Source organism: Globicephala melas, chromosome 3 (assembly GCF_963455315.2).
Source record: "Globicephala melas chromosome 3, mGloMel1.2, whole genome shotgun sequence".
Lineage (NCBI taxonomy): Eukaryota > Metazoa > Chordata > Mammalia > Artiodactyla > Delphinidae > Globicephala > Globicephala melas.
This window is the reverse complement of record NC_083316.1, coordinates 69,947,875-70,092,053: the sequence shown is the minus strand read 5'-3', so window position 1 is coordinate 70,092,053 and position 144,179 is coordinate 69,947,875. Positions and strand designations below refer to the sequence as shown.

At 36.0% G+C, this 144,179-nt stretch overlaps 1 protein-coding gene and 1 long non-coding RNA gene across 11 annotated transcripts; one reads left to right on the top strand and one right to left on the bottom strand.

The window, feature by feature from the left end:
- Positions 1-25,762: 25,762 nt before the first annotated feature.
- LOC115847458 (uncharacterized) lies at positions 25,763-61,884 on the bottom strand. Of its 4 annotated transcripts, none has more exons than XR_011377325.1 (8): positions 61,769-61,884; positions 58,315-58,457; positions 40,856-41,045; positions 38,060-38,207; positions 36,812-36,843; positions 36,119-36,237; positions 30,526-34,134; positions 25,763-26,922 (listed from the first exon to the last, which is right to left on the bottom strand). It is a non-coding gene; the product is annotated as an uncharacterized lncRNA (long non-coding RNA). The 4 variants fall into 4 exon arrangements; XR_011377326.1 differs by lacking the exon at positions 25,763-26,922 and having other exon boundaries at positions 29,311-30,662; positions 33,763-34,134; XR_009563410.1 differs by lacking the exon at positions 25,763-26,922 and having other exon boundaries at positions 29,306-34,134; positions 58,315-61,510; positions 61,769-61,841.
- Positions 61,885-61,938: 54 nt separating this feature from the next.
- On the top strand, positions 61,939-132,870 carry TMEM161B (transmembrane protein 161B). Of its 7 annotated transcripts, XM_060295990.2 has the most exons (13): positions 61,965-62,076; positions 82,680-82,783; positions 91,431-91,496; positions 94,191-94,274; positions 96,390-96,487; positions 99,961-100,117; positions 119,495-119,646; positions 120,096-120,156; positions 120,656-120,796; positions 123,951-124,064; positions 127,792-127,966; positions 128,969-129,065; positions 130,242-132,869. In XM_060295990.2, exons 6-13 carry the CDS (start codon positions 100,053-100,055, stop codon positions 130,517-130,519), a joined length of 1,083 nt encoding a protein of 360 aa, XP_060151973.1. In that variant the 5' UTR covers positions 61,965-62,076; positions 82,680-82,783; positions 91,431-91,496; positions 94,191-94,274; positions 96,390-96,487; positions 99,961-100,052; the 3' UTR covers positions 130,520-132,869. The 7 variants fall into 7 exon arrangements, with proteins under 7 accessions (XP_030703080.1, XP_060151972.1, XP_030703127.1 ...); XM_030847220.3 differs by lacking the exon at positions 91,431-91,496 and having other exon boundaries at positions 61,939-62,076; positions 130,242-132,866; XM_060295991.2 differs by lacking the exon at positions 96,390-96,487 and having other exon boundaries at positions 119,533-119,646; positions 130,242-132,870.
- Positions 132,871-144,179: the final 11,309 nt, after the last annotated feature.

Genomic DNA, 144,179 nt, shown 5'->3' with positions numbered 1-144,179 from the left:
TGCTTTTGCTGCATCCCATAGGTTTTGGGTCATCGTGTTTTCATTGTCATTTGTTTCTAGGTATTTTTTGATTTCTTCAGTGATCTCTTCATTATTAAGTACTGTATTGTTTAGCCTCCATGTGTTTGTATTTTTTACAGATTTTTTTCCTGTAATTGATTTCTATTCTCATAGCATTGTGGTCAGAAAAGATACTTGATACAATTTCAATTTTCTTTATTTTTTTCTACGGTACACCGGCCTCTCACCGCTGTGGCCTCTCCTGTTGCAGAGCACAGGCTCCCAATGTGCAGGCCCAGTGGCCACGGCTCACGGGCCCAACCGCTCTGTGGCATGAAGGATCTTCCCGGACTGGGGCACAAACCCGTGTCCCCTGCATCGGCAGGCGGACTCCCACCACTGCGCTACCAAGGAAGCCCCACCAGGGAAGTCCTCAATTTTCTTAAATTTACCAAGGCTTGATTTGTGACCCAAGATATGATCTATCCTGAAGAATGTTCCATGAGCACTTGAGAAAAATGTGTATTCTGTTGTTTTTGGATGGAATGTCCTATAAATATCAATTAAGTCCATCTTTTTTAATGTATCATTTAAAGCTTGTGTTCCCTTATTTATTTTCATTTTGGATGATCTGTCCATTGGTGATAGTGGGGTGTTAAAGTCCCCTACTCTGATTGTGTTACTGTTGATTTCCTCTTTTATGGCTGTTAGTATTTGCCTTATGTATAGAGGTGCTCCCATGTTTGGTGCATAAATATTTACAATTGTTATATCTTCTTCTTGGATTGATCCCTTGATCATTATGTAGTGTCCTTCTTTGTCTCTTGTAATAGTCTTTGTTTTAAAGTCTATTTTGTGTGATATGAGAATTGCTTCTTCAGCTTTGTTTTGATTTCCATTTGCATGGAATATCTTTTTCCATCCCCTCACTTTCAGTCTGTATGTGTCCCTAGGTCTGAAGTAGGTCTCTTGTAGACAGCATATATACGGGTCTTGTTTTTGTATCCATTCAGCCAGTCTCTGTCTTTTGGTTGGAACATTTAATCCATTTACATTTAAGGTAATTATAGATATGTATGTTCTTATTACCATTTTCTTAATTGTTTTGGGTTTGTTATTGTAGGTCTTTTCCTTCTCTCGTGTTTCCTGCCTAGAGAAGTTCCTTTAGCATTTGCTGTAAAGCTGGTTTGGTGGTGCAGAATTCTCTTAGCTTTTGTTTGTCTGTAAAGGTTTTAAATTCTCTGTCAAATCTCAATGAGATCCTTGCTGGGTAGAGTAATCTTGATTGTAGGTTTTTCTCCTTTATCCCTTTAAATATGTCCTGCCACTCCCTTCTGGCTTGCAGAGTTTCTGCTGAAAGATCAGCTGTTAACCTTATGGAGATTCCCTTGTGTGTTATTTGTTGTTTTTCCCTTGCTGCTTTTAATATTTTTTCTTTGTATTTAATTTTTGATAGTTGATCAATATGTGTCTTGGCGTGTTTCTCCTTGGATTTATCCTGTATGGGACTCCCTGTGCTTCCCAGACTTGATTAACTATTTCCTTTCCCATATTAGGGAAGTTTGCAACTATAATCTCTTCAAATATTTTCTCTGTCCCTTTCTTTTTCTCTTCTTCTTCTGGAACCCCTATAATTCGAATGTTGGTGCGTTTAATGTTGTCCCAGTGGTCTCTGAGACTGTCCTCAGTTCTTTTCATTCTTTTTTCTTTATTCTGCCCTGCAGTAGTTATTTCCACTATTTTATCTTCCTGGTCACTTATCCATTCTTCTGCCTCAGTTATTCTGCTATTGATCCCTTCTAGAGAATTTTAAATTTCATTTATTGTGTTGTTCATCACTGTTTGTTTGCTCTTTAGTTCTTCTAGGTCCTTGTTAAACGTTTCTTGTATTTTCTCCCTTCTATTTCCAAGATTTTGGATCATGTTTACTGTCATTATTCTGAATTTTTTTCAGGTAGACCGCCTATTTCCTCTTCATTTGTTAGGTCTGGTGGGTTTTTATCTTGCTCCTTCATCTGCTGTGTGTTTCTCTGTCTTCTCATTTTGCTTAACTTACTGTGTTTGGGGTCTTCTTTTCACAGGGTGCAGGTTCGTATTTCCCGTAGTATTTGTTGTCTGTCCCCAATGGCTAAGGTTGGTTCAGTGGGTTGTGTAGGCTTCCTGGTGGAGGGGACTAGTGCCTGTGTTCTGGTGGATGAGGCTGGATCTTGTCTTTCTGGTGGGCAGGTCCACGTCTGGTGGTGTGTTTTGGGGTGTCTGTGGCCTTATTATGATTTTAGGCAGTGTCTCTGCTAATGGGTGGGGTTGTGTTCCTGTCTTGCTAGTTGTTTGGCATAGGGTGTGCAGCACTGTAGCTTGCTGGTCATTGAGTGGAGCTGGGTCTTGGCATTGAGATGGAGATCTCTGGGAGATTTTCACTGTTTGATATTACATGTAACTGGGAGGTCTCTTGTGGACCAGTGTCCTGAACTTGTCTCTTCCACCTCAGAGGCACAGCCCTGGCGCCTGGCTGGAGCACTAAGAGTCTGTCATCCGCACGGCTCAGAATAAAAGAGAGAAAAAAAAGAAGAAAAGAAAGAAGAAGATTAAATTAAAAAGTTATTAAAATAAAAAATAATTATTAAAATTTTTTTTGAAAAGTAATTATAAAAAGAGAAAGAAAAAAGAAGAGAGCAACCAAACCAAAAAAAATAATTCACCAATGATAATAAGCACTAAAAACTGTACTAAAAAACAAAAAGCAAACGGACAGACAGAACGCTAGGACAAATGGTAAAAGCAAAGCTATACAGACAAAATCACACACAGAAGCATATACATACACACTCACAAAAAGAGAAAAAGGGAAAAAAAGTATATATCCCAAAGTCCACCTCCTCAATTTGGGATGATTCGTTGTCTATTGAGGTATTCCACAGATGCAGGGTACATCAAGTTGATTGTGGAGATTTAATCCACTGCTCCTGAGGCTGCTGGGAGAAATTTCCCTTTTCCTTCTTTGTTCGCACAGCTCCTGGGATTCAGCTTTGGATTTGGCCCTGCCTCTTACGTGTAGGTCGCCTGAGGCCATCTGTTCCCACCCAGAGAGGACGCTGTTAAAGAAGCAGCTGATTTGGGGGCTCTGGCTCACTCAGGCTGGGGGCAGGGAGGGGTACGGAATGCGGGGTGAGCCTGCGGTGGCAGAGACTGGCGTGCCATTGCACCAGCCTGCGGCATGCCGTGTGTTCTCCTGGAGAGGTTGTCCCTGGATCATGGGACCCTGGCAGTGGCGGGCTGCACAGGCTCCTGGGAGGCGAGGTGTGGATAGTGACCAGTGCTTGCACACAGGCTTCTTGGTGGCTGCAGGAGCAGCCTTAGCGTCTCATTACCCTCTCTGGGGTCCGCACTGATAGCTGCGGCTCATGCCCATCTCTGGAGCTCCTTTAAGCAGTGCTCTGAATCCCCTCTCCTCGTGCACCAGGAAACAAAGAGGCAAGAAAAAGTCTCTTGCCTCTTCGGCAGCTCCAGACTTTTTCCCGGACTCCCTCCCGGCTAGCTGTGGGGCACTAGCCCTCTTCAGGCTGTGTTCATGCAGGAATCCCAGTCCTGTCCCTGGGATCCGACCTCCGAAGGCCAAACCTCAGCTTCCAGCCCCCACCCATCCCAGCGGGTGAGCAGACAAGCCTCTCGGGCTGGTGAGTGCTGGTCGGCACCAATCCTCTGTGCGGGAGTCTCCCCGCTTTGCCCTCTGCACCCCTGTTGCTGCACTCTCCTCTGCAGCTCTGAAGCTTCCTCCCTCTGCCACCCACAGTCTCCACCTAAGAAGGGGCTTCCTAGTGTGTGGAAACCTTTCCTCCTTCACAGCTCCCTCCCACTGGTGTGGGTCCCATCTCTATTCTTTTGTCTCTGTTTTTTCTTTTTTCTTTTGCCCTACCCAGGTACGTGGGGAGTTTTTTGCTTTTGGGAGGTCTGAGGCCAGCATTCAATAGGTGTTCTGTAGAAGTTGTTCCATATGTAGATTATTTCTGATGTATTTGTGGGTAGGAAGGTGATCTCCACGTCTTACTCTTCTGCCATCTTAAAGCTGTCTCCCCATGAATTCTTGAAAAATATTTATCCTCTGTTGATGGGGTACAGAGTTAAAAATATACATATATATGTAACAATTAAACTTTAAAAACTGTGCTGTTCAGATACCATATAAACTTATTAATGTTTTACCAACTCAACATATCAAACACTAATAGAATTTTTATTGTCTATTTTATAGTTGTTTATACATTTTGATGATAGGTTATATACACAACCACTTATGTCTGTTATAGAGTTATCCTTTATAAAAACAAAATAATCAATCTTTCCCTCTTTAGTGCTCTTTCCTTACCTTGGGTTCTACTCTGACCAGCATTAATAATATAATATCTGCTTTTGTTTTTCTTTTGTCCTTTTTTTTTTTTTTACTTTGTCTGACATAGTATTATTTTACCTTAAAACATTCTTATTTTGTTTGACAGTGTGACTCCTTGTAAAGAGCACATAATTGACTTTGTATTTTGACTCAATCTGAGAATATTTATGTATTTTAGTTGAAAATTTTAACCCATTGATTGTTACCATCACAGCTGACATCTTTGTACATGTTAACATGTCATTTTGATTTTTTTTTTTGCGGTACGCGGGCCTCTCACTGTTGTGGCCTCTCCCGTTGTGGGGCACAGGCTCCGGATGCGCAGGCTCAGCGGCCATGGCTCATGGGCCCAGCGGCTCCGCGGCATGTGGGATCTTCCCGGACTGGGGCACGAACCCATGTCCCCTGCATCGGCAGGCGGACTCTCAACCACTGCGCCACCAGGGAAGCCCTGATTTTATGCTTCTTTGATATTTCTATTGATTCTTAGTTTTATCTCATGAAAACTAAAATATACCTAATTATTCTAGCAATGTTGATAATATCCATTTTTATCATTCTACTAATGATTACCATCATATTAAATAAATAAATTCATGTTTCCTTATTGATTACTGTACCAAAGAAAGTATAATGTGTAATACAAAGAAATTAATACCCTATCCACCCAACGTCCGGGTTATTCTTAAATGTTTTTATACTATATGTCCTTTTTTAAAAGTGATCTTTGCTTCTTGTTTTGAAATCATTTAAAAAACTTTTCATTAATTCTATATTTCATTGTCTCTGATGTTTACAACTAATCCTTCAATGCCATTATTAAGTTTTATATTTGCCTTGTCTCTCATTTAGCTGAAATATGTCTTTTATTTTTTTTATCAGTTTATTTGTTTATTTTATCTCAGTTTATTTAAGGAGAAGAGATGAGTAGCATATGTCCTAAGGCCTTTCATAACTGAGACGTATTTCTACTGCCTTCACACACAAATTTGTTTTTGTATGAAATTCTTGAGCCTCAGTCTTTTTTCTTCCTGAAAACTGTGGATGGTGTTCTGTTTTGCTCTAGTTTATTACAAGATGTTTATTTTGTTTATTATAAGGTGTCTAAGACAAGCTCAATTCTTATTCTAGGATAGGAAATCTGTTTTATTTTTCCTAAAGCCTTTAGGATCTTTCCTCTTGCTTGCAATTCCCTACCTAATGTCATGGGAGTATATTAAAGAGGAGTCTCTTTTTATCGTGATGTCTTTTCATTAAGATGAGACTGCTCAGTCTATATATATCAGTCTTTCTTCAGACCAGAAATTTTCTTCTATTAGGTCTGAAGTGTCACTTCTCTTTCATTTGTCCTCTGCATTCTATTTCTATGATCTTCTCTTTCATAGTTTAATATTTCCTTTTTTTATTATATTAGTTACCCTAGTATAGCTTCCTTATTGCCAGAACATTTTTCTAAATCTGCAATTTATTACTTATGACAATGTCTTCAATTCTGCAGATGCATTTTTTTGTTTCTTTCTGATCTTTCACTTTGTTCCCAGCCAACTCCCCTTTTATCCCAGTCTGTTGTCTCATCTTTTACTTCCTGATTCATAGAAGCTATATCTTCCTGGATTTGGGGAAATACAGGGAAAAACTTTAAAAAATTTCCTGTAGTAAATGTTCTTCAAAACTGTGCTGTCTATTTGTATCACAAAAGTGATATTTGAATTTGACACTGCAGAAATTTTTCATAGGCCTCATTTTTATTTCTATGCATTTATAAATTAGGAAAAATCTATCTAGTCCAGTCTTCTCCTCATTGTCTATCTGGTTGTTCTTGGATCCATTGTCTTAAATATTAAGTTGGAGGGCTGGCTGATGTGTATAATTTTTATCCAACTTTCTGTATATTTAAAGTCTCTTTACTAATGTGGATCTGCTGGTCAAAGAAATACCTTGATCCTGCTGCCTGAGTATCTTACTATGATAAATGTGGTTTATGCTTGGGTAATATGAGGCAACTATGTGTTACTCTCTTGCCATGACTCTTCCTGGTTGACCTCCTCTTTAACATATCCAGATATAAATTGACACCCACTTTAAACTTCTGAGCCCTCCCAACTCTTCTTTTGGAGTTCCTATCAAGTTAAATAGAGAGGTGAATCTTCAGGAATGGGTGTGGGAGAAGTGGAGCTTGAGGAGGTTGCAAATAGAACTGTCCTCCCTAGAAAGCACCTTCTGCCCAGTGTGAAGGGGGTTTGCTTTTTGATGGTTGATGTGGACCTCTTGTCTTTAAGGTAGGGAAACACACCACAGGTGATATATGGAAATCTCCCACTATTTTTCACCCAGAGCCTGACCTGGCACTATAGCATCCTGCGCCCACATTTTAGAAAATGAAAATTTCCATTATTCTTGCTCCACTGTATTGACTTTGCTCATTTGTCAAAGATAAGTTGACTGCATTTATGAGGTCTATTTCTGGGCTATCTATTCTTTTCCATTGATCTATTTACCTATTATTTGGCTAATACCACACTGATTTGATTACTGTAGCTTTATATAAAATCTTGAAATTGGGTAGTGTCAGTCTTCCAATTTTGTTCTTCTTCAATGTTATATTAGCTATCCTGGGTCTTTTGCCTCTCCATATAAACTTTAGAATCAGTTTGTCGATATCCATATAACAACTTGCTGGGATTTTGACTGGGATGGCATTGAATCTATTGATCAAGCTGGGAAGAACTGATATCTTGATAATATTGAGTCTCCCTTTCCATGAACATGAAATACCTCACCATTTATTTAGTTCTTTGAATTCATTCATCAGAGTTTTGTAGTTTTTCTCACACAGCTCTTGTTCATATCTTGTTAGATTTATACTTAAGTATTTCATTTTGGAGGATGCTAATGTAAATTGTATTGTGCTTTTAATTTCAAATTCCACTTGTTCATTGTTGGTATAGAAAAAAGTAACTGACTTTTGTTTCTTAACCTTGTATCTGGACAACTTGCTATAATATTAGTTCTAGGAATATTTTTGTCAGTTCTTTTGGATAGACAATCATGTCACACATTACACAAAAATTAATTCAAAATGGATCACAAAACCAAATGTAAAATGTAAAACTATAAAGCTTTTACAAAAATAAAACAGGAGAAAAGCTCTGGGACACAAGGACCAGGCAAAGAATTCTTAGGCTTGTTACCAAAAACATGATTCATAAAAGAAAGGACTGATAACTTGATTTGAAAAAAGTTTTAAACTTTTGGTCAGTAAAAGACTCTGTTAAGAGGATGATAAGAGAAGCTACAGAGTGGGAGAAAATATTTGAAACCACATATCTGACAAAAGATAGGTGTATCTTCGACAGAATATATTCTGCATCCAGGATATATAAAGACCTCTCAAGACCAACAGTAAAAAGGCAAGAATCCAGTCAGAGCATGGGAATGGTAAAAGACATGAAGAAACAGTTCATCAGAGAAGATATACAGATGGTAGATGAACACATGGAAAGATGCTCAGCATCATTAGCCATTAGGGAAATGTAAAAAAACATAATTAATATCACTAAACACATACCAGAATGGCTTAAAAAAATAGTGACACCTCCGAATGTTGGTGAGAATGAGGAGAATGTAGATAACTCATACACTGCTGGTAGAAATGTAAAATAAACATTAGTGGTACAGCCATTTTGGAAAATAGTTAATTAGTTTAAAAATAATAAAATAATTTAATAGTGGTCTTAAAAATCTAAACATGCAGATATTTTCCAGCCTAACAAATATACTCTTGGGGATTTATCCCAGAGGACTGAAGACATAAATTCACACAAAAACCTGTATATGAATATTTATAGTAGCTTTATTTGTAGTAGCCAAAAACTAGAAAAAAAAAACAAAAACAGATGTCCTTTAGCAGGTCTATGACACGACAAAATGGTACACCCATACCATGGAACACTACTCAGAAATAAAAAGCAGCAAACTATTGATTCACTCAATAACCTGGAATAATATCACCAGAGAATTATGCTGAGTGAAAAAAAGCGAATGACAAAAGTTTGCATATCTATGATTTCATTTACATGACATACTTGAAATGATGAAATTATAAAAATAGAGAACAAATTAGTGATTGCTAGGAATTGAGGAAGGGCTAGGGGTAGGTGGGAAGTGGGTGTGGTTATAAATGGGCAAAAGAGGGCTCCTTGTGTTGATGGAAATGTTTTGTATCTTGACTGTATCAATGTCAATATTCTGGTTGTGATATTGTGCTATATTATACCATATTGTACTAGTATGTTACTATTGGGGGAAACTGGGTGGGTAAAGGGTTACTGGGTGTCTGTATTATTACTTACAACTGCATGTGTATCTACAATTACGTCATAGCAAAAGCTTTAATTTTAAAATAAAATGTTTTATAAAAAGGATATTTGAACATTTACCAAGAAACCACAAGAGTGGCAAAATGGAAGGATTTTTAAATGGAGGTGGGGAGGGAGCATAGAAGCTGGAGAGGGAAGACAGCCTTCCAAAAATAAACGCTCATAGGCAATATTCATACTTACACTAATGTACATAAGTACAGTCAAGTACTTGCTCAGGAGAAATGAACTGACTCAGGTCCTCCGGTTGTGACCTACTAAAAGATTTTGTCCTGAGAGAAGGAAGGATAGAAAGTGAATCTCAAATTGATAAGCACTCTTTCTCCAGGGCATGGTTTACTTACCTCAATATGACACCTTTGGAAAAAGACCCCATCTGAACCTTCTAGGATTTAACTTGACTGAAATGCCATCTGATTTGCTTAGAGGTTATTTATTTTGCAGTTCTAAGCATATTAACTGAAAATTGCTGTGAGTCGGGAATCCTGTGTTTTTCACCTCCTATTTAGCTGGTGCTAAACAACTTTAAAAAGCAGAATTTTCTGCAATTATTCATATAGCTTAACGGAGAAATTGATGGCTTTTTCTTCTCTGGCCTCTGCTACCACCTTTCTACATTTCACGTTATTTAATATCCACTTCACCATTAAATTGCTACAGCCCTAATGTGATAGTTCTAATATGATAATAATGGCTAATCTTTACTGAGAACTTACTACATGCCAGACATATGCCAGGCACTATTTAAATACTTTACATTTATTAAACTCATTTAATCTTCCTAACAATCCTATGGGTTAGATTTTGTTATTATCACCATTTTACAGGTGAGGTAGAGAGAGGTGAATTAATTTATCCTAGGTAACACTGGTGCTACAAATAGTGAAGCCAGGAAACAAATCCAAGTGATTTTAACTCTAGAGTTCATACATTCAACCACTGTGCTTTATTGCCTTCTGTGAAACTGTACTACATAGTGAAGTATGACAGTCCTCTAATAACTGTATGATACAAACATAAGATGTGACAGTTCCTGACTAGTTGTATCTTGCATTTTGGTGTACCTGGGTGACTGAATTTTGTTAATGGTATGTGGGCAGAAGTGATACACATCATTTCCAGGACTGACCGTAAAACCTTCTGACCATGACTTTTCCATGTGCTTTCCTCATCTTTTGGCTGAAGGGTAAGGAGTTCAAGGACCTAGAGGGGGGCAAAGCCACAAGCTGAAAGGAGCCTGAATCCTTACATTGCTGCTGACGAAAGAACTGCTACACAAAAATATCCATGTTGAACTCTCGCTTGAGTGAGAAATAATTTTTTATTGTTTTAACCATTTAAATTTGGCATTGTTTCTTGTTAGCCAATCTTGAAGAAATATAAGATGTTATTGGTAGTATTACCATCTGAGTTCTCTTCTGTCTTTAGCTCTTTTTTTTCTTTTGTATCAAACCAAACCCTTAATTCCCCAAGAATTTTGTTCTCAGCCCTCATCTTTAGTCTCTTTACTCACTCACCTGCCCAGTAATTTCATGCTTCAATGGTTAGTTCGTATGAATCCCAAGTTTCTCTCTTCTCCCATTCCTCACATAGAGGGTATCTTTTGGTTACCTCTATCTAGATGTCCTCCTCCTAGCCCTTCAGATTTGTAATGCCTAAAACCTACCTTGTCTTCTTCACTAACTTGGATACTGCTGTAACCGAGCAGGACCCTATGGGGCCATCCCAGAACAGATCCTCCCACCATGTCTTCTGCCTGCCTCTTGTCTGTAGAACAACTTTAGCCTCCTAGGCCTTCCTCAAGTTCCAAAGAATAAATTTAATCAGAGAAGTGAGAAAATGCAGAAAGAAAGGAAAACAGTCAAGCAAGGCAAAATAATAATAGCTTAGCCATTAAACAAAGTTAAGGACCTTTAGTTCCTCCTCAAGGGCTTTAGATAATATTCTGAGCCATATCTTAGAGCTACTGAAACCCACAGCAGGTGGAAGGAGTTAATTATATGCTGCCCACAAGCACTAGACCCCAGATGGATTGAAACCAGAAGGTCGATGATGTTGACTCCCAGTTACCTCACCACCAACCGGTTAGAGGAATGTCCACAAGCTGATCACACATCCCACAACCCCCTCTCTCACCCTGTCTTTAAAAACTTTTCCCTGAAATCCTTCAGGGAATTTGGACATTTTAAGCACTGGATACCTGGATTCCTTGCTTGTTGCCCTGCAATAAATGCTGCATTCCTCCACCACAACCTGCTGTCACTAGATTGGCTTTACTGCGTGCAGGCAAGCAGATCCAAGTTTGGTTTGGTAACACTACCAACCTGGCTTCCCTGCACCCAGACTGGAAACAAAATTTAAAATTTATCTTTGACTATCTCTGTTCTCTGTCTCTCTCCTCACGATTCAATCAATTGTCCTAATATTCTCCCTCTAGAGCTCATCTCTTTCCTGGACTTTCTATTCTATGTCTACTGTCACTATTCTTTTCTGGATTGCATAGCCTTCTCCTGAACTTCGTAATATCCTTCTAACTGGAATTTGGATTCATATCTGCTTCACTCCAGCCTCTTTATTTCCTGCATAATCAAAACTTTTAATCAAATCATAGCGAAGTCACCAACGGATATTAACTGCTGTAATAATTTTAAATGTCACAATTTAATATTCAAAGTCATTGAGACAATAATAAAAATAATTTTTAGTTTTATATCATTCTCCTATACCCCAGTATATACCTTATGCTTTAGCTAAGCAGTATAACATGAATCTAATCAGCCCAGGGTTTTTCCAACTACATGTCAGGATCTTGCTATGTCTACCCACACTCCTTGGTTTATGGAATAGTGCCCCTTTGTCAAAGTCTATCCTCAAATACCACTTCATTCATGAAGCCAGTTTAAGAAGCACTTTTTATTATGAAAAAAATAAATGGACAAAAGGACAAAAATAATGTAATGAAGTCCCATGTACCCATTAGAATAGCTCAATAATTATCAATTCATGCCCAGTCTTTTTTCATCTCTACCCCTACCCAACCTCTTATCAGATCCCAAGCTGAACATAATCACTCCATCCTCTTTGTTTCTCTCTTGTAGCACTAACGTTGCGTGTGAGCATTTAATAACTATTGGCAGGGCTTCCCTAGTGGCGCAGTGGTTGAGAGTCCACCTGCCGATGCAGGGGACACAGGTTCATGCCCCGGTCCGGGAAGATCCCACATGCTGCGGAGCGGCTGGGCCCGTGAGCCATGGCCGCTGAGCCTGCACGTCCGGAGCCTGTGCTCCGCAGTGGGAGAGGCCACAACAGTGAGAGGCCTGCGTACCACAAAGAAAACAATAACTATTGGCATACATTTTATACTCTCTCCTAGATTTAAAGTCTCTTGAATGTAAGGTCTGCATGTTGCTGCCCTTCAGCACCTATCCAGCACAACATAGTACCCTGAGTCTAAAAGGAAAAACAACAAAAATTTTAATTTGAATTGAAATATCTAACGCTATTTTAAAAGAAATTATTTTCCCCAGAGTTAATAATTGTATCTTTTAACAAAATTATCTCTATACAAAGCCAACATGAGCACCAATCCTATTTTTAAATTTTCTGAGAAGGAGATCCATGTGCTTCTTTAGTAATCCAATGCCCTGTTTGGATTATCTCAATAATCACTCAATTCTATGCTGAGCCTCAGTTCAGGGTGACATTGGATAAATCATGTGGAATTAGCATAGTGAATATATTCTCTTTGCCTGTTTCTTTATTAGCAAATTGCATCTTCCCATTCTAGCTCACAAGAGAATTATGAGATTAAATAGGGTAGTCACCTATTGATTATACAAGTTATGAACCATTCAGAATTTTTTTGCCCTTTTTAGATCCGTCGTCCAATTTTGTGTTTTTATTATTCACTAGCTCTCCCCTCAAAGGATGATGCAAAGGGAGAAATGGCATATTAAGCTTAAATTATTTAGCAGTGGGGTCAGTTAAAAATTTGGTAGGGTGGAAAATTACAGCCATTAACTAAAATGAAGATCATCTGCCCTTCATTAACATGAATGATAAAGAATCATCTGTGAAGCATTTTGAATTCCTTAGAGAAAGTCTTTATGTTAGTTTTTTTTTTTTTTTTTTTGCATCTGAGTGTATGTGTATTTTTATCATGGACATCCTTAAGTTTTCAATTTTGATATTTCACTAATACAAAAATTTCATCATACTTTAAAAGTACATATAGAATTGGAACATGAACTTCACAAAATCATTCACTGTTTCCATAATTTGTAATGCTGAAAATGAAATTGTGGGTTGTATTTAGTTTCTGTTATGCTTATGCACACTTTGAAATGAAATACTAAATCCAACATTAAGTCAAAACTGGGATTATATAAAAAATTATGCAAAAAACTCTTCCTGAACAGTTACATTATGCTAAGTTGATGTGACGGAACAAGTTACATAGGTAACAATGAGCCTAGGGAATTATTCAGCATTGTCATTTCAGGATGTTTCTGTAGTTTTCTGCTTATTTTATGTGCAGTAACTCTGATAAAATTATGCTATACTGGGTGAGAGGGAGTGTATGATCAGGCCACCCAAGATGTCTGTTCTCTTGCCCTCCTCCTCCGTACATCCCCTGTTCGACCAGTACCTGCTTCACCTACACCCTCCTCACAAGACTGACCTTCCTACATACTTGCCCCAGGCCCCAGCTGGTGATTGTTCTAATCTTTAGATCAGAACATCCCCACCTTGAGAGCTTATCAAAGGGGCGGTGAGGGGAGTGCCCTTCTGCTAGTTTCCCTGGTAACAGATGAGCCAAACTGACGTCATATCCCCCTACTACTGGTAACCTCCCCCTCCTGCAAAGACTGTGGCCCTTGTGCCACACACAGTGGGGTGTCGCTCAGGACCTTACTTCAGACATGTAAGATCCCCCCTGCCATCCATTAAACCACTGATGTCTCTGTTGCTGATTCCAGGCTCTTTCTTCAGTCTTGAAGCTGGGCAAGTACAGGGCTTGCAGGCCTGCTTGGAGTGCAGCCTAACAGGGAGTTAGTGGGAATAATTACATATTTCAGTGGTATTGGTTAATTTGGAGATTTGCAACAATCTAAGGACACACCTTTATAAAGGCCAGGGTGCTTTATCATTGATGAGGGAATATGGAGTAATGCCCTAAAATTGTTCAGGGAAGCTTGGGGGCCATACTGAGACATGTTGGGTGCCCCATCCCCATGTCAACCAAAGCAGTTCTGCTTTCATTGGTCTTAATGAAACCTTGTACATGGTTGCTTCTTTTTTATTTTTAAATTTAAATGCTCACTACTAAAAATACTTGAAAACTACTTATCACCACCACCCCCACGCGCCTCTAAGATTTCACTTGAACTTAAAGACTCTCTGATGTATCAGTTAGTATCCCATTCTGAAGTCCAATTATAGATTGTATGATTATTATTACTACATGCCTGAGTTAGATACTGTCTTTCAAATTCTTCATTCTTTTAGTTACCAGTTCTTTACACTAGGTAAATTATTGAGTTCCTTTCCTAAGAATTTATTTTTTAATTATAACCCTCTCCCTATTTGCCTCTTAATCTTCAGTTGTTCTTCACTGCTTGACAAATTATGGGCAATCTCTGTATTCTGACATTTAAAGTCCTCAATCACATGGCACCTGAGCTATCTACCACTGCACACCACCACACACCTTGGAGTGCAGCAGAGTTAAAGGGCCAGGGCAAGGTCTCACGCATGCAGGCTTGAATGAAATCTCATAGCAATAATATCAAGCAACCATATCTCTGTTATTGTCTCTGTTAATGCTTCCCATTATTAGCCCCAAGTAACTAATCTTTAAAAAAAAACTCTAATTGAGGGAGAAGAAAAATGTTTTATTTTTCTTCTCCCTCAAAAAAAAAAATGCTTCTTAAGTTTATGACTAACCTATTTCTTAGTTCTGTATTTCTTCTGTCTTTGAAGAAATAGCCTATTTCTTCCCCATTTAAAAAAAATTTTCAGGATATACAAGCAATATATTTAACGTTAAGTCTGATGCATCATTATAAGGTTAATAAATGCTTAATAAAATCACCAGTTTGTTTACTTTCTGAAATCACATAAGGAAATAAAAATATAATTCCTTTTTTATGTGTATAAATGTAGTACTTCTGAAAGATGCCAAATGAAGGATTGAAATCCTTCATTTATGACCCAGATAAATAAAATAAAGGAATAAAACACAGAACTCTATCATAGTTATTTAAGCTATTAAGTATTTAGGCTGTTAAGTTTTATTTTAGGAATAATTTAGAGGAGGCATTGTTCACATTTACAACCAGGAAATTTTAAATCAAAAGTTTAAAAACCATGTGGTACATTTTAATTTAATATTAACTACAATTATGCAAACAATTAGACTTACCTGTTTTCTGTTTACTTCTATTCCTAGAATACTTCTAATACAGTCTTAGTGACCAATTTTCTAGACATAGCTTGCAGTTTATCAGCTTGCTTCTATTTAGTAATCAGAGCATTCAGATGCATTAAATACAAATATGAGGTATACCAGATTTTGATAATATATACAATTTATGTGGTGTGTGGTGATTGCCTAGTGACTGTATTTATGCATAATATATCTTTATATATATCATATATAAATACATATATATTTTAGAAACTATATTATAGAATGAGTGAATGTTATATGTCTTTTATTATAGTATATATTTTTCTTTTTCCTTGAATGGCTCTTTTCAGTTTATTGTATGAATCAGCTACTAATCACAGCTAAAAACTAGCATTGCTTTCACATTGCTTGTGTGTATGGGGGAAGTGGCAGAAGGGAGGGAGGTTGCAGGTTCTGGAAGCATACAGAATGGTGAGGAATCTCAGTGGCTGGGTCCAATAGTTTCTTTAGAAACCATAATCCAATCCAGTTCTCCTAGGCTTTGAATTTGCAATTATTGGAGGTTAGTAAATATTGTCTTTTGTTTAACATACTAACTTCTTTTTCCCAAGTTCATGTCCTCCTATGAATGTATTATCATAAAAAGAAATATATAAAAAGAAATAATTTGCTATTGCTGCTTTCTCTGGAGTACCATACCTAGAGTTGCCCATGTGGGAAGCAGCCAATTGCAAATCATCCACTGCTTGGAATCACTGTCTCTTAGAAACCATTGCTTATTTACTCCCTTCCATTTGCATCCTGTTGCCTGTGGCTTGTCTCTCCCATTGAATAGTCACATGGGCCCCTTATTGTGCTTCAGTTTCAGCTGCCCTGAGGGATTATCACATTTTCGAATCTTTAGTTTCACTCAGATCATCCCAAACATAATCTCAAATCTGGTGAAAATCAGTTCTTTTTTTTTTTTTTTTTAAATAAATTTATTTACTTTATTTTTGGCTGCATTGGGTCTTCGTTGCTGCACACGTACTTTCTCCAGTTGCGGGGGCTACTCTTCGTTGTGGTGCGCGGGCTTCTCATGTTGTGAAGCACGGGCTCTAGGCACATGGGCTTCAGTAGTTGTGGCACGCGGGCTCAGTAGTTGTGGCATGTGGGCTCAGTAGTTGTGGCTTGCAGGTTGTAGAGTGCAAGCTCAGTAGTAGTGGCGCATGGGCTTAGTTGCTCCACGCCATGTGGGATCTTCCTGGACCAGGGCTCCAACCTGTGTCCCCTGCATTGGCAGGCAGAGATTCTTGACCACTGTGCCTCCAGGGAAGTCGCAAAAATCAGTTCTTAAATGCTGTGCTATTTGTCACAAAATGGAAATGTTTTATTTATGTTACATCATTTTTATTTATTTATTTATTTATGGCTGTGTTCGGTCTTCGTTTCTGTGCGAGGGCTTTCTCTAGTTGTGGTGAGCGGGGGCTACTCTTCATCGCGGTGCGCGGGCCTCTCATTGTCGTGGCCTCTCTTGTTGCGGAGCACAGGCTCCAGACGTGCAGGCTCAGTAGTTGTGGCTCACGGGCCTAGTTGCTTCGCGGCATGTGGGATCTTCCCAGACCAGGGCTCGAACCTGTGCCCCCTGCATTGGCAGAAAGATTCTCAACCACTGCGCCACCAGGGAAGCCCTACGTTACATCATTTTATTTACTTTACTTATTCCTCAGTACAACCCTATGAGGAAGGTATTCTTATTATTCCCATTTTACATATGAAGAAACTGAAGCTTACAGAGGTTAATAATTTGCTGAAGGCCACATGAATAAGAGAAGCTAGGAATCACACCTGCTGTATCAACCTTCAGAGGTCAGGCTTTTAAGCAATGCATAATATTTATCCAGCCCTGGAGGTACTGAAAAATCTAATTAAGAGAGAAAGAAACAAAAAATGAGAGAATTTGGAACAAGTTAGTAAACAATTATACCCCATAGCATAAAACTGTTACATGGTAATAACTCGCTTTTCTAGTTCATAATCTGGACTATTATTTTAAAAAATCATATACACTGGGGAAGTAGAGCACATCTAACTATATCTTAAGAGAAGAAAAGTAACTGTAACCTCTAAATGTGGGTTTCCTCTGTAACTGAATAGGTGAAAGTTACCTTGATGTCAATTAATTAACAATTTATTTTATTTTATTTTAAATTTGTATTTTATTTATTTATTTGGCTGCATTGGGTCTTAGTTGCAGCACACAGGTTCTTTGTTGTGGCATGCGGGGTCTTTCGTTGTGGTGTGCGGGCTCTTCTTTGCAGTGCGTGGGCTTCTCTCTAGTTGTGGTGTGCGGGCTCCAGAGCGCACAGGCTCAGTAATTGCGGCATGCGGGCTTAGTTGCTGCATGGCATGTGGGATTTTAGTTCCCTGACCAGGGACTGAACCTGCGTCCCCTGCATTGGAAGGCAGATTCTTAACCACTGGACCACCAGGGAAGTCCCAATAATTAATTTTAAATGCTACCATGAGTTTGCTCTCCTATATCCACTGAACCTTATTCTCTGTCTCCCCAGGGAATTGCCTTTCTCCTCCTAGTCTCACTGCTTTAGGTACCACCCATCATTCAGATTAGCACTCATTCTCCTTCAGTTCATTAGAGATCCCATCCATTCAACTCTAATTACTAAGCAGATGATCCTCTATTAGATTCAATGTGACAGTCTTCAAGAGAGAACAAGAGTTGAAGTTACTACTCCTTCCTTAGTTTTTTTTCTTCTTTCTCATTCTTTTTATCTTAAGCTGAGCCCTGGTAAACTCTATCTCATAGACCTTTGCTATTCTACACTCCAGAGAAGGCTTATCTGGAGAGAAAATCTATGCTCAGTACAAGAGTCCATACTCTTATGCCTTTGGATATCATCTGGCAACTGCATAGTCCACTTTCCTTGTTTCCATTCATCCAGTTCCTGAACTTGACTTGGAATGCCTTTTCCCTGACCATCTGCAGGTTCTCACCTCAGACTGCTCTTAGGCCATTATATTCTCTGTGATCTGTTTTTCCCCTGAGTCTCTCAGTTTAGTTTTCCTGTGTTTGCCTGGTTACATTTTAAATCAACTGAAAAAGAACCATATTCTGCTTTACTTCTGTTCATAACCCTGCATTGGTTTTCAGATTGTTGAACCTGGATTCTAGCTAATGAGAGATGCTCCAGGGGGAATCACACCTTTAAAGGAAAGTGCTTCTTAATTTTGGTATCAGTTTTATAGTTTTGTATAGGGTTAACCACTGCAGGAAAAAGAGATATTTTGAACCAGTAATCCCATTTTTACAAAAGAATTTATTTTATAATTTCCTAGGTAGGCAAAGTTACTTAAATAAAGTTAAGAATTGAAGACTAGACACCAAGTGTCCTGCTTCTCTTTTACTTTAAGGCAAATATCCCAGTTGCTGGATTCATTTTGGCATCACATCTGTGCAATAAGTATTGCATACACTGAACATGAAGTAGGGCATATGCTTAAAACAGGCTTTTTATACTACAAACTGTAAAATTTGCAGCCAAAATAATGATAGAGAAAACAATGACAGGCATTAGTATCAAGCTTTGCTATTTTAAATATGTATCTACTTAAAATTACTATTCTGAGAAAGACCAATTAAAGTAAAATACAATCAAAAGTGAAAAGATAGTAGCATCTCTCTTTGAAGTGAAAAAAATTCCCTTGGTCCAACTAGGAAGTGCTGATTTGGAAAAATTGGTTGTTTGACACTGTGAAAGAAATAAAATTGTCATGAACAAAGGTGAAAAGGGATTGTATTTGTCAAGAAGAGGCTCCTACTGGATGAACTCTCTGAGGGCTGTGGCATGTCACATCTTGTCTTGGAGAGTTAATGACTGGTAATGTTGAAGGAATAGGTCTTTTGTCAGATCATTACAGCAGTCCTGGTTACAACTGCCTCAAGTGTAGTGACTGGTTCAAATAAGGGGCCAAAATACTTCATGTGAAACATGACTTAATCCAATCACCTTCTCCTGATTAGGAGAGGGAATCCAAGGCAGTTTTACCTAGAAAGCACTGAGGGTAAGTCCTAGGGCACGAACATAGGAGCTGCTTTTTGTCCTCAGGAAATGAGGGCTGAAGTTTGCTTGGTCTCTGATTCTGCCCATGTAGTACATTGCTACATGTACTACATGTGTAGTACCTGTACAATGTGCAATATATTGTTCAGCCTTGCTCTATTATGACTATACTCTTATTGCTTAAGCATTCTGAAAGAATGAGAAGAAAAAATTAAACTGGTAAATTGAATGAGGCTGGATGAAAGGTGTTATTGCTCCTGAATTAAATGAAACATTTTATTGCTCCTTAGAAGAAAAGACAAGATCCCACATAGTTTAGGTAACTCAAGAATATCAGGAAGACACAGGGAAATTGTCCCTTTCCAAGATTACCAGAGGTTAAATTTAATGCCTGGGGATATTGAAGGAGCATTGGTTTTTCTCACCCATACTGCATATCAGATATTGATGTGTATCTAGAGCTTGCTGACTAATGTTAACCTGGGCAGGACACAGAAAGGCTACTATTGAAAAACAAACAACCAACCAAGAGACATCATTATGATGAAAAATAAATATACTTTTAAACCACACTTTAACAGTTAACTAAAAAAATATTTTCCTCTGGTTTAAAAAATATCTAAAAAGTTTTAAATGGGATAGTGCCTAGTGCACTACCCAGCTCATGGTAGGTACTCAGCAGATGTTAGTGCTCTTTCATTCCCTTTAGTAAAAAAGAACTAATATCTTCATTTCAGTTATAAAGCAGTTCAATTACAGAGATTTGGAAAATTCTAAAAAAACATGAAGGAGAAAACAAATCATCTTATAATTCCACTATCGAAAGGTGAACACTTAAAATATTGCTTATTCATTTTCTTACCAACATTCTAAATACTTCACAAACACAAAAATCACCTAGCAAGCTTTTCTTCATGATTCCACCAACAGTAGATTTCAGAGCTAGTAGTGATCCATTCATATGCCTCTACTAGTTAATTATTTCAGGAAGCCATAGCTACAAACTGGTGGATGTCACTTAAACACCTAGATTCATCAGACACCGTATAAGTGAGGGGCATTGTAACAGTTGTTATAAGCTTTAAAAATTAGCCTCCATCTCTGGCAAAAGGAGAGTAGCTACTATTGAGCAAACTGTTCCACAGGTAACAGTGATAAAATATGGACAGTATCTGAAAAACAACTATCTAAAGGCATGGGAATATGACCAAAAGTAATAAAAAACAGGAGTGAATCAGAAAAATTAATTGATAAAGTGAATGACACTAAGTGAACTTCCTGTTTTTATGGGGTTTTTGGCCATCTGGTGCCATGCTGGGTGACTAAAAACCAGATAAAAACTTGCAATCTTATAGGCCTAAAGAACTAATGTTCAGTTAGCCTAAAAATTGTGGATAAATAGACAAAGAAGAGCAAAAAGCTAATGGGACAAACAGAAAGCAAACAGTAAAGTGGTAAGAATAGAGACAGAATAATAGTTACATTAGATATACATTAGTTAAAAACTCCAGCTAAAAGGTAGAAAATTTCAGAATGGATAATAAAAAAGCAAGACCCAACTACATGTTCTGTAAAAAAAATAATTTACTTTAAATACATGGCTAGGTTGAAAGGAAAAAGATGGAACATTATATAAACCATGCAAACAATCAAAGAAGGCTGAAGTGGCTGTGTTAATATCAGATGAAACAGACTTCAAGGCAAAGGAAATTAAAAAAGATAGGGATAATTCATAATAAAAAAAGGATCAATTCACTAAGAAGACATAATAAAAGACCTTTAAAGCACATGAAGTAAAAATTGACAATTAAGTGAAGAAATAGACAAATCTACAGATACACCAGAAATACATCTACGCATGGAACAACTCCTACAGAGCATCTACTGAACGCTGGCAGAAGACCTCAGACCTCCCAAAAGGCAAGAAACCCCCCACGTACCTGGGTAGGGCAAAAGAAAAAACTAAACAGAGACAAAAGGATAGGGACGGGTCCTGCACCAGCGGGCGAGAGCTGTGAAGGAGGAAAAGTGTCCACACACTAGGAAGCCCCTTCGCGGGTGGAGGCTTCGGGAGGCGGAGTGGGGGAGCTTGGGAGCCGCGGAGGAGAGCACAGCAACAGGGGTGCGGAGGACAAAGCGGACAGATTCCAGCGCAGAGGATCGGGCCGACCGGAACTCGCCAGCCGAGAGGCTTGTCTGCTCGCCCGCCGGGGCGGGCGGGACTGGGAGCTGAGGCTCCGGCTTTTGTCGGAGCGCTGGGAGAGGACTGAGGTTGGCGGCGTGAACACAGCCTGCAGGGCGTTAGTGCACCGCGGCTGGCCGGGAGAGAGTCCGGGGAGAAGTCTGGAACTGCCGAAGAGGCAAGAGACTTTTACGTCCCTCTTTGTTTCCTGGTGCACGAGGAGAGGGGATTAAGAACGCTGCTTGAGAGAGCTCCAGGGACGGGCGCGAGCCGCGGCTAGAAGTGCGGAGCCCAGAGACAGACATGAGACGCTAGGGCCGCTGCTGCCGCCACCGGGAGGCCTGTGTGCGAACACAGGTCACTAGCCACACGCCCTTCCGGGGAGCCTGTGCAGCCCGCCACTGCCAGGGTCCCGGGATCCAGGGACAACTCCCCCGGGAGAACGCACAGGCGCGCCTCAGGCTGCAACTTCTCGCTGGCCTCTGCCGCCGCAGGCCCGCCCCACACTCCGTGCCCCTCCCTACCCCCGGGCCTGAGTGACCCAGAGCCTCCGAATCAGCGGCTCCTTTAACCCCGTCCTGTCTGAGCAAAGAACAGACGCCCTCCGGCGACCTACACGCACAGGCGGGGCTAAATCCAAAGCTGAGCCCCTGGGAGCTGTGAGAACAAAGAAGAGAAAGGGAAATCTCTCCCAGCAGCCTCAGAAGCAGCGGATTAAAGCTCCACAATCAACTTGATGTACCCTGCATCTGTGGAATACCTGAATAGACAACCAATCATCCCAAATTAAGGAGCCCTGTGGATGAAAGGCTCTTGGTGCTGCAGCCAGGAGTCAGTGCTGTGCCTCTGAGGTGGGAGAGCCAACTTCAGGACACTGATCCACAAGAGACCTCCCAGCTGCACATAATATCAAACAGCAAAAATTTCCGAGAGATCTCCATCTCAACGCCAGCACCCAGCTTCACTCAACGACCAGCAAGCTACAGTGCTGGACATCCTATGCCAAACAACTAGCAAGACAGGAACACAACCCCACCCATTAGCAGAGAGGCGGCCCAAAATCATAATAAGTCTACAGACACCCCAAAACACACCACCAGACGTGGACCTGCCCACCAGAAAGACAAGATCTAGCCTCATCCACCAGAACACAGGCACTAGTACCCTCCACCAGGAAGCCTACACAACCCACTGAACCAACCTTAGCCACTGGGGACAGACACAAAAAACAACAGGAACTACGAACCTTCAGCCTGCAAAAAAGGAGACCCCAAACACAGTAAGATAAGCAAAATGAAAAGACAGAAAAACACACCACAGATGAAGGAGCAAGATAAAAACCCATCAGACCTAACAAATGAAGAGGAAATAGGCAGTCTACCTGAAAAAGAATTCAAAATAATGATAGTAAGGTTGATCCGAAATCTTGGAGATAGAATGGACAATAGAATGGACAAAATGCAAGAATCAGTTAACAAGGACCTAGAAGAACTAAAGATGAAACAAGCAACGATGAACAACACAATAAATGAAATTAAAAGTACTCTAGATGGGATCAATAGCAGAATAACTGAGGCAGAAGAACGGATAAGTGACCTGGAAGATAAAATAGTGGAAATAACTACTGCAGAGCAGAATAAAGAAAAAAGAATGAAAAGAACTGAGGACAGTCTCAGAGACCTCTGGGACAACATTAAACGTACCAACATTCGAATTATAGGGGTTCCAGAAGAAGAAGAGAAAAAGAAAGGGACTGAGAAAATATTTGAAGAGATTATAGTTGAAAACTTCCCTAATATGGGAAAGGAAATAGTTAATCAAGTCCAGGAAGCACAGAGAGTCCCATACAGGATAAATCCAAGGAGAAATACGCCAAGACACATATTAATCAAACTGTCAAAAATTAAATACAAAGAAAACATATTAAAAGCAGCAAGGGAAAAACAACAAATAACACACAAGGGAATCCCCATAAGGTTAACAGCTGATCTTTCAGCAGAAACTCTGCAAGCCAGAAGGGAGTGGCAGGACATATTGAAAGTGTTGAAGGAGAAAAACCTGCAACCAAGATTACTCTACCCAGCAAGGATCTCATTCAGATTTGATGGAGAAATTAAAACCTTTACAGACAAGCAAAAGCTGAGAGAGTTCAGCACCACCAAACCAGCTCTACAACAACTGCTAAAGGAACTTCTCTAGGCAAGAAACACAAAAGAAGGAAAAGACCTACAGTAACAAACCCAAAACAATTAAGAAAATGGGAATGGGAACACACATATCTATAATTACCTTAAATGTAAATGGACTAAAAGCTCCCACCAAAAGACACAGATTGGCTGAATGGATACAAAAACAAGACCCATATATTTGCTGTCTACAAGAGACCCGTATGCTAACACATATATATGGAATTTAAGAAAAAAAAAATGTCATGAAAAACCTAGGGGTGAAACGGGAATAAAGACACAGACTTACTAGAGAATGGACTTGAGGCTATGGGGAGGGGGAAGGGTAAACGGTGACAAAGCAATAAAGAGGCATGGACATGTATACACTACCAAACGTAAGGTAGATAGCTAGTGGGAAGCAGCCGCATAGCACAGGGAGATCAGCTCGGTGCTGTGTGACCGCCTGGAGGGGTGGGATAGGGAGGGTGGGAGGGAGGGTGACGCAAGCGGGAAGAGATATGGGAACATATGTATATATATAACTGATTCATTTTGTTGTGAAGCTGAAACTAACATACCATGGTAAAGCAATTATGCTCCAATAAAGATGTTTAAAAAAAATAAAAAATAAAATAAAAAAAAAAAAAGAAGAAGATGTGGCACATATATACAATGGAATATTACTCAGCCATAAGAAGAAACGAAATTGAGTTATTTGTAGTGAGGTGGATGGACCTAGAGTCTGTCATACAGAGTGAAGTAAGTCAGAAAGAGAAAAACAAATACCATGTGCTAACACATATATATGGAATCTAAAAAAAAAAAATGGTACTGATGAGCCTAGTTACAGGACAGGAATAAAGAGGTAGACATAGAGAATGGACTTGAGGACATAGGGTGGGAGGGGGAAGCTGGGGCGAAGTGATAGTAGCGTCGACATATACAAAAAAAAAAAAAAAAGAAATAGACAAATCTAATCATGGAATATTTAACACCCCTCTCCCAGCAATTCACAGAACAGCCAGAAAAAAATCAGTAAAGATGTAGATCTGAATACTACCAATTTCCTTGACCTAACTGACATTTATAGAATACTATATACAACGACTGATAGAATATCCATTCTTTTCATGTGCACATGGTATGCTCACTGAAATAGATCATATGCTGAGCATATGATAAAACAAGTCTTAATAAATTTTAAAAGACTGAAGTCTTGAAAAGTATCTTCTGTAATCACAATGAAATTAAATTAAAAATCAATAATAATAAGATATATTTCCCCAAATGCAAATATTTGAAATTCACATTACATGTTTAATTAGTCCAGTGGGTTAAAAATGGAAATCGCAATGGAAATTAGAAAATATTTCAAGCTGAATGATACTGAAAATATAACATATCAAAATTTATGAGATGCAGCTAAAACAGTGCTGGGAGAAAGTTACAGTTCTAAATGCATACGTTAGAAAAGAAATTATAAAAGTGGTAACTTAAGTTTCCAAGTTAAAAAGTTAGACAAAGAAAAGCAAAGTAAACTCAAAATAAATGGGAGAAGAGAAATAATAAAAATAAGAACAGGAAGTAATGAAACAGGAAACTACAGAAAAAATTAACAAAGCCAAAAAAACAGCTCTTTGAAAAGATTAATAAAAGTGATAAATTCCTAGCTAGACTGATGAAGACAAAAAAAAAGAGAACACAGGTTATCAGTGTGAAGAATAAAAGAGGGTGTATCAGTACAGATCTTAAAGAATTAAATGGATAATAAGGTAATATGATGAATATCTTTATGCCAATGAATTCAACAATTTATATGACATAGACCAATTCTCTGAAAAATATAACTTACTCGACTGACAAAAAATGAAACAGAAAATCTGAATAGCGCTTTACTTGAAGAAATTGAATTTTTCACTGAAAAACCTTCTGGCAGAGAAAGCTCTAGGCCCAGATGATTTTATTGGTGAGTGCTATCAAACACTTAAACAAATAACCCTTGTCAGGTACAAACTCTTTTAGGAAATGTACCAGGAGGGAACACTTCCTAAAAAAATAAAATAAATGGTAGCCATTTTTAAAGTAGAGCAATATAATTCTAAACTGAGAAAGAATTAAACATTTGAGCCTAAAACAAAGAAAGAAAATATCCGTCTTAGTCCATTTGAGCTGCTACAACAAAATATCACAAACTGGGGAGCTATAAACAACACAAATTTATTTCTCACAGTTCTGGGGGCTGGGAAATCCAAAATCAAGGTGCCAGGATGGTCACATTCTGATGAAGGCCTTTTTTGGCTCATAGCTGGTGACTTCTCTCTGTGTCCTCACGGAAGAGGGTAAGCAGCTGCATGGGGTCTCTTTCATAAAAACACTAATCCCATTCATGAGGATTCCACACTCATGACCTAAGCAACCTCCCCAAAACCCCATCTCCTAATACCATCATCTCTCAGCATTAGGATTTCAACATACAGATTTTGGGGGGACCCGAACATTCAAACCATAGCAGTAACTTTTTCAGTTTACAGGTAAACAGCAGGAAAAGGTATAAGGAGAGTTAGCTGCATGGCTTAATGCTTTATGCTCTTGGTCCATCCATATTGTTGTAAATGACAAGATTTCATCTTTTATATGGTTGAGTAGTATTCCATTGTACAAATATACTACATCTTCTTTATCCATTTATCTATTGATGGGCACTTAGGTTGCTACAATATCTTGGCTATTGTAAATAATGCTCCAAAGAACATTGGGGTGCATGAATCTTTTCTAATTAGTGTTTTTGTTTTCTTCAGAAAAATACCCAGAAGTGGAATCACTAGATCGTATGGTAGTTCCATTTTTAATTTTTTGAGGAATTACCATAGTGTTTTCCATAGTGGTCATACCAATATATTCCCACCAATAGTGCACGAGGGTTCCCTTTTCTCCACATCCTTGCCAACGTTTGTTATTTGTTGTCTTTTTGATAATAGCCATTCTCACATGTGTGATGTGATAATTCATTGTGGTTTTGATTTGCATTTCCCTGATGGTTAGTGATGTTGAGCATCTTTTCATGTGTCTGTTGTCCATCTGCATGTCTTCTTTGGAAAAATATCTACTCAGGTCCTCTGCCCATTTTTGAATTGGGTTGCTTGCTTTTTTGATGTTGAGTTGCATGAATTCTTTGTACATTTTGGATATTAACCCCTTATCAGATGTACTATTTGCAAATATCTTCTCCCATTCAGTAGGCTGCCTTTTTGTTTTGTTGATAGTTTCCTTCTCTGTGCAAATGCTTTCTAGTTTGATGTAGTCCCATTTGTTTTTTGCTTTAATTTCTCTTGCCTGAGAAGACAGATTAAAAAAAACATTTTGCTATGCCTGATGTCAAAGAGCACTCTGCCAATGTTTTCTTCTAGAAGTTTTATGGTTTCAGGTCTTATATTTAAGCCTTTAATCTATTTGAGTTTATTTTTGTATATGGTGTGAGAAAGTAGTCCTTTTGATTCTATTGCATGTAGCTGTCCTGTTTTCCCGACACCATTTATTGAAGAGGCTGTCTTTTCCCATTGTGTATTTGTGCCTCCTTTGTCAAAGATTAACTGATAATAAAAGTGTGGGTTTATTTCTAGGCTCTCTATTCTGTTCCATTGATCGATGGGCCTGTTTTTATGCTAGTACCATACTGCTTTGGTTACTGTAGCTTTGTAGTATAGTTTGAAATCAGGAAGCATAATATCTCCAGTTTTCTTCTTTCTCAAGATTGTTTTGGCTAGTCAGGTCTTTTGTGTTTCCATACAAATTTTAGAATTTTTTGTTCTAGTTCTGTGAAAAATGCCATTGGTATTTTGATAGGGATTGTATTGAATCTGTAGATTGCTGGGGAGTGTGGTCATTTTAACAATATTAATTCTTCCAATCTATGAGTATGACACATCTTTCCATTTGTTTGTGTCATCTTCAGTTTCCTTCATCAATGTCTTATAGTTTCCAAGTACAAGTCTTTTATGTCCTTGCTTAGATTTAGCCTAGGTATTTTATCCTTTTTGATGCAGTTGTAAATTGGATTGTTTTCTTAATCTCTCTTTCTGATAATTCATTGTTAGTATATAGAAATGCAACAGATTTCTGTATATTAATTTTGTATTCTGCAACTTTACTGAATTCATTTATTAGTTCTAATAGTTTTTTGGTGGTATCTTTAGGATTTTCCATATATAGCATCACATCATGTCATCTGCAAACAATGACAGTTTTACTTCCTCTTTTCCAATTTGGATTCCTTTTATTTCTTTATCTTGTCTGATTGCTGTGACTATGACTTCCAATACCATATTGAATAATATGAAGAGAGTGGGCATCCTTGTCTTGTTCCTTATCTTAGAGAAAATACTTTCAGCTTTTCACTGTTGAGTATGATGTTAGTTGTGGGCTTATCATATATGACCTTTATTATGTTGATGTATGCTCCCTCTATACCCACTTTGTTGAGAGTTTTTATCCTTAATCGATGTTGGACTTTGTCAAAAGTTTTTTCTGCATCTATTGAGATGATCATATGATTTATATGCCTATCCTTTTAAAATCCTTAAAATATAAAATAGTTGAAAATATTTAAGTATTTTATTTGCTAAAATAATCATTTGATCACTTCTTGTTTCTTCTCTCAATTCCTCTCTGTTATACTTTTAAAGACAGATGGTATTGCATAGCTATGGATATTTGGGGGATTTGGACAGGGGGAGGTTGAGTTGAGAAAATCATTTAATTTGGATTTAGGGGAATATATTTAGGTGGTTCACTGTCAATTTGTGAACCGTTAACTTTTCTTCCATAGTGCCCCCAATGTAGGAAAGATCTTAGGAATCCTGCTTCCAACTTTGCTGACTCACCTGGCAAAGCTACAGAGCCTAGGGATGTATCATGATGTAAGTGTGTCCCATGGTACCCAGCACTGGAAGTTATGTAGACAGTGAGGGGGACAGAGGGATCAAGCATGAAAGATACACAGCTAGAATACAATTTGCTTCTATTAGCTTCCAATAATCGGAAATGCAAAATTATAAGAGAAAATGTAGGGAAAAAAGTATTATAGAAGTGTCCCAGACAGTTAATAAAAATATTGTTATTTTCTGGATTCTGTTATGTTTGTGGAACTATCATTTTTTAAAGATTTGTAAAATTAAAAAAATTATATTTTGTTCTGATTTCTTTTCTCATTCTAAATAAACATTCACTTTCTTACCCAATTTTTAAATTTAGAATTTCAAATTATTTTAAAGAGGATCCGCCAAATTGTATAAGCTTTGGACTGTACAAAAATTGGATCGTCCCCTATTTGAGTTGTAGAAGAAAGTGGGGGAAAAGGGCAGGATCAGGGCAGGATACAGATGCTACTTAATTCTACACTTTAAGAGCAAATATATATAAAATGGAGGTTAAAATTTAAATATATAGGAGCAGAATACAAAATAAGACGTATACTTTCTAAACTACTAAAATAAGAAAAAAATCAAGCTTGATTAGTTCCACAAAAGGCAGAAAAGAAAAAAAAAGTAGTAAATAATATAAATAAAATGGCAGGAATAAATACAGTCACAATAAATATAAGTAACTTGAATCCCCCTAATAAAATAAAGTCTTAATCTAATTGGGCTTTAAAAAAAAATCCAGTCATATGCTTTTTAAAAGAGTAAAGGAAAATAGACTTTTAAATTATGTTGGAACAAACTCGTATCAGAACCACCTAGAAACTTAATATCAGAATCACCTAGAGAAGTCATTATATTAGAATCAGGGGGTGGACTTTGGGATAAAGGGCTTTCTCTATTCAGGACCCTAGAAAGTTAAGCAGAGTTGTTGGCATATCTGGGCACTGACACTTGTCATTGCTTCTGGAGAAAGAAATAGAGTACAGACGAACAGAATAGAAGGTACATTTATTTCTGCTCTTCACCATTTGCATTTTTGTACCTTTTTGAATTTAGTTTCTTCATTAATTTGTTTTGATTTTCTTACCAATTGAATGTATTGTTCACTCAAATAATACATTTAATAGAATAGTTAGGGGAAATCATCACACATTACGAATTATGTGATTTATGACAAAGGTGCAAGTCAGTGGAGGAAAGGATAATCTTTTGAATAAACTGTTATGGATCAATTGAATATTTATATGGAAAAAATTTAACCTGACCCCTTCCTCACATTATACATAATATTAACTCAAAATAGATCAAAGATCTAATGTAAAGGGTAAAACAATGAAACTTCTAGAAGAAAACATAGGGAAATACCTTCATGACCTTAAGATAGGCAATGTTTTCTTAAATACAAAAGCACAAACAATGAAAAAAGAGACTGATAAAATAGACTTCATTAAATTAAGAACTTTCATTTATCAAAAGACATTTTTAAGAGAATGAGAAAACGATACACAGAGTAGGAAAAGAAAAATATAAAATGACTATTGACAAAAAACTTACATCCAAGCTATATAAGGCACCATTATAAATCAATAAGACAAAGAACTCAATTTTTTTGAAAAACGGGCAAAAGATTTGAATATGTATTTCATAAATCTAGATATCTAAATGATCAACAAGCATATGTAAAAAGATTCAATATCATTATTTATGAGGGAAATGTAAATTAAAACCATAATCAGGTACCACTACATACTAAAATTTTCAGAATCAGATACTACTACTCTTGTACATTGCTGGTGGAGTGTAAATTGGGACAACTCCTTTGCTCCTACTGTTTCCATCTTCCCTATACCCACCAGCAAATTCTCATCCTGCCAAAAATTTCTTTGCTCATCACGAGGTGATAGATTTTTCTCACACATAGTTTTTCCTTTCCAGCTCAACTGGCAAATATTAAGCACATAATAATAGTTAATTGTATAAATCTGTACCAGCCTCCTTCCTTATCTATTCATCTTACCTTTACTTTTTGTATGTTCCTTGGTTCCTTGTTCCAAGACAAAGGGACCTGTGTTTCCTCACTTTTTAGTGGATGGGGTCTCAATCTGTCACATTCAGTTTAATAGGTAAACAGTTTATGCATTGATGAGTGAATTACTGGAGAGAGGACATATGGAGAGCTTCTCAGAAACAGAAAACTTAAAAATTTTGTCTTACTCTCAAGATGCTCAATATATACTAATTACTCTACAAGTAGGGAATGAATTTAGCATGATTATGGTCATAAAAAAGCTAATGACCAGGCTATTTAAGAAAGTTCAGTTGTTCTCACATTCTAGGCATGACTCTCCTGTTTTGTCTGTGTCATTTTCATTGTATCTCATCATATAGTAATATATTTTCTTTCTTCTATTGTAGATGCCCAGAGCAACAAATCAAAAAAGAAATCCACTTCTTTTTTCTCTTTCTCCTCACAGTCATCACACATTATAATCACTGTTTTCTATGGCCACAGATTTCCCTCTAGCTTCTCTTCAAACGTAACCTGTACTCTTCCAACCTTTTCTCTCCATAGCAGTCCTACAGTCAAATCAGAGTTTTCAGGAGTTAATGTTACCTCTTGGTCTCAGTGCTTTCAAAATTCACTTTCAGGAAAAATAATTGATAGAGAATTCACTTTTTTCCACAGGTAACTGCTTTAAGGAATTACTGTTTAAAATGCAAACAAATGAATTTCTAATGGTGGAATTTTAAGTTCTGACAAGGTGGTAGAGGACTGGGGGTTGGTTTTTTAGGTTAGTAACCCCTCTAACCTTTCCTCTGTTCCTTATAACTATAACACATAATCTCTTTTCCAGTAAAGCTAGCTCTGTTTTCAACAGACTACAAAGTATAGCTATCTGATCTGCCCTTAGCCCCATGTATCTTTGATCTATTTTCTTTCAGAGGTATCGCCTTCTCAAAAAGCAAGGAGGAACTGGCAAGGAGTTGAAAAGAATTCTTTTTTTTTCCCCTCCCAAACGAAAATGACCTAAGTTGCAAGGACTGGGTGATCTCAGTTTCTCTGGAAAGTACAGTGTTGTTTTTCATGGTTGGTAGTAAACAAAGAACAGAACACATCATTTGCAATACTTACCTAAAACAACCCTTCAGTTTATGACCTATTGTCCAAATTAATGGCAGCTTACAAGAGACCTATCTGTAGGTGGGGACCCTGAATATAATAAAGTGCAAGCATTCACAACTTCTATAAGAAGCATTAGCAGCTAAACAAGATCCAACCATTGCTGCCTTTGCACTAAGCATGAACATTTCCACTATCAAGTAGGGAGACATCATTTCAACAGTTTATAACATATGGTGTTCAAAAGTTACAAACCTGTAGCTTTAACATTTTAAAGTCAGTGCCTCAAAGTATAGAAGGTCTATAATCCAAAGAGATCAATAATATTACATATTATGTTAATATCTTGCCATTATTTGAACTACAAGTAGGTAACCAATGCAAAAAACTCAGAGAGATGGTGGGCTCAATTCTTTTTGGTGCCCTAGTAAAAGACAGCTATAGAACTCTTTGAAATTCTCATTTAAGCACTGCTTTGTCTTTTTGTATAAATTGGAAATTACCAAAGAAACACCAGTGATAAGGGGGTTAATATTAGTATCCTTATACCTAAGTCAAAACTGGACAGCTCAAAAAGATTTATAAGCTCTGCCCTCAGTTTGTGTCTTTTACAGAGCTTCTTGTTTTTACATAGACACTTGGAATTTGTTATCTGTAAGAAAAGAATGAACTTATCCAAGGAACTGGTAGCCATGGCCTAAGGAACTAGCATGACAAAATGACTAAGCATGTTAATAACAATAATAATAATAATTGCACTTGCCATACATAGCACTTAATGTGTTGGGAATGGCTTTAAGCCCTCAATGTATATTAACTCATTTATTCCCTGCAATACCCTATAAGGTAATTATTATTCCCAATTTACAGAGGACAAATCTAAAGATCAGTGAGGTAAAATCTTTTTAACATTACATAGTTAGGAACTGCCAGAATTTGAACGTAGGCACTCTGGCTCTGAAGCAACATTTATACCCACCTGAGTTCATTCAATTAGTTAATCAGTTATTAAGTCTTTAATCAAATATTTATCAAATATGCAGTATGTTCTTGGGCTCCAGGGCATACATAAATGAGTTAAACTATATATGGTACCTGCTCTTAGAGAATGTATAGCAGTAAACACAAACATTAATCAAATAATTACACAAACAAATGTAAAATTGCAATGTGACAGGTACACAAAGGAGGGAATGTATGATGGGAATGTATGAGAGTCAGTCAGGGAGATTGGGGGAAGTTTTGCTGAAGAACTGACACATGCACTAGATATGAAGGATAGGCAGACTTGAACTAGACAGGAAAAGGAAGAGATTTCAAGGCAGAGGAAACACCACATACAAATTCTCTGTTGTGAGTAGGAACAGGAAAAGTACTAGTAATTGAAGGAAGGCCAGTGACGGGCAATCAAAGAGAACAAGAGTGAGAAGAGTTCAAGACAACACTCAAAGGGTTGGCAGGACCAGATCGGGCAGGAGTTTGGTAGGCTATGTTAGGCTATGTCTTTGTCTTATGATCTTCTCTGAGTCCTAAAAGGTTTTAAATAAGGGCAGGGGTGGTGGTGGAATTACTTGAATAGATTTGTGTTTTAAAAGGATCACTTTAACTTTAATATTGACGGTGGGATGGAAGAGGATCAATGGGTATGACTAGATGAGTGAGAAGGTTGTTATAGTGGTCCAGGGTGAGACATGAAGGTAGTCTGGACTGGACTGATGGTGGTGATAAAGAGAAATGGATAGAGCCAAGCTGTAGTAGGCAGAAAAATCAATAGGCCTGTCTTGCAAAATTAGCTAAGTCAATTTGGTCACGCACAACTATTTTGTTCTTTTTGACAGATAAAAGTAGCCACCAATTTTTGACATAAGTGAAGGGGGTGGTTCCTCTGACATAGCTTTTTTACTAAGTCACAGTGCAAGCAAGTATTAGACCAAATTCCGTCATATAAACAGACATTTTAAAAAGTAATTAACAAGGAGGCTTACACGCAACAGTTCATACAATCTCTTCTATAAGTTCAATTAAGTTCCAGCTATCTGTCCTTTTATGTACTATGATGTATTAGATATCTATTGCTACATAACAAATTACCTCAAAACCTAGTGACTTAAAGTAACAATAAATATTTATTACCTCATAGTTTCTGTAGATTAGGGATAAATCAAATTGGCTGGGTAGTTTTTGTTCGGGGTCTCTCATGAGTCAAGATGTTGGCTGGGGTTGTTGTTACCCAAAGGCTTGACTAGGCCTGGAGAATCTACTTATAAGACGAGTCGCTCACAAAGCTGGCAAGTTAGTTGACTACCAGCAGGAGACCTGAGTTCCTCCCCACATGGATCTCTCCGTAACAGCTTCACAGCATGGTGGCTGACTTCCTTCAGAATAGATAATCCAAGAGAGAAAAATGCAGGGTCTGCAATATCTTTTAAGACTTATCCTTGGATGGCACTGTCTTCATTTCCAGAATATCTTATTCACACGTCATCTCTATTCAGTGTGGGGGAACTACAGAAAGGGATAAATACTAAGAATCATTGGTATTAAGGGCATTAAGGATCAGTTTGAAGACTGGCTACCATCTATGACTACAACATGCATGAAAGGTTCACTTAAGGTAGATGCAGTAATGTTTAGAGACAGGATTCAGGCAACCAGAGTCCAATGAAACAATAGCTGGATACAGGACATTTTAGGGATCAAATATTGGTACCTTTCCTAAAGATACAGATTACAGTGCTTGCTAGATTTTTATACCCTATTCAGCAAAAGTGGAATGTCTAAAATATATTAGCCAATCCATATAACTTGAACAACACTAATTTCACCAATGAAAACTGATTGCTAATATTTATTATGCTAATTAGCAAAATTCTGGTGTTGGTTGAGATAAGGATGACTAAAGCACTTGTCGTAGCTTCCTCTGGAGTGTGGCCTTATGGCTAAATATCAGCTGACCATACCTGGGAGTGTGAGCTCCTAATTAGGGCAAGCAACAGCACTTATGATGTAGCCTAAATTAACACACATATATATTCACACATAATATCACATTATCCATGCTGAATTTTTTTTAAAGTAAATTAGAGACATCATAATGCCATCATGATTTAGAAGATGCAGCCCATGAAAAGAGTAACTATCTTGGCCAATGACAGTTACTGAATGGGACTGCTCATATTAGATAGAGTAACTTACAATGGAGATTACTGAATGGTCATTAGCAAAGCATTTCTGGGATTGGGGCATGTTGCAGAAAACACCTATATTGATTTTCATTTTTTTTTTTTTTTTTTGGGCAGTACGCGGGCCTCTCACTGTTGTGGCCTATCCCGTTGCGGAGCACAGGCTCCGGACACACAGGCTCAGCGGCCATGGCTCACGGGCCCAGCCGCTCCGCGGCATGTGGGATCTTCCTGGACCGGGGCACGAACCCGTGTCCCCTGCATCGGCAGGTGGACTCTCAACCACTGTGCCACCAGAGAAGCCCTGATTTTCATTTTTGAAGGCAAAGCATTTAAGATTATATTATAGGGTTATTTTGGGAATTACATGAGTTAATAATTTTAGAGCACTTAAGACGTGCCTGGCACATAGTAAAATTGTCTGTAAATATGATAGTGATGATGGTGGTGGTGATCATCCAACAGATAGATAATGCCTCATCATGATTATCAGGTGTACTGGACACTGGGGTAGATTCCACTGACACCACATTCCTCTTCAGGACTTGTTTGCCCAGCTGCTGGGAATGCTGTGGCTCACAGCTGTCAAGATGTCAGCTCCATCCAGAAATTGCCTTACCCAAGGTCACACCTACTTCCTGGGAGCAGTCTTTATCCAATGACTGATCATTGATGGGTATACAAGGGCCCAGTACCCTTGTCTCAACTTGGAACACTTCTGAAGGGCCACCCTAGCTTCAGAGCCACGCTTAGGGTAGGGTTGGTTTAGGCTTTGTTATAACTATTTCACAGCCCGGCTTCTCCTCTATCCAATCCTGCATTTCACCACAAGTATTAATTCCAAGACAACCCCCTAATAAGTTTTCCTGCATGCAAATCTCTATCTCAGGGTCTGCTTCCCAGGGAACATGACTAGAAACATCAATGGTTATTTAATGAATTAAAATACTGCATAAACAAATGTATCCTTCTTTATTGGTTGGTAATGATTAGCACAGGGTGTAAGTTTGAGATATAGGTATATATAATTTAAAATATTGTTCATTTAGATTCAAAATTTGAGATCTTAAGTTGGTGGTAGAGACTAATAGAATAGGTTATTAATTAAAATGCTAATTATATTAAATATTATTGGAAAAGCTGTAACATATAACTATCATCTGACTATGGAAAACACAAAAGGCCATGAAAACCTTTAACATAGGCAAAGTTAGTATACAGATTCTATTTGTCAGGTTAGGCTAGGGAATGCTGCAGTAATAAACTATGCCAAAATTTCAGAGGCTTATCACATAAAAGTTTCTTACTCAGGCAAATCTGCTAAGAGTCCAGGAGTTTCTCCAGGGCAGCCCTTCATGTAGTGGCTCAACATTCCAGATTACTTCCTTCTTCTGGTAACTCCATCTGAATGATACCTCAGGGTTCTCTGTGCCAGGAAAGACAGCATGGTGAATCATGCACAGACTTGTAAATGCTTTGGTCTGGAAGTAACACATCAGCTCGGGTCACTGTTCATTAGTAGAACTAGTTACACAGTGCTGCTTAACTTGTAGAGCTAAGAAATGTAAGCTTTTGCATATCCAGAGAAAAAAAGAGAATTGAAAATATTGAGCATTGGTAATGTTAGCCACAAGAACAGTATTATACTGTCTGAGAGACACTAATATTTTAGTATTTGTAAGGATCAACTTATAAGAGAAATTCACTTTTGGGACAAACTCTGTGTAGATCTTATCCTAGGATAGGAATTAATTTTAAGCTTCTGTGTTTATTATGCAATTTGATTGGATGTAAATTTAGTTCAGTATAAATAGAATCAGCAGCTAAAGTAGAACCTGGCAAGGTGTGGACAATCTCTTAAGTCATATGATAAATAAAATATAGATCACATTTGAGTGAGCTGTGAAAATTTATATAAAAATATTTTCCAGGGGCTTCCTTAAAAATGGGATAGTAAAATTTAAAAATAAGAATAAAATATCAATAAAAGTGAGCTTTACCTGAATTTACTTTCACATTTGACCATTTATTCCTTTAAAGAAAAAGAATAAAATTACTGTTAAGTAAATACACCTTACACCCTATTTCTACAGCACTCTTCAATAAAAAAGTTTCATATGAAAAACATTCTATATTATTGATTATAAGACAGTCCAAAGCTAAACATAAAAAGTCAATGTAAACAAAAAAGTGAATAATGAAAATTTTCTTGCTTTCCAGAACCTTGAAGATAAATGTAATTTTTTTTTGGTGTATAGTTCTATAAAATTTTATCGCATGTAATAGATTAATGTAGTGATCACCACAATTAGGATATGAAATTATTAATTATTCCATTACCCCAAAGTAACTTCCTCATGTTACCCTTTTATAGTCATACCCTCCCCCCAACCCTAACTCCTTGCACCACTTATTTTTTCTCTATCACTATAATTTTGCCATTTTGAGAATGTTATGTAAATGGAATCATACCATATGTAACTTTTTGAGATTAGTTTCTCATCAACACAGTGGCCTTGAGATCCATGCAAATTGTTGCATGTATCAAATTCGTTCCTTTTTATTGCTGAGTAGTATTCCATGTTATGGATGTACTACAGTTTATTCATTCATCCATTGGAGGGTATTGGGTTGTTTCATTTTTGGCTATCACAGATAAAGCTGATTTGAACATTTATGTACAGATTTTTGAGTGAATGTAAGTTTTCATTTCTCTAGAGTAAATATCCAGTAGATGGATATCTGGGTTTTACGATAAGTATATATTTAACTTTATAAAAAACTACCAACTGTTTTCTAGAGTGGCTGTCCCATTTTACATTTTCCTCAGCAAAGTATGAGAGATACAGTTGCTCCATATCTTTTCAGCACTTGGTATTATCAGTATTTTTTTATTTTAGCCATTCTAATAGGTGTGTAGTGGTACTTCATTGTGGTGTTAATTTGCATTTTCCTAATGGCCAATGATGTTGAACTATAACAAAATCTTACATAAAGTTTTGCATTTTTACAAATACTTTTTTAAACATCTAAATTAATTCTCACAAGTATAGTGTGATGTATTTCAAGTGATAAGAGGCTGATATCAAGTAAATCTGGAAAAATCAGCCAAACGTAATTACACCAATGCAGAATCAAAACAATTTAAAACTCAAAAGGAACATGGAGGTAATTTAGTCAAACTTCCCCATTTTAGAGAACTGTGTCCCAGAAAGGTTAAATGACTTCTCACACAGCTGGAATCATACCAAAAGTCATACTTCTGATGCTTGAATCTCTTCTATGTCCAGTCAAGTAGGTGACAATTTATGCATGAATTCTTCAAGTGACTGGAAATTCACTCATTCCTTGCCCCATTCCATTAGAAAGTGTTTCCTGACATTGAGCTGAAATGGCCTATAAACAAATAAACAAGTCTGTAAATGTTTTGACATTGAACTGAAATGGCTTACTATAGCTCTTGCCAGTGGGTCTAGTTTCATCCTCTGAGACTTTCCTGAGGAAGCATGGACCCTTTTCCATACGACAGTACTTCAGATACTTGAAGACAGCCATCATGCTCTCACATATATACTCCAGGTCAAACATTCACATTTTCCTCCAATCATTCTTAGATGAGCTTGTTTACCATCCTTCTTGCTTGTATGTAAACTGGTCCTAGGTTTCTTATGGTGAAAAATACCAAACAAAATATTTTTTGTAACACAACCAGAATTATATACATTCTCCAGTTATATGAATTCACTACAGGAAATAATAAAATTTTATTTTCCCTTAGTGTATTTCCTTACATCGTTAGACAATATTCGTAAGTGTATTTTTAAAATTTTATGCTGAATACTTTTATTTTTAAATTGTGTTTCTTTTTTGGATGTATTGCAATGCAAATGGCACAAAACTCAAACCATTTAAGAAGGTTAACAGTGAAAAGTCGTGATCCCTAGACTTCTAGTTGAATAATAATATAATATAATAAATATATATAATGCAATGTAATATAATATTGCAGATATCCTCTTTTTAAGCACATAATTCTGATTATACATTCCATCATATGGTTGTACATTTAAAAAAATTATTCATCTTAATTTTTTATTAGTATTATTAAAACTGCTGTTATGGATTGCCTTATGTATATTTTAGATTATTTCTTAAAGTAGACTCCTAGAAGAAAATAGCTGCATTGCATAGTATGACTTGTCTTACTATAACTTTCCACAGTTACCATTTAATACACATAAAATGTTTATTAATATACACCGGCAGTTTATGCATCCATTTCACCACACCTCTGCAAGCTTGGAATACTACTGTTTATTGATTTTTTTTTTCAAATTTGTTCTCCTGATTTGCTTATAATTGAGAATGAATTTTAAAATATGTTTTTATATCTCTATTGGTTATTTGTATTTCCTCCTTAGGGTGTTTAAGTCCTTGTTAATTTTTAGAAGATCGATTTGTATGAGCTAGAATATCAGCCCACTCTCAATATTCTTAACAAATATTTTGTTCAGCTTATCAAACTCTTAAAGGCGTTTTACATATGCTAATGCCAGGCCATCCCAAACAATTAAATGTAGTTAATTAAAATTTTTTTTTGCTAAATATAAGGCCTTACAGTGAACATTTATATTGTAATATATCTTATCTCTTTACAAGTCTGTTTCACCTACCATATTTTAAACTAGTGCAATTCAAGGACAATACCTTAATCATCTTTCTAAAGCTTAACATAGACATTTACAGAGAATAGATGTTCCCTAAATTTATGATATATAAATGAGTGAATAAACTTAAAAATCCCTATTAGTTTGTTGGATTCTGCTTGTATGGTTACAGATTCCCCAAATTTTTTGAATTCTAATTATGGCTATCTAGGATTTAGCCCAGAGTCAACATTAAGCTGTTCTAAGGTTTGTTAAACCCCCTACCCTTTCCAACTTCGAATCAGGTAAAAATTTGATAAATATGGGTTTTCTCAAGTCAGTGAAATACAGTGTTGACCCATATAGGGACCGTTGTTCTACCCTAAAAACCACTGGAGAGGCTGACTGCCCTCCAGGAGTCAGTACCTGTTGGGTATTAAGTCATTGCCTGAAGGTACTATCATCTAGCCTTTTTTCCTCCCCAATTTACTTGTAAGTAAATGATGAAAAGTGTCAATAATGCCTGTTGGGCACAGATAAATATTGCCTACTGCATTTTATTGGCATACTGGTCTAGTATCCCTGTCAGGAAGAAAATAAAATTAGACAGATTCTGGTTGGTAAACCCATACTGTATTTGATTGATTACTGCTTTCTCTTATAGATGCTCCCAGAGCATCCTTTTAATAATTCCTTTTAGATTCTTGCCTAAAATCAAAGTAGTCCTGGTGGAGGGTTAGAGGTGTAAGGGACTCTCAATTGAATGATTAAAGTCCCAATCAAGTAAAGATTGAAGGGAAGGTTTCCAAATGATATGGATTTCCATTCTATATCACTGGAACCCCTTTAGTTGTCCATGATCTTTTCTCTGATTCTGAGTGTTTGAGACTGCCAGGGACTAATGAAAAAGTACCTTTTCCTATGGGTAGTTTGGATAGGATTGCAAAAACTATTGGCATACAGACAGCTGTTACTCCTGCTACAGATCAAGGGAGTGGGGAGTGAAAAGCATTTGTCAGTCAAACAGAAACTCTTTTTGATGATATGAAATACTCTTTGAGGGAACTCTGAATATTAGATTGGCTGCCACATGGCTTTCTGGTTCTGGCAGTGCATGGTAACCCTGTCAGGTGTCTTCTAAACTCTAACAATCTCTGTCAAAGCAAAGACTGTGGGGTCTGTAATTTGCTAACTCCACCCTGGTTCACATATTTCCTCCAAGGAGTCCTTCAGACCTTCTTCACCCTCCACCATCCATTTCACAATCCCCCATTCCCTTCAACCCAGGGAAGTCTAATCTTGAAATTCTCTTTAAAATCTGTGTATTAACTTCATAGGGCTGCTGTAACAAATTACCACAAACTGGTGGCTTAAAACAACAGAAATGTATTCTCTTACAGTTCTGAGGCCAGAAGTCTGAAATTAAGGCGTCAGCAGGGCCGCAGTTTTGGAGGACCTAGGGGAGAATCTGATTTTTGTTTCCCCCGGCGTCTGGTAGAGCTGGTCAGTATTCCTTCACTTGTGGCTGTATTACTCCAATCTTAGCCTCGTTGTCACACTGCCTCCTCTTCTCTGTCTTCTCTTCAGTCTGTCACATAAAGATACTTGTCATTGGATTTATGGCTGAGCAGACAATCCAGGGTGGTTGATCTCTTCACCTCCAGATCCTTAACTTAATTACATCTGCAAAGACCCTTTTTTCAAATAAGGTAACATTCACACATTCCAGGGATTGAGACATAGACATATCTTTTTGGGTGCTACTATTCAACCCACTACATTTTGCTTAAACATACCATTTTTTCCTTCTTCTTTTAAGCTTTACCTCTTGAAGTTTTGAGGAAATTCAAGAAACCTCTTCTTTCTTCATCACCTTAGCTTTCAAGACTGCATCTTCACATTGAGCACTTTGGAAAATTCAATCTACTCCTTTGTTTCAGTTGCTTTTTTTTTTCTGGAATTTCCCCTTCCCTGGGCAAATGAATATTACACCAGTGGGAGGAAACATCCCAAATAATTCCAGGTTTTATATTTCCACTTTTCACCTTGAAGGCAGACATTTGCCCATGTTTAGTGTTCTAGCACCTATTCTGTTTCCCATAATTCCTCAAAGATGGGAACAGCTATTCTCAAGTTTCATTTGGACTCCCTGCCCCTCCACCGCCAAGAGCCTGTGATATAAACCATTCATATCAGATGATGGATTCTAAATTGGAACTGTTAGGTACTTCTTAGAATTCCTTCTTCTATTTGGGAAGAGTATTGCTTCTTGTCACTATTTATACTACTCTTTTGAGTAATATTAATAAGTTCCTATTTACTGAGTCAATACTATGAGCCTGGCTCAGTGTTTTGAATGTGTTACTTCCACTACTCAGAACAATCCTATGAGAAAGATATACTTATCTCCATTTTACAGATGGGGAAAAGGAGACCCAGGGTAATATAACTATTAAGTGTTGAAACAGAGAATTAAATCCAAGTTTGCCTGACCCCACAAATACACATAGTTCTTTCTACTATGTCAAGCTGCTTCTCAAGTTTCCTTTGTAGAGAATGAAGAAAATAATATTTAGGGACTCTGTTTTCTCTCTCAGATCTAACCTTATACCAGCAGCTGTAAGTGGGCTTTTCCCTTCCTTCATCATCTGCCTTTGAAGAGAATTTTAAAAAGCCCGTTCTTTGTCCTCTCAGCATTTTTTACAAGTCTCACCTCATTTGGGAGCTTCAGATTTCTTGACTATGCTTTAAGGCCCATGTTACCTTCTTATAATTATCCTTGGTATGTGGTTGTTTTCTCTCAAGGTTTATGTCACTTCCAATTAGCCAAGCAATTCCTCCTTGTTGGTCAGAATTAGGTTCCCTAGTTGCTCTGCTGGGACATCAAATCATGAGAAAGGCAAATCGAAAACTTGTCAGATGTTTTGCTTTTAGCCCAATGAAACTTTTAGGAGGTGTCCAGCTATTTGAATTTTCTTTTTTGATTGTTGCATTGCTACATGTATTGACAAATAGTATACTGTAGGGTATTGTGGTATCAATAATGAATTCTTTTATGAATAATTGCATGTGACAGTACATGTTTGGAACCAGTTTAAAACCTCTTAAATAAAACACTCTAAAGCAGTTCCAAGCTTCCCATTGTCTGTGTGTACACCTAGTCATTCTAACACATTCCTGTTTCTCATTCCCCATTCAAGTCTATCACATGGAGAAATACTTTTTATTTCTAGTTAAACTAGTTTGTGTATCTCATTTTGAGCATAATCCCAAACCAGAAAGTGGAAGATAGGCTGGGGAATATGACCTCTCTGAAGTAAAACATATGTTAGGAAGTCTATGAATTAAGGTCACAAAACAGAGGGCTGTGAATTTCTATGAAAAAAATATTATAACCTAATTTTTGCTAACCTCTAAGTGAAATTTAGCATTTCTTTCAATTGTGAACATAGGCAACAAACCAGTGTTACTGAAGTACCGCTGACTTTTTCACCAATAAAAATCACAAATATTTTCCCATCACATTACTACAGTTGTAGAAATCTCAAGATATAATTAGTGTTCACTACTTTAAAATTATAGATATTATTCGACCCTCTGCTAGATTTTGTTTTTCAACGCATTAATAAAGAAGCACATGTACAGCACACTTTTGTTGAATAACTTGATTACTGTATTTTAGTATAATTGGTTTCATTCATGATCCTATGCATATTTTATGCATTTAAAAACATGATTCTAAAAAGGGCTTTATAGGCTTCACCAGACTGCCAAAGGGATCCGTAGCACAAAAAATGATTAAGAATATCTATTATGGATTCTGGCATTGCGTTAAGAGCATGTAGTCTGGTGTCACATTGCTTAGGTTCAAATTCTGCTCTGTCATGGTATGACTTTGGCTACGTTACACATACATTTTGTGCCTCAGATTCTTCATGTGTAAAATGAAGATAATATTATAATACCTACCCAAAAATCTTGCTATGAAGATGAAGTAATATCTGTAAATGGCTTAACACAATGCCAGGCATATAGTACGTTATTTATCTCTACATATACCCAGACGATAAGGGTTTCATTCAAATCCTATTTACATTTATTCTACATACAGATTTTCTTTTTTTTAACCATGTTGTCACTGTCTAAAATTACATTATAAAATATTGGCTATTTTCAAATGGATATTTGTAAAATACATGTGTGATGTAAGGAAGAATTATACAGTGAAGATCCATAGGCCTTCCATCCTGTTAAAGGGAAAAAAGGTACTTTAAAAAGGATGAACATTTAATTTACTATCCAAACTAGGACACTTTTGAGAGTAAAAGAGAGTGCTATTAGTTATTACACCAGGGATATAGGCAAACCAGGACTGTTCTGACTAAATTAACACGTATAATCACACTACTTTTATGTTTCTTGTGTTCCCCTGCCTTAGTCCATTCCCTTCTTTCTGCAGCTAGAGAAGATCACTATCTTGATTTTGTGGTTACGATCCTGTTGCTTTATAGATTTACTTCTTATGTTTGGTCTCTTAAACAAAATATTATTTACTTTTACTGGTTCTTTAATTTATAGAAGTGAAATCCTACTGTACTGTTCTTTTGTGAATTGCTTTTCTGCTCAGTGTTGTTAGAGATTCATCCATGTCCATGGATTTGTGATTCATTTTTCCCACTGTTGTATTCTACTGTATGAGTATACGTAATATATTTAACCACTCTACTGTTGATAGACAGTTGGGTTGTTTCCAATTTTTACTGTTATGAATAATACTATTAGGAATTTTCTTTCTCATATATCCTGATACACATTTCTCCTGGGCCATAAGAGACATGCAACTTCAAGTTTACTAGATAATGCCAAATTGTTTTCCAAATGGATATATCAGTTTATACTCCAACCAGTAACGTATAAGTGTTCTGGTGATATTGTCAGACTTAAAAATTTTTGCTTATGTGGTGGGTGTGAAATGATATTCAGCATGTGGTTGAACATCTCTTCGGGTTTCCTCCTTTATGAATTATGAATTATCTATTACCTATGAATTACCTATTTATAGGTAATAGGTAATTATGAATTACCTATTTATAGTGTGGTAGTTAAGAGCATTATCTATTTTTAAAAATATTTAAATTGTAGTAATTCTTTACACAATTATTATTACAAGTATTAATCCCTTTGCCAATAATATGGGTTGTAAAGATCTCCCAGTTTGTATCTTGTCTTCTACTCTCCTTATGATGTCTTTTTTTCTTTTTTTTACTTTTTATTATGGAAAATTTTAAACATACATTAAAGTATAAAAATATGCAGAATAGAATAATGAGCTCTGATTTACCTATCACCCAGCTTCAGGATTATCAACTCATAACCAATTCAGCTTCATTTATACTACCACTCACTTTCTCCATCTCTTAGTATTTTAAAGTATATCCCAGACATTATATCATTACATCTCTAAATATTTCAATATGCATCTCTAAAAAATAGGGATCTTTAAAAATTACTATTATAAACACACAAAAAAATTTACAATACTTCCCCAATATCATCAAATATTCAATAAGCATCCAAATTTCCAATCATCTTAAGTGTGTGTGTGTGTTTTAAAGTTTGAATCATGATCCAGATAAAGTCTTGTGGTAGCAGGCCTCCAAAATGGTACCCAATGATTCCTACTCCCTGGTATGTACACGCTTGTGTAATCTCCTATGTGTGATCAACCTGTGGGTCACATATCTGTGTAATGGTATGTCACCTTTTTTTTAAATGTTTTTTTGATATTCACATTGTTGATAACAAATCATATCAAGCATTTTTTTAAACTTTTAATTTTATATTGGAGTATAGCTGATTAACAATGTTGTGATAGTTTCAGGTGCACAGCAAAGTGACTCAACCATATATACACATGCACCCATTCTCCCCCAGACTCCCCTCCCATCCAGGATGCCACATAACATTCAGAGTTCCCTGTGCTATACAGTAGATCCTTGCTGGTTATCCTTTTTATTTTTTTTTCTTTATATATTTTTTGAATTTTTGAATTTTATTTATTTTTTTTATACAGCAGGTTCTTATTAGTTATCTATTTTATACATATTAGTGTATACATGTCAATCCCAATCTCCTAATTCATCCCACCACTACCGCCACCCCTGCCACTTTCCCCCCTTTGTGTCCATACATTTGTTCATTACATCTGTGTCTCTATTTCTGCCCTGCAAACTGGTTCATCTGTACCATTTTTCTAGGTTCCACATATATGTGTTAATATATGCTATTTGTTTATCTCTTTCCGACTTACTTTACTCTGTATGACAGTCTCTAGATCCATCCACGTCTCTACAAATGACCCAATTTCATTCCTTTTTACGGCTGAGTAATATTCCATTGTATATATGTACCACATCTTCTTTATCCATTCGTCTGTCGATGGGCATTAAGGTTGCTTCCCTGTCCTGGCTATTGTAAATAGTGCTGCAATGAACATTGGGGTGCATGTGTTTTTTTGAATTGTGGTTTTCTCTGGGTATATGCCCAGTAGTGGGATTGCTGGGTCATATGGTAATTCTACTTTTAGCTGTTTAAGGAACCTCCATACTGTTCTCCATAGAGGCTGTATCAATTTACATTCCCACCAACAGTGCAAGAGGGTTCCCTTTACTCCACACCCTCTCCAGCATTTGTTGTTTGTAGACTTTCTGATGATACCCATTCTAACTGGTGTGAGGTGATACCTCATTGTAGTTCTGATTTGCATTTCTCTAATAATTAGTTATGTTGAGCAGCTTCTCATGTGCTTCTTGCCCATCTGTATATCTTCTTTGGAGAAATGTCTATTTGGTCTTCTGCCCATTTTTGGATTGGGTTGTTTGTTTTTTTAGTATTGAGCTGCATGAGCTGTTTACATATTTTGGAGATTAATCCTTTGTCCATTGATTCGTTTGCAAATATTTTCTCCCATTCTGAGGGTTGTCTTTTCATCTTGTTTGTAGTTTCCTTTGCTGTGCAAAAGCTTTTAAGTTTCATTAGGTCTCATTTGTTTATTTTTGTTTTTATTTCCATTTCTCTAGGAGGTAGATCAAAAAAGATCTTGCTGTGATTTATGTCAAAGAGTGTTCTTCCTGTGTTAACCTCTAAGAGTTTGATAGTGTCTGGTCTTATATTTAGGTCTCTAATCCATTTTGAGTTTATTTTTGTGTATGGTGTTAGGGAGTGTTCTACTTTCATTCTTTTACATGTAGCTGTCCAGTTTTCCCAGCACCACCTATTGAAGAGACTCTCTTTTCTCCATTGTATATCCTTGCCTCCTTTGTCATAGATTAGTTGACCATACGTGTGTGGGTTTATCTCTGGGCTTTCTATCCTTTTCCATTGATCTATATTTCTGTTTGCATGCCAGTACAATATTGTCTTGATTACTATGGCTTTGTAGTATAGTCTGAAGTCCGGGAACCTGATTCCTCCAGCTCCGTTTTTTTCCCTCAAGACTGCTTTGGGTATTCGGGGTCTTTTGTGTCTCCATAGAAATTTTAAGAGTTTTTGTTCTAGTTCTGTAAAAAATGCCATTGGTAATTTGATAGGGATTGCATTGAATCTTTAGATTGCTTTGGGTAGTATAGTCATTTTCACAGTATTGATTCTTCCAATCCAAGAACATAGTATATCTCTTCATCTGTTTGTATCATCTTTAATTTCTTTCATCAGTGTTTTAGAGTTTTCTGCATACAGGTCTTTTGTCTCCCTAGGTAGGGTTATCCCTAGGTATTTTATTCTTTTTGTTGCAATGGTAAATGGGAGTGTTTCCTTAATTTCTCTTTCAGATTTTTCATCATTAGTGTATAGGAATCGAAGAGATTTCTGTGCATTAATTTTGTATCCTGCAACTTTACCCCATTCATTGATTAGCTCTAGTAGTTTTCTGGTGGTATCTTTAGGATTCTCTATGTATGGTATCATGCCATCTGCAAACAGTGACAGTTTTACTTCTTTTCCAATTTGTATTCCTTTTATTTCTTTTTCTTCTTGGATTGCCGTGGCCAGGACTTTGAAAACTATGTTGAATAATAGTGGTGAGAGTGGACATTCTTGTCTTCTTCCTGATCTTAGAGGAAATGCTTTCAGTTTTTCACCATTGAGAATGATGTTTGCTGTGGGTTTGTCATATATGGCCTTTAGGTAGGTTCCCTCTATGCCCACTTTCTGGAGAGTTTTTATCATAAATCGGTGTTGAATTTTGTCAAAAGCTTTTTCTGCCTCTGTTGAGATGATCATATGGTTTTTATTCTTCAATTTGTTAATATGGTGTATCACATTGATTGATATGCATATACTGAAGAATCCTTGCATCCCTGGGATAAATCCCACTTGATCATGGTGTATGATCCTTTTAATGTGTTGTTGGATTCTGTTTGCTAGTATTTTGTTGAGGAATTTTTTTTTTTTTTCGGTACACGGGCCTCTCACTGTTGTGGCCTCTCCCATTGCGGAGCACAGGCTCCGGATGTGCAGACTCAGCGGCCATGGCTCATGGGCCTAGCAGCTCCGTGGCATGTGGGATCTTCCTGGACCGGGGCGCGAACCCGTGTCCCCTGCATCGGCAGGCGGGCTCTCAACCACTGCGCCACCAGGGAAGCCCTTGTTGAGGATATTTGCAGCTATATTCATGAGTGATATTGGTCTGTAATTTTCTTTTTTTGTGATATCTTCATCTGGTTTTAGTATCAGGGTGATGGTGGCCTCATAGAATGAGTTTGGGAGTGTTCCTTCCTCTGCAGTTTTTTGGAAGAGTTTGAGAAAGATGGGTGTTAGCTCTTCTCTAAATGTTTGATAGAATTCACCTGTGAAGCCATCTGGTCCTGGACTTTTGTTTGTTGGAAGATTTAACATCACAGTTTCAATTTCATTACTTGTGATTGGTCTTTTCTTATTTTCTATTTCTTCCTCGTTCAGTCTTGGTAAGGATTTGTCCATTTCTTCCAGGTTGTCCATTTTATTGGCATAGAGTTGCTTGTAGTAGTCTCTTAGGATGCTTTGTATTTCTGTGGTGTCTGTTGTAACTACTCCTTTTTCACTTCTAATTTTATTGATTTGAGTCCTCTCCCTCTTTTTCTTGATGAGTCTGGCTAATGTTTTATCAATATTGTTTATCTTCTCATAGAACCAGCTTTTAGTTTTATTGATCTTTGCAACTGTTTTCTTTGTTTCTATTTCATTTACATCTGCTCTGATCTTTATGATTTCTTTCATTCTACTAACTTTGGGTTTTATGTTTTCTTCTTTCTCTAGTTCCTTTAGGTGTAAGGTTAGATTGTTTATTTGAGATTTTTCTTGTTTCTTGAGGTAGGCTTGTATTGCTATAAACTTCCCTCTTAGAACTGCTTTTGCTGCATCCCATAGATTTTGGATCGTCATGTTTTCATTGTCATTTGTCTCTAGGTATTTTTTTATTTCCTCTTTGATTTCTTCAGTGATCTCTTGGTTATTTAGTAATGTATTGTTTAGCCTCCATGTGTTTGTGTTTTTTACATTTTTTTCCCTGTAATTGATTTCTAATCTCATAGCATTGTGGTCAGAAAAGATGCTTGATATGATTTCAATTTTATTAAATTTACTGAGGCTTGATTTGTGACCCAAGATGTGATCTATCCTGGAGAATGTTCCCTGCACACTTGAGAAGAAAGTGTAATCTGCTGTTTTTGCATGGAATGTCCTATAAATATCAATTAAATCTATATGGTCTATTGTGTCATTTAAAGCTTGTCTTTCCTTATTAATTTTCTGTTTGGATGATCTGTCCATTGGTGTAAGTGAGGTGTTAAAGTCCCCCACTATTATTGTGTTACTCTCGATTTCCTCTTTTAGAGCTGTTAGCATTTGCCTTATGTATTGAGGTGTTCCTATGTCAGGTGCATATATATTTATAATTGTTATATCTTCTTCTTGGATTGATCCCTTGATCATTATGTAGTGTCCTTCCTTGTCTCTTGTAATATTCTTTATTTCAAAGTCTATTTTATCTGATATGAGTATTGCTACTCAAGGTTTCTTTTGATTTCCATTTTCATGGTGTATCTTTTTCCATCCCCTCACTTGCAGTGTGTATGTGTCCCTAGGTCTGAAGTGGTTCTCTTGTAGCAGCATATATATGGGTCTTGTTTCTATGTCCATTCAGTGAGCCTGTGTCTTTTGGTTGGAGCATTTAATCCATTCACATTTAAGGTAATTATTGATATGTATGTTCTTATTACCATTTTCTTAATTGTTTTGGGTATGTTTTTGTAGGTCCTTTTCTTCTCTTATGTTTCCCACTTAGAGAAGTTCCTTTAGCATCTGTTGTAGCACTGGTTTGGTGGTGCTGAATTCTCTTAGCTTTTGCTTGTCTGTAAAGCTTTTGATTTCTCCATCGAATCTGAATGAGATCCTTGCCGGGTAGCATAATCTTGGTTGTATATTCTTCCCTTTCATCACTTTAAATATGTCATGCCCCTCCTTTCTGGCTTGTAGTGTTTCTGCTGAGACATCAGCTGTTAACCTTATGGGAGTTCCCTTGTATGTTATTTGTCATTTTTCCCTTGCTGCTTTCAATAATTTTTTCTTTATCTTTAATTTTTCCCAATTTGATTACTATATGTCTTGGCGTGTTTCTCCTTGGGTGTATCCTGTATGGGACTCTTTGCTCTTCCTGGACTTGGGTGGCTATTTCGTTTCCCATGTTAGGGAAGTTTTCAACTATAATCTTTCAAATATTTTCTCTGGTCCTTTCTCTGTCTCCTCCTTCTGGGACCCCTATAATGCGAATGTTGTTGCATTTAATGTTGTCCCAGAGGTCTCTTAGGCTGTCTTCATTTCTTTTCATTCTTTTTTATTTCTTCTGTTCCACAGCAGTGAATTCCACCATTCTGTCTTCTGGGTCACTTATCCGTTCTTCTGCCTCAGTTATTCTGCTATTGATTCCCTCTAGTGTATTTTTCATTTCAGTTATTTTATTGTTCATCTCTGCTTGTTTTTTCTTTAATTCTTCTAGGTCTTTTTAAAATATTTCTTGCATCTTCCCCATCTTTGCCTCCATTCTTTTTCTGAGGTCCTGGATCATCTTCACTGTCATTATTCTGAATTCTTTTTCTGGAAGCTTGCCTATCTCCACTTCATTTAGTTGTTTTTCTGGGGTTTTATCTTGTTCCTTCATCTGGTATATAGCCCTCTGCCTTTCATCTTGTCTATCTTTCTGTGAATGTGGTTTTTGTTCCACAGGCTGCAGGATTGTAGTTCTTCTTGCTTCTGCTGTCTGCCCTGTGGTGGATGAGGCTATCTCTGGTTATCTTTTTTAAATATAGCAGTGTGTACATGTCAATCCCAAACTTCCTAACTATTGCTTCTCTCTACCCTTCACCCCCAGGTAACCATAAATCCATTCTCTAAGTCTGTGAGTCTGTTTCTGTTTTGTAAATAAGTTCATTTGTATTTCTTTTCAGATTCTGCACAGAAGCAATATCACATGATATTTCTCTTTATCTATCTGACTTAATTCACTCAGTATGACAATCTCTAGGTCCATCAGTGTTGCTGAAAATGGCATTATTTCATTTTTTTTTATGGCTGAGTAATATCCCATTGTATATATATACCACATCTTCTTTATCCATTCCTCTGTCGATGGACATTTAGGTTGCTTCCATGTCTTGGCTATTTTAAACAGTGCTGCAATGAACACTGGGGTGTATGTGTCCTCTCGGACCATGCTTTTCTCCGGATATACCTGTGATCAACCTGTGGGTCACATATCTGTGTAATGTATGCCACTTTTGAGGGTAGATCAAAAAAGACATAAAAGGCGTGGTAGCTTCTGTCTCTTTCTCTTGGATTACTTGCTTAAGGGGGAGGCAGGCAGCTCTCTGGAGAGGCATATGGTGAGAAACTGAGGTATTGTGCCAGATAGCTAATGAAGAACTGAGGCATCCTGCCAATGTGTGTAAGCCATCTTGGAAGTGGATCCTCTAGCACTAGTTAAGTCATTAAATTATTGTTGCCCCAGCTGACAGCTTTGACTGTTACTTCACAGGAGACCGTGAGCCAGAACTACTCAGCTAATCTACTCCTCGATTTCTGACCCTCAGATGCTGCATGAGTTAGAAATGTTTGTTATTTTAAAAATTATGTTTTGGGGGTAGTTAGTTATAAAGCAATATAAAACTAATAAAGATTTTGGCACCTGGAAGTGGGGTGCTGACATAACAAAAACCTACCTAAAACTTAAGAGTGACTGGGACTTCCCTGGTGGTCCAGCGGTTAAGACTCTGCGTTTCTACTGTAAGGGGTGCGGGTTCAATCCTTGGTTGGGGGAGCTAAGATCCTGCATGCTGCACAGTGCTGCCAAAAAAAAAAAAAGTGCAGTGGGCAGAAGCTGGAAGGACTTGGAGGAGAGTGTTTGTAGATGCATGATAACTTTGAGGAGGCTGCAGATGAGGTCTTATAGATTTAAAGTCTTATTGGAAATTAGAGGAAAGTGGCAATAGTTTAGCAAATTTGTCACCTGAAGTTATGTGCAAAGTAGAGAATATGCCTAATGAACTAACTGGGTGATCTAGTTAAGGCAATGTCCAGCCAGAATAATGTTAAAGATGTTTCTTTAACATCACCTGGTTTCTCATTGTTGCTTATAGTAAAATGTGAGAGGGAAGAGATGTTAAAGCAAGAACTGTTAAACAAAAAGGAGACAGAACTTTTGGGATTTGAAGATTCCCAGTCTCTCTAGGTGACAGATGATGTTAAAATTAGTAAATGGCTCAGAACAAGAACAAATACAGGGACTTCACTGGTGGCGCAGTGGTTAAGAATCTGCCTGCCAATGCAGGGGACAGAGGTTTGAGCCCTGGTCTGGGACGATCCCACATGCCGTGGAGCAAGTAAGCCTGTGCGCCATAACTACTGAGCCTGTGCTCTAGAGCCCACGAGCCACAACTACTGAAGCCCACACACCTAGAGCCCGTGCTCTGCAACAAGAGAAGCCACTGAAATGAGAAGCCCATGCACCACAACAAAGAGTAGCCCCCGCTCGCCGCAACCAGAGAAAGCCCATGCGCAGCAACAGATACAATGCAGCCAAAAATAAATAAATAAATAAATTTATTTAAAAAAGAAAGAACAAATGCAAAGCACTAACAGGAAAATATGAAGTTGAGGATGTAGTTTTAAAGCCCTTTAAGACCTCAGAAAGCTCTAGCATGGTATTTCAGAGTATTTTTATTCAGACATAAAGGATGTACCTGATGAAACTTCTCAAGTGATAGGTTCTAAGAATTTTAAGGGTGTGCTGCATCAAAAGCCCAATGTAGAGAAGGGTTTATATGGAAGATATTTATGGGTATTGCTTTGTGTAATGGCGTGAACTCAAATAAAATTCAGAGGAGATCCACAAAGTTTATAAAAGAATTATATGAGCAGAATATAATGTTTTAAAAGAGACTTTTAAAAGAGGATTATATTAGTATGTTGTTTGCCCGCCAGAACTGAAAGGGACAGAGCACCAAATCAAAAGAGGCTTTTGGATATCTAAGCTTCTATAGGCAGAGACAAGTACCTAGCTGTAAATGTGGAAAATGAAGGATGACTCAGTGGGTGGATCCAAGTGACTAAAGTAGAGTTAGACCTGGAGATTTACTCTCAGGCCTTGAATCTTAATGAAGAAACTGCCAACCTGTTCCTAGGTGGATTTCAGAATTTCTGTGAACATGTGTACCTCATTTCCCTCCTTTTAAACACACATCCATAGTGGTTGCCCTATTTTAAATTAAGTGTGTGGAGGCAGATACTGTGTGTCTTCAGTATACAGCTCTTCAGATCAAGAGGAACTCTATTTAAAGACCTGTGCTTAAGGAAGTACACACACAAGTCCTCATCTACACCTAGAATTGATTTACATTTCTAGACTTTGAGTTAATGCTGTAATGGCATGAAAGTTTGGGGGTGCTCAGGTGGAGGATGAGTATATTTGGCATACTGGAAGAATGTGACTCTTTGGAGGTCAAATTGTGGTAGCCGGGTTCCTGATATTCATGCTTTTGCATAATTTCCTCCCACATTCTTATCAGGGATGATCTGTGGGATTAAGAGAATACAGGACAAGTAATGCATCACTTTGAGTAATTTTAGCTTGTCTCTTTCTTGGATCAATTTCTCTGGGGAAGGCCAGGTGCCATGTTGTGAGGACATGCAGGTAGCCCTGTGAATGAACCATCTTGGAGGTGACTCCTCTCTGACCAGGTCAAGTGTTCAGAAGACTGCAGTCCAGCCAATAGCTTGACTGCAAACTCATGAGACCCTGGGCCATGAGGCCTAGCTGAACCACTCCTGGATTCTGACCCTCAGGAACTGTAAGAGGTAAGTATTTTTAGTTTTAAGCTGTTAAATTAAGTCTTGGGGCAATTTGTTATACAGCAATAAATAACTAATACAAGTTCACACATTGCTTCATGTGTCTTTTAGGTGAGTCTCTTTTTAATCTACATTTGTTTCCATCTTCTCTCCCTCCTGCAACATATTTGTTGAAGTTAATTTGTCCCATGATTTCCATAGATGAAAAATTTCTGATTGCACAGCCACTGTGTTTAACACATTCTCTGTATTTCCTAATATCAGGTTCAGTTTTTTTGGCACAAGTTTTTAATAGGTGATGGTGTGTTTTTCCATTAAGAGGCATATAAAGTTTCCTTACTTGTCATGTTAGCAGCTGTTGATATACAATGAATAAACCTATTTATTCATTAGGAATCTTAAAATTTTCTAATTTTATCATTCATTCTTCATTTATTAATACATTTATATAAAAAACTTCCCCTCATTTACTTACCTGTGGTACAGTTCATATAGGAAAGACAGGACAAATAATTACCTTTTTAAAAACTGGTTTTCAAAATAATGATTCCAGAACATCCTTCAGTGTTGATCAATTAGATGCTTTTTGTTAGTTTTATTATCATTAAGAACTCATGAATATAAGGACATTTGATAATTTCAGATGTTCCAATCCATTGCATTTGGTATGTCCCAGTTTGTGCTCAAGGGGATTTCAGAATTTCTGTGAACCTGTGTGTCCTTATTGATACTCAAAGTGTTCCATCTTTGGCCAGAGGAATGCTTTTCAGTTGGCTCCTGACTCCATTTGACATGATCCTAGTAGCCTATGACAGCTTCCTTGCTAAACTGCACAACAAAATGTTCCAGGCTCATTGTGTACATTTCCTGTACCTAAATGAAATCAACTATTACTCCAAGGGCTTATGATATCTTTTGAACAGAGATTTTAAAAACGTATTTGAATGTAATTCTTTCTTTTTATAGGTTTTACCTACTATAAGAGCATAAAGATATCTCACTATCTTGTCTTCTGAAGTTTTAATAGGTTTTCCTTTCACATTTAAATCTTTAATTCACCTGGAACTGACTTTTCTGTATGGTGTTAACTAGGGAGGTCCAATTTAATTTTCTTCCATATGGATATCCAGTACCATTTATTGAAATGCTCTTGCTTTTCCCATTGGCCTACAATGTCATCTGTCTTAAATCAATATCCCTTATAAGAGTGAATCCATTTCTAAATCTGTATTTCAGTACAGACATACTTCATTTTATTGTGCTTCACTTTATTGTGCTTCACAGATATTGTGTTTTTTACAAATTGAAAGTTTGTGGCAATGCGGCATTGAGCAAGTCTATTGGCACCATTTTTCCAAAAGCATTTGCTCACTTCATGTCTCTGTGTCACATTTGGTAATTCTCAAAGTATTTCAAACCCTCCACCAGATAAAAGATTACAACTCACTGAAGGCTCAGATGAAGGTTAGCATTTTTTAGCAATAGACTATTTTTAAATTAAGGAGTGTACTTTTTTCTAGACAATGCTATTTCACACTTAATAGAATACAGTACAGTGTAAACATAACTTTTAAATCACTGGGAAACAAAAAAATTTATGTGACTCATTGTGATATTTGCTTTCTTGCAGTGGTCTGGAACTGAACCCACAAAACCTCCAAGGTATGCCTGTACTCCTTCTTCTGAGAACTAGAAAAGCTAGACAAAATATAAAACAAACATCTGAAGGCTTTAGAGAGAGCCAATGAGGCAGTAGAAAATCCAGAAGAAGAAAAACCCAGAGTTGTTGAACCCAGCATTTACTATAGCTTTTTTCTGGGGTTACCTGCTGATTCCTGAGAAGAAGATAGCTGAGAAGCTGAACAGACCATCTGACTAACTCAGTGAGTCAAAAAGACAAAAACTGGAGTTCAGAGCCTGCCTTTGTTAACTCTACAGGCTTCAAGTTGAGATCTCAAAGGTCTATACCTTAGGAAAAAGTTTGAACTAGAAGTAGAACTTCCAGTCATCTCAGCCACTGACCAGATTAAGGTGATTTTGGATTACTAGTGCCCAGAGCCCCTGCCAGGAGACATAAATCCTTTCTATCATCATTTTAGACCTCAAAGTATAATTTCATATACCAGTTCTGGCATTCAATCAAAAATAACATAACATAAATTAACAAAAATTTTATAAATAAAAATAATATAAATAAAAACTCATAAAAGTAAGATAATATGATAAACAACAAACACAACAAAGAAACAAGGAAGCTTCAGACAACAGCAGACCCCACAGCTACTAGACACTTTTTTTTTTCTTTTGCGGTACGCGGGCCTCTCACTGTTGTGGCCTCTCCCGATGCGGAGCACAGGCTCCGGACGCGCAGGCTCAGCGGCCATGGCTCATGGGCCCAGCCGCTCCGCGGCATGTGGGATCTCCCGGACCGGGGCACGAACCCGCGTCCCCTGCATCGGCAGGCGGACTCTCAACCACTGCGCCACCAGGGAAGCCCCTAGACACGAGTTTTAAAGTAGTTATGCTTAATATGTTTGAAAAGATAAAAGATCAGAATGAGACAGATAACTGGATAGCTAACTGGAAACTATAAAACAGAACCAAACAGAAATGCTTGAACTGATAACAACCAAAAACATAACTGAAATAAATGCTTCAACAGATAAGTTTCACAGGAGATTAGAGACTATTAAAGAGAAGAGAGTGAACTGAAAGGTAAGAATTATCCAGAATGAACCATACAGAGACAAATAAATGGAACATAAGGGATAAATTGAAATGACTGAATATTCATTTAAGTGGCGTACCAGGAGAGGAGAGGGCAGAGAGTGGGGCAGAAACAATAACTGATAAGAGCTGAGAACTTTCCAAAACAGAGTAAGATATGAGATCCCAGATGCAAGAAGCATTACAAACCTCAAAAAGAAAACAAATTAATAAAAAACCAAAGAAAACAACGTTTAGTTACATCATAATAAAACTGCTTCAATTTTACTATGAACATCTTATAAACAGCCAAAGGAAAAAACAGATCACTTTAAGGGGGCAAAAATAAAACCAACATTTTTTCTCAAAAAAAATTGGAAGCCAAAAGCAATGGAATGTATCTTCAGAATGATAAAATACAATAGCTGCTCATTTAGCAAAAATGTTCTTTGAAAATGAAGGCAAAATAAGTAGTTTCAGGATACAAAAACTGAATTTGTTACCAGCAGCCATCTACAAAGGAAATACTGGAGCATGTTCTTCAGGAAGAAGAAATAAGATCCCAGATAGAAGCTTAGAAACTCAAGGAATCATAAAGTACAACAGACAAAGTAAATGTTTGAGTAAATATAAACACACATTAATTGTATAAAAATAACAATGTCTTAAGGAATTAGGAAGTATATATTAAGTAAACACAATATATATAACATGCAGTGGGGCAGTAAATTAAGTTGATGTGTTCTCAGGTCCTTACATTGTCCAGGAAGAGTATAATATAAATTTCTAAATAATACATAACTGTCAGGCTTATGGGGTAGAAGAAATGGATTAAAAATAATCAATCTAAAAGAAGGCAAAAAAGGAGAAACTGAACATAGGAGAGATGGGACAAACAGCAAATACAGTAAGTCCCCTACATATGAACGAGTTCTGTTCCGAGAGCACATTCCTAAGTCCAATTTATTCATTAAATCCAATAAAGTTAGCCTGGGTGCCCAATGAACACAATTGTCTATACATTACTGTACTGTAATAGATTTATAATACTTTTCACACAAATAATACATAAAAAACAAACACAAAAAATAAAGAAAACATTTTTAATCTTACAGTATAGTACCTTGAAAAGTCCAGTAGTACAGTACAACAGCGGCATACAGGGGCTGGCATTGAGTGAACAGGCAAGAAGAGTTACTGACTGGAGGAGGGAGAAGAGGTGGGAGATGGTAGAGCTAAAGGATCATTGGCAATAGGAGACAGAGGGCAAGCTGCAATTTCACTCATGCCTGACGTTGATGGCACAGTTCTGGTTCATTGCTAGATTCAATTCTATCCTTTTTTCTCTTTAAAAAACAATCCAGTGATGTCTGGGTAGCTATATAGTACTGTACAGTAAAGTACACAAAAGCACAACCACTTGTAGAGGATGCACGCACATGACAATGTAAGCCAGACACGTGAACTAACATGTGACTGGACATGTGAATGCATGGTCGCATCTTTGAAAGTTCACAACTTGAAGGTTTGTATGTAGGGGACTTACTGTAATATAATAGATTTATGTCCATGTATATTAGTAATTGTGTTACATGTGAGTCAACTAAACATTTCAATTACAAAAATATCATTAAAGTAGATTTTAAAAATATATTCTTGCCTATAACTCCTCAGGTTAAAATGCTTTTTCCACCACACTTAGAATAAAATCTAAACCCTTTCCTGGCTTTCAATGCAACCATAATTTAGCTCTTTCCTACCCCCAAACTTACTCTTCTTGTAGTCACTATGCTCCAACAAGGCAGGCCTTTTTTTCGTTCCCAAAATATTCCAGGATAGTTCATGCCTCAGGGTTTTGCATTTTTGTCCCCTCTGCAAGCAACGGTTTCCCCAATTTCTGCAAAGCTGGATTCTCCTGTCAAATAGCAGTTTAAATAAAAACACTCTTTTAGAAGTTTTCCTTAGTGACCTAATCTAAAATATTCATCTACGTTAATTCTCTGCCTAGCACTATTACTAACTTATATTTTTCTTGTTTATTTATTTATGGTCTGTTATCACTAAAATGTAGTAGGGACCATGTCTGCTCTATTTATCACAGTTTCCCCAACTATAGAACAGTGACTAGGACAGAGTAGATACTCAAATACTTAAAGAATGAATAAAGCTAACTTAGGTTTTAAACTTTTCTAACGGTTTTATTGCTCTCCGTGGTGGCTGTTTAAAGACCTTCCTGATACCAAAAGGTATCAAATGATATCAAGATCTCATTTATGTACGTTAGTAATCCTTGAAAATGTGCACTGTATAATTTGTGTAAAATTTGCAGGAGTTTTTCCACCAGTCAGATATGTAGTACAGTCCTAGATATAACTATAATAACAATAGAGAAAAGTTTCAGAGGGAGGCTACTGAACTATCAAAAAGTTGCAATATACTTCTGAAGAACATGTGTGTTTGTATGTTTTTCCCAAATTAGAAAGGTGAGAGTAATATAGGTGGATGTTACAAAGCATAAATTTTTTTGGGGGAAAAAAAGCTCCTTTCATCTACTCCTAAGTAAAAAAAATAAAAAAAAAAATTACCCCCTTACAGAAAGGTTGTTTTAGAGTGGTAATTCCAGTAACGATGATTGATATATTTTTGTTACTTCCTTTTTTACTCTTTGTTCTATACTTAGTTTTTTCATGTCAAAGCAATCATACTGGTCACATTTTCCATTAGAAAGGCCAGTTTAATGGCTTTTAAAAAATAGCTAGATAATATTCCACTAAGTATATATGATAGAATTTGACCAATCTCTAATTGTTAAAGATTTTTCCTAATTTTTTATGATGATAAGTATTCCTACGGCTAACATTTTTGTCCATAAATTATTTTAAGGGCAGTTTAACTGAAGTGATTTTTGTCCACAACATTCCTTTAAATGGTATTTCTCAAGGGGAAGAGGGTGGGCAACACAAGAAGGTCCCAGGCATTTATGTCTAATTAGGAAAACAATATACATTGCGCAGAGGTGGGGGGATTACAAAGGCACTGCACAAGAAAGCGTAAGTTATTATATTTACTAAAGTAAGAAAAAGCAGTGGAAATTTATCAGGGGAGCTAATCTGGAAAACATTTTGCAAAGAATATGGAGCTAGACTTCAAGAAAGTGATAGGTCTTAATGGTTGAAAACGTTCCAGATAGGTGGAGGTCCTGAAGGACGAGGTAACTATTTGTTAGCGTTCTTAAGTACTAGGGAACAGTTCTCACTCAGGACAACTCATCACAAAGCCTGAATAGTGAGCAACCAAGATTTTTTTAAATCAAAGATTTGACTCCTAACTCCCTTGACAAAAACAACCAAATTTCTTCTTAATCTCCATCATCCACATCTTCTCCCCCCTTTCATTAGTTTCCCCTTTTTTTGTACCTTTGTCTAAGACTCTCATCTATTTTAAGTAATGGAAATAGGTAAATTCCTCTACTTCAAGGCATGTAACCTTACACAACATTATAATTACTCTGTGGGATTAAAAAAAAGACTGGGAGGTTGCAGCTTTAAAACATGCATGCATTTTAATCTTAAAAAAATTACTTATAACAGATTTTTCACACTGTAACAGAAACATTAAAGGATATTAACCAAGAGTTATTTATCAACTTGCCATATACCAAATAAGGAACACAGAACCCCATGATCTATTTAAAATGATCAGCAGATAACAAACACTGTGATTTCCTTTCGTTTACTCTGGCAGGAATGGATTCCAACCTAATAATTTCAGTCTTACTGCCACATAGGAGATGCTTTGTGAACCTCAATGAGGCTGCCAGGTCTAGGGCAGATGTAAGACCCACAGTGTCAGAAAGGAGAGTAAGACTTAGCAGGATGTGTTGTCACTGACAGACTTATAGCCACTTTCCTTCTCCACTTTTTCTTCCTCAAGGATCGCAGCTGCTTTCCACAGACACACCTGCCGACAGACTCCAATTCCTCTCTCCCAGTTACCATCTGCAGTGCCCTGGGGCTTGTCAATTTCCAACCTTGTTCCATACAGCAGAAGTGGAACGAACCCTCAGCGAAGTTCTGGATTCAACCTCAGCAGGATCTGTTTCACAAAATATTTCCCAGCCCCACTCCACCTCCAGCTGTTTCCAGTGTTAGTACTTATGATTCTTACATCTTTTTTAACTGTCACACTATGCATCTCCCAATAAAATTTAAAGTGAAAACTAATATAGAGTAACTGCCCTGTGCATGCTTCTTTTAGATGGCTGGGAACTCTGATTCTCAGGATCTTTCGACCATTTATAGCTTGGGTATCTGTGCTCTTCAGGTACTTTGGTAAGGAAGGTAAAACTTAACATCTCTAACCACCCCTGCCAACCCAATTTTCTTAAGTTCTTCTGAAGCTTCCTAGTCTCCCATTCCAATTCCAGCTTTACGACAAAACTAGACCCTATGGCAAAAAGAGATCCCACAGATGAAATTGCAGATACAGTTGAGACTTAAGCAAGGATCCCTAAATTGTGAGATGAATTTCTGGGTTAAAGGTACTCTGTATAATGCACTTCAAGCCTGCCATTAGTACTATGCATAACCAAATAGAGAGTTTATAGGTACAGAAAACAACACAACATTTTGAGGGTATATGGGAGTTGTCTTTTGGAAAAAAAAACCAAAAACAGCACAACATTAGAAGGTATACGGGAGTTTGACTTTTTTCCATCTGATGACATATACTTTTTAATCTAAATGGAAACCCTCCATACTGGAATGTATTAAATAGGCAGAATTCTCTTGCCGGTTTCTCTGCTCTTGGTAGATGTCCTTCTGGCTTTAGCTGGTACCTGTAATGAAGAAACTTCTCACGAACAAATTTCACTGCCCTGAGGAAGGATAGAGCTGGAAGAGCCACTAAAGCAGGGAGCAGAGACGACAGAGGGACAGGTCTGTAAGGAAAGTCTCCAAGAAAAGGCAGCTAGAAAAACGAGAAGGTAAAAAGAGAAAGGGCGTGGCTGAGCTGAGGCAATTTCAGTGTTGTCTCAGCAAGAGCGGGGCTTAACTGTGGTTTTCTCCCGCAAGAAATCCGCTGGATCTTGAGTCGGCTCCCACCTCATTCACCAACCTTTATCTCTATCACCTTGTAGAGAGAGGGTGCGCTCTTGCCAACACCACCCAACCCACCTCTGGATCCTCACAAGCGCAACAGCGGCGCGCCTCCCGCCCACCTACCTACCTGTGCTGCGCCTGCGCCTCCCGCGTGCGCTCTCAAGGTCAGCACCTCCCCCAGGCTCTAACCTAGCGCTCACGGAAGTGGCAATGAAGGACGTCTTGCGTAGCCTCACCTCTGCGTGGCGTGGGGTCGCCGGCGTTCAGCAGAGGGGAGGGACTTCCTGTCCCGCTCAGGCTGAACTTCCGGCAGAGCCGGAAGATCTTCTCTCTCGCGGTGTCGAGTGGATCCCGGCTGTAGAGTGGTGAGGGTAGGTCCTGGACGGCCCCGGCGACTCCTGGGCGTCTGGTCCACGACCTGTCCTTGGCGCCATGGTGAGTCTTCCTGTGAGGGCTGGAATAACAACAGTCGGGAGGAAGGGGCCGGGAGGTCAGTCCTGTGAAGGGAGCCGGTCGGGTGCCCAGCTGAGGATGGAGCGGGCGGGAGCAATGGGGTGAGCGGTAGGACAGGACCTACCACCTGCCTCGGGGCGCCGGGGCCCTAGAGGAAGCAGCATATGTCCTGCCCAACCGCGAGATCTGTTCAGGAGTACGGAATAGGTAGTCAGAATGTTCATGGCCCATTTACTGTGTATGGCCGTGGGCCAGGTGGTCCCAGAGTTGACCTTGCCTCGTTGATGATCTCCTCCCTTTACTCTCAGCTGTAGGGCAGTGGCCAAGAAGTTCATATCTTATAAATGCCTATAGGCTTTCCAGGTGGACACAGTACATTCCCTTCTTGTAAAGGATTAGCACCTGTCACTTAGAGAAGGGGCAAAGTAAAGAAACGGCAAAGTCAGTTTGTCTTTCAAACTCAGCCTTTGTGGAGTTGGAAAAGGTGTCAAATAAAAAATCTGGACTTAATAAGCAGGGTCTATATTCGAAAGGAATAGCAAGGGTGTGGGCGAGGGAACTATTGGAGTGGGGAGAGTGCCCTGACCATAAGATCTGCTAGAGTCTCAAAGATTAGGAAAAAGAGCTTCTCTTTTAAAAAGGGCAGGAGGAAACAAGGCTAGAAAGAACTGGGTGTGGGGAAGTGAGATGAAAGGGTAGTACGATTGGACTGTAAATCAGAGAAAGTTTTACCCCCACGCAAACCTGTTCTGAGGAAAAACTGTTGGGGGGTTATATCCTGTTTCAGACTGAGGGTGGGCCAAAGTTCAGGAACCTAGGGGAAGAGATCTTGGAATTTGGGTAATATTTTGTTCCGGTTGCTCTATGGGGGCAAGCAGTTCAACTAGTCAGTTTTGAAGCAAAGAATGGGAATTTGCAGGTGCTATGTCTGCCCTTGTTATAGGTAAACAAGGTGGGTGGGTAATTCCTGAGTCTTGCTCACCTAAGTCCTATGGGGACTGTTGGTTCTTTGCAGTAAGCCATTTCCAGATCACAGAAGGGTGGCAATGGGAGGATTTCTTAACCTTTGCTGTTTCCCAATATCACAGGGATTTGGTAATGTTCAAAATTGTCAGTTACTTGACTATATAAAAGATTTCAAATCCTCATCTGAAGACATTCTGTCTTGGAATTTGGAGTTTGCCATATTTTTTCAGGATCAAATGTTGACATTGTTCAGCTGCTGTGTATGGTGATTCACGTTTGAATGATTTATAGAAACTTAACTGACTGTGAAACAAAAGAATTTCAAAATAATGTGGTTCCTGGTGCTCTCTACCAGCTAACCTCTGACTCTTTCGGGCACCGGGGTGTGTGTGTGTGTGTGTGTTTGTTTCTTTAAACCTCAGTGAATGGTACAATTTGTAATCATTAACAGTTTTTTTTTCCTCCTTTTGTATCAATGAAATTAGACAAAGATAAGGAACAGTAGAACTGGAAGGCACCAAAGATAATAACTACCGTAACCACCTTCCCCCCTCCCCCCAACCCCAATTTAATAGAGGGAAGGATCTGACGTCTAGAAATAGGCAGTGATTTACTTAAAGTAGTGATAGTTTGGCACAGTCTGGACTATAACCCAAATCTCCAGTTCTTAAATTTCAGCTTAGTATTTGATATCTTGGTCTGAAAAGTTGAAGATAGGGTGTAATTAAAAACTTTAAATTGTCACAAAGAAGCTGAATGTGAACTTGTCAGTATTCTGTAGTAATAGAAGTAGAACCCCTCTCCCCCGCCAGCTCAAAAAAAGGTAGTTTTGTTTTAAGCTAAGGTAAACTCATGATGTTTATCAAAATGCCACTTAAGAGAATGTCACCTGGAGAATGTCACCAGGAGCCAGATAGTTTACTCTCCATTTTGTTATTGCTTATAGTTCTGAGTTAATTACTAAGCTTGCAGCTTTACCTTCCCCAACTATGAAATTGATAATGTCTGTATATGCAAGTGTGGTCATTGCCTGGAATCCTTCAAAGGAAAGGGTTTAGCTATTGTATGAAGTGAACAAGGGTTGAATTTGTTTAGGATTCAGCTTAGTTGAATTGAGGTCTTGTGCACTGCTTGGTCCTAATATAATGAAAAGGGCACAGAAGTCAGAAAACCCAGATTCTGCCCATTATTATATGAATTGGGCAAAATCACTCAACATAGATAAGAATTCCAATTTCCTTCTAGATAAGAGAAGTGGAACTTGATAGGAATTAAAACACCTTTTAACTCTAATATTTATGATTTTGTGACTTCACCCAGGACTTTTTTTCAGAATTTTCAGAAAGTTTCTGATTAAGTAAAATTTAGTCTGATTTCCACTGTCCTGTCCCCCCATCCTCAAGTTTGATTTTCTTTTTTTTTAAATCATTCACCTTTTCATTTTTTAATATATCAGGTTGGTAATACTTGGAATCTTTGTCAATATGTTTGATCAAGTAATTTACTACTGTTTTAAATACAATTATGGAATGGAAAGCAAAGTCTTTTTTATTTTATACCTTGATTTTATTTTTGTTTTAGTCGATATAAACTCATGATCCAGACCAAGAATACTGAGTATTCACTCTTAATTTTTTTGCTTTCATGTTGTGAGAATGGATAGTCCATAGAAAATTTACTAAAGGAATAAAACTATTACCTTTTTGAAAGTTATAGACCAACTTTAATCAAATAGATCTTTACACCATTTAGGCTGATTTGTGGGAGAAAAGTAGATTAGAGCTAAGTCCTGGAATTGTAGGAATCGCATGGCTTATTTTATCTATGTAACATCCTCTAGTAACTTTTACTGTGGGATTGTGCTGTGGTGTGTTAGTTGTGAAAAAAAGGTTGTGAACCTCTGCCTTAATCAGAGTTAATGAGAAAGTTTTCTTTTTGGGGAATGGGGAGGGCTGTTGGGAAGAGATAATGTGGTATAAGTTACAAGAGAAATACATGTAATGTGTTCAAAGAATAGTACAGAGAAAAGAAATTAATTCTAATGGGGGGGAGTCATGTAATAGGTGACTTCAACTGAGTTTTGAAAAGTGTATTAGGACACTAGTTCTCAACTTAAGTTCACATAGGATTCACCTGTGATGCTTGATAAAAATGCTTATCTGGTCTCCATTATTGGGGGGTGGAGTCTGAGAATTTAATTTTTAATGAGTTTTACAGTTAAGTCTGAAACTCGTGGTCCTTAAAGCACTTTGAAGGAACTCTAATGCAGACATTAGAAACTTTGATAGAGATATTGAAGTTTTTGTGCTGAGTGATAATCAGATGTGTGGTTTGTTGATGTGGTGGATTACTTTAATTGATTTTTGAGTGTTGAACTAGCCTCAAATACCTGGAATAAATTCCAGTTTGTTGTGGTGTATAATTCTTATACACTGTTGAATTTGATTTGCTGGTATTTTGTTTAGGCTTTTTGCATCTATGTTCATGACAGATACTGGTCTGTAGTTTTTGTTTTTCTTGTAATGCCTTTGCCTGGTTTTGGTAGTAGGGTAATGCTGTCCTCATAGAATGAGTTAGGAAGTATTCCCTCTGCTTCTGTCCTCTGAAAGAGATTGTAGAGACTTGGTATAATTTCTTCCTTAAATGTTTGGTAGAATTCACCAGTCCACCCTACTGGGCCTGGTGCTTTTTGTTTTGGAAGGTTATTAATTATTGGCTCAATTTCTTTAGTAGATAAAGGCCTATTCAGATTGTCTATTTCTTGTGTCAGTTTTGGCAAATTGTATTTTTCAGAAATTGGTTAATTTCATCCAGGTTATAAAATCTATGGGCATAAACTTGTTCATAGTGCTTCTTTATTATCCTTTTAATGTCCATGGATCTGTAGTGATATCTCCTCTGTCATTTCTGATATTAGTAATTTGTGTCCTCTCTTTTTTTCTTACTTGGCTTGTCTAGAGGCTTATTGATTTTATTGATCTTTTCAAAGAACCAGCTTTTGGTTTTATTGATTTTTTCTCTGTTGGTTTCCTCTTTTCAATTTCATTAAAAATAATTCACATTATTTCTTTGCTTTTGCTTACTTTGGATTTAGTTTGCTCTTTTTCTTGTTTTGTAAGGTGGAGCCTTAGGTGATTGATTTAAGATCTCTTCTAATATATGCATTCAATGCTGTAAATTTCCCTCTAATCACTGCTTTTGCTGTATCCCATAAAATTTGATTAGTTGTGTTTTCATTTTCATTTAGTTCATAGAAATTAATGTTTTTAATTTCTCTTGAGATTTCCTCTCTGACCCCTGTGTTATTTAGTCTCCATGTATTTTGGGATATTCCAATTATTTTCTGTTACTGATTTCTAGTTTAATCCCATTGTGATCTGAGGGCAGACAATGTATGTTTTCTATCCTTTTAATTAGTTAAATGTTTTATGGCCCAGAATGTACAGTTTGAAGGATGGATTCTGGTCAGGTTTCATTAGTTTGCCACTTAGTGGCAGAGATTTGGGCCTCTTCTCAGTTCTCTGACTTTTCTTCCTCTTCTTTACTAATTCTTTCCAAAAGAGGCTTAGTTCAAATAATCATAGAGACTGTTCTCTTGGTTAGCATTTGGTTGATTCAAGGTTGATTCTGTTTTTTTTTTTTTTTTTTTTTTTTTTGCGGTACGCGGGCCTCTTACTGTTGTGGCCTCTCCTGTTGCGGAACACAGGCTCCGGACGCGCAGGCTCAGCGGCCATGGTTCACGTGCCCAGCCGCTCCGTGGCATATGGGATCTTCCCGGACCAGGGCACGAACCCGCGTCCTCTGCATCAGCAGGCGGACTCTCAACCACTGTGCCACCAGGGAAGCCCCAAGGTTGATTCTTAAGACTGGTTTATACTTTGGGCTCTGTCCACTTTTTAGATAATTAATTCGTTTGTTTGCTCTGGGATAGAAGCTTAAAGCAAATACAGTTGATTTTAGAAAATGAGAACATATTCTAAAGTGTTCATTTTTTAAGAGAGAATTTATTATTTTCTTACTATTGTGCCATGGTTTTCCCATGTTACTAAGTCAAGAATGAACACCAACTTGCCCCAAAGGAACTTTGAAGAAATAAACCCGTTTTGTACACTGCCCTCCTACTCTTTCTGTACCACCTACCCTTGAGTTACAGAAAAAAAAATTTTTTTTAAGGTCCTGGTGAGATGAACATTCTCTTGTTTTTAACTGAAATGATTATGTCTTTTGTTTCACCAAACACTTAAAAATCATGCTCTTACTTCAAAAGTATTTGTTCAATCATTCATTCATTGTCTGTTAAGCAGTATCTGTATGTCATGTACTGTTCTCGGCAACAGAAATATAACTGTTTATAAAACAGAGACATTCCTGTCTTTATGGACCTTATGTTTTATTGAGAGAGTCTGACAATAATCAAATGAGACATAATATTTTTTAGTCTTGGTAAATACAATAAGGAAAGGTAGAACAGAGTTAAGGAAATGATTGGGGTGGTTATTTTAGATAGGGCATTCAGGAAAAGCCACAATGAGGAGGTGACATTGAAATAGATTTGAGTTCATATATGTATTCAGCCTGTATACCTGGTATCTTTGAATATGTGTTTATGAACTGCACCCTAAAAAAGTGTTATAGTGTCAGGCACAAAGCTCATAGTTTCTTTAACTATAGTGGGAATCTTTCAATAAAGCCATGTATTATCATCTTTCCATGCAGTGAACAGAAAAATAATAGAAATGTGTGTTTTAAAATCGTATATTAGTAGATGATATTATATTTTACTGAATAGATTACATTTTTTATGACATATTTTTAATCTTTTAAGTTATTACAGATCTTGGGAGAATATAACTTATTCACTCAAAGTATTCTGATTTTACATTGTATCTTTACTTACATTAAACAGACTTAGTAATTCTTTTGTTAAAGTAAATTAAATATCTTTTGTGTTTTGACCATAAACAAAGATTTAGGAAAACCTGAAATAATTTCACCTTTGATACTTTGATGTTGAAGCTCAGGATTTTAATATCTGACTATAGTGTTTTATTTATTTTTTAAAAATTGTAAGATGTTACAAAAACCAACTGCTCAAACATGCGTATCTTTAAAAATGACTTTGGGAAGAATACAATAAATATATGATATTGAAAGTCTGCTTGAACCAGAACTAGATGACCTCCATAGTTTGTTTCAAGGTTCTGTGATTCTGGATGTGTGATTTTGTGAATATTATTGATGTACTTTTAGTTAAATGTACATTGAGGGAACAAAGGAGGGAATATTCAATTTGTATGGAGTTTAAGAAGGATTTCACAAATGACTAGGTCTTTAAGCGTAAGTGGAAATATGTCAGGTAGATAAGAAATTGAGTGTTACTTTTCCTCAATAGCAATAATAGCTGCATTTATTTAAAGTTAATATTTATCTACTCTACTTATATTAACTTAACTAAATACTTATAAAGTTATTCAGTCTTGGGTTTTTTTTTAACTTCCTACTATTTTTTTTTTTAATCTCCGTATTTTACCTCCTTTTTTTTTTAACCTCTGTTTTACAGATGTAGAAATGGAGGCACAGCGACATTAGAGTAGTTCATCCAAAATCACATCTATTGGTGGTGGAATTTGACTTCTAAATCAGGCTGTTTGGCCACTGTACTGTTGTGCCAATCTTATTGTTTATCTTTGATAAGTTTTAACTTATGAAAGGATTGAATTTCAAAAACATTTTCCTATAGAAGTAATATTATAATTAGTGATTATATTTCTAGAAAATCCTTCCCAACTTAGTTACTACCTAGTATCACATCTCATGGTATTAGAGAAATTAATTATTACTGTCATGTGTAGCGCTAATGATTGGCATTTCTAACTCAGATGCTAAATACATCTGACACTGCTGCAGTAAGTCACAATAAGGATTCTGTCATATTCCTTTTACCTTAACTGGCACTCCTTCACGCCAAAGCATTAATTTCCCTTAGGCCTGGGGTTGAACTAGTAACACTGATGAAGTGTGGAGCAATTAGAGAACTGGGGATGAGGACCTGTGGTGAATTGGAATTTCTTATCAGCTTAAGCATGTAGTGTGTCACATTTGTTCCAAGCCTGTCTCACAGCCCATTTCTTTTCCTGAGGGCTCTCAGGATTGGCTTGCTTCTTTTCTTTTCACTTGGATTACCTATTGCTTGCAACTAGAACTTTGTTCCCTCCCTGAGTTGCAAAGAAGAATGTGGTCTTGTAGAGTATTTTGCCTTCCCTCCCAGACATTCAGCACTCTAGTAAAGGTTTTTCCTGCTAGAAGAATTTGTAAAAGTTATCTCCCCATGTAACTTCTGACAGACCATGAACTAATTATCTATCTATCTAGCTAGATATTTATTATAAAGATCCTTTAGGGAAAAAAATAGAAGTGCTAGATGATAATGATGAATCTTTGCAATAAATTTTTGGAAGTAGAGAGGTTTGGATTGTGAAGAAGAGATGAGATGGAAATACTAAGGGACATTGGTTAGAGAAAGGGAGACTTTTCTCCAACAGTAGAAATTACTTAGGAAGTAGGAACTTCAACAAGCTCCGTATTATAAATATATGATAGTAGACTGCCATCAGTTAATGTCACAGATAAGGCACTGCTAAGGCTATGGCCATTTTTCTTTCTTTTTCTTTTTTTTTTGCGGTACGCGGGCCTCTCACCGCTGCAGCCTCTCCCGTTGCGGAGCACAGGCCCCGGACGCGCAGGCCCAGCAGCCATGGCTCACGGACCCAGCCGCTCCGCGGCATGTGGGATCTTCCCGGACTGGGGCACGAACCCGTGTCCCCCACATCGGCAGGCGAACTCTCAACCACTGCTCCACCAGGGAAGCCCTTCCTAGTCCAATTTTAAGCCAAAAATGAATTTGAAAAGAATCTGGATAACTGCAATTAGAATTGCCAACGAAATATATATTCCAGTCAGGAGGGACAGATAAGAAAGCTTCGGTAAAATTCATTGTAGTGTAAATAGTAACTTTAACTGAGACATTAGTTCTTTAAAACTATTTTTTAATTTGATTTCAGCTAACATTTATTGAGTACTTATTCTTGACTTCAGTAGTTTCTCAATCATTACTGTCAGAAGTAGTTATGGTCATCATAGTTCTTTCTCTTGATAGTCACTAAAAATTTTTTCAAATCATAAAGAAAATGAATCATTTAATAAGAGAATTGGCCAAGTAGCTAAGTTTAAAAAAAAAAAAAAAAGGACTGTAGAACCTCTGGCGTTCACAAATCTAAGAGAAATTCCTGCAAACCACTATTTGAGGTAAGAATGCTGGGCAGTGGGCTAGGTGTACTCCTTTACATTAACTTGGAGCTCTGATTTCTATGTAGGTCTCCTATAAATATTAGCTCATTTAATTCTTATGAGGAAGTGATAATTATTCATTCCCATTAGCAATAACCACATATCACAGGCTTTGATGGTGGCTTAAGAAATGGTAAATATGTGAATGCCAACAATCTGTTGTTTATTTAATTAAAGTATTACAGTCATCATCAGTAGGCTTTTTTAAGATTTTGGAGATCATTTGCCAACTCCTGTCATTTTGTAGATAAGGAATGAGTCCTAGAGAGGGCTTCTCTGATTGCTGTACTAATGCTAGTTAGTGACAGAACTACCTCGATTCTAGTGTTTGATTATCCAACATATTAAAATATTAACAGTGAATGAATTTTTCTAACAGTTAATATTAGGGGTGCACATTAAGTTTTCTTGGCTTTTGTATTTGGCTTAAAATTTAGAGGTAAGCTGAAATTTTTATTTTGAATTGTTTAATAAAGCTTTATTAACACACTTACCAAAGTTTGAAAGTATTTGCAATATTTACTGCATTAAATTGAGAGGATTATCTTGTAAAAATAGCTACAACTCTTTGCGGTTTTTTTTTTAACATATTTATTGGAGTATAATTGCTTTACAATGGTGTGTTAGTTTCTGCTTTATAACAAAGTGATTCAGCTATACATATACATATATCCCCATATCTCTTTCCTCTTGCTTCTCCCTCCCTCCCACCCTCTCTATCCCACCCCTAAAATAGCTACAGCTCTTAACTCTGAGGTATGCAGAGTGCATGATATATTGTCTTTCAGTCTTAAAGTGAATTATTTTCTTCTTTATTGTGAATAAAGTTCAGTGTTTGGCATGTATAGGAAACTGAATATAGTGAAGAACAGTGGGCAAATTTATGTTTTATCCTTTTATTTCATCTAAAAAGTAAATATTCGACTTGTAATGAAAGCCTGTCTTGCAAGGCACTTTCCTGGGAATGGGGTTGGGGCTAAGAAATGAGTTAAGTACAGTTCTAGTGGGGGAGAGACCCTTAAATTACAGCTCAGCATGATAAAGTCTGTTTTGGAGTTATGCATATATTTTTTAGTAGCCAGGAAGGTTTTATAGAGGAAATGAATGTTGAGGAATGAGGAGGAATTGGTTAGAACAAGCAAGATGATTTGTAAATGTCAAATATAAATTTATTAGTTTTGACTAATAGCTTTTTTGAGTATAGATATGTAGGGACATTTTTTATATTGTCAGAAAATACTCTTACAGTTAAGGAAGAGTGGCAGAATTTAGGGATGTCTTACATTAAACCTTTTGTATTTTACTTATCAGTATTATAATAAAACATTTATGCCTGTTTTGCTTAGAGATAAAGTAGCTTGTTAACATCTTTAAAAATATTTAAGTTTTCATCATTTTAATGACTGTATGGTATTGCTTCACATGAGATATTGCATAATTTATTCAACCTACTGTAACTGGAAAGTTATCTTTTACAATAAACAACTAGGGACTTCCCTGGTGGCACAGTGGCTAAGAATCTGCCTGCCAATGCAGGGGACACAGATTCGAACCCTGGTCTGGGAAGATCCCACGTGCCGCGGAGCAACTAAGCCTGCGAGCCACAACTACTGAGCCTACGCTCTAGAGCTCGTAAGCCACAACTACTGAGCCCACGTGCCACAAGTACTGAAGCCGGCGCGCCTAGAGCCCGTGCTCCGCAACAAGAGAAGCCACCACAATGAAAAGCCTGCATGCTGCAGAGAAGAGTAGCCCCCGCTCAATGCAACTAGAGAAAGCTGCTTGCAGCAATGAAGACCCAATGCAGGCCAAAATAAATAAATTTATAAAAAAATAAAATAAACAACTATTAATTTCAACACATATGATGTTGAAATTAATAAAATGGTTTATGAATTATATTTAATTAGAGTGTCCCGTATTCTTGGGAAAAAGCATCTTGATCCTTGCACTCTATTTCTTTTTTTTCTTTTTTTCCCCCCCGGTATGTGGGCCTCTCACTGTTGTGGCCTCTCCTGTTGCGGAGCACAGGCTCCGGACGCGCAGGCTCAGCGGCCATGGCTCACGGGCCTAGCTGCTCTGCGGCATGTGGGATCTTCCCGGACCGGGGCACGAACCCGTGTCCCCTGCATCGGCAGGCGGACTCTCAACCACTGTGCCACCAGGGAAGCCCCTTTGCACTCTATTTCTTGTTGGTCTCCCACTTTGCCTTATCAATTTATATCATAAGAAAAATATCTAAAGTTTTTTTCAGAGGTTAATCAAATTCTGAAAAACGGCTTTCTATCATCATCTTCAGCAGAAAATCTGGACTGCTATTACTGAATATAGTTATGTCAAATTCATGCATTCTACTATGTTGTAGGTCTAATTAAGATATTTAGGGTGAACCAAGGCATTTTATTGAAGGTTTGTGGTTTTGGACCTTAGTTTTAAAGTACATTAAATTTCTTATTCTGAATTCGGAAACAATAAAAATTTCTGCTTGTACTTTTTACTCTAAAGAAATTAAATTTTGTGGTGCAAAACATCGATGTTGGCAAACCAGACTAATTCTGTAAACATTTAAATTTGAAAACCCATGTCGTTTGAGTTCAAATCATAGTTGTTGGTGATTGTGTTTTCCAATTCCCTTTCTGTCAATTTACCTTCTATATATTATGTGTATATAATTCTGTTTGTAGTAACAATTTGAACCATATGAAATTGCTGTTTTGTAGGTCAAAACAAATATCTGATTTCATATGATTCAATCAATATGTCTGTTAAATATCAATAGGTGACTTTATTCATATTCGTTAACTGCTTTCCTACCAAAACCTTTTATTTTCATTTCATTTGTTTAGCAAAGGCCTCCTTATTTTCAGGTCTGTTTACTGTGTCTGTAAGGGCTGGAGCTATGATATAAAACCAGATAAAGGCCATTGATAGCCTGTATAATGAACCCTGGGATTCTAGGGATGGTCTGCGGGGAGGAATTCTCCCTGCCTATTCATGATTGTTGTATGCTTTTATCTGCTTTGGCATTATGTGGAAGAATTTCTCTTCTGGGTGAAATTTAGATAGCCCTCAATTCTATTAAAGAACTTACTGGAAGTAATTGTTTTTAAAAATGCAGCTTGGGTTTGTCAGTCATCTACATGTATAAGTTCATCAGACCTTTCTTAAGTTTCTGGACATCCTCTCAGTCACATTGCCAAGATCTTGAGCTGGATGCGGTTATTTTTCAAGATCTCTCAAACTTTGTCCACTTTGGTCATTTCTTTGGCTCTCTTGACCAGCTACTTAATTATCCTGCAGATTTAACCTTTAACTCCACATCTTTCATTTCTCTGATGTTGTACCTGAGTTACTGAGTCATGCAGGCTTGTAGTTGCTTGGCAATTATTCATTCAATTCTTCCGTTAACTTTTATGTCAAAATTCTCACGACTTGCTGCCCCTCCCCTCTTTTGGTTTACAGATCAACTCCCCACCCCATCATGGTTTTTAGGGAATGATCTGAGGACTTTGAAATGATATGTAATGAGTTTTCCAAAATGACTATGTCCAGTGGAAAGCAGGACATCAAAAGTCTTGACCTAGTTTTTCCTTATCCCACCCCAGCCAAGTTATGTAACCTTTGAAGACCTCAGTTTTTCACTTTAATACGTCTCTATACCTTTTGTGCTTCTGTTCAGTAGAACAAGGTCTCATAAAGTTTTACTTTCAGCTTAGGCCTTCAGTCTCATCTCTTTCTGATTCATAAGCAATACCCACAGTTAACTCCTTTTTAGAATATTTAGCAGCCCCCTTATATTGGTTCCTTCCCTTTTGCCTTAAGTATGTATACTTTCCCCCTTACAAATGTATATTTTTATATGTGAACCTTTCTAGTAACTGTCATATTTTCCTCTTACTGCTTAATTTTTCCAAGGAATAATTATGGCCATTATTCTCATTTTATCTTTACATAATCACTTAAGTTTAATCTTTACCTATTGATACTTTTCTTGCAGAGATAATTATTAACCTCATGCCTAATTCCTTTTTTTTCCTCTAAAAAAATGTTCTTAATTTTGCTCTTGTTTTTGAAGCTGTTTTAGTTTAGGCTTTTATGGTGTTGGTTGGACTATTTCAGCAGATATCTAATCTAGCTCTTTGCTTCCAATTACTTTTACCCTCCCTCCACTTGATTTTTCCACTGTAGTGGCAGAGTTATCCTTCCAAAATATATTTGGTTTAGTTACTTCCAGGCTTAGGATCCTTGACTTATTTCTGAGTACCTGCAGAAGAGTCCATTTTGGGCAACCCATACCAAAATCTAGCTGTGTGGAACTGCTCATTATTTCAGCTCATGCCATTTACATTCTTGGTACAAATAGGTGTATCTGTCTAAACTTGTATTCTTTTCCTGTCTGACATTGGGATACTACTTTAACCTTGTGACATTGGTTTAGATGTCACCTCTGTGAACAAGTCTTTCCCAGTTCTCTAATGTAGATTTAATCACTCCCTTTCTTGGAATGCTCCCATGACACTGGGCACTGACCTCTACCATACCACTTATCACATGTTATTTGTAGGTGGCATGAGGGGTGGTTAACATTTTAAGAGTTTGATAAAATCAACACGTGATGGAAGAAATAAGTTGTCCTCTCACCTTGATCTTAGATGTGGATTGTTTGCAAGACCTAAGGTAGACTAGATTGTAGCCAAATCAATGGTATTTGCATGTCAAAAGATAGAGAAAATTTTAGATAGGTTTTCGCCTGAAGAAATAGGATTGGAAAGTAGTTTTGTCGTTTGAAAGTCTAGAAAAGCAGTTTAAATAGCCAGAATTGGACATACTTATCCAGAACTATTTAGCGTTGGAGTATTTTATACTCTAGAGGGCTGTTTTGTGTATTTCTTCAGACTTCATTGCTACATGAATGAAATATCCCTCAATGATGCCTTTTGCTCTGAATCACTACGTACCAAGCAGCCTGTTTATAATTTGACTTCCAGTGTATCATTAAGACAGTAATGGAGTGGAGCACTTAGTGAACTTGAGCATCTGATTCACTTGATAGCTTATGTTTCACTGTATATTAGTTGTTAGAACTCTTACAAATCTGATTATTGCCAGTCTGTCTGATGTAGAATTGGTTGCACCAGAGAAACATGTTCTGTGTGTGTTCTGAATGGCTGAGGATACAGCCAAGGTGGGAGGCCTGTGGTAGGGTTGTTAGTCCACTTCCTTGAGTTCCCTTCAGCCTACAACTTTTCTGTCAGTGGCTTTAGGATTCTGCCAGTCACTGAAACTAAAACATCTGAAATAACCTTTGAGACATTCCTGTTTTATTCTATAGTTGTTTTCCTTCGTGGGCAGTCACACTCAAAAGTCTGATTGGTTTTCTACTGACCAAGTTTTAGTTTTGTTCTTTCCTTCCTAGTTTCAACTGTTTCTACCTTAGTCTTAGGTTTTCTCTTTAATTGCTCAATATATTGCTGTGTCGAATTTTCCTTATATGTTACTTGTATTATTTTATTCTCCTACCCCTGACTGTTTAAAAAGCCTTCCAAGGTGATCTTTATAGACACCTCAGCTCGATGCCTCCTCTTGGTTTTTAAGACTCTTAACAATCTGAAATTCTGTCTTCATCTGATTTCTCACAATTCTTTGTCATATATTAAAGTCTGCTTTGGTTGAGTTAAGCTTTTTGCTGTCCCATGGTTACTCTGTTCACATTTGTCATTTAGCCTGGAAGTCCCTTCCTTGATTTCAGTTTACTCATCCACTCTATGAAACTTTTGTATTCAATTTTTTGAATTTTTGTAACTGTTGTTCATAGTACTATGCAGTTTTGTGCTCCAACATTGTCTTAATAATATTTGTTGTTACCTAATATGATAATCTTGGATTTTAAGTTCTGTTAAGACAGATTGTTTTGTAGTAGTGTCATTCATTCTTTCAACCCTACTATGTACGTTGAATTATTCTAAATGTCATTGCTCTGAGTATTTGGGTTATAATAGTCAGTGAAACACAGAAGTCCTTTGCCAAGTTTCTAATAATAGCCAGTAAGATATTGGATGTATGTTAGGCAGACAGCCTATATTTGTTAATTAAATTTTTGTTTGCTTTTCTCATTTATAGATATAAATAAATAATTTCTGTAGTGACATAATTTGAATTTATAGATTTTTTAACATTGTTTGGCCAAGACCCTAACTCATTTGTCACTATAATATATAGTGATTCTATATAGTTCTTATCACCAACGTAAGAGAGGCTGCACGTCTCCTTCCTGCAGTACTGCTACTACCTTTAGTGCAGTTCCTCCTTTCATACCTGGGCAGTTGTCTTAGTGCTGCTGGGTTATCCCTCATCCAGTCTTTACATGGTATCCAGAGCAACTTTTCTTAAATACTGATCTGGTTATATTACTTTTCATGAGTTTCCTTATTGTTTCCAGGCTAAATTCTAAACCTGTAAGTTTTGCGCTTTAGTATCTGGTTTTGGACTACTGTCATCCTATGGGAAGCAGATATCACTGATGGTTCATCAAGCTGATTCCACCGAGTCTTGACTCATGCTTTACTTTCCACAATCCCCTTTCACAGCTTTTTGCCCTCAGTACTCTCTCTCTCTCTTCTCTCTTGCTGTGTTCTCATAGAATCCTCTACCTGTTGTCTCATAACTTTGTATTGTAAGGGTCCATTTACTCTGTTAGTGGACTGGTTGCTCATTGATGTCAGGGACTGTGCTGTTTCTCCCTATTGTGTGCAGGTGGTTCAGTGCCTGAAGTGTGTTACTTGATAAATGTTCATTGAATGCACTGAAATGACTTAGTGCATTCGGTTGGAAATTAGGGGTCTGGGTTCTGGATAAGTCTGTGACTGAGTAGTTCTGTGGTCTTCGCTATTTGGACCCTGACTTCTTCATTTGTAAATTGTACAGAGATGGTTTGCTTAACTGCTCAGTGTGTGAATTCTAAGTTTTATGTGAATCTAGATTGAAATAACAAAGTTCGCCCCTTCTTTACAGTATAAATCATTTGAGCATCTCTAAGAAGTCTGTTTCAACATGTCTAGCTATCACTAAAATATGTAAAAAGTTAAGAAACCGAAAATAGCAACATCATTGGGTAACAGCCTCTTTCTTTTTTTTCCCTTCTTACTTATTCAAGGGGGGTGATAATTAAAACCCTTTGGGTGGTGTGAGTCCCAAGTATGTATGCTGATTTGCCTTCTGATGCTAAACAATGTATACTTTGTTTCAGTCTGTTGTCAACAGCAGAGCTAGTTTAATGAAACAAAACAAAATGTCAACTCCGCCAAGGTTGACATAATATTGTTCCAAGTTTGAATTTTAAAATTGCTGGGACTTCTGTGTTTGATCCCTGGTCGGAGAGCTAAGATCCCACGTCTTGTGGCCAAAAAACCAAAACATAAAACAGAAGCAATATTGTAACAAATTCAATAAAGACTTTAAAAATGGTCCACATCAAAAAAAAATCTTAAAAAATAAATTGCAAGATATTTGTTTTTAAGTTTGGGGAGTTTTATTGTCAAGCAAGGTAAAATACTGCTGTTTGATATATTTTATTTCTTGGAGAATTGTTTAATTTTCCTTGGTAAGAATTTTTTTAACCTACCCAGAAACGATTACTAACAAAAATTGAAATGATCATTCTTCTGTAGACTAAAGGCAAATAACTTTTTCTTGCTCTTCATGGCCTCAGGTTAATAGATGTGGAAAGGTTGAAACCTAAGTTGCCCCAGTGTTTCACCCTTCTTGGGTGCTTATGAGCTGTTTCATAATTGACTTTCCCCAGTTCCGGTTATCAAGAGAATTGGGGCCTAGGGGCAATGAATCCAGACAGAAACCATCTCTTTGGTCAAGTTATTGTTTTGAGGCCCTAATAAAACCATTAAGGCCACTTGGGTCAATGACCCATATGGTTGTGTGTTTGAGAGTTCAGCCATGATGGACTTTATCGTTTCAGCGCATATCTACCCAGTTTAATAGTTTTTTCTTATGAAATTTATGTTTGTTTATGCTTAAATTTACTTAAGCATTATCTTTTTGTTGTTGTTGTTGTTGCGGTACGCGGGCCTCTCACTGTTGTGGCCTCTCCCGTTGCGGAGCACAGGCTCCGGACGCACAGGCTCAGCAGCCATGGCTCACGGGCCCAGCCGCTCCGCAGCATGTGGGATCTTCCCGGACCGGGGCACGAACCTGTGTCCCCTGCATCGGCAGGCGGACACTCAACCACTGCGCCACCAGGGAAGCCCCTAAGCATTATCTTTTAATTAAAAATAATGAAAAATATTCAGGAAATTTGGTTTTTAAACATTTCAAAAATTCTGTTTTGTATAAACTTAGACATACATAGACATTTAAATTGGTCAGTGAAGGCAGGTTATTTAAATGACTTGTTTTTAAATTTCAAATGATTGTGTCTCTTAGTTAATGAATTGAGTACTTTATATTTTAATATGTTAATCCCTGGCATGAACACTGTAATTGTCAATTGTATAGTAATGTCTCAAAAATTGATCTAAGTTTAGTATTAATGATATATTAAATTGATAACATATAATTCTATAAAATGGTTATTTTGAAAATATATTCCGAGGACTCTTTTCTAAATATGTATGAAAAGGAATAACTTTGGGGACATATATTCCATATAATTTAAAAATTACTTCTCCAAAAAATTAGGTAGATTCTTGTATTGGGAAAAAAGCAACATATTTTCTTTCAGTACCACATATATAGTCACCTAACAGCTGATTCATTCTCAGAAAGATTTATTGACTTCTATTAGAAAGTTGGAAGAAAACTTCTATTATACAATATATTTAACCCAGTATGTAGATGAGGTTTTGAGAAAGTATTTTCATTTAAAAAGATGGAAATGGCATAGTAAGGTAAATGAATGGAGTGAAGTTACACTTTTCCATTGAATGTTTTTTAGTCAAACATTAACTACAACATTGAGAATGAGTTTGCCTTTCTTGGGATTGATCTCTTTAGTTCCTCCTTTGCCTCAATGTACCATCAGTCTCTGAATTCTTCAACAATATCCTTAAAATGCATTTTTCTTCTGAGTACCAGAGATAACCACAGTAATTTAAAGCGTCATCATTTCTGGTCTGGATCATTGCAGAAGCCTAGTTGCTATTCTTAATTCTAGTCAGTCCAATTTGCTGATTTTTGATTGTTTTTGCCTTCACATGGTTTACATTCTTCAGTAGTGGGTTTATCAGCAGTTTATGCTTAGTGATTTGGAGTAAGAGGAGAGAGTTTGGCAAGATGCCTCTTTTTCCCAGTTCATCACAGTCCATCATATATATATATCTTCCAGATCAGTCTTTCTGAAATGCCATTTAATACCTGTAACATTTATTAGGTGTGACTAAGATATGATTTCTGCTATTAAGGAGTTTACACTTTAATAAATTGTTATATATGTTTATGAGAGATTGTACTAGATGACCTTGAAGATACTGTGATACTATCACATTTCTTTCAAGGCTAGATTGAGGTTCTAGTTTTGTCCACAAAACTTTCCCTGGCTAAAAAATTATCTTTTGCTTTTAAGTCTATAATCTCAAATAGACTAACCTTCTGACCTACTTGCTAATGTATTTCTTGGCCTTGTTCTGCCTGAAAGAGTTCTTTGTAGCGGCATTCATTGTATGGAGATTGCAGAACTTCTATCACAATCTACATAGAAAATAGGATAGTAAATTCAAGTGATAGGAAATGTGAAAGAAAAAAGGTAAAAATGTAACCTTTGATGTTAGGTGAATGTAAAAATGGTCTGAATCTTAACCCAATTGATAGAATTTAAGGCATTAAAATATGCACAGTGAAACCAGAGTTGAGGCAGGTTTCAAAGGCATTTTAAAAACAGTCCTGTTTAAGAGCCATTTTACTTTTTTAAAGAACAGTAAGTACATTTTTGTTCTCTTTTTAAATTAGGCATTTGTTCTTTTACTAATTGATTTATAAGAACTCTATATAATATCTAACAAGTGGATTATCCCTTTGTGATATGATTTACATATACCTTTTCCCAGTTAGTCTTTTGACATTGTTTATATTGTTTCTCTGTGAATAAATTTGATTTGATTTTTCTTAAAATCTCATATTGTTGGAGCAGTTTTAGGTTTGTAGCAGAACTGATCAGAAGGTATAGAGGGTTCCGTATCCCCTGTCCTGGCATGTGTGCAACCTCCCCCAGTATCAACATCCCACATCATGATAGTGCATTTGTTACAGTGGTGTACAACCTATTGAACAGTTGATGAAACCTGATGTTTGCAAAATTTTTTTGTGTTCTTTTATCACTTAGGAGACATGTCATTTTTTATGGTATGATTCCATTTATTTTGTTTTTAAATTTATTTTTTATAGAAGTAACATTGGTTATTTTTTGCAAAGTCTCTTGTATTCTTGAAATTAAAAAAAATTATCCCACAATAGTAGTGATAATAATGACAATAGTACTAATTCATATTGACTGCTTACTCTGTAACAGGCACAATTAGTAACCACAACTTGATTAATAGGTAGGTTGAATTATTAGCTTCCTTTTATAGAAGAGGAAATAGAGGTACAGAATGTTTGAATAACCTGTCCAGAAGGCATGCAGCCAGTAGATGGCAGATTCTGTCCCAGGCAGTTTGGGTCCAGAGTCCATGCTCTTAAACCAGATAAACTATACTACTTTTTAAAAAACATTTTAACATTTTTTTAAATGCACTTGTTTGGCATTGAGGAAGGAATTCAACTTTATTTTTGGACTGCTTAGATAGAGGAAGAGCCAACAAAGAGGAGTATAAAGAAATGGTCATCTAGGTGGGAGTAAAGCAAGGGATTTGGTAGAACTTGTTGGGATTCTGCTGAGATTTAAGATAAGGAAGGATAATTTGGCAAGGTGAAGTGATTGTGATTGTAGGTGTTTTAATGGAATGGGCTGAAGCAGAAGTCAGATGGGAACTGTGTGGGCATATGAGAACATAGAAACAGTGAAAACAAGTCTTTTGCAAAGTGGCTACGTATTTGAAGAAGGGAAGGGCTGTAGAATAAGAGAAAATTATTGGTATTTTTTAGAAAGGTGAAAGGTGTTAAAATGCTGATAGGAAGGATTTAAATAGAGAAGAGATTAAGGAAGATACTGGAGGGAAGCTATTCATTGATTAAGTTTCCTGAAAATCAATGAGAGGATTTGCTCTGAAGCATAGATAGAGGGATTTGCTTTATACTGAAGATGCTCTGTTATTTCTAGAGGGTGTGGAAGAAGAAGGGTGCAGATGCAAGTGATTGTGAGCTTGTCCATGGCAAGTGAGAGTTCTCATTTGATGCTGTTGTTTTTCTCTCTGTGAACTGGAAGATGTTCTCTACTGAGTAGAGAGTTAGAAGTTTGGGGGGCGGATAAATTAGGAGTTAAGGATTAGCAGATACAAGTTACTATATATAAAATAGGTAAATAACAAGGTCCTATTGTATAGCACAGGGAACTATATTCAATATCTTGAAATAACCTATAATGGAAAAGAATATGAAAAAGAATATACGTGTGTGTATATATGTATGTATGGATAACTGAATCACTTTGCTGTGATTGTAAATCAACTATACTTCAATAAAAAGAATTTTTTAAAAAAGTTTGAGGGAAGTTGGAGGTGTGAGGAGATGGGAGAAGGTTTGAATTAGGTATTACGGAGAACAAGAGAGGAATTGATGAGAGCAAACTACGGGCATTTTTGGACCTTGTTGAAGGCCCACCCACTGGAAGTTGGTGATGACAGTATTAATTAAAATTTTTTTTCTAGTGACTTTCAGGCCAGTTCTTCCATCACACTTACTATAGTTAATGCTCTTTAGTCATTCACTACCACCCTAGAATTTAAAAAAATGCATACTGCTTTTAGACCTAGCCAAGGTAGTGTTTTAAGTGTGTTGAATAGAGTAACTTTGGAGAAGGATGAAAAAAACAAAATCACCATTTTTCACTTCATTTTGGTACACTTAAGTAATGGAGAACGTTTCTTGGGAATAGATTTTGAATGTGTATGCTACTTTAACTTGTAGAGGATTATGAGAGGGGATCATATATTTTAAATTTAAACATATGTGGTCTTGAATACCTAAATGGCAGAATAATATGTATTTTGGTAGTAAATCCATCTTTCTTAAAGTATAATTTTCAAAATGTATAGAAAGCTTTTCAGCAGTGTCCTCAAATCTAAATTCGTTCATTGTTAAACTTGTTTGTTTGTTTCTTTACACAGGGTGTGATAGGTATACAGCTGGTTGTTACCATGGTGATGGCCAGTGTCATGCAGAAGATTATACCTCACTATTCTCTTGCTCGATGGCTACTCTGTAATGGCAGGTAAGGCAAGGATAGGCTGATTCTGACTGGCACTTTCAAATCTTTGTTTAGTTTACCAGGCTGATTAACTTCCTAGAAGTTAAGTGCTAATTCCAATTTTCTAAAAACATGAAAAAAGAAAATAATGAGGAAAATCTAGCTTCCTTATCTCTTACTTGAGATATTAGTAGTTTATCTGTTTAGTACAAAGGTAATTGGGTCATGGTCAAGAATTTAGTCCCTTCCTTCTCTATCCCTTTCTGTCCATGGCCACTGGAACTATCACATGACTTTTCTAGTTACCTTTAACAAAAGTTGGTCAACAAGAGGAAGAGACTATAAATCGAAGTGCTTAAATATTTTTACCATTGTTGGAAAAAAGTGATTCAAAGCACATATCCTATTATTGGTGACTTACTTGAGAGTTATGAGAATTAGGGGCCCTTTTTTTACTGAAAATAATTTTAAACTTTAATTTAGTAAGGAGGCGATGAAGTTGTTTTGTAGGATTTTAATTTTGTTTACTGCACTTTAAGCTTACTACTGTCCCCTCCTTCTGCAGAGGAGGTAAGTTACCTTGCTGAAATTTGTACAATAAAAGAATAAAATCAAAAGTAAAGAAGTTAAATATAGGAGGTGTAGTGAGGCAAAAGCCGTAAAACTCTGCATACAGAAATACATGCCACAATCTTGTATAATTATGAAAGGTAAATTATAGATTTGGTACCATGACTATAGTTTTACTCCAATTATTTGTCTCTAATAAATAACCAAATTCTATTATTGATTTGTATATCAGTTTTCTTTTGTTTATTAGACCGTTTGAAGTTAGAAAGCAATGGATAGCTATTATCCTCGTAATGATTTCATATATTGCAAGACCAATAATAAGCAATTCTATCCATAAAGCTTAAATTTATTTTCTAGTTTCAAGTATATTCTTTTTCTCTAATGCTTTATACTTTTTCCATATCAGTGTTTAAATAGGAAAATATTATTTAGACTGCTTAAAAAGTTTTTTTGAATACTGATAGGCACACACGTGTGTGGAATGCGTGAGAGAACAGCAGTTTAAAAATGTGTATTTTATTAGCAAAGTAAATAATGACTAAAGTTTTAGTAAAGTTAAATAAAAGCTTCATCAAAGCTATTTATAAGTGAAAAAAGTAAATCATCTGTGACTAGTTTTTAACTGTGTACGTTTATGCCCTGTGCAATCTTGCTTCCTTTTTTTGCTTAGCAAAAACCCTTTTTCGTAGATCATGAAAGAGGGTGAACATCTGCTGGAAAATACCATTAATTCTAAATAAAAGGAATCTGAATTAGTAAACTAAGTAAAATACATATTAAGGTAGCTTGTTTTCTACTAAGAATTGCACACTTGTAGATTTTGTTTATGATGAGTCTCCAGGGAGACTTCCAGGTCTCTTTCGGCTTTAAAGATCTTTGCAGTCATGTGCCTTTTTAGTCTATAGGCAACTTCTACTTTCTCACATAATCTGCATTGCATTTGTTTCTATAAAACTAAAACTTCAGAGCTTGAAAACTGATTCTCTTTGTTAATATTGGAACAATATATTTAAAATCTTTACTCATTTGACAAGTATGTGTCATAAGTATATATATTGCTAATTTGAAGAGGTGCTCAACCTTCAAAAATAAACGTGAAGTTGATGTTTTTCGTGATCGTGATTTGCTTTTATAAATAGATTAACTTTAGTGGTAATTAATGCTGTCTCTAATTCCAAATCAGGTTCCAAGGATGCCAATCAGGATTTTCTAGTAATAGTTACTCTTCTGCTGTAGTTAGTTTCATTTCCTTTCTGTTTTTGTTTGTTTTGCTCTGTGTTCTTAAGATCATCTATTTTTCTTTAATATTAATTCTGAAATTTTTAGGTCATGAAGCTATATTGCTCCATGTTGTTGCCTAACTCTGTTGAATAAGAATATTGATTTTATCATTTTGGGATAATTATTGTTTTGCCAACCTTTTGTGATATGAAATGATACTGTTTTAATACTAAGAAAATCTAAAATCCCTGCTAAATTGCTTATGTAAAAATATTATTGATCAGAAACGACAGTTTGCATTTTAAACCATATGATGTGGCTGAGTTGAAGGAGAAAGATCTGAGGGCCTTCTGAGATTATCGGCTCTAAAATACTTGAAGAAATTTAAAGGGAGAGGCTTATGAGGACTTTTAAAATTATGAATAGTGTAGGATGGTTTGGGAGTGACTATATTGAATAGCTATTTAATAGAACTATTCAAGTGAATAGATGTGTAGATACCACGATAGGTTAATCATGGGTATGACAGAAGAAACTTCTTTTTAGTTTCGGTATCTGTCGACTTAATATTTATTCCACTAGTATATCTTCAAATTGTAAGTATTCATATTTTCCTTAAAAGTTATGGCTTCTCTTTTTATCATGTAAATTAGTTTCTGTCCATATCTCTCATCAACCTCTGTCTCTTTTAGAATGGAAGGTGTGAAGTGGCACCTGTTTGACTTATGTTGACTTAATGAGTAAGCCTGCCAATTTCCTGAAGAAGTCAGTACCTTGAAGGAATTAGCAGTTTTTGCTTATAAATTAACCTGCTGATTTTTTATGTTAAAAATTGAGTAGTTTTCTAGCTCTTGTTAAATAACATTTATATATTGTAATTAGTATTGTAGATATCTAGTTTTCAAAAAAATAATGCATAGTCTTTAGCCTGGTTTAATTCCATTAATATTACCTTTACAGTGTTATAGAACTTTGTACTGATAAAATTTTTATTTCTGTTATCTCATTTGAATCTCTACACTCTGAACTTGGAAGAAGGAGATGTATTGGGATATGTTATGACCTCAGAAATCTTGGTGTCTGAACTTAATAAAAGTTTCTCACTCAGTTCCTCAGACAGGAATCAGGGTCAAATGGGGGTACCTGAGAGGGGTCAGTCAGGCAGCTCTCTGTGTAGCTCCTTCACAAAATGATGATTCAAGGATTCAGCTATCCTTCAGGTGGTTACTTAGGGATTCTAGGCTTCTTCTGTCTTGTGGCTCCTTTGTTCCTTCTGCTGCTTGGAGTCCTTCTATTAGATGCTATGCCGGTTGGCAAGTAGAGAGAGAGTGGGCTATGGATTTTTCAGGAGATTCTAGGGGCCAAGCTTAGAAGTAGATATATCATTTTTGCCCACATTACATAGTCTGGAGCCCTATGACTGGTTAAGGCCAAAGTGCACAACAGGTTGGGAAATACACTTTTCATTGTGCCTAGGAAGTAAAAGCAGGATTGGTAAGTGCCTAGTCCTTCTTTGCTGTAGGTGATATTGTCTCCACTTTTTTTTTTTTTTTTTTTTTGCGGTATGCGGGCCTCCCACTGTTATGGCCTCTCCCGTTGCAGAGCACAGGCTCCAGACGCGCAGGCTCAGCGGCCATGGCTCACGGGCCCAGCCGCTCCACGGCATGTGGGATCTTCCTGGACCGGGGAACAAACCCATGTCCCCTGCATCGGCAGGTGGACTCTCAACCACTGCGCCACCAGGGAAGCCCATGTCGCCATTTTTACAGATGAGAAAATTTTACTCCTGTTTACATACTGAAAAATGAAACAGATCCAGGCCTTTTACCCTGGAAGTCTGATTCATAGTCTAGTAATTATTTGATTTATGGCTGCTCATCAAATTCCAGACCCTTGTCCTGGAACAGACATACTTGAACCAAGGTTTGAATTTGGTGGAGTTGAACTTTTCTACAACCACTGTGACTTCTGCTGGCAGTTTATAGAGTAATTTATTGAAGGTTTTCTTTTCTACCTTTTTTCCCTAGCTGTGCTTAGCCTTCTAGAAGATATCCTCAGGTTATAAGCAGTATATGGTTTCTCTTTACTTACTTACTCTTTACTTATTCTTCTGGCTTCTCTAGGATTACAGTCACCTTTTATTCTAAGTTAAAAGGCACATCAGCATTTTTCTGATTACCAAAATCATGCTAAGTGTGAAGAAGAGTTTAAGAAATATCATCTGTTACAATTATACCTCTCCTCACCATTTGAGATTAAATTTCTTCCACATTACTAAATTATAATTATTTTGTATTGCATTCTTCCAGTTTTTTTAATAGACAAATGTTTTTCTTCTAGAAAATGTTATTAGTTCTCCTTGTTTTACATGCCTTTTTATATAACTATCAGACTGTTGAGCCATTCCTGCTTTAACAAGAATTTAAGTAGCAAAATTTTTCTTGCCATAACCTGTGAGCAAGTATTACCGACCTTGAAAAACTCAGGTGCAAAGAGTCTAGTGCTCTTAGGTTGCTCTACTCTCTCCTTCCTCCCCAAAGGAAAGAAAAATTGTGGAAAGTTGGTTTCTCTTTACCTTTACTGTGAATTGCTTTCCCTAACGCAAGGAACATTCGTTCTAACCATTGCTCAGGTTGCCTAAAGACGTTAGCTCTTTATCATGTCCAGCATACCACTGATCTGTAGCCAAAGTATTCTCTACTTTCTAATGTAATTAAAGTTCGTTTTTGTTTTGAAGTTTGCTTGGCCCCTCTTTTCATGGAGAGGTAAGTGATAGGTTACATTCTTTGTACATTTGAATAGTGGGTTTTGCATGAGGAGTAGGATTTTGCTTTTTCTCCCTTATAGCTTCCTTGCTGAACCTGCTTTCCATTTTCCTGATTGTTCAGCTCAAACCTTATGCATTTTTCTCTACCCCTTTATTCCCCTAGGCTCTCACTTTGGTCAGCTACTTCCCTTCATATGTCCCTGACTCAAAATATATTACGGTTGGATTTATTCTGATTTTGTCTCATCCTATATTGGGTAAAGAAGGTGTGAAAACACCCTATTCAATTGCTCTTAACTCTTTTTGCCTGTTGCCTGATCGAAGAATTTACAAATTTCCTTTGGTGAGAGAAACCTACTATTCAAATGCACAGTAGGTGGGACCTATGACCTAAGGGAAAGGTTTAAACCTTAAGCTACTACCCTTATGGAATGCCTGAGTCCTTGCTTTCCTCCCTTAGCTGTCTTAACTTCCAGCTCCAGAATGTCATGATATTCTAGTAAAGTTTCCAATAAATAACAAGAGAATGTATATGTATAATAAATGATACTTTAGTTACTTGTACTGAAAGGTTTTCTAGGTTTTAGGTGGTGTTTGTTTTCCCTTAGTGTTTTTTTTTTTTTCACTTCTAAATTATTATTTAGAGATTTAGAATGGAGACTAAAACTATGTTGTGGCCTATGTTGTGAAAGAGTTTTGTGTGATTATTTATGTGTTAAAGTTTTTTTAGCTTTCTCTCAATACTAAGCTTTTCCATATTTGTTCATGTTCAGATTTTCATTTTAAATTTCTGAAATTTTTACTTCTGAAAAATTTTTAAGTAGTTTGCTTGAAATGGCATCGCTGCTTAAATTTTTTTTAAAGAATCTAGGTCAGTACATTCTGTATTTTCTGGTATATGTTTTTTCAGTGCTCTTGAACTGCCTTAGTAAGAAAGGTTGTAGCCTGATATTACTTTGTGTAAGAGGTTTATGCAAGAAAATTATTGAAAAATTATTTCAGTGATTTAGTGGAGTATAACACCAAGTTGGCTTTGTTATCTGAGACACTGCTGACAGTCTGAATATAAGTGAAAATAGCCAAAGCAAATGTCATAAAACACAATTTAACTTAAATGTAAGAGGTTCAGTTTTGTAGTGAGATTCTATTAATACTTACTGTTTTTAAATTTTTTTCTATTACTAACACAATACATGCCTATGATGTAGAAAAAGATGGTAAATTGATAAAAAGGAAAAATAAGAGGCAGCAAACTATATTCCTCTCAGCTAAAGACAATCTCTGTGTAAATTTTGTTGTATTTCCGTCTAATTTTTTCTATTCATATTTTCCCCTCATGGATGTGATTATTTCATGTGTAATTTTACATCATGCTTCTTTTGCTTAACATAAAGCATTTTTCTCTAATTGTGGTTTTGTAACCGTTATTTAACATCGAATCTAAGGCTGATAAACTTTTATATCTGTCTTCTAAGCCCATATTTGAAAGGCCTAGTGCATCAGGGGCAAGCAGATTGCAAGTCATTTTGCAAAGGAAAAGACCAAAAATTGAGACCAGAACTTAAAGTATAGTAGATGGGAATCATATGATATGAAATCAAACTGTGTATGAAGCATTGACTGTTGAAGAAAATTGTGCAACTGTACCTTTAGGTTTTACTTTGAATTCATGTCCTTAGATGGCTACTACATGCTACCTGGCAGTCTTTGTGTGTTCCACTTCTCAGACAGCTTTTTCAACCCAAATCCTCTCTTCATTTATACATGCCTGCCTCAGCCTCACTCTAAGCTCTTGAAACTGGAGCCTGTTGCTCTCATCTTCATGCCATCAAACCCACAACCCTTGTTACACGTGCAGCCTCTCTTTGTTTTTTTTTTTAATGTTTATATATTTTAATTTTGGCCTATGGAGGAGGTATCCTGCTATCAAGACTTAACTCCAGCATTTGTGATCTATATCCCATTCCCTCTAACCTTCACCCTGACTTTTTTCTTTGGCCCTTTCCTCTCTTCTTTGCCATTAATTGCTTCCTTTCTGTTGGATTATTCCTGTTAGCACACTTTTTTTTTTAAGGTCTCCCATTAAAAATAATAGCAACAACAAATAAGAGTCACAACTCTGCCTCCCTTCCTTCTTAAAAAACAAAGCCCCTCCCATATCTATTCCTTAGTTTGGGGCCTATTTCCCTGTTTTCCATCAATGCTGAATTTGTTACATACTTGTCATGAACTGGATTTTCCCACTTCCTTAGTAACTATTTAGCCTTCTACCATGTTTTATTTTCCCCTTAGGTGACCTTATTCATGCCTGTGGATTTAAATACCACAATTATGTAATAGCCCCAGGTTATCTGTGAGCTCTTGATTCTAATATACAGTAGCCCTCTTGATATTTTCACTTCATGTCTCATAGGTACTTAAAAACTCAGCATGTTTAAATTCTTGATTTCTTCCTGCTCTACTCCATGTCAGAAAATGTGCCACCATCTTCCTCAAATCAGAAGTGTAAATATTATCCTTCATTCCATCCTTTCTTTCCATTCCTTACCTTACAAGAACTGTTGATTCTGAAATATATTTCCGTGCTATTCTTGCCTTGTTCTAATTCACAGAGCAGTAAAAGAAATCTTAAAATGTAAATCAAGTTATTTCTCTTGCTTTGAAACCATTATTTTAGCATAAAATCTACACTCCGTATGGACCCAAGAGGCTTTGCATGACCTGTTCCCTGTTATCTCTTCAGCCTTCCTCATGTGTTTCTCCTTGTACATGGTGCTACTGCCTCCTTGCCCTTTTGGTTACTGCATTGTTCTGAGTTTCATGCTTTTGTGCTTTTGGACATACTCTTCTCTGCCTGGAATGCTCTCGCACTCCATTCTTATTCTTTAGTTTGCTGGGCAAATGTCATCTCAGAGAGGTTTTGTAACCTAATACCTTAAGGCTTGTCTCTCATTCTCACTAAGTATATGATTCTTTTGTGTAGTATCCAGTATATATGATGTTTGTCTTTTTAAATATTGGTTAAATTCTGCCCCAACTGAAATATAAACATCAAGAAATCAGGGACTTTGGCTTTGTTATGGGTGATTATATCTCCGTTGCCTGGCAGAGTACTTGACCGTAGTGGGCTCCATAAATGTCTGATAGATCAATGGGTGGATGGATGAATGGGTAGATGGATAGATAGATGAGTAACAGACTGGAAGTGTCCCTGAGATCACTCAGTACTTTTAGATTCTAGCTTTGAACAGTAATTGTTACTAATGAAGATGACCTGAACATAATAAATGCAATTCATTTTAGGAAAATGGATTCACAAAATAAGATTAAACAAGTTTGAGAATATTTTAAAAGAAAGTGGGTCCTAGAAAATGTAAGGGTCTTATAATATTTTATTATTACAGGACTCTAAATGTAACTTAAGTTTTCCTATAGTACTAAGAGTCTTTCATTGATAATTATTTCTCAAAGAAATAAACAACTAATTTTAGTCTTTATAAATGAGTTATTGCTTATGTGTTCTCCTAAATGTTATACAGTCAATCCTCATTATTTGTAGATTCTCTACTTGTGATTTGCCTACTTGCTAAAATTTATTTGTAACCCCAAAACCCATACTTGTGGTGCTTTCAAGGTCATTTATAGACATATGCAGAGTGGTAAAAAATTTGAGTGGCCTTTCTTGTTGTACCTCTCATGTTGTAAACACGTATCCTTTTTGTGGTCTATTTAGTGCCATGTTTTTCATCTTTTTGCTTTTTGTTTGTGACTTTGCTGTTTAAAATGGCCCCCACATGTAGTGCTGAAGTGCTTGATATCTAGTGTTCCTAAGCACAAGAAGGCTGTGATGTGCCTTATAGAGAAAATTCACTAGAAATATTCACAGAAATCAGGAAAATACTATACTTATGATTACAGTTATTAGAAAAGCTTTGCTCACACATGAGTTTTATTACTGTTGGCCATGAATTTAGTATTAGTGATTCAACAGTATATATTAAATAAGGTACTTTAAACAGAAACACACATAAAACAAGGGTGTGTATTGATTGATTGATGAAGATGTTGTGACCAGAGGCTCGTGGGAACCTAACCCTGTATTTCCCCTAGGAACAATGGTTCAGTGTTCGCGGCGACTTTATAGAACATAACTACCGCGAATAACAAGAATCGACTGTAAGTTAAAATTCTGGACTTCAATCGAAATTTCAGGAAGTGCCTCCTTACCCGTGTTAAGTATAGTTTAGGGAATTTTGGGTTGGGATATATATATTTTATTTTAAAACCCTTAAACTAAGAGGAGAACTGAATTCATTCATTGATCCTTTTTGAGCACTTACTATATGCCAGTCACTGTACTAGTTTTGAAGTATACAAAAACAAGTAAGTCATAAAATCTTCACTCCAAGAATCTGTCAGCTAGGGGAATATTCCATTTTAACCTAACCGGTCTGATACCAATTGCAAATCAATTTTGACACTAACTACCTGGAGTTAGCACAGATCCCACAGGTTAAAGGCAAAGTCCTCCATAAGAATGCCAGCTGCTTCAGATGCCAGCTGCAAGTTCTTTGGATCCCTGGGCCATACTCTGACAACCAGCTACTGGCTACCAATTAGGGCATTCCCATGACCCCCTCAAGTTCACTAATTCTGTATAACAACTAGAACTCAGGAAAGTGCAGTGATTACAGTTTTATTATAAAGATTACACATCGGATGGCGTTTGGGAAGGAGCAGTTTTCCATGTCCTGTCCCTGTGCAATCAGGGCATGTCACCCTTCAGGCACTTTAGTGTGTTTAACAGCTAGGAAGCTCCTCTGAGCTTCTGTGTCCAGAGATTTTATGGAGTTTCATTACATAGGCATGATTTTTAATCAATGGCCACGTGATTGAACTTAATCTTCAACCCCCTTCCTCTTCTTGGAGGTCAGCTGGCTGAGAGTTCCAACTCTAATCATGTGGTTGGTATTTCTGGTGACCTGCCTCCCTTCCAGAAGCTATCTAGAGGTCCCCCCTGAGTCCCCACATTAGCATAACAAAGACTCTTTTATCAGTCAGAAAATTTCAAGGGCTTTTTAAACTCTGTGCCAAGAAATGGGGACAATGACCAGGTATATTCTTTATTATACCACAGAGAGACTGCCTTATAAACCATCAAAGGTAAATTAGGAGTTTGCCAGTAGTAGCATAGGTGTTCACAAGCAGAGAGAAGAATATATGCAGAAATGCCAAGGGATGAAAGAATTTGTGGAATAAAGGTCATTTAGTCTAGGTAGAATGTCATGTACAAAAGGAGAATTCTTGAAGGTGAGTCTGGTGAAGCAGACAGTAGTCAGATTGTAAAAGGCTGTGAAAATAGGAGGTCACAAACTCTATATTTGGCCTTGTAATGTGTGTTTTAGCTTTAATGCAAACGTTTAAAAGTATACAACGAATATAGACAGAATAATATCATGAATATATAACAAATATAATAAGCTCCTGTGTATTCATCACAATAGCTGGTAGCCAGTTTGTTTCATCTATGCTCCCCTTCATCTCTGCTTCCCCCCAACATTATTTTGTAGCAAATATTATTATTATTTCATTTGTAGATATTTCAGTGTATATCTCTAAAATATATGAGCTTTTTAAAAATTACTGTAATCCCATTATTAACAGCAAAAATTTTTTAACAATAATTTCTTTACATCATTAAATATCCAGTTATTACTCAAATTGCCAGTTCAGCAGTATTTTTAAAACAGCAAATCAGCAGTAGCATTTTTTAAAAATTGGGGTATTTCACTTTAAAAATCTAGATTTTTGTGGTTGAAAACTTGAAAGATCTATCAATACTAGGTGTCTTGTTTCTTTTTAGTAACAGCAGGACCTTGGTCAGAGTCCTTGCCTAACTGCCTTACTCACTGCTTTACTCTGAGGAGTCTTGGAAAAGATTTACGCAGGCATATATACCTTGATAGGATTTGCATTATGAAAAAAAAAATAAAGGTGGGATCAGAATGCCTTTAGTCCAGGGGAAAGGAAGGGGAGGTTTGCCATAGTCAGAGGTAGAGAGGAAGATACGCTGAACTAAGGTCCGTTCAGGGAAGTAGGCAAGTTTAGAATTTTAAGAGTTAAAGAACCAAATTAATGATAGTATGTGGAAAGGGCATATTGAAGGTAAAACCCAAATATCAAATTTAGGTGGCCGGCAGAAGTTCACGTGAGACAGGAAATTGAGAATGACCAGGTGGGGGCTTGGGAAGGAATAACAATGACTTGTTTGGCTGTTTTGACTGGCTGGTGGGGGTAATAAATACAGTCAGTTGTTTTTGGAGCCCTAACTGAAGAGGATTAGCTATAGCCAAGAGTAAAGGGTTTTGTAAATACAGCAATTCACTTGAATCCTTATACACATAAAGTTCGCGAATTCTCCAACTAAATTAAAGGGAGGAAAGAAAGAAAAGGAAAGCAAAGACTACTTTGTAGTTTTGAGGGCATTCAAAGGACTCTCTTTTTAATACAAGTAACAATTCCTTCCGTGTAATGGGTGGAGAATTCTAATGTGCTTCTGTCAGCTTGCCTGCAGGGTTTGTTAAAGTAAGCCAGTATGATCTTAATATATATTAATACACTGTCAGTTGTAAGAAAAATACCTACAAACAACATTGCAGGGTCTGGCATCTAGTAAGTGCTGGTAAGTGGTTGCTGGATTTGAATCTAAACCTTTTAAGACTTAAGCAGTAGTATCTGCTTCAGATTAGAGTTTTTCACCTGATATTTCCCTGCAGTGTCTTCACAATTAGGAAACTCAAATATTTGTAGAATAAGTGAATAATTCTGGTGATCTTAATTCTTTATTTAAAAGAATTACTTTTTTCTTAGTTTGCGATGGTATCAACATCCTACAGAAGAAGAATTAAGAATTCTTGCAGGAAAGCAGCAAAAAGGGAAAAGCAGGAAAGATAGGTAAGTTATACTGTCAAGCTTGTAAGGTGTCAAATATTTAATAGAATTTATGTAAATATATTTTGATACTTTGGTTAAAGGAACATTTACAGATTATGCTATAAACAGTTGGTAAATCTGAGATCAAAATCCATGATCTAAAATAATATTGAATCACCCTTTAAGAGCACCCAATGTGTATTAATCTAATATATAAGCAAAAAAGTGACTATTTTACTTAAGAATTGTTAGTGGGGGATTGAATAGGGGAGACCTGTAACCCATGTCTTTACAACTCATTTAAAGATACCAGTTGGTCTGGGTTCTTTTCCAGATTTTGCTACCACTCAGATACTGGGCAAATTCATTTGCTTTTTACCTCTGTTTTCTCATTTTTTAAATAAAAGGGGTAGACGGTATTAACTTCTTAGGTCCCATTAGGCTCTTGAATATTATACTTAAAGTTTCTGAAGAAAACTGCCTGCTAATAAACCTCACTGAATAGACCACAGCAGCCTAATCTGTGAAGTAGAAGGACCAAACATAGTAGCTGTGAAAGATTCTTCCAGCTTTAAAATTTTGTATCCCTATTTATATTGAATTTTCAAGGAAAGTGCATGCTAGTTAGCCTCTCTAAATGGGCCTTAGTTTCCTTAGCTGGGGAGGACTTCTTAGGCTCTGATTCTGTGATTCTAATATATTATAAAATGTCAGTGACAACATATTGTCACCAAATTCCTCATGTATATCATAAAAATTCTATTAATGTGGGCTAATGGATTTATGGATGCTAAAAAAAATTCTTTGAAGATTAATGATTATTTGACATGAAATTGGAAGTTTGAAAAGGCTGTCTTTTCTGATCTTGCTACCATTTTCTTTTTCACTTATCATTACAAATATACCTTGAAGCTCATTGGAATATTAAGTGCAAATCCTCCTTCTCTGTATTCCAGTGGTTATGTTCTTTAATAAAGTATTTCTGCCTAATATTATAATTTTCAAAACACTTTTACACAGTCTTATTTAATCCACACAGTAACCCTAAATAGTCACTGTAATTTAATTTATGTTTTACTAATGAGGAAGCTGTTGATCAAAGAAATTAAATGAGTTGTTCAAGTTCACTTAACTATTAGGAGTCAGGATTTTAATCCAGGTCAGTTTTTAGTTTCTGTGTTTCTTTTTAACTATTCCACATTTGCCTTTTCACAGCTACCATAGTCAACATTTGTAAAACTTAGTTATGTAGTACAGTATTTATTCTATAAACATTTAAATTCTTATTATATGCCTTGTCAATAATTTTGTTATTTTTACAATAATTTTTATATGTTGAAAATGCTTTACGTTTACAGAAAGATGCACTAACAACACTATTCTGTTTTAGTAGCAATAATTATTATTTGATTTATTGACGTGAATTAAAATTTTTACTGAGGTTTTCCCAGTTTATACTTAATCAAGAACAAATGCGAAATTGTTTCTTGTTATTATAATTATTGTTACTGAAAGCTTATTGCTTTTGATTTATGTTTGATTGTGTTTAAAAATTAAATTTGGAAATAATACACACGCACCTGAAGAATTCTGTTGTTTTCCTCCATCCATGATTCTTAGTAAAAGCAACTCTGAGCTAGCCTTTCATATTTCAGGATTTCTCATGCACATAAATCTTAATATATTTTTTCAGCTCTGACTTGTTTATACCTACGGGTCTGTTTATATGTATGTGTGTGTATACGTGTATAATTTCAAAGTGAAATGCATTTTGTCTTCATTTCCTTTTACTCTTGTGCCTAAGGAAAGAGATGTTAGGGCTGTCTTTAAATCTACAGAAGAGAGAGCAGAAAAAATGGGGTGCAGTGCTAAGCTAGCAATCAAGGTTTTGTTTCTGTCACTAGTTGAGGTAACTCTTTCATTGGTAATCTGTATATTCTCATAATAATTTACATCCATATTTTGTAATTCCCCTTTTAAAAACTACTTTTGAGTGCCTTACGTCCTTTTTGATGAAATATTAGAAGTTCTTTTTCACTGTGAAATTTATAACCTCATTTGTAGTTAGTTTGATACAAACACTTGAATAACAGTGAGGGTAACTTGTTTTCTGTGTCACTTGTCTGATTTTTATAGGAAATATAATGGTCACATTGAAAGTAAGCCACTAACCATTCCAAAGGATATTGATCTCCATCTAGAAACAAAGTCAGTTACAGAAGTGGATACTTTAGGTAAGGGAAATCTGGGTAAAGTGTTCTGTAAATCTCAGTTTTATATTATGCTAGTGAAAGTACTTTATCTATTGTTGTTAGATTTTTTTGTTTGTTTTCCTAATCATTAAGTCCATTATATAGACTGAAATCTTTCTCAGAGCTTTAGAAGCTCAGAATGACTTCATCTGAATTGAATTTGTCTTTCTATCCACCTAACTTGTAGTAAGCCTTATTTTTCCCATTTTTTAGAAGAGGCTGTCTTACACAAGTTTGTTACACAGTTTTTGTTTATGTTGAGATTACAGTCAGTTTTCAGTATCTCAAATTCTATTCTAAATTGTCATCTATACCAGTTTATTTGTTTTATAGTGTTGCTTGCAGAAATGCATTTGTATGTTTGTATTAAACTACCAGTATTTACAACAGTTCAACTTTATGCTGCATTTAGTGGAAAGGAAAGTGGTTTTAGTATGATGAATTAGATTAGGAATTAGGAATAGAAAACTTTATTCAAGATTTATTTTTACCCATTGGATATCTCTGAATAAGTCATTCAATTTTTTTCCTGTATATCAGTGTTTATAATTGTATAATAACTATGATGACTTTAAATTTAAAATGAAATTTATATGAAATTATCCAGATCCTAGAAGAGAAAGGCATCTAAGGTGATATTGTTTAGAACACTAGTTTTCAAACCTGGCTGAATGTCAGAATCACCTAAGCAGTTCTTTAAAAATAAAGATACCCCCATACCTACCCTTGGAGATTCAGTAAATCTAGACTGGCTTCTGGGAATTTGTATTTTTTAAAATGTTCCACGTGGTTCTGATTTTTTTTGACCAGGTTTGAGAACTAATGGTTTACATGATAAGTGAGGAATTAAAATAACACATTTAAAAAAGTAATTTTGGTAATGTTGTGTAATGTATCATTATGTAATTTGGTCCTTCTTGGGTTAAATGATAACACCTCAGAAAAATCTTAATAGATTCATTTAAGCATCTCATAAAGAATTATTTTGTGATACAAGGTGGCTTCAATACATTTGAAAGTCGATTCTACATTTACAAAGATTGTATGTATATATATGGAAAGGGTGTCCTAGAAAATGTCAGTGAGGAACAATATAAATCAGTTGTCTGGTGTCATTCAGACTGTTGAGACTGGTTATGTCATCCTCTTTTTTCTTTTTAACTATTTTTCATGCAAAATTTAAAACATGTAAAAGCACTTGAACTTTCTGATTAGTTGTCCCATTTGTTTTATTAATCCTATATGTGTGCTTACTTGTACAAGAATACTTATACACGTTTCCTGATTTCTAAGACAATTTTTTGTTATTTTTACTAATTAATGTTTATTGAATAGTTATCAGCTAATTAACCTTAATAATAGTTTAAATTGAGTACTTATCAGACATTGTTATAAGTACTTTATTTGTATAAACTTGCCCTCACAGTTCTATGAGGTATGTAACTGTTATTGACTTTTTTTTTTTAGCTCATTAGTTAGAGGAGTTAAATAACTTGACCAGGGTTACACACTGAATGTGGTAGAGCCATTTAGTGAGAATTAGGCTATTTAAATAAACTTAAAAAATTGAAGTTAGGGGTAATGTGGTTTCAGCTTATTCAGTATTTTGTTTTACTTTTACAATTTTGAGAACTAACTGCAAATGGTACTAGTTAAACAACTGATCACATAACATTAAGATCATTGTAGTTAATCAGAATAACAGCGAGATTTTTATTTATATTTATGTAATCATCCATGATTGCATGCTCTGTGTCTGTGTTTAGGTAAAAGTAGAAGGTTTTCTGCCTGAACTTTAGGGACTCTCAGAAGGTTAGTGCAAACCACTGGGATTGATGAACTCTCAGTTTTTTTTGTATTCCAATATTCTATGAGAAGCATGTATATAATTACATTATTGAATACAGAAAGAAGAATATAATACTTGAGTTAAATGTATAGCCAAGAATATATAATTTGTTCTTTTGTTGAATGTATATATTATTGATATCTGAATAACTATCTTATAGTCTCTCAATTTGTATTAGCTCTCTATTACAAGAACCTCTTAAAGAATGTAAGAACATTTGAATGTCACTTGGCTGTTTGCTGTGAATGAGTTCCCTGAGGGAAGCCTGTGTGAGTGCGGGCAGGCATGGAGAATTAGAACATTTACTTTAACTTTTGTTAATAAAAACTGAAAACTTTTAGTTAAACAGATATTTGTCTGTCTGTTCCATCCATTTCTCTGCTATCCTTCCAGAAAGTTATTTAAAAAGCTCCACTGAGTGACTTTAGAGGGGAGGAGGGAGGTCTACAGAGTAGGAATTTGCAACCACTGTAGGGTAAATCTTTCAGAGTGATGTTCAGAAGCTATTAGGTGTAATACAGCAAAAAAGCTAAAGCAGTTAAAATAACTTGAAGGCAAATTAAGTGTTGTTAAATTAAGTTGAAGCAAACAAATAATTTACCCAATTATAAAAGGATTTGGAATTTTTGCTGTCACCTCATAGAAATGTAAGTTTGGTTAGTTTGTTTTGATATTTTAAATAAGTCTTATTTTGAGTGGTATTTTATTTTTAAAACATTTTTTCTGTAAATTCTGATTTCAAAATATCCTCAGGTGTTACATTTTACAACTAAAATTTTTCCAAAGCAATGTAGATCATTTTATTATGTGCCAGTGAGAATGTAGGAAATGCTATTTTAGTATGTGATATATTTCCACATTTTTAGGAGGCCTTCTACAAAATGATGTTGATATTTTAGACTGCTCCCTGGCAGAAGTAAACCAGCATATCTGAGAAGAAAAGGGGATGGAATTATACTTACTTTCAGACAATGCTAATTTTAATGTCAGTGAATAGTTTGTTGAAGTAGTATGGCTATATGGAAAATTGACAGGCATTTCATCAGCTTTTCTTGTAGGAGTAGAAGAGAGAATAAAACGTACATTTATTTAATTTATTATTTTAATCTGCAGTAACTCACAAAATTACTAATCCTCCGTTAGTATGGTTAATAAATGTGACATAATGTTCAACTCTCTTGCTTCACAGAAATGAATATAAATAAACCTGTAGTGTTCTACATCAAGTTGTATTCTAAAGCTAAAATATTATAGCTCAGATTCTTTTAAAAAAATCGTGATTTATAATTTCTGTAGAAGCTGAGTAGTTAAAAAATACCAACTCATTTTTCAATCATTTATTTTTAACAACAATTTAAATAATTTTTGGTAATCATTTCAGGTTTATTTTAATTATTTAATTTATGAGGTATTAAAATTTAGTTTTGGATGCCAACATTCTTGATCTATTTCCTGCATTTTTAGATTCTCGTATTTGCAAACCTTACATTGCAAATCATCAAACAGAATAAAATCTAACATGTTTGAAGTTAATTATAGATAAATCCTCCTAAGCTGTTTATGAAAGGTTAAGTAAAGCTTTCTTTCTTACACCTTTATTTTTCAGCATTGCATTACTTTCCAGAATATCAGTGGCTGGTGGATTTCACAGTGGCTGCTACAGTTGTGTATCTAGTAACTGAAGTCTACTACAATTTTATGAAGCCCACACAGGAAATGAATATCAGCTTAGTCTGGTGCCTGCTTGTTTTGTCTTTTGCAATGTATCCTTCAAAACATCATTAATATTAATTTATGAATTTGTTTTCCTTTTACAGCTAACACCATTAGATCTCGTCTGTGATTTAAAAAGGATTTTAGATCATTAGAGAATTTTTCTTTGTTGAAATTCTCTTTATTTAGTTGAAAAAAATTTTCAAAATAGAGGTAAATAGTTTCAAAAGTGAAATACAAGGAAAGATACCAGTTCCCTGCCTTCCCTTTCCTGTCTGACTCATGTCACAGAGGAGCCACTTTTACCTCTTTTAGGTATTTCTTTTGAGATTTCCTTCCATATGTTTAAATCTTACGTGATAATGGTATTTCCTTAATTTTAGGTATTATTGCATCTTTCTCCCCCTTCCTTTTCCTTTCCTTCTTTTCTTTCCAAATACTAAGGAGACAGCTTTTTACTTAAATCAGTAGTTGGTTTTAGTTACACCTATGAAAATATTATTGATAGTTAAGCATTGTAGTATCATTACCCTCCTTGAACAATTTTCTATTCTTCTTGTATCGAAGCTAAACTCTCCTACAGAATTCTAAACCTCAGTAGTTCAGATACATCATTTCTTTCTTTTTTTTTAAATTGAGGTATAGTAGATCTACAGTATTCTATTAGTTTCAGATGTACAGCATTTTTTACAGGTTGTACTCCATTCCTGTGCTATACAGTATATGCTTATTGCTTATCTATTTTATACATAGTAGTTTGTATTTCTTAATCCCATACCTGTAATTTGCTCCTCCTCCCTTCCTTCTCCCCTTTGGTAACCACTAGTTTTCTATATGTGTGAGTCTGTTTCTGTTTTACATAATACATTCATTGATTTTTGTTTTTGTTTTTCTTGGTCATGCTGCTCGACATGCAGGATCTTAGTTCCCCGACCAGGGATCGAACCCACACCCCCTGCAGTGGAAACTCGGAGTCCTAACCACTGGACCGCCAGGGAATTCCCTTTTTGTATTATTTTTTAGATTCCACATATACGTGATGTCACACAGTATTTGTCTTTCTCTGTCTAACTCATTTCACTAAGCATAATATTCTTTAGGTCCGTCCACAGTGCTGCAAATGTCAGAGTTTCATTCTTTTTTTTACCAAGTAATGCTCCATTTTGTGTGTGTGTATATGTATATGTATGTATATATGTATACTACCTCTTCTTTATCCATTTGTCTGTTGATAGGCATTTGGATTGCTTCCATATCTCGGCTACTGTAGATAGTGCTGCTATGAACAGTGGGATGTACTTATCTTTTTGAATTAGTGTCTTTGTTTTTTCTGGATGTATATCCAGGAGTGGAATTACTGGTTCATATGGTAGTTCTAGTTTTCTGAGGAACCTCCATACTGTTTTCCATAGTGGCTGCCAGATAGCATCATTTCTATTCTGTTTTTCCATGGAAATATCCTCCTAGAGCCCTCAGTTCTCTCAGCTTCCTGTGTATCTGTTATCCTGGGATTTCCTTCACTATCTTCCCAAGAATTCCCTGTGCCCCTTTTTGGATAACATCATCTCCTCTTTGGTTTACTCTCTTGTTTTGGCAGAGTGCATTCTCCTATAGTGTCTTTAGAAAGTGTGGTATATTTTTTATTTTTGGAAATCTTGCATGCCTGAGTTATCTTTATTTTTTTTCCTATATTCAGTTTATATTTTGGCTCAGTACAAATTCTAAGAAAGAAATAGTTTTTCCTCAGAGTTTTGAAGGCTCTTGAGCAATTGGATGCCGTCTTGCTCTTGGCATATGCCTCCCCTCCCCCCCACTCACATTCACCCTCCAGAAGCTTTTTCTCTTTCATCGGAATCCTTACGGTATTCTGAAACTTCATCATTAATTGTGTTAAGTTCTAGGTTTAGCTTTTCAACTGGAAACTCATTTCCTTTAATACTGGGCAATATTTTTGTGATATTTAAAAAAATTTTTTATTGAAATTAAACATTCTCTCTTAAATTTCCACCTGTCTGGAGGCAACTTTTTCTAGCTCCTTTCTGTTTGATGTTTATATCCATATTTCCATATGCATACAAGGCCACTGCCTGATTTTAATTTTAGGCTTTAAATATTGTCATTTCACTCTGGAAATGAGGACTTAGAACATCTGCCTGGGTTGTCACCTACCATTGATCATTTCCCATTCACCTTATCTTCTGACTATAGTAATGTCATATTTTAAGGAAATATTCATTATTTATGTTATGATCATGTAAATGCTATTCACAGATAAATACTTGCCTTTTCATTTGCATTGTTTTCTTTGTACATATTGTTAATTCAACTGCAAGCTCAGTATGTTCAGAAGCATCAGGTGGTATGTCAGTTTCATCTTCCTGGAGAGAGTTCTTCGGGAGCCCTCAGATAGGCCCTGTTCTGGATTGGTTAAGTTTCCCAACTGATGCACAGCTATTCCCCTGGAAGCACCAGTTATTATCTTCTTAGGGATTCTCTTTACATGTCTCAGACTGGGACTCCTTTTCTTATATTCCATGTCTGCCTCTTACTTGGTTTACTTTCTCACTTTGGTGGAGCGTATCCTTCAGTATTATCTTCAGAAAGGTTGTGTGGGAAATGCATTTTTTGTGACTTCGCGCACCTGAAAATATTTTTACCCTGCCTGAAAATTAATCGATCCTTTGATTGAGAATGCAATTCCAGGTTTCCATCATTCTCTTTATAGTTTTGAAGGCATTATTTTTCTGTCTTTGAAGTTCCATTCTTGCTCTTCAAGGATTCCAGTTGCCTTTCTGATTTTTCATATGTCCAATATTTTCCCCCTCTATGGAATCTTTACTGTTTTTTCTTTGACTGCCTGGTATGTTGAAATTTTATGAAGATACGCCTTCTGTTGAGGATCTGTTTTCATCCATTGTGCTGGGACTTCACCAATCTGGAAACTCATATTCTTGACTTCTAGAAATTTTTCTAGAATTATTTTATTTGTGATTTCCTTTTCTTCATTTTCTCTGTTTCTGAATGCTTATTGTTCAGATATTAGATTTCCTAGACTTGTTCTCTAAGGTGCTTATCTTCTGTCTCTCAAAAAATGTTTATATTTTTATATTTTAATTTTCTAGGAGTTTTTTCCAACCTTTCCAACCCTTTAATTGAATTTTTGTTTTTAATTTCTGCTATAATTTTTAATTTTCAAGTCTTCTTTTTCTTCCGTTTCTATCCCCCACCCCTCACGGGATCATACTTTTTTTAAAAAAAAAAAATTTATTTATTTATTTATTTTTGGTTGTGTTGGGTCTTCACTGCTGCGTGCGGGCTTTCTCTAGTTGCGGCGAGTAGGGGCTACTCTTTGTTGTGGTGCACAGACTTCTCATTGCAGTGGCTTCTCTTGTTGCGGAGCACAGGCTCTAGGCGTGCGGGCTTCAGTAGTTGTGGCATGTGGGCTCAGTAGTTCTGGCTCACGGGCTCTAGAGTGCAGGCTCAGTAGTTGTGGCACATGGGCTTTGTTGCTCCGCGGCATGTGGGATGTTCCTGGACCAGGGCTTTAACCTGTGTCCCCTGCATTGGCAGGTGGATTCTTAACCACTGCACCATCAGGGAAGTCCCATACTTGTTTTAAGATTACATTATCTTCTCATGTATATTTGAGATATTGATAGATTTTGTAAAAGTTTTCCTTCTACCAAGTATCTTTTTGCTCTGAGTTGATTCAGTTTCTTTGGTTTGGTCACTGTCTTTCATATTAAAGACTTAGAGAGATCCGGTGATCGATATTTGCCTGTTTATATTTAAGTGTGAGGCACTAAAAGGATGAATGGAAGCTCTGAGCATATGGTGAGGCAAGTTGTTGGATAATCTTGATAGGCCAGAGATCATCTTTTTTAACCTCTCCAAAGCATAAATCTCCAGTCTTCTTTTAGGAGGGGACAGTTTGAACTGGTTACTTTTTAAAAGTACTTCCTTCTAGTAAGTACTTAGTTTTACTATCCCTTTAGTAGGTACTTAGTTTTACTATCTCCTGTTCCAACACACATATTCGCACTTTCACCCCAATGTAGATAATTACTTGGTATCTGACCAGTTCTTTATCCTTTCTCAGAGTTCTGCAGGTTGCATTCTTGACTTTCTGATTGAGCTTCCTAATTCTCTTTAGTCATTTACCATTTATCTGCCTGCTTTTTGCTTCAGATTTTTACTGCTTTTTCTCTTCCTATTCACTGTATTTCTGTACTTAAAAACAAATTCCTTTACTGTCATTTTGGTGGGAATTAGGGAGAGGCAAATATTAAGTGGATATGCTCAATATGCTATTTCTATTCAGAAGTATTATAGTATCTCTTTGGTAAGATTCTCTGTTTTTTATCTTTGTTTTTAGGAACTCTGGTTAGTGAGATGTTGGATATCTTTGAATGATTCTTTAATTTTTATCTCCCCTTTCCATTTATTTTGCACTATTTTCTTGATTTTTCTCAGTTTTCTCTTTTAAGCCTTCTGTTGAATTTTTATGTCATTTTTTAAAAGACTTTTTCTTTTAAAAGTTCCATTTTCATAGCACTCTTGTATCATGGATGTGTAATATCTTTTTATTTTTAAGAATATTAATGGCTTTTAAGTTTAAATTTGCACCTTGCATTGTTTATTTTCTGAGTCTCCCTCCTCCCCCTTTTTTGTTTCAATCTCTACTGTATTAAAGATTGTTCTTGAATGTCTTGTGGTCTTTGAGTATCTGTTTATATTCAAGAAGGAGGGGTTAAAAACTGGAAGTTTTGTGCATGTGGCTGGAGCTTGTTGATTGGTAGACTTTTTAGTGGATGATTGAATAGAGACCTGGAAGTATTCTTCGGGAACCTCTAAATATCAGCGTCTGCTGGTTGTTGGGCCTATCGTTTTCTCCAGAGAAGAATTGTCCATTCTCCCATCTGTGGGATCTAACAGTGTTAAGAGAGCTGATTGGGGAAGAAGGCTCTGAGACTCAACATTCATTGTGCAGGCGTTAATTTAACTGCATGTCTGAGTCCTCCCCCTACCATTTGTTTTCAGCTCTTCATTGTCACCCTAAGTTTTACATAATACCCCCAAGCCCAATCTTCTCTGGTTTAATATCTTTAAAAATTAATTCTTCTGGGTTTTGCCAGAATTGGGGAAAAGCCATCATCAAATCTCTATAATTAGGCAAGACAGAAGATCTGGGAAGTCTAATCACACTAATACAGACATTCAGCCAATCATCTTGTTTTCATACATTTTGCAACCCTACCTTCAGAGGTACCTGCTGTCTGACTTTTGCAATTCCTGACTTTTGTTTGTATCATGTGTTATGAATTAATTGGCTTTCTTCTCACTGGGTTCCTCACCTTGTAGATCCAGCATAGTAGAGAAAACTGAAACCTAAATCAATTACTGCTTGTCCATCTATTTCATGTCTTCCAAAATTTGTTGAAAATTTTTTTCTACTGTCATCTCTTTTCCTATTCTTTGTTTTGAGGAGTTTTACTTTCCTTCCTGTGTAGTTTATTTAGTCAGATTTTGGGAGTAAGCAGAATTAATACATATCTTATATCTTTTATTTTCAACCAGAGACTGCTGAACAGTCTTTTAAAGCTGTTAGTGGGGCTTCCCTGGTGGCGCAGTGGTTGAGAGTCCGCCTGCCGATGCAGGGAACACGGGTTCGTGCCCCGGTCTGGGAAGATCCCACATGCCGCGGAGCGGCTGGGCCCGTGAGCCATGGCCGCTGAGCCTGCGCTTCCGGAGCCTGTGCTCCGCAAGAGGAGAGGCCACAACAGTGAGAGGCCCGCGTACCACAAAAAAAAAAAAAAAAAAAAAAAAAGCTGTTAGTGGATACCATTTAAAATACATGATATGATTTGACATTTGATACCACTGTGCTATCTCTCTACTGACTTTTTTGGATTGATTTAGGTATAATTTAGAGTAGAAGAGCCAGAACAAAGCCTTAAGAGTTGATGTCTTCACAAGGTTTATATTGTACTGGGTAGAAATACTGATCATGCGTGTCAGTTGAGAAATATCCCCAGATATTCAGTGTTGTACTTATTCAAGAGCAGATTAAAGAGCAGATTAAATTCAAGTATTTAAAATATTACTATTTAGTTCTATAGTATTAAATATATGAAAATATCAGTCAGAATAAAGACCATCCCTAGACATCATCATATGAAACACACTAAAAATATTTTAACTTGATAATTAGCACTAGCTGAATGTATGTCTTGCTACTTTTTTCATACTTTGAGTGTTTATGTTCTCTGAAATATTGTTTATTATGGAATATTCTCATTTTTGCTTCATTCTCTTCATGGTTTGTAGCTATGATATATTTGTGTAGAAACGTGTATCTTGATACCCAGTTTTATTTAATGTGATACAGCCCTTAATACCTACTTACCAGAGAAATTAGAAAAACGTACTTCTTAATAACTACTCAAATTATTGTTTATGTGAATAAATTTTTATCTTTCATTTCACTCAGTAATGCCTAATAATATGAGAGCAGAGGTCCCAAACAGTCTTCAGCACTGAACTGGCTCTGCTTAGTTTTAAGTAGCACACTCGTGAAAGGCACCAAACAATAGCATCCCTGCGGGAATCTAGTAGCTGGCTGTCTCTCCATCCCAGAGAAGACAGAAACTGGTGAAGGCCTTTATAATCCAAGCTATTTTCTGCCAACTTTGACCCTCCACAAAGGGGGTAGAGAAGAAGAAGGAAAGTAGAATTGTGTGTATGATTTTCTTTCGAACTTGTAGCATGTGAGAAAATGACCTGCTGCCTTCAGTGGCGTGCAGGAAACCAGAATTAAATGCCAGATATCCAGATGAACACCAAGGAAGAGTCTGTTAATAGCCTATCTTTTATCTTAGTTATAACATATCTGGTATGCCTTTCACGCCCTATGAACAGTCTAGGTGCAGTGACCTCTGTCTGGCTTCTCTTTATTTTCTTATTGTATGTGCCTACTTATTAGTCAAACACATGTCTCCATTGATTACATAGGACAATGGCTCCACTTAATTCCAGAGTCACACATACATCAGTTGACTCAAATTCTCTGCAGTTGTTACTGATGAAATGTCCTTTGTTAAAGTGGTCCCCAAATTAGACACATATAACATAAATAATTGGTTCACTTCAAAGTGAGGAAGAAAATGGTTTTATTTTTGTGGTCATTTTCCCCATCAGTTTTATTTGACATTCTTGTGTCGGACAACAGTTATAATTTTTACATAATCTTGAAAGTTTTAAAAGCACAAGAATGATTTTTTAAAACATGTGACACTAAAATCTTGAACCCTGGAACCTAAAACTGACCCATCATCCCTTGTCATCAGCTCTGCTTTCTGCTTCAACTGAGTTGTACATGCATCTAAGCTATGACTCCTGCTTCCAGTCTTACTCCTAAACCCATAAAAATTCTCAGCTCTACTCCGTTGCCCATTTGTAATTCTAACCACCTATTTGTCCAAGTCTGTGTGTTCCGGTTCCACTTATGCCAAGTTACATGGTATGTAGAAGGTAAGGGGTAAAGAAAGCCTTATAATGAGGATGGAGAGGTTGTAGTAATTGTCTTTCCTGTATGATGGCCCATAACATCTTAGAGTCACTGGAGAAATGTCTACTGATTTCCTAATATGAAGCATATAATTTTCATTTATGAATAAAGAAAAGTAAAAAGGTAAAAACGGTGCTTGCAAAAAATCCAGAGGTCCTTTGGTGGAAGTAAAACTTTTAAAAATTAAAATATTCTACAATTGATGGATTTCTTTTAAAAAAAGAACCTTTTCTTATGAATAAGCTGTATCGTAGAGTAATATTGAGTCAATTACGTGAATTTGAGTGAGAAGAAAGCTATTCTACAAAGAATGATAAAGCTTCCCAGTAGTCCTATTATATTTGCTTAAAGGACTGGATCATTAGTCACATTTCCACAGTGCTTGTATTTTACAATGTGGATGGTTTAAGGTACAAAACCCTATTATGTATGTTTTTAAGGCTATGTTTTAAAATTTTAATTTGTCTTGGTTGCCAGACATGCAAATTTTATACAAAGCAAAAAGTTGTGAATGGTTTAAATTGAAATAAATTCTTAGGTTTTCTGTGTTAAACATTCAGTTCTATATGTAGATTTGTAAATTAAAGGTCTACAAATTAAATGCTGTATTTGTTTGCTCTAAGAAATAGACAACTACAGCAAAGTAGTACAACTTAGTCACCTCTTCTGAATTCCTTAAACGATTCTAAATTACTGTATTCTTTACAAAAATGTTCTGCTTTAGATTAATAAGAAAAATGAAACACTAAACCCTGAAGTGAACTGCATAAGATATCATGTTTCCTAGTGAGAAGGGAACAGAGTCAAAGCTATTGAATTTGAGCCAAGGTACTTTTTTTGTCTTGGAAATTTGTACATAGCGTGTTGTGTCAAAACTTGATTCTTTAACAAACTTTTGGAGATCTTCTGTGACATTAGTGCTGTCAGATTATTCACCTTTCAGGTCAGAAACCTAGCGTTACATAGAGAACTTACATGGGAGATAGGACTTTTTCTGTTTGTTAATATATAGTTAAGTATGACTTTTTTTTTTTAGCTAGGAAATGATAATTTTCCTTCTGAATCTAAAAATGTAAGTGTAAGTTTGATCGTTTTGCTCTATTTTAATCAGAAGATTAATTAATAGTTTTTTGTTTGTTTGCTTTTATTTTTTAATAAAGCCTTTGTTTTTATGCTTTCAAAAATCTTTGGCCATCATTTCTTTCCATAATTTGGTTAGGTTGAGGCTGGCTGTAAGCTGTTTTGTGGGATGGATTTTAAAGTTGCATAGTAGTTTTTGGCTTATATCTGGGAGAATTTTAACTAAAATAAAGTAATCGAACCTTCACCTCCAAGAAAACATGAAAAAATGTTTTAGTTAAAAATTACCCAAATTTTGTTTTGTTTTTTTAACATTTGAAGACAGGATCAGATTATTTTGACAAGGATTTTATTTGGTAACTCATAAGAATTACTTTATTGTTAGTTTTTAATGTCCATTCTGTAGCAGATTCTTGGTATAGTTTTTAGGTTTCTCTTCAGCAAAGTTTAAGAATGCAAAGTTTAATGTTTTGAGTATTTCATTTGCCTTTTCTTATGGAAAACTAGATGTGTTAGGTTTAATCATTTGAATAGGAAAAAAGTTAGGGTTTTATTTTTTTTGTTAGTGGTCACAAAAACAATATAATTTTTCACATATTAGAAAACTTGCAGTTTACATGGAAATTGCTTAGTTGAGTGGAAACGTGATCTATTTTAAAAAGGTAATTATACATTTTGTGAAAAAATTTTGAAAAACGTCTGTGAATCCTCTGTTTATTCCTTAGGTTACTATACACTAGATATGTATATTGGCAAAAAAATTGGGAACATTTCTTATCAGAATACGATTTCTTTGTATTTCTTTCCTTCTCAAAAGAGTATTTATAATATATCTTTGAATAATTTCAAGATGTTACAGTGTAGAAGACATTTTCTTAATATGAAAATTGGGTCTTTAAAGCAATATAAGTATAAATTATGTTAAAACATCGTAGTGCTTTGACACGTATATGTTATTAAAGTTGTTATCCTAGTTGAGGGAAACTTGCCATTTTTAGAACTAAAAATTAAGCCTGTTCACTATTTCAAAGCTCTTATCTCCAGCTCAAAGATAAATATATTTAAAATACTTCCTACCGTGTAAATCTTCCTACCTGTCCTTGATTTTTCTTTTCTGTTGTAATTTTTGTATCTATAAATTTTGGGCTAATTCCAGTTGTGAAATACATTGACATTAAATTAGAACATTAAAAATGTCAGCCACATGGCAGAAAAAAATATATTCCCTCCCTAACATTCTCTTTATTTCAGGGGTTGAGATTTTATAATATAAAGCAAAATAAGCTAGCACCAAAGTAGGTGGCCCGTTTAGCTAGGACTGAGGGGTTAATTAACAAGGGGGAAAATTATTAACGGAAAAGAAAATGACTATTTGCATCAATGGTTTTGCATTTATAGTTTTGAATATTTACTAATATATTCTTTATGAAAGTCTAATGTACAGGATGATCTATGAAAGTAATAATAGCAAGATAAAGGAGGAGAAGCATTTACTCAAGTGAAGGTACTTGGCCATTATTTCCATTGTCATAAGTAAATAAATGTTATATTTTTACCTAGTACGTGTTTTTTGTTATACATGTACTGATAGAAGCCTAATTTTGGTATTATAATGTTATTTACATTATTGAGTTGTATTTGTGTACAAAAGGGTTAAAAATAACTATATCTAATTTGCTTGTAAATTGTGGACAATTAGTGAAGAAAGATCAGATCAAAGGAAATAGCTCTTAGAGAAATTTTATTTTGAAAGCCATTTCTATAGTATTTTATGTGTAGTTTATTATTTATTTTTCTATATGAATAACTTATTGTTAATAAGCATACTCATGGGATTAGAGAATAAAAGGATGTTTCTTCCTTATTTAGAAACAATCTGTTATATAAGTATTCGAGAAATTTGATAAGTATCTCAACCAGAAACTTTGTTAATCTCTTAGCTAGTACAGAAAGTCTCTATAAGTGATCTCAAAAGAAAGTTACCACAGTTGTTAGTGAGGAACTAAATGTGGTACCATAATGTAGTTATTTCTCCTGTCTCTTTAAAAAAAAAAAAGCCAGATTTATATTCTGATATGTCTAATGCTAACAAAAGTCTGCTTTTTAGGAGATTTTTGTTTAGTCTACTACCATGTACTACTGTTTGGGTCTGTTATGTATTAATTGAATAAAATACACATTGCTCTAAAAATTTGGTAGGATAAGCAGTTGAGTTTTGAATTGAAACATAATGAAGCATCTACAAAATAAAATCCGAGAATAGACTTCAGTTGGTTCAGCAAATCTTTGTGTAACTCTTGGCCAGTTTCTTCTTGACCAGGAATGAACTGTTAAGGGTTGTTGCTGGAAAATACTCAGATTTTTTTCTTATTTTGTAGGGAATGTATAGCTGTTAGAAAAGCTGCCTATTTACTTCTCTATAAAATAGATCAAATACTTGTTGTGTTCTGTCCTGGGTGTATGTATGTCACATCTTTGCCAGTGAAAGACTTAGACTGTATTGAAATCTTAAGGTTTTTATGATCATAGTGTTTAACAAGCATGGGAAACTTTTCTAACAGTTGGTTAATGTTAATAATCATCATTAACATTTTACTATTTTAATTCATAGGACGTGGAAATAATCTCAGTGCATATGTGTTTTACACTGTGAATTTGTGTGTAGTTTAGGTTCTGTTAAACTCTAGGACATAATGTACTTTCTTCCAGAGTGGGGGTACATTGTAGATCAAGATTTTATTAAAATCTAGATTGAATCTTCCAAAATGTTAACTTTTATTAAATACTATATATACATTGTTTATAGAGACAAAAAGTTCTAAAAGTGTTGTATTAAAAACCAAGAGTCCCTTACCTTCTTGCCACTTCTTCTGGTCCTGTTTTAGCTGTTTATTCAGGCTTTAAAATTTTTTTCATATTTCTACATATAATGCTTATACTACTGACACTTAATTCATCACTTGTAATAGTTGAGGATTTTTCTTAAACTGTCATCCTCTGTGTTTTCTCTTTTTTATGTTCTTAATATAGTTACTTTACAATTTTTGCTGAAATCAGTTCAGTGATTTTTAAAAATTTATTTATTTTATTTATTTATCTTGGCTGCATTGGGTCTTCGTTGCTGCTTCTTTCTCTAGTTGCGGCAAGTGGGGGCTACTCTGTTGCGGTGCACGGGCTTCTCATTGCGGTGGCTTCTCTTATTGCGGAGCACGGGCTCTAGGTGCTCGGGCTTCAGTAATTGTGGCGCACAGGCTCTAGAGCGCAGGCTCTAGAGCACAGGCTCAGTAGTTGTGGCGCACGGGCTTAGTTGCTCCGCGCCATGTGGGATCTTCCCGGGCCAGGGCTCGAACCCGTGTCCCCTGCATTGGCAGGCAGATTCTTAACCACTGCGCCACCAGGGAAGCCCTCTGATTATTATACCTATATAAATATTGTTCATATGTGAGCATTATAAGGTATTATATCTTCTTTTGCAGTTTTTTCATTAATTAATTTTTTTAAATTTACTTACTTTTCTGTGTGTTTATTATTAATTCCACTAGCTTTTCAATATAGTTATTTCACAACGTCACTTATAATTTGTATTAGTTCCTCTTCCGTCCCACCCCCCACCCCCATAGAGAAACCCTTCCCAAAGACCTCTGTTCTCTGGCTTTTATCTGAACTGGTTGAACTTTTGGCTTGCTACACAACTGTCATCCTGGGACTTATTTTTGTTGTCATCCTAGGAATTCCCTTTGCCTTTCTCCCAAGTTTAATTTGCCATTTCTAGGAATCAGTGTTTTTCTCTTTCTTGGTTTGTTCGAATGTTTTGGTGGAGCTTTTTGCGCATGTGAGGTAACCAGTTTTAGACTTTGCAGTTTTGGAAGTGTCTTAATTCTCTGCTCTCATTTATTTAATTGATATTTTGGTTGAATAGTGAATTCTGGGTTGTCAGTATTTTTCTTCGTAATTTTGCAGACATTGCTCCATTGTCCTCAGTGTCAAAAGTTGCTGTTAAGAAGTACAGTGTCATGATGTTTAATCTTTTGCATATGACTTGTTTTGCTTTATTTTTCTTTTCAGAAGGTTTTTACAGTCTTCTCTTTATTTGTCTGCTTTTTGAAGGTTTATGATCATGTGCCTTTTTGAGAATCTTTTTTCATTATTTGTGCTGGGCTTTTGGTAGGCTCTTTGAATTTGGAAACTTCAAGTTTGGAAATTATCTTGTACTATGTCTCTGATAGTTTTTTCCCTTCTGTAATCCTCCCATCCCCTGTTTTGTTTCTCCCTCTCACTTCTGTTAGTTGGATATTGTGCCTCCTGGATTGATCATTTCATCACCCTTTCTGCTTTCTTATATCTGTGTCACACTACAGTTCAAGGTAGCTTGTATACTTGGCAAGTGAGTGATAGTAGTAAGTGCTGCGAGTTCAAAAGAGGAAGAGAATGGTCTGGGCAGAAGAGGTAAATGGTAAGCTTCGTGAAGGATGTGGAGCTTGAGCTGAGCCTTTGATTAGCTAGAGGGAAGGGAAGAGGGTAGTTCAGGTAATAAGTTATGATCCAAGACAGTATAACTGTTACATTTAGGCAACGGTAAATACGCTGTTCTGATTTAAGTGGAGGTTTGGGGACTATTGAATGAAAGCTTGAACATATGGGCGTAGTTAGATCATAGTATTACATATCAGAATATTGTTTGTGTGTTTACACTGTGGGTTATGGGAAGGTTTTGTTCCAACATAGAGCTCAATAAGTAGTTGGTTTTAAGATTTATCTACTCTTCAGTATGAATTCAAGATGTAGGCATTATAACCTGGGTTTGGTTGCATCTAATTTTGTTTTTTTTTTTCCTTTAGTGTTGACATATTTTGTAATTTATTTAATAAATCTGTGGTAACAAAATTTGGCAGTAGGTATAATCTTTGAAAAATTTCATTTTGGTCATTTGATACCACTTTTGGCTAAAGGTGTTATTTTGCTTTTTAGTGTAAGTGAAGGAGTTGGAAATTGTATCTTTATAGACGCTAGTATCCATTTTCAGTAAAAAGAAGCACTGTTTTTCCAACCTGGGCTTGGGGCCCTCAGGCAATGAGAGAGATCATAGCTAAATCTCAAAAGCATTTCATTTGTGGTTTTGGAGTTTTTATGTTTTGTTTTTAAATCTTTTTCCTTCTTCCTTGTTATCTCCTAATATGTAAGCTCTTCGTTAGAATGCCAAGAAGGAGATGGACCTGTAGTGTTTGATAGTAGTAAAATGAACTACTAGCTTTGTTTCTTTTATTTTTAAGTTTCAGAGAAGAGATAGATGAGTAAGGAGCATGGGATTCAGAATATCCTGGAGAGAAAAGTTTGAGCATCTGTATTCTAGAATCTTATCACCACTCTTAAAACAGTGTTTCGTGTTTCATAAAACTGCATCGTGAGTGTTGAAAGTTAGATGAAGTTTCTTTTAAGACTTGTAAAATTGTTCTTAACTTGCTGTCTTAGAAAACTTGGTACTCTACTTCATTATAAGAAAAGCTACTATTTGCATGGGGAAAAGCTCCAGTAGTCCTCTTTATTTAAAAATCAGATTTTTTTCTGTTATTTGCTTTTGTATTGTTTACACTTAACCTGGCTTAACTCTTACTGAAGTGATTAATATCACTTATTAATCATAAATATAATTAGGTTATGCTTTTAAAATTACATAATTTTAAAAATAATTGTATTATAGACTCTTATAATGCTGTTCTCTCCTATAAGGAGAAGTTCAGAAGATTAACCAGGGAAGTCTTAACTTTGTAGTTTTTCTTTATTAATTGAACTACTAAAAAAATTATTCGTAATGTAAATTTAAACTACAATGTGTTTATTACTTTGGTTAATTAGAAAACTCTTCCAAGAGCTTAGTTTATGCAAGTTGGTTTAGAGTTATGCTTTGTAACCTTTTTTTTTTTTTCCTACCTGCACACACAGCTGACTCCTCTCAGAGGCATCTTTCATTACAAACAATATATCTTCACCCAGGTTAATGGGATGGGTGTGTGCTGATGGTGGGGCAGGTCCTGCCTTTATCTCCCCTAGCTGGAGCCTGTTGATTACTGTCAGAGTTCTGACCTGGATACATAGTCTTCTCAGTTTTTTTTCCCTGTAAAGTCTTTTTACTTTAAGCAACTGTAGACCACCAGTGTCTTTGATGTGAGAGCATAAATGCAAAAAGTCTGAAATAAATGATATTCTTACAGAGAAGGAGGAGAAAATAGTGGTAGGATATATGCAATGATAAAGTTATAGAAAAGTTTAAAAAATTCACATCACATCTTAAAATGACATGGAAACTAAATGTGCTTTGTTAAACCCCCATCAATCATTTTAATTGAAATTGACATCCTATCAATTTGACAGCCCTACTTAAGCTTAATATAACAAAATCATGCCAACTTCTGCAGTGATGTAGTATAGTCTTATTGCTTATAAATGATTTAGTAGTTGTTAGCCAAAATAGGAAGAGGATTGACAACTATGTTTAGGGAAAACTTGAACAATAATGTTAGGTGATTTTAGAAAGAATTTCGAAGGAATAAGACATGGAAATACCACAAAATTCTTCATTACAAAGTAAGAACTGGAGTGTAAATATCACTCTTTAAATTCTTACTATAATTTGCAAAGATTGTTGGTTTTACAGATATATAAGAATTGAGGATTTATTTCCCTTGTTGTAAAATAATTTAGCTTCCCTTTTCCCCTGATGTTCAATATCATAGAAAAACTGACATCTATTATTATGTGGATTAGCTCTTTTACTTCAGTAGAGTTTCAGATATCTGCGTATTGCAGTACTCTATAACCAGAGTACTGCAGAGTTAAATTGAGCAAGATAACCTTGGGTCAGGGTGCTGAATATTTGGTGGAGGAAATAATGTAAACCAGTGGCATTTCCGTGTTTATTAGTTTTAATTTTTACATTAGAGCAGTAATTTGTTAATAAGAACATACTGCATAGCACAGGGAACTCTATTCAGTACTCTGTAATGACCTATATGGGAATAGAATCTAAAAAAGAGTGGATATATGTATAACTCACTTTGCTGTACACCTGAAAGACACATTGTAAATCAGCTATACTCCAATAAAAAAATTAATTAAAAAAGAAGTAATTTGTTCAAATACTTGACTGTGTAACCTGAGTTATGGTGAATATAAGAAGACATTCATTTTTATTTTTTTCAACTATATGGATTTTTAAAAAATTTAATTTATTTTTGGCTGTGTTGGGTCTTCGTTGCTGTGCGCGGGCTTTCTCTGGTTGCAGCGAGCGGGGGCTACTCTTCGTTGTGGTGCGCAGGCTTCTCATTGTGGGGGCTTCTCTTGTTGAGGAGCATGGGCTCTAGGCTCATGGGCTCAGTAGTTGTGGCTTGTGGGCTCTAGAGCACAGGCTCAGTAGTTGTGGCGCATGGTCTTAGTTGCTCCATGGCATGTGGGATCTTCCCGGGCCAGGGCTCGAACCCGTGTCCCCTGCATTGGCAGGTGGATTCTTAACCACTGTGTCACCAGGGAAGCCCCAACTATATGGATTTTTAATTTCCAAATCTCTTAAAAAAGATAGTTCTCTCTAAACGTAATAACAAAGGTACTGATTTTTAAAATATTGTCATTGGAGTATAGTTGATTTAAGAAGACATTTAGAATGAAAGTAACATGCCTGGTAAATGTCTTCAGGTGTATGCCTAAGTTCTATAGTATTTCTGGTTATATGGATCCTAAAGCATGTATTTGTTATAGAAAATATGAAAACATGCAGAGGTCTTTTTAATCAAAAACTTAATAGGGTATCATCTAGCTTTTCATGATCTGGTTTTGTTTGTCTTAAAAGGAAATCAGGTACTTAATTTATAGAATGTAGCATTATAAGTAATATTATAGTAGTCTGTAAAGAAATATATTAAGAAGTTGAAATAAATTCCTAATACAGCAATTTTTAGATTGTACCTTCACCTTGCATGTAGATTTTATTCTGAAATGCTTGGAAATAAAATAATCTTCTTTTTAGAGAAATAATGCTATAAATGGCATCTCCTTTCAGATTAGCCCATGAAAGTTCATTTGATCTATAATTAGCACACAAGACCACATTTTTTTCCAAAGAAAATAATTCTATTGCTAGTAAGTAATTAGGAAAATAAATTTTAGCGAGTATTTATCTTGAATCATGGAATTTGAGAAAGAGCAGAGAGGTTTGTGTGAAAGGGAGATTAGCTAGAGTGGGATTAATTGAGGTGAGAACAGTGAAAGTCAGGAAGGGGGATGATACTCATTGAAAAATGAGGTGCTTGACTAAAGGAGGTTAATAAAGACACTTCCCATCACACACTTCTGAGGGCCTCGTTGCCCCAGGAATAGGTGGATAAAAATGAGCTATTCTTATACTTCATTTTATTTTTTGACATTTAAAAGAGGGAACTATCTTCTAAATAAGCCTTAAGAAAACAAAGCCTAAGCCTTTATAAAACTTAGAACAGGGCTTCCCTGGTGGCGCAGTGGTTGAGAGTCCGCCTGCCGCTGCAGGGGACACGGGTTCGTGCCCCGGTCTGGGAAGATCCCACATGCCGCGGAACGGCTGGGCCCGTGAGCCATGGCCTGCGTGTCCAGAGCCTGTGCTCCGCAAGGGGAGAGGCCACAGCAGTGAGAGGCCCGCGTACCGCAAAAAAAAAAAAAAAAAAAAAAAAACTTAGAACATCCTTTAAATTTATAACCCTGAGTGGTAAATAATTTTTATTTTTGTTATTACCGCTGATAAAAACAGATCTTAGATTAAAACTTTTTCTATATATTTTTTTACTTTGAGTATCTTATCCCAGAGAAAGAATTGTTTTTATCTCATTCTTCAAAAGGTCTATTTACCGTTAAAGCATAGAATTAATAGTTTCAGGTTACCTAAACTACCATGTAAAACATTATTTCTATGGCAAAATTTGTTCACTGATTGTTTGAGTACCTACTATGTGCCAGGCACTTCTTTTGGTGCTCTAACTAGTGCGCAAGAGACAAGAATCCTTGATATGGAGTTTACATTCTAGTAGAGATTTATTTCAAGTTGCATTTGAAAGATGCAAGAAAGTCATCTGTCTGTATTACCTTCATGTTGGCTTACTTAGGGTAGGTGCCCGTAAGCTTTAGAGCAGCTGGGACTCTACATTAATATCCAGTATCCTAGGTAGGATCTTAATAGAGACTGGGTAATAACTATATTAGCATATTTTAAATAGGCAGCAAAGGACATCTTCCTTTTAAAGAGCAAGGACGAGCGTCCTTATCCTTGCCCATCCATTCCTTAATAAGAATACTTCTGGGCTTCCCTGGTGGCGCAGTGGTTGAGAGTCCACCTGCCGCTGCAGGGGACACGGGTTCGTGCCCCGGTCCGGGAAGATCCCACGTGCCGCGGAGCGGCTGCGCCGGTGAGCCATGGCCGCTGAGCCTGCGCGTCCGGAGCCTGTGCTCTGCAATGGGAGATGCCACAACAGTGAGAGGCCTGCGTACCGCAAAAAAAAAAAAAAAAGAATACTTCTGATTGTGAGGATGTTTGAACTATTTACTTCTGTCAAGGCAGCTCTATTTTGAAAATGATTTCATGTGTTGCTGCTAACTACCACATAGCTTAGGTGCTGTATACAGTATCTTAGAGGCAGTATACTAAGTTGTTAGCTGAACATACTCTGGATCCAGACTGCCTAGATTTAAATCCCAACTGCCTCTGATCTAGCTGTGTGATCTTGAGCAAGCTATTTAACCTATCTGTGCCATAGTTTTTTAAAGTCTGGAAAAGTAATGATAATAGTTGGCTAATGTAAGGATGAAATGAGTTAATTGGTAATGCTTAGCACTTGGCAAGTACTAAATGACAGCTGCTGTTATTTCCTATGCTTGATATATAATTAATGTAAAAGTTGCTTGTCTAGGTTTTTTTGGCCAAGCACCTTATTTTGTTTGGTGGGTTTATGCTTTCAAGGAGAACAATTTGGTATAATGGAAATCTGGATTCTAGCTATGGATCATCCACTGATTTGCTCTTGATTTGATTAATTACTAAGGGGGGAAAGGCTCAGATAAAATAGTCTCTTTAGTACTTTCATATAAAATTTAAATATTTAAAAATAGGTGAGCATGTTGAGCCTTTGGTTGTTTTTGAGTACTCAACAGGAACTTGTTTAAAGTATTTTGTTTTATCATACTGTGAAATGCTGATCCCAGATGCTTATTTAGTTTTTGTGCCACAGCTTACACATTGGCTATTAGTAATTCTCAAATTTTGAATTAGTGGATGATTTACAGATGATTCCTATGATGTGTGTTTAATTCTAAATATAAACTACTTGACAAATATACCCAATAAAAGGTAGTTCCCTAAGATAACTGGTACCTTGGCTTTTCTGAGAACTATTTCATAATAGTTTCACTGAGAACCTATTTCATAAAATTATTGTAATAACCTCCTAGTAAATTTGAGTTAGATAAAGTAGAAATACATTCTTTCCCTAATTACAGCTTAGTATATGTATGTACACTTTTTATTAATTTAAAAATGTTATAAACTTCACTTAGATTTGCTTTGTTTTTATGTCTTATTTTCTGGAAGACTATTCAGATTTTCATTAGTTTTTCACTTACTTCCAAACGGCACTTTGTAGATAAGCATGTTGTAGCATCAAAATGAATGTTGTAGTCAAATTTTATTGGAGTTCAGGCCCTGTAAAGATGGTTGTGTTTAAGTTCCACAAAGTTATTTGTGGTTTTTCCTGAACTTTTCCTTCTGCAGCAAAGTTCTATTTTCATTAACTACACACTATTTTAAAGTAGAAGATGGTGGTGAAAGATCAGTCTGTGTTACCTTTGGATTTTTTTTCTTCGTGAAAGCAATGGCAGTCTTGATTGTAACAGAAAACTATCTGGAATTTGGACTCGAAACAGGTAATAATTTCATATCTGTTAAGTTTTTAAAATTAGGTTTGAGGCGTATGTTCTGTAATGTTCTAAATAATTAACCTTTATTATTCTTAAGATCTTTTTTTTGTTTATTTTTTTAGCTAAGCTTTTGCTACCTTTTTCCAAAAATGCTGTTCCCTCCCCATTTTTTCCTTAAAGTTAAATAAGTTTCACCAATGCTAATGTTAGATAAAGATGCACACAGATAAAGATGCAAATTTTATGCATACTCATGGAATGTACAAATATCAAAGGGATGTTTTCAAAGACTATTTCTCCTAATAACTAAATTTTATTGCATTATGACATACTAATTAGCACATGAAAGAGCTATGCTCATCATTTCAAAATTTAAGATGTTCTGTTTTCTAGCATTTTATTTCCAAAGATTCTGTGTTACCCCTATGATAAGAGTAAATTTTTTCCCCCTACAGGGTTTACAAATTTTTCAGACAGTGCGATGCAGTTTCTCGAAAAGCAAGGTTTAGAATCTCAGTAAGTTTTAAATTATTATTCGGATTTAATTTTTTCCATTTTTGGTAAAATAGCATTTACTATAAGTGGTTCTTTGTTTTTAATCAGTGAAAGGAGTTCTTTTTTAAGTAGGACTGTCTCTTTTTTAGCAATATTCTTACTCATGTTTTTTACATTTGTATAAAGTATCTTTTATAGAATTCTCATTTGAATTTGCTCTTATTTAACTTAATTCCTCTTCTACTAGAGATTAAATGAAATTTATGAATCACATGTTATTTTCTATGTTGAACATGTAGGTTAGATTGTTAAAACTGTGGCTTAAGAGATGTCTGATTTACTTTATACTTCATCAAAATCCTTTATGGATGATTGAATAAGAGCAGTCTTTTTGTAGGAGTTTACTTTGTTTGTATTACTGTTATTATTGTGGTTTGTAAAGTAATTGATTAGAAGAATGGAAATTTCTAGAAAGTTAACTTCAAAAGTTTATCAGCTTTTTTAAAAATTTTATTTTTAGGGGTCCTGTTTCAAAACTTACTTTCAAATTTTTCCTGGCTATTTTCTGTTCGCTCATTGGGGCTTTTTTGACATTTCCTGGATTACGGCTGGCTCAAATGCATCTGGATGCCCTGAATTTGGCAACAGAAAAAATTACACAGTAAGCGGAAAATGTACATAAGCACATGCAGATAAATATATGTTTTTCATCTTAATGAAGGTATATTATTGTAATGAAATCATAAATTATTGTATTGAAAATTAATAATCATTTGATGTCACACTTCTTCCTCTTTCTACTATAAGCAAGCTTCTTTCATTCACTTCTAAATTTTAAGTCCTATGTAAAAAAACCCCACTAAATTATTAAATTTCTCTTTTATCTGTTAAAATGGAAATATCAGTATTTATGTTAGTTCTTTTGAACTCAAAGATGAATGTTTATGATATTATGATCTCTGCCACTAATCTAAGGATCTATGGAAATTTCTTTAAATCAGAATTTTTAAGTTAAAAATACTTATTTAAATTTCATATAATTTTATTTAAATAATTTAATATTTTTTATTTAAAGTATTCTATTTAAAAATGTTTTGAAAGTAAATCTGTATACATAAGGAATGTTTGTTTTCCTTATATTATTGATCTGTTTGCAAGATTATTTTAGTTCGGGATGGCTAATACCGTACAGTGTTAAATATCATAGATTACTATTTTAGTTTTCAAATGGAGAAATCGTATTCGAATCTCTGCATATTGTTCAGAGCCCATTTACTATCTTATTTGTGGTTGTCACAGATTTTTTGTTGTTGGTGGTGTGGACACCTTGGCAGAGTGACAGATTTTTATCTTCATTTCATATCCAGATCCAAATTTCCAAGTCCTCTTTTTGTTTTGCAGTAGAAGCCTAAGTTGAGAATATTCCATTTTGATATATGTATTTATAGTCATTAAGTTTCTCTGAGTAATCATATTTCCTAACATTTCTGCTCTTTAAAAGCCGATATTTAATGATGCTGATTCTCTAGTCTTTTCACATTCTTATCTCTTACCTGTGTCATTTTCCTTTATTTTAATTTTGAAAGTTTTTTGTGTTTTTCCTTACCTCCATTTTTCTTTATTTGCTTTGTGTGTGTATTTATTTATTCTCACCTCCCAGTACACACTCCTTCATCCCTTTTTTCCACTCCTTTTACTCAGCATGCTGTTGGCTACATCCTGCCTTTCTCCCACCATCCGTCTCTCTAATGGCTCCTTTTAAAACAAAACCTGATTCTCCCCCTCCTCTCTACACACACACTTCAGTCCACTAACCCCAGTGTTATGATTTAAATAAGCTGAAAGAGTGGGTGGAGGGGAGCCCTTCACCAGCTACTGAAACCGCTGTGGGCTGCTCCTTGATACTAGAGTGTTCCCTAGCAACACTGCATACCTAATACTGCTGCTTTCTTCCCCTGCACCCGATGATTTACCCAGGCTGTGGGATGAAAGAATCACTTTATAAAAACATTTAAAGCATTTAGTGGTGGTTTGGGGTTGGGGATGGGGGCACATTTTAGTTTCCTTCTCAGTAAAATGTGGCTTCTTAAGATTTTTCCCTTTGGGAATTTGGAGTTTTATTTTCAGTGTATTGCAAACTCCCCAACCCCACGCCCCCCCGCCACACACACACACACACACACACACACACACACTCACTCACTCACTCACTCACTCACTCACACACCTGCCCGGATGCAGTGTATTGCAAACTCCCCAACCCCACGCCCCCCCGCCCCCCCACACACACCTGCCCAGATGCAGTGTATTGCAAACTCCCCAACCCCACGCCCCCCTGCCACACACACACACACCTGCCCAGATGCAGTATATTGCAAACTCCCCAACCCCACGCCCCCCTGCCACACACACACACACACACACACACACACACACACACACACCTGCCCGGATGCAGTGTATTGCAAACTCCCCAACCCCACGCCCCCCCACACACACCTGCCCGGATGCAGTGTATTGCAAACTCCCCAACCCCACGCCCCCCTGCCACACACACACACACACACACACACACCTGCCCGGATACAGGGTGTGGGAAGCTAGTTTTGTTGTGAGAACAGCATGACTGGCACAAAGAGCAGCATTCTCTTTACCCCCATGGCCAGGCAGTAGTACTTGTTTTAGTGCCAGAGCTTAGAACCAGAGTTCCACCTCTCCCTGTCAGGTGTTCATGGTTTCCTGATCTGGCCATTTGCTCACATAAATCACTTGCACTGTAGTGGTATTTTAGTGTGTGTGTGTGTGTGTGTGTGTGTGTGTGTGTGTGTGTGTGTGTGTGTGTGTGTGTGTGTGTGTGTGTGTGTGTGTGTGTGTGTGTGTGTGTGTGTGTTTTAAACCCTCCAGTTTAGCTCCCCCAGCATGGTTGGTAATAAAAGCAGTACATGGTAATAAAATAGTCTGAAGAATTTTGTCTTTCTGAAATACAGACAGTCTTTACCAGTCATCTATCTCTGTAGGATACAAACTTGGGACAACAATTAACAATGACATTACATCTCACACCTGAAACCTTTTGCTGTATTGGGTATTTTGCCTTGTAGGAGAAATATAAATGTCCTTGGTTTTTATAGGATAGGGAAATTAATTTCAGGTATGTTCATAATGCTTCAGGAAGAAATAAAAATGTGAGTCATTTATGATTTTAACAATGTAATTAAGACCTTTTACATGTTCATTACATATTGAAAGTTTCCTCATTTATAAGTAAGTTGCTGCAGTAGCTTCCGTCTGCCATATGCCTTCTAGTGTTATGGACCTTGCTAATCACTGTCTCTTACTTGTAAATAATGAGAAGGCACTTTGTTTTAGCTGGACTGAAAAGTATCAAAAGATGACTCCTATACTGAAAATCCATTGGATTCATTGATTGTGCAAAGTTAGAGAATCATTTAAGTACCAGTGTATTAAATCAGGGATACAGTAGGAGATTGTTAAAGAACACTAGAATAGGAGTGAACAGATTTAGATTTTAGTGCTAGATCTCCTTCTAACCTGTAATATTGCCATGAGCAAGTCATTTAACTTTCCTCAATCTGAATGTTCTCTTCTGAACAATTAAAATAATGAGGTATTTTTACAAGGGCTCAAATCAGTGTTAAGTAGTAGTGATAAATATAAAATAATGGTGACAATAGTACCTTAATATAGAATACTGAAAATAAGTTCCTACCTTCATTTTTTAAGTCCCAAGGTTCTGTAGTTTATTAGTGTATTTTGTTTCTGGATTTTTATGTTTATTTCTTAAATACTTTCAGAACATTACTTCATATCAACTTCTTGGCACCTTTATTTATGGTTCTGCTCTGGGTAAAACCAATCACCAAAGACTACATTATGAACCCACCATTGGGTAAAGAAAGTGTCCCTTTGTAAGTATGGGTATTTGGGGGCTAATTTTTATTTCATTATATAATCAAAACTTTTCTAAAATGTTATTTACTGTGTTCACATTTTTTAATGATAACATTAGGACACTATTTTTAAAACATTAATAGAAATGTTTAAAAATATATTATAAAATAGAAACTATAGGTCATCATTTTACCTTTTGTGATCTTCATTAATGGTTTTGGATGATTATTACTCTGCACTAATATTATCTTGTACAGTTGTAAGTTTTTCTGCTTTTTTAAAGACACTACATTTCTCCTACTGTTTTCTTAATTGTGAAAATTATGGAGGAAAAAATGAGTAGTATAAATGGAAATTCATATATTTAGCCCCTTAAGGGTTGTTAACATTTTCCATATTTGCTTCACTGTTTTTTGCTTTGTTTTTTGATGAAGTAGTTTTGCAAGTAAATTAGAGGCATAACATTTTTACCCCTAAGAACTTTAGTATGCATCTCTAAAAAATAAGGATATTTTTCTACATGACAATATTATCATCATAGCTATTAAAATTAAAAATAAAACCTTAACATTTTAATCAAATATTAGGTCGTATTTCCCCAATTAGACAACTGTATTTTAACAGAAGAAGGTAACATAGAAACAATTTATTAAAAGGCATTAATAACTATACTTGATATGTTAACTCATTAGCCTTATGGAACTATGTTAGAGTAATAAAAAGATTCAGGCAGAGCTGGTTCAAACCCCAGTTCTGATCCTCACTAAAACTGTCATTTGAGGGAGATTATTTTACTTCACTGAACCTCTGTTTCCCCATCTGGAAAATGAAGATAATAGTATCCACCTCACAAGGTTATCATTGGAATTAAATGAAAGAACACATGTAATGCAACCAGCTGGAAGTAAGTGCTTAATAAATGTTCCTTTCACTGCTTTGCCTCATCAAAATTAAAATAGAAAATCTTGACTAGTCAATGATTCCACAGTATGCATTTTATATTATGTATTTCTTTTAGATCCTGGTACAAATTTGTCTTGAAGTGTAGAATCGGTGATGACCATGATTTTTTTTTTAACACCTAATCTTATTGAACTAAGAAAGTATACATTGAAGTCATAACATTTTTTCCCCCACACAAGTAAGCTTTAATGGTAATTTTAACTTGACAGGTTCACTGAGTATTTAAAAGTAATCCCAAGGATCGTAGGGTTCCAGACCAAATCTCAGATAAACTTTTAACCCACATCTTTGATGCTGAAAGCATTCCTAGTCCTTCCTTGAAGTGTGATCATGGAAGTTGGATTTTATACTTCTGTAATTATGTTTTCTGATTTTATATTTGCCTTAGTTTAATTAAGAAAACAAGGAAACTAGCATTTGTGACATATACCAGTTATTATGCTGGGTATTGATATTTTACATATTTTATCTCATTCATTCTTACAGTAATTCTCTATTTATGATCGCTGTTCTCATTCCATTTTATAGATGAAATAACAGACTCAGAGGTTAAATAATTTGGCTAAGGTTATTCAGCCAGATCTGGTGTATGTAAAGCATTTAGTAGTTATACCAATATTCATTTCCCCACTTGTAGCCTACAAAACTATGTACAGATTAGTAGTGAATACTATGCTTAAAGGAAGTAGGAAGAAGGAATTTTCCCCTTGGTATGTTAAATTAACAGGAAAAATTTTGTTGCACATGAAGACCTAGAGTCCTCTTCCTATAGCTTTATTTCCTTTGTCCCATTCCCTTTTCTGACCTTCATAAATGAAACAGAATTACAGTCATATCTCTGCTCCATTTTATTCTTTTTTTATTTGTCAGATCATTACATTAAGTGATTAGACAGGTGATTTTTAATTTTTGTTTAAACTCCAAAGTCCATGTTAGAAATGGCTGCCCGTCATCCCAGGTTCTTCGTCTGTCATGTGGATTAAATGGTTTGTTAAAGGCCTTTATTTGTAGTCAGAAGCAAAAATGGATAGAATGCAGTTTCAATCTGGAAATATATTTAAACTCATCCACCCATGTGTTCTGCTTCGGCATCAAAAAAATAAAATGTGAGCAAGCAGAGTCCATATGTGTGTAACCTTGTGAGAAGAAAACCAGAAGAGAACATATGTGGTGAACCGTAGAATGGCTTCAGGAATTTGGAGAAATTTCTTCTGCCTGTTCTTTACCTGTATATTTTGTCCCAGCTCAGACTCTTTCTTGAGATACCCCATCATTTCAACTTACCAAATCCTTATGAAGTTGGTTAAATAATCTGAGTTAGCAGTACTATTTAATTAGGGACTGTTATCTAAATCCTGAACTCCTCATAAACAGAGCAGATATGTTTTGATTCACTGCCTTATACCATTCATTACAGTGTAAATGTATTGATAAAAAGTTATGCCTTGGGCTTCCCTAGTGGCGCAGTGGTTGAGAGTCCACCTGCCGATGCAGGGGACACGGGTTCGTGCCCCGGTCCGGGAAGGTCCCACATGCCACGGAGCGGCTGGGCCCGTGAGCCATGGCCGTGAGCCTGTGCGTCCGGAGCCTGTGCTCTGCAACGGGAGAGGCCACAACAGTGAGAGGCCCGCGTACCGCAAAAAAAAAAAAAAAAAGTTATGCCTTTATGCTTCCTAACCAACAGTACATCTCTATTGGAGCTTTATGTCCATGTTCACTCATGACCTTGTAAAAAGGAAACCAAAAGAGAACATACATAATAAAGCCTTTGTTCCATCCCTATTTTCCCTCCACTTCATAAGTAGTTCAAACCAAACTATACACTTTCACATCTTCTCTGCCTTTTCTGTTTCCTGTACTGTTCTTCAACTTTATTTCCACAGGCAACTTCTATATTGTAGTTTTAGTCCCTTTCCTAGGTGCTTACACTGGACAGAAGGAAGGGGTGATAATGGAGCCTATTTTGGAGCAAAGTGTTGTAAGGTTTTTTATCTTTTTCCACTTGGTCTTCTTTATAGCCATCCATACTCCCCTCATGGTCTTAAGAATTTGGGGGAGACGCCTATAAATTCCAGATCCTGTCTGGCAGATCACACATTTCACACATTTCAACAGTCACATATTAAGCGCCTGATGTGTGCTAGAGCTTTGAATAGAGTCAGGCATGGGGTAGGCATTATTTTCAAATTACAATGTTATCTTTTATCAAAGCAGAAACTGTGGACCCCAAAAGGACATCAGAATTTACCTCTTCTTTATAAAGTCCTTTAGGGAACATCTGATTTTGTCAGTATATCAGAATTCTTGATCCCAATCAGGAATTCAGCAGAGTGAAAGATCCTACTCAGGTATTTATATAACCAAACAAAACTCTAGCCAGAAATAGATGGGTTGATAACTTGATAGTTCCGCAAGCTCCTCTGGTTTCCTTCCTTCTTTCTCATAGTCTCCAGTTTAAGAGCACCCAACTTCCCTTTTCGTTTTATAGCCGTTTCCCCCCCCCCATGGAGGAGCGTAGTTAGAGAAAAGAATCCCAAGTGTTGCTCTACTTTGTTCTGCTAGATTTATCTCGTACTGTTTTATTTCATGATACATTTATCTGTTAAGCAAGTGAAAGTATCATGCAGGTAAGTCTGTGGTAGAGTGGGATACTTTTTATATCTCCATCTGTAGCTAAGTCTAGATTTCCCTATATCTTAAATGATGAACATTAACACATATAACTAGCATGCTAGCATATTTTGGTCTTTGAGAGCACCATATCAACTTTTTGATCTGTAGAATGACAGAAGCTACATTCGATACTCTGCGACTCTGGTTAATAATCCTGCTGTGTGCTTTGCGGTTGGCCATGATGCGTAGTCACCTGCAAGCTTACTTAAACTTAGCCCAGAAATGTGTGGATCAGATGAAGAAAGAAGCAGGGCGAATAAGCACGGTTGAGCTTCAGAAAATGGTAAGTTTTATACTGCAGTCAAAATGAAAAATAGCAAATACTGAGTTGTAAATGACTATAAATAGATGGGATAATCTTAAACTGACATGTCAGAGACTTTGATCTGATTTTGGTGCTAGGTGAAGAAAGGATTTCAATTCCCTTCTTGCCTTAAGTACATTAAGTATCATACAGTTTGGGTTGCAAAGCTGTGGTATATCTACTTTTGGTAAATGGGACTCCCCTAATTGATTTGAAAGACATCACAATATATTGTATAGCCTTTATGACTTAAAGAGTAGGAAATATTAGTTTTAGTGACTAAATGTATTCCTTTTAACATTATTCCAAGTACTTGAACATGAAGCATAAAATTTAACTTAATGGGGATTCCAGAGAAGGAAGGTGCTAGGAATCCATCCACCATTATAATGGACTGGACCTATAACCTGATCGTGTCTTTTTGAAGAAATGTGGTGTTGGGGCCTCTGTTTTTTAATCTCGAAATTTCATTGTAAGAAGTATCTATCAAGATTCAAACAACTTTTTTTATGTTTTACCTTTCATGTATTTTCATACTTTGTAGTTTTACCTCAGTCGAATATAAATGGGGATTAATGTTTTTATTTATGCTCATATATGAGTGCTATTGTTATTTAGTTTGATATTTTAGGTGTCTGTCTTTAGAGATTTTAGCATTTTGTTTTATATGTGAAATAGTAAGTGAATATAAGCAATTTGAATTTTAGTGGTTTTGTTTCTCCAATTTGTATTAATCACTTAAGAAATATTTTTAAGGAATTTATTTTAATATTTTCACATTTTAAAGAACCTTCGAACTGAGCCTTTCTGAAGTCAGTCTGGTGGCATTTATAATGAAGTACAAATTTATTACCATTTAGCTTTCTTCTCATGAAAGGATTATTCATCTCTTAAGCAATTCAGTTTGACAATTATATGAAAGTTTAATTCATTCATAACATGTCAACCGTGTTAGAAACTTAAGAATGTTGTTGGTTGCAGGTCGCTCGAGTCTTTTATTACCTTTGTGTCATTGCACTGCAGTATGTGGCTCCTCTGGTCATGCTGCTTCACACAACCCTGCTTTTGAAAACTCTAGGTAGGCATACCCTGACAACTGGGAAACTTGTTGCTTTACTTTCTACCTACAGTTAATAATGCTTTTTGTTACCTACAAAGAAATAATCCTCTTAAAATTGTTTTTCTCTTTAAAAATTTTAAGAGGAAACATATGAAATTTTAAGCTGTGGAAGTTGATTCATTGATTGATCATCTTGATTTTGAAAATTCAGGCCCATATCGTTTTATAATGTTAAAAGAATTGTTTGCTAAAGGTTAATTCTGAGTAACTGGAGTGAGCACTTTTTGTCTTAATATTTTATGTTGTAAGAGAGTGATTTAAGATTTTGTTAGTGCATAACATTTAAATTATTACAAGGTACTTGTAAACTTATGAATTACAGAACCCTTTGGTGAGTTCTGCTTCAGATAACTTACGTTGATAGAGTAAAGATTTCTCAGTGGCAGAACAAAGTTCTTCTGTAAGTCTGTTCACTAAGCAATCCAGCCCATCTGTGGTGTTACTCAAGAATCTATTGTTGTATTGATCATTTCTTTGCTTAGGTCAGGCAGTCTGCCAGTGTTGGGGGTTTAGAAGCCAAAGGAACTAAAAGCATTATTGGGTGGGCTTATAGATGCTTTAGTAGAACTGTGATAGATGTAAATGTCCTTCAGGACTCTATGGAACATAAAAGAGTAGCTCAGTTGTAAATTCTGTGACACATCTTCTATCCAAAATAGGAAAGTATATGATAAAAATATTTCTGGAAGCTATTAATAATCTCGCACATTGACATCAGAGAGAGTTTCTGAGAAAGAATTTATTCTGATATTCTAGAGGTAGAAAAGATTCTAAGAAGTTATAGAGTCTGTCCTTGTCACTCCATTAGAGGTAGTTGATTCATAGATTATACAAGAAAAAAAAAGTTTTTGTTATTTTACCAGATTTTAGTGCAGTTAATTAAAAGTAAATTAGATTTTAGCTTTTATGTGCACCTCTACTGATAAGGTTAGATTATAATCTGGTCAAGTTAAGTGAATTTTCCCCAGGTGTGTAGAAAGATTATTATTTTACTTTATTTTCAACATTGAATAATTTGTTGTGCCACTAAACTTTTTGTTCTTAATTTTAAATATAAGTTAAAGAATTTATTTTTTCTAAATAACGAGCTTTGGAATTACTTTTCACGTTTTATTTGCGTCTTGAATTTTCTAGGTAATCATTCCTGGGGGATTTATCCAGAATCTATCTCTACCTTGCCAGTGGATAATAGTCCACCCTCCAATTCTGTTTACTCTGAATTACCATCTGCTGATGGGAAGATGAAGGTAACTGTTACACAAATAACAGTGGCACTGAGCAGCTTAAAAAACATTTTCACTCCTCTGCTTTTTCGAGGACTTCTGTCTTTTCTGACCTGGTGGATTGCTGCTTGTCTCTTTTCTACAAGCCTTTTTGGGCTTTTCTATCACCAGTATCTCACTGTGGCGTGAATCTCAGTTAACAAAAAAGGATATCGAAGTCACACTCTGAATTCAGATACTCGTACCTTGAAGGTCTGACAAAAACCAGAAGAAAGCAAATACAAAGGAAGGAAAACCATATCAGAATATCTTGTTTCAAATACTTCCTCTGTATTCTCAGGGTGGATTAATGGTATTAATATTTAAAATTATAGAATAGATTGTTAACTGCTATACTGTGGCGTTGGAATTTTAACTCCTTGTATTAATGGATGTGAGAGAGCTATCTACAAGTGTAATACTTCTGTTGACCTTGGTTTACAGAAACCTCCATCAGTCTTTGAAACTTCTCATATGACTCCAGTTATTGATTGGTTGCTCTTAATGGTATTAAGGTACTGTTAATATTCATAATGGCTGCCTATAGAACAATCTTCAAACTGAGCCATGCTTTAGAGGAGGGAAAGAAGCTAAAGTCACTTCTGTTGGTACTATGCGAGTCACCCTTCAAACAGCAACAACAGCAAAATCCAACAGAAAGGAATAGCTACTGTATATTACAGTAAAGAAAGCTGCATAGTAATTTTAAATTTAATGGAGTTGTACATGCTTAATATCTACAAGTACTGCTGCTTGAGAGTAGCAAGAATATTGTTTTAAAATGCATTCTAGCCAACTTGAGGGATCTTTTAAAATAATTGGCTACATGAACATTTGCAGTCTTGCCATTAGGTTTGGACTGCCCATATTTTATTTTATTCTATGATCCTAAATATAGTTCTTTTTAATAGTCTAAAGATATTTATCAATATTGATCAAACTTTTAAAAAATTACTTTGTAATCCTGCTGACTACCTGTATGTATTGTACATATATATTATATATTAAATATATAATATATTGAGATTATAAAAGATGAAAATATTGGGTTCTTATAATATTTTAAGTTGCTGAATGTATTTTAAAATGTGACTGAATGAGATGTATTTGTATCTAGAAATTTTCTTTCTTTCTGGAACGAGATTAAAATACATTTTGAAAATTCATCTGAGCAAGCGATTTATTTGTATTGCCTATGTGTGAGAGTACTTCCGATTTTATAAATACTTAGGTGGTTGCTGCCAAATTAGAATTCTTTTTCTGTCATTTAAAAATAATTAGAACCTTTTGACAGATTTACCAGTATTATTTAAACCTATGTTAAATAGGACTTGTTTTAATTTGTAGTGTTTGTATTTTATTTTTTATTTATTTTATTTGTAGTGTTTTTACTTTATAGGGCAGAAATTAAAGTAATTCGAATGAAAAATTCAAATGAAATGGGGAAAAAAAGTAAATTTTGGGGATGCTTTTTTCCATAGGGAATGAATATAAGAGATAAACAGTTTTGTTGGGTTTTTTCCCAAATGAATAGAATTTACTGGTAAATATTCTTTCATATAACTGTCTTGAGAGGCTATGTATTATGTTTCAGTGCTACTGTCACTATTGAAAGCAATTTTGAAACTCTTCTTTTGGAATTACTTTGAAGGCTTGTGGTTCATATTCATTTGAATAATCTCAGTACAGCAAGTTCTTGTCTTTTGGTGTAGGTTAAATATTTTGAAAATAGATGATATTTTAAATAAGACTGAGTGATAAAGTAAATGCTTAAGTTGGATAAAACTCTTTGGTTGAAATGAATTGTGAATATAATATAGAATGATAGTTCATGTGTATTTCCAAAAGCAGCATTCCAAATATATCTTGAGATATCAGCATCACTAAAATAAGTATCTTATAACAAGATTACAGTGAAGTGTGACATTTATTTTGTTTATGAAAGTTCTTACATGTTGGAGTTGCAAAAAATCTCACCTGGTATTTATAACCATTCTTATTAAAAAGCTATACTGTGAAAGTTATAATTAAAGTTATTATTTTGATTTTCAGTGATTGTATAGTGGAGTAATATGGAGGGAAAGGAATAGAATTCATTATTGGATGGAATAACGTATTTTTGAAATACTGTTGATTGACTCTTTTTAAACTTGAATTCTCCCTAAGTATATTATGAACTTACACAAACTGCTTGTTAACTGAAGTGATGAGTTGGTTTAGGTTTTTTTAGCCTTTTAAAGCAAATTTTGAGAGAATGATAGTTACGACTACTAACTTTTATTTAAGCATGTTGTGTTTGTACCAAGAATTATGTTAAGTGCAAAAGGGTTTGTACTTTATGTAAACCAAGTAATATTTTTTAAATTGAGATATAATTGATATATAATGTTGTATTAGTTTTAGGTGTACAACATAATGATTTTTGATACATGTATATGTTGCAAAATGATTGCAAATAATATTTTTGAATACCCCAAATTAGGCCAGTAGATCTTTTGTTTTTTATATTGGGCTTTAGTCAGTATAAATGCTTCAGAAGTCAGTTATTTTTATTTTATATTTTTGCCAAGTCAACTAGGAACCCGTAAAATCTTGCTTTTACTATGATCTGTAGAATATTGCTTGACAACTTGTTGGTTCCAGCCCTCCCCACCCCCCCCACCCCCACCCCCACCCATTGCACTATAAAAATTAGAGCTTATTCTCCTTCCTACTCCCATTGATTTGTCTGAAATGAAAAGCATATAATTTTGTCTTAATACCGCATGCATTTTGATTATCTTTGGTATTTTCCCTAGAATTTCAGTGTTATGCATAAATGACCAGTGCATCCATGCAGTGTGGGCTCATTGTCTTACTGTTTCTAATATAAATATCATTGGTAAAATAGTGACATTTCTTCTTGAGTTTTGATTCAGAAGAGATATTCATCTATTAATGGAATTGATAGGTCCAGGAAGCAATAAGTAGAATTCATTATGAAATCTGTAATTGGAACTTCACTGGATAGATTTATTCTTTCAAATGAAAGATTAACTTCTCAGTATTGTAAAGCATGGGGTCTCAACATTCTCTGAATTCATACACACTTTCTGAGCCATCACATAATTGAAAATGGTCTGTCGTGGTATATGGCTCTATTCAGCAAAATAAAACTAAGTGATTTTTGAATGTGGATCATCCTTTGTCTTCACAGAGCTTTAGGTGGCTTAAAGAATCAGATTATGATCCTAGAGCTTGAACTCAGTGTCTCAAATAGTCATACAATCTCATCTTTTAGTTCCCATTTGTCGCGTTATGTCTATACCCTGAGTTTATAGATGAGCTGGTTATACGCCCTGAAAACTCTGACATGGGCATTAAGGATGATCAAAGAGCTAATGTCAACCTTTCCCTTCTTTTTTAAAATTTTCATTGGCGTATAGTTGATTTACAATGTTGTGTTAGTAACCTTTCCCTTCTTTAAAATGGTAAACACTTTACTTATTTTGTACCTAAGAAAAAGGAAAACCAGATATAGCCTGTTCATATGATTCTATTTTGTTACCATTGAACTCCTTTTTAGCTACAGAAGATTACATTGGAAGGGCCTATCTTTAATGATTCAGAGAGTTTGTATTTTTCTATCCTATTGTTGTTTTTTTTGTTTTTTTCTTTTTTCCTTTTCCTTATAACTCCCTGTACGTAGCTACTCCCCTCCTTTCTCCCATTTGGCAAAAGGCTACCCATTTTATAAATGAAGTAGCAGCACAATTTTCTGGCAAGAATGTTGATCTAAGAATCAGGAAGCATTTCTTCTCATCCCATTTCTTCCTGCAATTATCTGTTTTTTTTGCACTTACTAGGCGTTAACTGATACTAATTAAACAAAACTGAATTACCATCACTATTGACCTCAGGTTTATCACATGTAAAATAAAATAAATAGTTTACATTAAATGTACGGCTATACATTTCCAAATCTGATATTTATTTGTGTTTATGTTAGCATGAGAAAAATGAATAGCTGTTTTTGGCTTCAGGAATGGTTACAGATCATGTTAGTTAGAGGACATTTATTTATTGTTAGTTGAGAATGACTTTACAAAGAACATTTTCTCCGGGAGTATTTTGGTTTGTACTCAATTATTTGTTTAATAAATATGTATTGAGTGCCTATAATATTCCAGAAACTGCCCTACATACAGCAGTAAACAATATATCAAAATCCCTGCTCTCCAGGAGCTTAGAGTCTAGTGGGCAAATGCAGGCACTAAGCAATGATGAATATGAATCACATGTGGAATAGGTTAGATAGTGATAAGATCTAATAGGCAGGGGATGGGGGGGCATCAGGGAAGGGGGAAAATGAAGTTGGAGGGTAGGGATAAAATTTTAAATGGAGCATTGAGGGAAAGCCTCACTGAGAAGATGATTTCTGAATAATGTTTTGAAGAAAATGAGTACCATCATAGGGTTTCTTCTAATATCACTGTGGTTCGTTGGTCAGCAAAACACCCTGATTACTTGGACTTTGCTAAGTGTGAGGTCACTAAAGAAATGTTTTAAGAAATGGACAATATTGTATATTCCCCTTTTCAGTTGGTGCATTGTATAGGAAGGATTATAGCCATTGAATTAAATGCTGCTTGTTTACTAATGAACTAAAATATGCAATAAGTATAATCTCTTGAGTCTCCTTTTTATAGCTTTTCTGTCGAGTGCTTTTTAACTTAATTTGGACATTTTTACATTTTATTTCAGTAGAACTTTTAAAGACTCAAAGGGTTGCAAAAGAGTTGAAGATATGTCCATTTGGCAGACAATATGATATGTATATGGCAGACAGATTTTACCCATAGTTCTTTATCTGTCAGATAATCTGTTACACAAATGTAATTATGCAAAGGGTAGCATAGCTGAGGACGAATTTGGATTAATAACATCTTATCAAAAATTTAAATACATATATAGCACAGTTTGAATATATTAAGTACCCATTGCTGAAGTATTAAATATGAGGGAGATATATATTTCTAAAATAGTGCTCTATACAAAAATTAGCTTTAAAATCTATTTAGTTTGTTTGGAATGTATTTTCTTTCTGTAATTCTACAGTGAAACAATTTGTACTTATGAATAGGAAATTTCAAAAGACTAATAAACAAATGAAACTGTGTTAGTAGGGCTACTTTGAGTAAGTAGTAATGATAAGATATAGGAATTATTGTAATAGTGTTTTGTTTACCCTATATGTGTAAGCTCATTCTGTCTTTTCTATTTTTAACAATTCCTTAGAGCGTGAAATGTAATTTTTTTCCACGTATTTAAATTTCCATCATTATAGGAGATGGTCTGTGTACCTGTTTTGGACAAGTGGCTGATGTCTAAAGTTGATAGTCTGTCAACTTGATAGTCTGTCAACTTAATTGTCTGTTGAAATGGAATAGCTACATCAGAGAAAGAATTGAATTATAGAGGGCTTCCCTGGTGGCGCAGTGGTTGAGAGTCTGCCTGCCGATGCAGGGGACATGTGTTCGTGCCCCGGTCCGGGAAGATCCCGCATGCCGCAGAGCGGCTGGGCCCGTGAGCCATGGCCACTGAGCCTGTGCGTCCGGAGCCTGTGCTCCACAATGGGAGAGGCCACAACAGAGAGGCCCGCGTACCGCAAAAAAAAAAAAAAAAAACGAATTATAGAAAAAAACAAAATTTTATTTAAAAAATTTTAATAACAGTTTTTTAAATTTAGTAGTAAAATCTTAAAGAGCAACATTGCAACAGTGGGGAAAACAGTCATTTCAACTATTGGCACTAGAGTAATTGGGCATCCACATTTAGAAAAATGAACCTCAATCCCTATCTCATACTACACACAAAAATTAATTCAAGAGGGAGGGACCATATTTTTCATTGTAAAAGCTAAAACTATAAAGTTTTTAGAGGAAGTCATAAGAGAATAGTTTGATACTTTTAGGGGTAGGCAAAAGTTTCTTAGGACACAAACCATTTTAACCAGAAAGTTTATTTTAGTGCTATTGGGGCTGGCCAAAAAGTTTGTTCGGGTTTTCTGTAAGATGTTAATGGAAAAACCGAAACAAATTTTTGGCCAGCCCAAATAAAATTTCAAAGAAATTAAAAGTTTCTGCTCATCAAAAAACCTGTTAAGAAAATAAATATGTCATAGTTTGATAAAATATTTGCAAAATGTGAGACAATGGACTAATGTTCAAGGTAAATGAAGAACGATTTAAAAAAAACAAAACAAAGGATGGGCAAGAAATATAGATACTTCACAGTTAACAAAAAAGCACATGGAAAAGTGCTTAATCTCTAGCAATTTTAATATGGTAGTCCTTATTACAGTTTCTTATATTTATTGCACTGAGTTCATTGAGGTTCTTAGATCACTAGGTTTTTATCTCAGGTCAAGTTAAAGACTGACTAATTTTTCCATCCTGAGGAAAGAAGTAGGAACACAGTTGCAATGCACTGTTGGATTTTACAATAATATTTTGGTAGCTTTTTCTGCAGAAGAAAGTGTTGAAAGAAAAGAGTGTTAGATCTTTAAAAGTTAGGATGGTTACATAAAATATTAATAGTACTACCTGGGTCAGCCACAAAAGGCTTTTCAATTATATGATCAGACATATGCAGTAAATTTGATAATAGTTTTCTTTGCCTTTTAAAGTATTGATTCTGCTTGAGAATATTAAAGTTCTTGGCAGAAGTAGTAGATTTCAGTTTTAGCATTTTAATGGAAGACCACTCTCTGGTCTTGTCACTTTACTTGAGAATTTGGAAGTATGGTGTTTGTACTTACTTAACTGGCTTGCAGAACAATAAAACATTTTTTGTCTGTTATTAAAAAAAAGTTGAATTTGTCCCACAACTCATTGATACCCTGTTCATTTTTTTCTAGTTCTTTTTCCCCCCTCTGTTTCATTTTGGATAGTTTTTATTGCTATGTCTTGAAGTTCACTACTTTTTTTTTTCAGTGTCTAATATGGTATTTAACTCATCCAGTGTATTTTTTATCTCTAGAGGTTCAATTTGGGTCATTTTTATTTTCTCCATGTCTCTCCTTAACATGTTTATACTGTACTTTCTTGAACATATAGAATATATTTATAACAGTTAACTCAGTGTCTGTGTCTACTAATGTCATCTTCTGTATCACTTTGAACCTTGTGCCTGTTGATTGATTTTTCTTCTCATTGTGGTTCATATTTTCTTGCTTGTTTGCATTCCTGAAAATCTTGGACTAGAAGCCAGACACTGAAATTTGCCTTGTTGGGTACTAGATATTTTTGTATTTCTTTAAATATTTCTGAGCTTTGTTCTGGAATGTGGCTAAGTTACTTGGAAACCTAGGAGACAGTTTTGACTCTTTGAGGCTTGCTTTTAAAATGAGAGCAGCTTTTAATTTAGTGTTAATTTTTACCCGTTACTGAGGAAATACTCTTCTGAGTATTCCACCAATGCCCCATGTGTTGCAAAGTTTTCTCACTTTGGCTGGTGGGAACAGGAACTATCCCTACCCCTTTTTGAGTCCTAAGGATTTTTGTGCCTGTTCCTTTCTGGTGATTCTTCCCCCAACATTGCGTGATTTCCTCAAATGCATCTATTGATCAGAACTCAGCTGAAGATGTAAAGGAACTGCCAATCTCTAGAGCTCATTCTCTTTACAGCTCTCCTTTCTGATACTCTTCTATGATTTCTAGTTGCCTCACCGGTTCTCACAACTCAGGGAGACAACTGGGCTCAGTTTAAGGTTTTGTTTTTTTGTTTTGTTTTTCCCCCCCCAGAGCTGTGGCTTGAACGCTTCAGTCAGTAAGCTGGAGCAGAATTCACCTTGTAATTTTTTTTTCCCTCAGGAATCACTGTCCTGTGCTCCCTGTTCAGTATCTGAAAACTGTTGTTTCATGTATTTTGTTCAGTTTTTTAGTTCTGTAAAATTAAAAAGTGCATCTGCTCTCTATTAACTTCACCTTGGCTGGAAGTGAAAGGCCCCAGCTTCTAAGTTTTAGTTTTTTACTGGGGACCTTTTCTACCCCACCAAGAGTCTGTTCAGAGACAGCCTTCCATTCATATATTATTTTAAAAGATGTATCACTCAACATCACTTGTCATTAGGGAAATGCTAATTAAAAAACCACGAGATACCAGAATGTATCCACTGAAATGATTAAAATTTAAAACTCTGACACCACTAAATGGGCATAAGAATATGAAGCAACTGGAACTTTCATATTGATACTTTGTGGTGCAGCCACATTGGAAGTGATACAACCACTTTATAAAAAGTTCTGGTAGTGTTTTATAAAACTAAAAACACAGCTACCCAGCAGCCCAGCAATTCTACACTTAAGTGTTTACCCAAGAGAAATAAAAACACACTCACAAAAAAACTTGATAAGAAAATTCATAGCGGCTTTAATCATAATAGCCCCAACTAGAAACAGCCCAGGTATCCATCAATAGTAGAATAGATAAACACATTGGTATATTTGTACAATGCAATACTACTCAGCAGAGTAATGAGTAGTAATACATGCAAAGTGATTTCCTTACAAAGAATACTGTATGGAAAGGGGAAAAAAGCTAACTTGTCAGTGGAGAAACCAGATAAACATCACCTTAGCCTAGTGATCAAGGTTAGCATCAACAATAAGTTAGTAGTATGTATCCTTAATGTGATGAGAATGGCATGTATACCTCTTGGCATTTCTCCCTAAAATCCCTAACATTAGTCTAATCATGAGAAGAACATCACAAAAATCCCAAATGAGGATTCTTCTGCAAAATACCTAACCATTATGTCTCAGAACTTTCAAGAATATCAAAACCAAGGAAATTTTGAGAAACTGTTAGAGCCAAGAGAAGACTAAAGAGACATAACGAATAAATGAAATGTGGTATCCTAGTTGGTATCCTGGAAAAGAAAAAGGACGTTAGGTAAAAACTAAGAAAATCTGAACAAAGTCTAGACTTTTAGGTAATGACAGTGTATGGTATTGATTCATTAATTGTGAGAAATGTACCATAGTAATGTAAGATGTTAATAATAGGAGCAACTGGTTATAAGGTATGTAGAGCTCTCTGTACTATCTTTGAAATGTTTCTGTAAATCTAAAATTGCTCTAAAATTTAAATGTTTTAAAATACGTAAATATTAGACTCCAGTAATGCCAAGTGGGTAAGCACAGAGCTCGTAGTTGGGTTTCTGAATGTAATGGACGATGTAATCTGTTTGTCATGAAGCTAAGTTGATACAATTTAAAGGACTATTATTTATTTTAAGATTGTTTCTAGAGTTTTAGATGTTAAAATATCTTTTGCTTTGAAATGATACTGATAGCAGATTTGGTCTACTATTACACTACCACAATAAAAAGTTTATTAGTCCCTGAAATAAGAGTCTGAGAGCCATAGACTTTACCAGTTCAGTTCCTGAAAACTCTTACAGAAGTTTGCTCCTCCTCCTGAGTAGAGCAGCCAAAATACTATTGCTTTATGGTGTTTATCTTACATCTACCCCTACATATTTTTAAGAGTCTATATAGGTTTCTGATACTTTCTGGTGCTCTTGAGCAAAGGAAATAAAAGCAGAAGAACCAAATAAAAGCAAAGAGTTCCTGCAACCTCATCTGGCATTCGGCAGTGAAAGGAAATGCCAGGATCTTCCAAAGTTCAGAATCCAAGAAAAGAGCTCTTATCAACTCATCAGTGAGGTAGGAAATGAAGGCCCTAGAGAGTGTGGCATCTCGGGGCAATGGATTCAGAAGGTGAGTGCTAGAAAACTCTCCATAATGAAACCCAAAAAATGTTAATCATGGGTTTTTAGTCTGGATTTTAGGATGTAGTGAGCTAGGGTTTTTTTTTTTCTTAGATTACAAGAGTTGGAAGTTCCGCTGACTAATATTTGGAGGTTATCTGATAATAATTTAAACCTCCATCAACTACTACAACTGCTATTACCTTGTGTGGCAATAGCAAATTAAAAAAGCAAGGCAAGATTTCAGGTGTTCTCATTGATAGTCATACCTCTATAAACTAAGTGTATGTTTTAGTGATGTGTATCCTTCAGTCAGATGTGCATTAGTTTACCGAGCAAACATTTAGTGGTTACTGTTTGCCACTGTAATGTGTGATGTGCAGGTAAATGTGAACAAGACATTCTTTGCCTTGAAGTGGCTCCTAATCTAGTTGAGAGACATGATTGCCATATAGGATGGTAAGTGTTTTGTTAAGGATTAATGTAAGTTTGGTGAAAACTTCATGAAGGACAAAAGCTGCTTTGAAAGTTGGAGTTTTTGTGGCTAAATTGCTAAATATTAAGAAAATCAAGATGTTAAGAATTATCAATACTCTTAATGTTAAGAGCAATCAAGGCAGAAGCCTCAAACTTAGCAGTTGGCATAATATTGAAAGGAAAAGATATATTCTAGAATCACAGATGGGGATAACAATATGAAATACTGTTTAAACTATTTTAGAAGTCTGGGAATATGAATTATCAATTTGCTTTGAGCAGAAATGCTTATGAATGAAGAGGAAAGAAGAGATGGTCTATCTCAGAATCCCTCTCCTAAAACTCCTTTTTTTCCCTAATTTATCAATTTTATTTATTTTATTTTTATTTATTTTTAAATTGAGGTAACATTGGTTTATAACATTATGTAAGTTTCATTTGTACAACATTTTATTTCAACTTCTGTATATACTACAGCATGCTCATCACTGGAAGTTTAGTTTCCATCTGTCACCATACAGTGGACCCCCTTTAACCATTTCACTCTCCCCTGACACCCTTTCCCTGCTGGTAATCACTACTCTGTTCTCTGTATCTGTGTTTATTTTTGTTTTTTTTTGGTTTGTTTATTTTTTATTATTAGTCCACATATGAGTGAATTAATACAGTGTTTGTCTTACTCTGTCTGACTTGTTTTACTTAGCACAATACCCTCAAGTTTCAGGCATGTTGTCATGAATGGCAAGATTTCATCTTTTCTTATGGCTGAGTAGTACCCCATATTTATATACCACATCTTCTTTATTCACCCATCAATGGGCACTTAGGCTTGTCCATATCTTGGCTGTTGTAAATAACACTGTGATGATCATAGGGGTGTATATATCTTTCAAATTAGTGTTTTTGTATTCTTTGGTTAAAAACCCAGAAGTGGAATAGCTGGATTATACGGTAGTTATATTCTTAATTTCTTGAGGAATCTCCATACTGTTTTCCATAGTAGCTGCACCAATTTACATTCCCACCAACAGTGTATGTTGGTTTCCTCTTCTCCACATCCTCTCCAACACTTGTTGTTTCTTGCTTTTTTGATAATAGTCATCTAACTGGTGTGAGGTGATATCTCCTTGTGGTTTTGATTTTCATTTCTCTGATGATGATGAACATCTTTTCATGTATGTGTTTGGCCATTTGTATGTCTTCTCTGGAAAAATGTCTCTTCAGATCCTCTGGCCATTTTTTAATTGGGTGGTTTGTTTTTTGTTGTTGAGTTATATCAGTTCTGTATATATTTTGGATATTAAGCTCTTATCAGATACATGATTTGCAAGTATATTCTCATTCAGTAAGTTGTTTTTCACTTTGTTCATGGTTTCCTTTGCTGTGCCGAACCTTTTTAATTTGATGTAGTCCCATATGTTTATTTTTGCTTTTGTTTCCCTTGCCTGAGGAGACATATACAAATAGATATTGCTGAGACTGATATCAAAGAGCATACTGCCTATGTTTTAGTCTAGTATTTTTATGGTTTCAGGTCTTAGACCATTTTGAGTTAATTTTAGTGTGTGGTGTAAGATAGTGGTGTAGTTTCATTCTTTTTTATGTGGCTGTCCAGTTTTTCCATTACCATTTATTGAAGAGACTATCCTTTCTCCATTGTATCTTCTTTGCTCTTTTGTCCTAAATTAATGGACTGTATATGTGTGGGTTTATTTCTGGCTCTCAATTTTGTTCCATTGATCTGTGTGTCCATCCTTCTGCCAGTACCATGCTGTTTTGTTGAAATCAAGGAGTATGATACCTCCAGCTTTATGGTGTGGTCCCAGTGGTTAAGACTCCACACTTCCACTGCAGGGGGCGCAGGTTCCTTCCCAGGTCGGGGAAGTAAGATTCCCCCGCATGCTGTGCCATGTAGCCAAAAAGAAAAAAAAAAAAGAGTCCTGTGGTTCCATATAAATTTTAGGATTTTTGGTTCTATTTCCATGAGAAAAGTCAATAAATCTCTTTATCTTTGTAGTTGCTAATGAAAAAGCAGAAAACACTAAATGTATAGGGCATACATTTGTCCAGAGACAAAGATAATGGAGCCTAGGTTTGGGATTCAGATTAGGGACAGTAGGGAAAGGGATGACTTCTGTCCTGCAGAGGAGAGAGGGGCAATCTAACAGCAGAGTGTCTTTCTACATTCATTGCCAAGGCAAAGGTCATGTGATGGTCTGAAATGAAGACAATTATTTTCTAATAGACAAAATTCAAGTTGTAGCAGCTTGTTTTCCTGTATTTCTTCCAAAGTTACACATTCTCTGCAAAATATGCAGTTGTTTAAGATGGTTGGCTCAAACTCAGACTTCCCCTTGTTACACTGTTCCTGAGGTTGGATGGTGTTGGAGTGTCTGGGACATCCATTAAAGGGGGAGCTGAATTACAGATACGTGTCCTTCAGGTTTAGTGGGGTATGTTTATGTGGCTTTCTGTCACTTCCATGTATAATTATTGCTGGCCATCAAAGTATAGGGCTGACTTCTAGAATATGCCTAACTCCCACTATGCTGACTCATCCAGCATCATGTCATGAGATGGGCCAGAGGTATGTCACCTAATAAAAATATTATGTTATTTTTCTGGATTTTTTGACATTTGTGTTATTTTCAAGGTTGTAATAATTGTGATTTGATGTGATTTTTCATTCCCAGTAACTTCACTTTTTAACCTAATTTTTTTATACATAATTATGTATTTTTCTTAAAGAAAGTCCCCCAAATTGTTTATGCTTCAGGATCCACAAAACCTGAATCTACCCATGTTAAATTCATTTATGGGACTTCAGCTCATTCACTCTTCTGCTCTAGTAGTCAGTCAATCAAACAACAATAATTTGTCTCTCTGCCTGTTAAAGCACAGAAGTACAAGAAGGTAACATTTTTATTTCACATTTACACATGCAAATTTTTAAAAAGTAACTGCCTGGTTGAAGTAGTGTTTTCACCTACTTGAGTTTCAGTTATGTGTAGCCAATTATTCCAGAATGCTGCCTGAGTGCCATATAGTTCCTTCTTTGTTTAATACTGAGAGAGGATGAGAGGTGCAGGAATGGTCCTAGAGATGAGGGCACTTTGTCACCAAGGAGATTAACAGGTCAGAAGGTGGAGGCTGAGTACTTAGAAAGCCAAGCCAAGCCATATCCCTAGTTATCGTCAGCATGGTAGTTATAAATAGAAGCTGTGGACAAAGGAACCTTCCTCACTGGGCAGCTTTTAAAACTAGCTTCCCAGGACCCTAGAAGTTAGACTGGTTTTTAGGAAGCAGCCTCCAGAGACCACGTAGCATGAGGATAACCATTAAAATAATAATTCTGTAAACCTCTTGAGAGGTTTGGCAGCTTTCCTAGACTTGATTTTTCTCAGATGAGTGGCAAAATGGTTAAAATATTTGGCATGCGGAGGAAGCTTATTGTATGGGTGAAGGCTGAATGTAAGACTTTAGATTTAGTTGGGTGAGTTTTGAGGCCTATTTTGTAGGTAAGAATATGTAGGTGAAAGGACCTAGGGAAGGAAAGACACATTGATTCCAATTCCAGCT

Bases quoted from the DNA above. Each gene is read 5' to 3' on its own strand.
- TMEM161B (XM_030847220.3), top strand. The intron at 94,275-96,389 runs GTAAGTTATACT...TGATTTTTATAG, and splicing joins GGGAAAAGCAGGAAAGATAG to GAAATATAATGGTCACATTG. The intron at 96,488-99,960 runs GTAAGGGAAATC...TTTATTTTTCAG, and splicing joins TACAGAAGTGGATACTTTAG to CATTGCATTACTTTCCAGAA.